Consider the following 141,858-nt stretch of genomic DNA (forward strand, 5'->3'; position numbering starts at 1 on the left):
CCCAAAAAATCCTAGGATTTCTCCAAAAGCTTTTCTAATAATTCCTTCTGTAACTTCGGTCATGGATTCGTTGAGCTATACATACCTGGATTCTCTTCGAAAATCGTTTTCGGATTTCTTCCCGGATTTCTTACGGCATTTCTTCCAAGAGCTGCTTCTAGGAATGCTCGAAAACTTTTTTATGGGATTCCTCCAGGATTTTTTTCTGAGCGTTCTCCCGGACTTCTTGTTATGAGTCCATTCTGGGAATTTTCCAGGAGTGCCAATCCTTCTTCAGAAGTTTCTTCTACAAATCCTGCAAAAGTTCCTTCTAAAAGCCCCCTCCCCTCCTGGTGATGCTTATGGAAATCATCTGGGAATCCACCACAAGTGCCTTTCTAAAACTCCTTCGGCAGTTTCTATGTGAATTCCTTTGGTCATTCCTTTGGATGATTCTCATGCAATTGGAATAGCTAAAGGAATTTCTAAACAAACGTTTTTCAGGAGGATTTCACAAAGCAATTGCAATTTCGAAAAGAATAGTCGAAAGAATCTGAAAATAGAATTGCAATATCTTCAATTAAATTCAATTCTCTTTATTTATGAGAATTTCAGCCGTTGGCTGGTTCATCTCAAATTGCAATATCTATTACAAAAGGAATTGAGTTGTTTAGTGAATAAAATATTGCTATTTCTATAGCCTAATCGATAGAGCTCATTTTTCTGAGTATAACGTGATTTTATTGGATTCCAATAGCTTTGTTTTGATGGTTAAAATAACAAAACAATTTTCGTGGATAGAATGACAGTTCAATCGATAAAATGACAGTTCGACCCGAACAAAAAAAATCCCATACAAACTTTAAATGCATTTTAAAAATAGTTGGCGGACTCCAAAAATTATGAAATTTTGGATTTCGACTAATTTTTGAGAGGCGAATCCGATTATCAAATAATTCGGATACCCCTAAAGCACCCAATTATCATAGAATTAGAATAAACATTCAAAGTTATTGCTGAAGAAATTCCTGAAGGAAAATTGGAAATAGATTCCAATGATTTGCCAATGAATTTTTAATATAAATCAAGCATTTACAAAGAAATATCTAAAGGACCTCCTAAAGAATATATGCTGAAGCAATTTTGGAAAGGGTTCTCAGAAGAATTATTCGAGGAATTTAAAAGATACTTCAGAACGGCTTCTCAAGAACAATACCAGAGAAATTCCTAAAAGAATTGCTGAAGTACTCCTCAAATGAATAACTGAAAGCATTTTCGATTAAATTTTCAAAACTATTTGCTTAGAAATTGCCAAAAAAGATTGAAAGAAATACTAAATAAATTCAAAAAAAACTTCACATGAGAATAATTCAGTAATAATAAATAATAATAAATTATTTTGTGAACTCCATCTGCAAGAAGGGATTACCGAAAGATTCACCAAAGAAATTGCCAAAATGTAGAAACACCCAAAAGATTTACAGAAAATGGATTAGGGAATTCCCGAGAAATTGCCAACAAAGATCCTAACAAATTTGCGAAGAAATTCCCAAAAGCATTACCGAAGGAACTCTCGATGAGATTGCTGTTAAAATTCCAAAAACAAAATGGCCATAACAATTTAAAAAGAAAACTGTTAAAAGAACTGCTGAAACAATTAAAAAAATGCTTGAGAAATGATTGGAAAACAACTACCGTAACAAATTCTTAAGGGTTTGCTGATGAAATTCCTAAAAAAAATACCAAGTTTACTAGAATTGTCGAAGCACTTTTCACATGAATTACCGAAGAAAATTTAAAGGATGTGCTAAATAAAAGATTATTTGAAAGAAACTTCCGAAGGGGATCAAAAGGAAACGCCAAAAACAAACCCAAAGCCGTTTTTAATTCATTTTCTAAAGGCGTTGCTAAAGGAATTCTAAAATAATTTTTCGGAGGAATTCTCAATTCAATTGTTTTACAATTTACAATTTACAAAATGCAAAAATAAATGCCGAAAAAATTCCAAAGGAATTACTGCAATCAGGAATTTCCGAAGAAATGCTCATAACAATTTGGAAGAGATGCTCTCAACTATGTTAAACAATTGAATCGAATAAAAAAATGTTGGTTAATCCACACAATTTTACAAATATTCTATTGCTTTTTGTAATAATTATGTATAATAATTATACGATTGTCTTCAACCAAGGGGCTGTCCATAAACCACGTGGTCATTTTTTTGTGACTTTTCAACCCCCCCCCCCCCCCCCTCCCGCGTGGTCATTAGTCCATACAAAATTTTTTATTTGTCCATACAAAATGGTCAACGGCCGTTGCTGAAATTCAGCAAAAATGTTGCTGAAATTCAGCATTTTTTGCTGTTTTTTTTGCTAGCAGCATTTCAAAAATGTTGCTGTGTTAGTATGATTGAATGTAGGGAAAGAAAATATGCAATCTATTTTTCAAATCAAAAATCTTAAAAATGGATTCCTTTTGATTGTTAAAAAACGATGGAAATAAAAAATCGAGAAAAAAAACTGTTAGAAGCAATTGACCATTCTCAGCTACTTGGCAAATTTTGATGCTGGAATTCAGCTTACCACAGAAAAAATAATAGAAAAATCAAAAGAGTAAGGTTTTTCGAAATTTAAATTGTGTGTCATCTAAAGTAGATCCGCGATGAATATTACTCCCAGTGTATTTTTTTTTTCAATAGTCCTTCAAATAGACAAAAAACTAAAATTTCGAAGTCACAGTGTGTGTTTTTGAAGAAGAAAGTTAGTTTTTTTCAGACGTTTTTTCCCAAAAGATAGGTGAGCAAAAATGGTTATGCGTTGATGTAAAGTGAATGATTCACGAAAACCAGAGCATGAACAAAATCTCCTTCAAATTAAAAATATGGGAGTCAAAAATGGCATTTTTTATCATTTTTCGGGCTGGCAATGCAGATTAACTCAAGGTGATTAACTCTAAGGTATTTTAGGACATTTCAGAGGGGTTCCCGGGGGTTGCAAGTATTTCACAGGCCATCGGATGAGCTTCAGGGGAGTTTCAGGAGAGTTTCGGTATGGTTTCAGATACAATTCAAGGCGCTTTAGGACATTTCAGGGGGTTTCAGAATCATTTCAAGGCGTTTCAGGGATTTCAGGTGCACTTCAGAGAGATTCAGGTACTTTCCGAGGGGTTCCTGTATATAAGGGGCTTCAGTATTTTTAAAGAGGCTTACCGTGACTATGATTACAGTCGAACGGCTCAACTGAAAGCACAAACCTAAAACAAACTTGTTACTAGAGGACGTTGTGGTATCCTTGAACTATCGGAATATCAAAAAAAGATTTTGTTTTGAAACAAGAACATTTTTTCTCAAAAAAGCGCTTTTTTCATGATGATTAACCTGGGCTTGTTAGGGGAATATCTGTAAATAAAAAGAAAATCCCGTTAAGTACTGTTCCTTTGAATTCTACTAAGAATTTGCATCCTTTGACAGATACGTATTTCGACCTCAACTGTAAGGTCGTCTTCAGTGTCTTGTACTTGAGTCGAGTCAAGTACAAGACACTGAAGACGACCTTACAGTTGAGGTCGAAATACGTATCTGTCAAAGGATGCAAATTCTTAGTGGAATTCAAAGGAACAGTACTTAACGCGATTCGCTTTTTTCAGCCAAAAAATTAAACCTATTTCCGCAATCGTAGTCAACGCATCGACACTTTCAGAAAAAAACGTGATTCCGAGATAACCACGTTTAAAGTTTCAAATAAACACTACGTGCCCATAAAGGAGTGAGGCGCAAAACGCTATAACTTTTCTTCAACTGCATGGAACTCTCTGAAAATTTGACACAGCATTCATAAGAAGCCATTCTTTAAGATAAAAGAATAAAAAATCAATGTTTTCCCGACCTCAACATATAGGGTAAAAACACTAGATTTCGCCTCCTCCAAATTCTGCTCTGATCTTCGCCACTTCATACATAAAAAATGAGATTTGTATGGAGGGGGCGAAGACAAGTGCTTTTACCCTACAACCCCTTGAGGTGTGCTTCAGTGGGTTTCAGTAGCGATTTAAGGCATTTTAGGAACGTTACAAGGGTTTCAGAAGAACTTCAATGCGCTTCAGACTGAATTTGCTTGTGGAATCGAGGACCCTTATAAAGGTTGAGTAAATATACGCAAGGGAATTCTTGGAGACGCTTAGAAGTATTAAACTCACAACTTGATAATTCGTAGCTACCTAAGTCTCTGGGAGAATGAGACTTAATCATAAAGCTCTTAGAGGAAACTAGTTTACGTTTGTAGATCCGATGACCCCTACTAAAGGGAATTCTTGGAGATTTTCAAAAAACATTGAACTCATTACTTTAGTAAGTATGATTTGCATTAACAACACTCCAGTACATCGTTGATGCTTGTAGACTCGAAGGATAATCTCCACGAGATACTCGAAGACAGCCTCAATGAATTGCATATTGCTAGAAAAAAAACAAAGATGTCCATGCCCATGTATGCATAAACCTTATCCAGCGAGAGGTTACTAGTTATTCATGTATATCCGTTAACTTCTGCATAAAATCTAGGCTCAAAATAGTTTTTGGAAACCCTTTTACAGTATCAACCTTCCTCCTTATCTCTCACCCTTAAACACGTCTTAAGCTCTTTTTGTACTCTATATTCTCTTAACACAATCACATTCCATTTACTCCATTATTTGATGGAAAACCACAACTCGACAAATGAAGGAATGCATAAAATTTTACATTAATTTAAACACAACTTTTCAATGTTGGTAAAAAGAGCACAAACAATATTTTACTTTTGAGTAATTACTACTTCTGCCAGCCCATACAACTCATTGGAAAAACACAATTTGCTATACGGTTGAAAATGTTCCCTTCTATCATTGTTTCCATTGATATCTATGAGTTCTACTATAATAAAGACTAGGTAATCAATCAATCAATTATGAGTTCTATGTATGATAAAAGATAATTTTCAAACGGGGCTGTCACAATATAATTCTGGGTTTTCTTTGATATATTTATTCACTTTTAACACTGTCTCTACCTGCAACCATGTGCTTCATATTGGTAAAGATGACTGTCAAAGCCAATCCTCGCTGACTCCGTCTGTCTCCAGAGGAGCAAAGACTTGTTCCACTACCCTACAATCGATGTCTTTTCAGTGTGTTAGTAATAAAATAATTGCTTTACACCGCCGTTACCGCAAAAGTAAGGCAAAACACAAAGTCTACCTTTAGGCGCATTCGAAAATTGTTTGATGATAGTGTGTTAGTGCACATATATAAAATCGAAAAGAAAAACAAATATGATTGATAATTGTAGATGTATGGCGAGTATCATTCAGTTCGCAACCAGTTTTACTCTAGAACTCGTGAGGTGCACACGTTATAGCTGAAAGCCGGCTGAGTGAAGTGATTTGGCACGCTTCTTTGCAGTTATACACAGGTAGTAAAGCTTACCTTCATCAGCTGTTTTATCGAGGCCACCGTTGACCTTTTTATTGGAAGCCTGATGCAGATCTAGAGTTTGTGAGTAATACAGAGTGATTGGTTCAATTTATCACATTAGAGCAATCATTTTTGACGCGGCCTTGAATACTAAATTACCCATCAATATTGCGAATAGAATGAATGACGTAGTTTAATCTTTTCCCCTTCGGCTATTGAATTTTCTTATCAGACTTCAATATTTAACCATTCGGAAGAGCCCTTAATATACGCACTGTCATTGGTTAGTTTGATTCATTCGTTTCATATCGTAGTGAGTCGGCGAATGTTCCACCTGTTGATCGATTGCAAATTATTGTTTTAGGTCTTGCATGTCATTCATACTATTTTCCATAATGATATGTGTACGTTCAATTCCATGTGATATGAACTTCCACACAATGTATGTCCAATAATTTTTAAATGGTTTAGTTTACATTTACATTCGCATTTGCAAAAATAAATGCGAGCACATGCGAGTGTAACGTTCCGCTTACAATGCCCAAAAATTCAAAAGCTTCCCAATCTCTCATATTTGCGTCTCTCAATTCTCTTCGCTCTCTAGCCCGTTCACATTTTCCAATTGGAAATTGCTTCGCATACGACCTACTACGATGTCATTATCAGTCTAGCAAGCAACAACAGAATCAAAACATGTTTCTCTGTCTGGTCACCGACTAAAAAGTGAACCTATTTTGTGTTTTTCAGAGCTAACAAAGGCACAACAAAATGCTACGAATTGTACAAACAACCGCACGAAAGGGTGGCCGTTGGTTGGAGAGTGGAAACTTGTTGTGGCGAGATGGTTCCAGGAAGGATGGATTGGCCGATGGGTTGAGGTCAGTTTCGATCGGAGGATGTGCGCAGCAAGATGGAATTATCAGTAGGACGATGTCGTCACTGGCAGGCGGCGAAAAGGGCGATACTCAACAGGTATGTTATCGAGATAATGGGATGACTTTAACATACACTCAGAAATAAGGATATTCATGAAATGACTATTTTTCATTCATTTCATAACTAAATCGCACTTATGCATTCAAATTTCAAAGAAATAGATTCTCAGTGCATATATCTTATAATTAGAATGCATAAATTAATTTAAGTAAGAGAATGTGTAGTTTTTAGACTCCTGTACGGTGGCAACTTACAATAAAAGCGCCGCAGTTATAGATTTTGTTTAGAACTGTACTTTCCGTTTTTGTTAAAAGCTTTAAAGTTTTATATTTATTAAGTAATATTTGTAAAACTATTAGTGCAACTCCAGAAGTTCCGCATGAGAGATGCAGCGCAGTCTTACGTGAGTAAAACAAATCGGCCCCTTCATTTTACGTTACCACGAAGATTATCCTTATCCCATATTTAATTACATTATATCCTTTGCAGAGCACCAGATTAACACCGTGGACAGGTTCCTTTTGGTGGCTGAGGATATAGATATGCCAAATCGGAACATTCTTTGTGGGCCAGGATACTCATAGAGCCCAGCAGGTTATGGAAAGTTAAGGATTCTCAGCAGAACCAACAGAAAATGGAAATATTGAACTTTGTCAAAATGATTAAATTTCTTTAATAAAATAAAATTATTATTTAGCTGCTAATTCACCGATTTAATATATTGAAATGAAATTCCTAAAGAAAAGCGAAATTTTACTTATATTTATACATAAAATGCATAAAATTTAGAAAATATTACAAGGAACAACTTTTTTAAAAAGTACTAAAAAATATGCATTCTGAAAACTAAATGGTATATAGTTTTGCTCAACTAAATCATATTTAGTCAGTTAATGCATGAACCCAGTCGAACCGCAATTTTGCATAGAAAATATTCATTTATGACTTTATTTATTTCTGAGTGTATGTTCACGAAGTTAGGCTAGTTTCTAAGGGAGTCATAACAGTATTCGATTGTAAGTTCAGTTGGTAATAGAGCAGTGGTATACAAAACAATACGATTTGGATGATATGTACGTCAGTGTGTAACATTAATTTGCATACTTCTAGGCGGATTCACGAGTAGGAAATTAAATTGTCAAGTCTGTTAGGAACACAAGGAATGCTGTTCCAAACTGATAATACTCAAGTGTGACAATGTTCGCAGCCGAGATAGAAGATTATGTTAAGATTCAATGGCAAGCAATGCCCATTGGTCCCCTGGTTCAAGTTCCGGCCCCAAACACGACTGCCTTGTCTTCAGCGAGATTTCCAGGCGCAGAGCTCAACAGGAATAGCTGTGCCGTTTACCGAACCTACGTTAGTTCCATGAGTTAGATATTTTGTATCGTGAAACGTCCTTGATTACCCAGTAGCCAGCCGACAATGGAGTTTTTGGAGTTAATCCGCACTGCGTAAAATTATCGATTTATCTAAGTGTCCTTACAGGAGCTAAACGTACCTCATCAAGGCATCATGCTACGCGCCGAAAAGTTCAAGCATCTTTGAACATAGTAAGGTATTGAGGCCAATATGGCCCAATTAGGTAAACTGAACGTGGTGCACCAGATTGATGCCAAAAAATGAGCTGAAATGAAGTCATTGCAAAGTGGAAGCAGTACTTTGGCGAACATTTGATTATTGCGGACAACATTGGAAGCAATTGACATGCCAGAACGACTGAAGACGCAAATGAAGCAACTCCCACATCTATGTATGTTGAAGACGTCCTTTAGCAAGATAAGAACACCAAGGCAGCCGGCAAGGGTGGCAACAGAACTGAATCCATAACAATGAGTCCGGAATAGTTGACCGTCTATCTTCATCAACTAACGCTCAAACCAATTTGAAATTATGAGCCTTGAGACATGTTCACGAACTCTCATGCCTGCTGTTCAATAGTTGCACTTGGGGATGTTATGCAATGACCCAGCCAACACACGATCGCATATGCTGTTGAATATGATGCTAAAGTGGAGGCGATATGCGTACCCTTTACACGCGGTTAAATGGAAGCATGTACGTATATGGCCTCCACTTTAGCATCATATTCTACATCATATACGACTTCGTGTTGGCTGGGGAATGAGTGAGTCAACAGTCATCATTCATGTGAAAAACAGTCAACAATACAAGCAAATCTAGAACGCTTTTGAAACAGGGAGCTACAAAAGGATGGTTCGGTAGTGAACGCGTAAGCTTGTGCAAGTGCGCAAAGAAAACAAGTTTTGGACACCTATGAAATATGTTGACAGCTCAACGATCTCTCAGGCCTAGGTGTCACAGGAATGTGGATGTTAGTGGAAAGGTAATCTCCAAAGGATACGTTTGGTAAACATTAAGGCACACAAAATATTATTTGGTTGTGTTGAGACAGCTGCCTGCATTATTCATCTGGTTTGTTTTTCCATCTTAGTCGCTGCAGGACTAGGTGGCCAAAAATCTGGAATAGAAAACGGTATTAAAATCTTTCATTGAATAAGCTATTTGTGATACGCTTGCAACAGATAGATACCTTACGATAATTCCTGCATCTTTTGATAAACTTACTTCAATTCTCCCGAAACAAAATGTTCATTATCAGTAAACACTTAAAACAAACAGAAAAAACTACATCAAATGTTGATCCTGGAATGGGTTATTACACACGCAGAAAAATAATTTGTAAACACAATTAAATACTAGTTCAAATCAACCGATTTTTCAGTTCACTATAGCGACAAACTGATTTCTAGTTAAAACTGAAGTGTTCCATTGTTTGATAATACAAATATTTTCATTTGTCGAAGTTTTTGACAGTTTGTTAGAACAAACAGAGATTTGGTAGTTTCAACATAAAATAACAGATTGTTTTAAACGACTGCACTTTTGCCACTAACAAAGCCGGGAAGTTTGTGTTGGTGACGGCAGCTCCTGGGGCAGCTCGGAAATCTATTTTTAGGCACTCGACAAGCGGATGGAAGCAAAAACGAATAAAAAAAGGCAAAAAATCGAAACCGAACATTTTTTTTTTTATGCAGTCTTGAGTACCTGCGCGTTATCCATCACGGCCAAAACTGCACTTGGAAGTTGGAGTGATGGATTTGCTACACTTTCTTCATTGTTGCGATGTTGAGGTAAGAATTTTGAAGATGTGTGAGTGCTTCCGGGGCATGTTTATGGTCCCCATTTTGTTGAAACAAATGCAGATTTTAACGTTATATGGAATGATGGGAATTGGTTATTTTGATCGTTAAACTCTAAGTAAGAACAAAGAAATATAACTTTGGAATAAGTAAATTCCGATAATTGCTCAGTTTGAAAATCAACCATGCGTTTTATTTTTTTTTTTTTTATTCAATTCGTTTATTTTACAGGCCCATACGCCCGGAGGCTTAACGGGGCCGATTTGCTCTTATTTTTACATTGGAAACAACGGTATCACAGCTACTCTGCTGCGATCCCAGACTAGCACAAATTTTCTTTTTTTCCCCTCCACGCTTCGTTGACAGTCGTCGCTTATTGGTACCATCAGAGGCCTCGCATGGAGATGAGCTGTCGTTCGCGTCGACGTCACCGTTATCGTCGTGGTCACCGTCATCGTCGTCGTCGTTGTCATCGTCGACGATCTCGATCGCGTCGTTTGGATTCTCTGCTTCCACTGCACAAACCGTAAGCATGGTATTGGGTTGCCTATTGTGTTCGGCAAGTGGACATTTCGATGGCTCGTTGAACGTGATAGGGGCACAATGGAATGATTGGGATTCAATTTGAAGCGGCGAGAAATCAGCCTCACTGAACGTATTCTGTGGTTCGCATGTGGTTCGCTCATCGCTCGCTGCTGTTGCTGCTGGTGATGATGGTGATGTGGTTGGATAAGGCACCCTACACACCAGTCAAACGGTTTGACCAACATTGACTCCGCCCCCAGGTTGGTGTTGAAGTTGGTGCTAAGTTTGACCGTGTGTGATGCTGTTTGACGAACCGATTTGGCAGTTCGTCAAACCGATTTGACGGTTGATGGTTTGGTTGGCAAAAATCAAACCAGTTTGATTTTACTCAAACCAACGGTGGGCGGAGCCAATGTTTGACGAACCGATCGTACCGTGTGTAGTGTTGTTGCACAAACATAGTGCGATTTCAAATGGGGGATGATGTTGGTGCAACCAAAGTGACATGTTGGTGCAACACGATTTGGCAGTTCGTCATACGGTTGCAGAAACATTTGCTGGTTCGACCAACCTGGGGGCGGTGGCAATGTTGGTCAAACGGTTTGAGTAGTGTGTAGGGTGCCTAAGTGTTGTTGGTGCGTTCGGGAATGGTTGATTCTACGCATTTCTGCCTCGGGTGTGCGGGTCGGCAACATCGCCTACAAGTCCGGATTTGGTTCGGGTGCTCCACGAAACAGATCTCATCGACGATTGTTAGATATGATGGAATGGGATGCTTGATCCGCATCTGCAACACTCGAACTCCGTTCGGTAATCCCGAAAAATAATGCCTCCAACGTTCGCTTTGCACTGAAAGCACATCGCCGAACCGCATCATAAAATCGGCGACGGACTTGTGTGATACGGACGGGGGAAGATCGTGTACTCGGACACTCACTGCCTCACTGTCCACATAGACGGGTATTTTGAAAGGCTTGCCCTTACAAACAAAAACTCGCTTGATATTATGGGCGCTTTCATAGCGCTTCGCCGTATTAATGTCCACCATTTCAACAAACACACATTTTCGGGTGTTGTGAAATTGAACACTTTTAACATCAACGAGATTTAATTTGATTTCGTGTTCCAGAAACTGTTGGACTTTCCCAACATCTGGACGCGACGGAAGAACACCAAAATCAATCACCAAAGTGTTTTTGCGAACACCACTCATTTTACTGATACGAAGCACGGGAGAAGTTATAAGTACGTCCGAACGATGCGAATAGTGGCTGTCAACTGATGCGTTTTATTGTTTTAAACAAGCCTCATTTTTCTGCGTGCAAAACGTGATTTCTCTTTTGTTTGGTAACTCATCGTAATGAAACTTCTTGACTTTTAAAATTTTGCAGAAATGAAGCAGTTAATGATTTTCTTTTTTCTTAAGGTGAAACCAAAATGGCGCCTCTAAAAAGTAACGAATACTGCATTGGGGTCAATATGACCCAGAAATTCAAACTCTTAGAATGATGATTTTTACTAATTTAAATGAAAGATAATTTCGTCAAGAATGTATTGATTTGGTAAAACATTGGTTGTGGGAACATTGGCAACCAGGAATCTGCTTCACAAGGCTCCATGTCGGGCATGTGGGATAGCATTATATTTTGTCAGTAGTTGTGGAAAATCTCGCGTTCTGGATCACTTAGAAGGATACTGTCTTCAGCAAAGTTTCTCAGAATTCTAAGGGCCGATTTCTTCACCCTGACTTAGGCGTTAAGCCAGGTTTTACTATATGGGTAACCTGGCTTACGAGTTAAGCCGAGGTGAAGAAATCTGCCCTAAGAGCTATCGCATAGGAAACCATTTAGTTAAAAAGTCACTCACTGCGTGGCGCTAGTGTTCTTAGATTATTTAGAAGGATACTGTCTTTGGCAAAGTTGCTCAGAAGACTAATGCTTTCACATAGAGAACAATTTAGTTCGAGAATCACTCACTGCGTGGCGCTAGTATTCTAAGGAGTTTTCAGTATAATCTAAACGTGGTGTATCTCGCATTCTGGATAAGAAGGACATTCTCTTCCGAAAAGTCGCTCAGAAGAGCTTTTGCATAGAAAACAGTTTAGTCCGAGAATCATTCACTGAGTAGCGCTAGTGTTCTTAGGAGTTACCACTTTAGTCTAAACGTCATATATCTCGCGAATATCTGTACCACATAAAAGGATACTGTCTTTGGCAAAGCTGCTCAGAAGACTAAGAGCTTGTACATAGAAACCATTTAGCTCGAGAATCTCCCACTACGTGGGTGTTCTTAGGAGCTGCCAGTTTTGTCTGAACGTTGTAAATCTTGCATTCTAAATCAGTCAAAAGAAATTTGACTTCGGCAAAGTTACTCGGAAGAATAAAAGTTTTCTTGTAGAAAGCAATTTAGTTAAAAAATTATTCACTACGTGGTCTTAGCGTTACAACGCGTTGTAATGAGCTCAGTGTCAGAGCGTCGTATATCTCACGATCTGGACCGCTTAGAAGGATAGTGTTTTTAACAATGATGCAAAGAAGAGTTTTCAGTTTCATCCAATCGTAAATATATCGCGTTCTGAACCACTTCGAAAAATATACTCTTTGACAAAGTTGCTCAGAGTAAGAGCTTTCGTCTAGTAAACAATTCAATTGAATTCGTGGCACTAGTTCTCTTAGCAGCTTTCAGATTATTCTATGCGTCATATATCCCGCATTTTGGACCAGTTGAAAGAATACCGCTTCAGCAAAGTCGCTGAGACGACTGAAAACGTGCTTCAAGAAAACAGTCGAGTACAAGATTCGCTCCCTAAATTGTTTTAGTGTTTGAAAGAGCTACGAGTTTGTTCTAAGTGTCGTATAGCTCACGTTCTGGACCATTTCAGGGCCACACAGTCAGTGGGACGAATTTGAAAAAAGTGGGACATTGGGTTTTGCGGCAAAACTATTGGTTATAGGCATTTGGTGTCTTCGGAGGAGTTTCATAGTTTTTTAAGTACTTTTTAGAGGTGTAACATTTTTTAGGTTTTCTACACCACGATAGAATTTTTTTTTATTTATTAGTGGTCAAAATCGAATGACCTCTATGAAAACATTGTAGATTAAGCCATTTTGAAAAACTTTGTCGAAGACGGGAACATTCTATCTCTAAAACTTACAAAGTTATGAGCACTAATATAAGCATATAGTGTAACATTAGCTTAAAAAGTGTTTTTTCGACATAACTTTTTTGTTTCAATTTTTTCGGGTTTACAATGTTCAGCAAAGTTGCATATACTGTAAAAATGCATATCTTTTCTGAAGACTGCAAAGTTCTATCTCACCATTCAAAGGTAGTACTGTCATTTTTTTACTTTTTTAGTACTAATTTCATAATCTTGAAACTTTAAGAGTAGCAGATATTAGCAGCTAATTTGTTGCACCACGCAAACAGTTACTCATACACTATCGAAGCACATAAGAAACATGACGGGATCACGTGGTATTCCTAATATTTTTTCAAATTGAAAAGAACCTCTTTAAATCGGGTTTTTCAGTGTAACTTTCTTGATATATTTTGCTAGGGGGTTTCAACTGGAACTGGTTTGCTATGGAAATTCTGGCTGATATATTTTTTTAATATGTTCGATGTTCTACAAACTTGTAGAGACTTCAAAACTACATATTTTTTGTGGAAGACAGTATTGCGCTCTCTTTAAAATTTAACATAGAATATAATTTATTGTGTATTTTCTATAATATAAATCCAATTTGATCACAAAGGCTCTAAATTAAAGAATAAGTCGTTTACTATTTTCTTCAAAAACATATATTTATGAAGCCTTTACAACTTTGCAGAACATCAAATATATAAAAAAAAAATAAAAAAAAGTTACACTGACAAACCCGTTTTAAAGCGATCCCGTTGTGTTTGTTATGTACCTACATAGGAAACATAACGGGATTGCGCGGTATTCTTGAAAAAAATTCAAATTGAAAACAACCACTTTAAAACGGGGTTATCAGTGTACTTTTTTTTCTTTTTTATATATTTGATGTTCTGCAAAACTGTAAAGGCTTCATAAATATATGTTTTTGAAGAAAATAGTAAACGACTTATTCTTTAATTTAGAGCCTTTGTGATCAAATTAGATTTATATTATAGAAAATACACAATAAATTATATTCTATGTTAAATTTTAAAGAGAGCGCAATACTGTCTTCCACAAAAATATGTAGTTTTGAAGTCTGTACAACTTTGTAGAACATCAAACATATTAAAAAATATATCAAGAAAGTTACACTGAAAAACCCGATTTAAAGAGGTTCTTTCAATTTGAAAAAATATCAAGAATACCACGCGATCCCGTCATATTTCTTATGTGCTTCGATAGTGTATGAGTTACTGTTTGCGTGGTGCAAAAATTTAGCTGCTAATATCTGCTACTCTTAAAGTTTCAAGATTATGAAATTTGTACTAAAAAAGTAAAAAAATGACCGTACTACCTTTGAATGGTGAGATAGAACTTTGCAGTCTTCAGAAAAGATATGCATTTTTACAGTATCTGCAACTTTGCTGAACATTGTAAACACGAGAAAATTGAAACAAAAAAGTTATGTGTCGAAAAAACACTTTTTAAGCTAGTGTTACACTATATGCTTATATTAGTGCTCATAACTTTGTAAGTTTTGGAGATAGAATGTTCCCGTCTTCGACAAAGTTTCTCAAAATGGCTTAATCTACAATGTTTTCATAGAGGTCATTCGATTTTGACCACTAATAAAAAAAATATTTTTTCTATCTTGGTGTACTACCCCCTTAACCTAAAAAATGTTACACCTCTAAAAAGTACGTAAAAACTATGAAACTCCTCCGAAGACACCAAATGCCTATAATCAATAGTTTTGCCGCAAAACCCAATGTCCCACTTTTTTGAATTCGTCCCACTGCCATTTCAAAGTTTACTGGATTAAGAAGATTTTCTTAAGAGAATAAAAGTTTTTGAATTCTTTAAAGAGGGTTTCAATCAATTTCTTTGAAATTCTTCTCCTATAGAGCTTATTCAGGCAATTGATTGGAAGCTTTCTAAGAGTTCCTTTGGAATTTTTCCACTGGTCCTTTGAAACAGATTCGGCATTTCTTTTTGCGATTGTTTCTGTATTCCTATGGAAAACCGTTCTGCATTTCATTTGAGAACTAGTTCAGGTTATTTTATATTTTGATTTTATTATTCCTTCGTCTAGTATTTCGAGAAAAATATCAGCGAAATTCTATGAAAACACCATTGGAAATTTCTTCTATTTTTTTTTTAGCAATTCTTTAGGAAACTCTTTTAGAGTTTTATTTATTTATTTGACTGCTTCGGCAATTGGCTTCTTTAGTGGTGTTGAGATAATTCAATATTCTGAATCTGCATGCCAAACTGAGCCGAAATCCAAATTTTCATCAATTTTGATGCCCGGGAACCTATTTAAAAATCAATTTGAAGTTTGTATGGGAGTGATTTGTCGAATCACCCCTCGTCGCATTTTGTACTGAGCCAAGCTGTCAAAAGGTGTTTTTAAAAAAATCTGTTTGAAATTGATTTTAGGTACCAAAATAAAGTTCTAAAAATCTGAAAAAATCATAGCGGCTCAGAAAAAGGTGCTCTTTCGTTTAAAAATAAAAAATCATTGATTTTTTCTTAATTTAAAAACCCAATTCCATCGACCTAGTTCTCTCTGCAAATTGTTTGTTTGAATTTTTGATTTATTTTTCAATACATTTTTTTAGTATTTGTTCAGTAATCATGATGGAAGTTCATTACAAAATTTCTTTGAGAGTTTATTTGCCAACCACTTTTTTTCGGCAATTTCTTATTGATTTCTTTCTGCATTTCCGTTGGTAAATGATTTGTGATATTCTCTAACAATTCCTTTGGTGATTTCTTCCACAATTTATTTGGAAATTACACAGGAAATTCTGCGGAGATGAACCAGCTCCAGGCTGAATATTTCGATAATAAAGATAACAGGAAATTCCATCGGAATTGATCAGGCAATTGCTTTAAGGTTTCTTTAGATAATTTTCTTTGGAGTTTTTCGGATGTGCCTTTGACAACTTATTCAGTATTATTTTTGGAAATTTCTTTTGCCACGGAAATTGCTTCGGGATTCCATTTTGTAATGTTGGTAGAAATTCCTTTGGAAAGACCTTCCAGGTCATTCCTTTTGGGTGGCTTCAGCTATTTCTATATTCGAACATATTTGCCAATTCCTTTTTGAAATTGTTCAGCAAAATTTTTTAAATCTTCTTTGGCAATCACCTTGATTTTTTTGTAAATTCCTTTGAGATTTTCTCCGGCCATTCCTTTGCTTTTTTTTAATTCGTAAGACAATTTGTAATAGAACTTCCAAAGCAACAACAGACGGAACTCTGTAAGGAGTTACTGAAGGAGTTTCCATAGCAATTACCGGAGAAATTATTAAAAATTTACGAACGAATTGACTAAGGAATTTTCAAAGTACCTTGCGAATGTAATGGGAATCATACCCACAATATGCATTAATGGCTGATGCCACTAAGGTTACGAAGCCCACGATTATGCAGAAGGTATTTTCAAATATAATAACCAAAATCAATTTCCCAGTATGTATTACTGCCTATAAATTTACAAAACAGTTATTTAACAAAATTTCAAATAGTTTTTAAAAAAATTTCCATACAAACGAAACTCAAAAAATAACTTTACAAGAAGTTTTGAATCAAATCCAATAAAAATTGCTAAAAGGATTTCCAAAGGACTTACCGAAGAAATTCCACCAACGAAATTTCGCGAATCAATTTCCAAAGGAAATTCTCAATGATATAGCCAATCAATTCCAGTAGTAATTGGCCGATGTTTCCAGAAAAATGTTGAAGAAATTCCCAAAGCAACAACGTTAGACTTTACCAAACGGAAGTTGCAGACGGAATTTTCAAAGTAATTTCCGTAGAAGAAATTTATATAGAAGTTTACAAAGCCAATGCCGAAGCATTTTCTACAAGAATTGTAGTTCCCAAAGATTTTTTTTAATTCAAAGGCACAGAAATTCGAAGCTCCAAAAAAAATTTGAAAACATTCACCAAAGGAATTGCGAATTCAATTTTTGATACAATAATAGCTAAGCCAGTTTCCAAAAGAATTGCCAACAAAATTCCTAAAAATAAGATAGAATGCTTAAGGGATTCCCAAAGGAATTGCCGAAGAACCTTTCGGAGTAATTTTCGAACTGATTTTCAAAGAAACTCCTTGAGTAACTGCTGCACGGATTTTCAAAGTAATAACTTAAAAAAAATCCGGAGAAACTACAGAGGAGATACTTGACGCTTATATCAAATCGACAACTCTAAAGAACACAAGAGTCACGTTGTAAACAAATTTCGTATTAAACTGTTCTTTGGAAGCTTCTTTTCTTCTGTAATTTCTTTTTTTCTGAGAAGCTTTTACAAATATGGTATAGAACGCTAGATACACAACGATTATATCATGTTTTGCCTTTCTCGTACACTAAGTGTACTGGTAAGGCTATATCTTCACTCCAAAAATGACTTTTTGATAGAAGCCTCGGAGGGTCGAGGCACATATACCAATCGACTCAGCTCGACGGATTGAGGTGATGTCTGTATGTGTGAGTAAACAGGAAAATGGTCTCAGACCATATCTGAATCGGTGGTGTTCTGGAACCGGTTCCGGGTGTCCCGTTGGAAGTGGTCAAATATAAAAGTGTACCAAACCCAAGTAACCCATGCATACGACACATTAAATAGCGGTTTTTTCGATAACCTAATTAATGGTAAGCATGGAAACAGTCTCGGACCATGTCTGAACTGATAGTGGTCCGAAATTGGTTCCGGGTGTCCCGCTGGAAGTGACCAATTATAAAAGTGAATCAAACCCATGCTTGCGACACATCAAATCGCGGCTTTTTCGAACGGTTAGCAAGAAAATTGGATCAGACCTCATTTGAAACTACCGGTAGTTTTCCGGAACTGGTTCTAGGTGTCCTGACGAAGTGGTCAAAACTAAAAATGATCCAAACCCATGCACGACCCAACTCACGACCTTTTAAGTAACGCGATGCACAGTTAGCAATAATATAGTCTCAGACCGTATTTGGGAAAACCGGTAGTGTTCCCCAACCGATTCAGGGTAACCCGCCGGAAGTGGGAAAATAATATCTGAACCAAACCCATGCATGCGATACATTAAATCAAGGCTTTTTGACAACCTGACGACCGATATCAAGAAAATAGACCCAGACCCCATTACAAACTACCGGGTGTGCTCTGGAATCGGTTCCGCTTATCCTGATGGAAGTGGTTGAATATAAAAGTATACCAAACTCATGCATAACCTGATGAGCAATAAGTCAGAAAATAGCCTTAAACCATATTGTAGAAGTGAACCATACCAAGCGGCACATTGAACAGCGGCTTTTTTGATAGTCCGATTAAGGCTCAAATAACCATCATTCAGTCATCAACAATCATCATTTTTTCAAAAGCAGTTTTCTTCCTCCAAGTCACAAAACCGTCATTGAAAATTATTTCACTGTTATCCAAATGGTGGCCAGAGTGCAGTGATAAATTTTCATTAACATTGGTTGAGGTCAGTGTCGGATTTAGGCTTTGGGGGCCCGGGGCAAACTTTATAGAGTAGGCCCCCAAAAGCAAGATTTTAAATATGTAAACCATTGACAATTTTTTGTCAATGTTGTTCATATAATTTGTATTTTTTTAATTTTCACTGTTTTTTTTTTTTTGCGATTGCAATATTTTACGAATACTTCAAAACTTAAACTGAAAAAGTTAGGTCTTTAGGGGGCAACTGTAGCAGTAAATTCTCGAAAACGTCGGTGAGATCCAAAATATAGATATGTAAACCACTGCTCCGAGATGTTTTTGGAAGCTAGGTTTCCAAAATTGATCCGAATTTCCTAAGCATCTCCTGGAATATTTATCATATCTTTCCCATGAAAACATCTATCCTCAATGAACTGAGGCAGATGGGTATTGAGCAGGTGTTTTCAGAATATAATCGTATAATCAACAGAAGCATACACAATCATTGTCAAGTGATTGAATTGTTAAACTATCAATGAAAGGACATTCCTTTTGATGCACAAATATCGTTTAATTTACTCTGAAAAATGTTATAAATTGTTCTACAGAACTCAACAAAACTTTCAAGAGGTTTTAGATTAACTCGTGTACACCAAAATTAGCAAGAAACATCTTTTCATCCAATTGATGAATATTGTATACCTCTCTGGGAAACAATTGAATCGTTTAGTTGTTGTTTTTTTTTTTTTAATTTCAATTGGATGAACAAAATTGTATTGCATTTGTGAATAAATTGACAAAACAGTTTTATGGTTTTTGAATGGCAGCTCATATTGAAAAAAAATATCCCACGAAAACTGTAAATCCATTTTAAAAATAGTGCCAGTGCGCCAAAAATCATGAAGTTTAGGATTTCGATTTATTCTCAAGTCAAATTTCAGATTATGAAATAATCTAGATACTTTTGGTAATCCAATTACAACTACTCTAGGACAACTACATTTTATATAAGTTCGTTGAACAAAATATATATAGTGCTTCGGGATTCTTGGGGGCCCCCTCAATCGGGGGGCCCGGGGCACTTGCCCCCATTGCCCCCCCCCCCCTTAAATGCGGGCCTGGTTGAGGTTTCAACGAGAAAACTGCTTTTGAGTTTTTGCTAAACGATGATGGTTTGTTTCCTCTTAACGATCAGCAAGATAAATAGTCTCAGGAAGTGGTCTAAACAGGTTCACTTTTAGACCACTCATGCATTCGACACATCAAATCGCGGGTTTTTTTTCAATAACCTGCCGAACAGTTTGCAAGAAAATAGTCACAGATCACATTAGAAACAATCGACAGTGATCCGGGACTGGTTCCGAATGTCCCGTCAGAATTACTCAAATCTAGCTCATCATTTAAAAAGGACGGATCAACCATTGCAAACGTCAGCTTCTTCCGTCTCTCCTATGCATATTGTAATATATTCATGAATTGTTTATGCCATTAACAGCTACCTGTTACTGGTTAAAGATTACATTAATAATAGGGAATACACCCAGGAGAGATGGGAGAAGCAGAATTTCAAAATGGTTGTTATGCCATTTTCAAATGTTGGTCTATAAATGTCAACCTATGCATGCGACATATAAATTCGGGTCTTTTTAGGTGCTGAACAATTAACAAGAAAATAGTCTCAGACCATATTTGTGACAATCGGTAGTGTCATGGAACTCCGATTCCGGGTGTCCCGCTGGAAGTGGTGATACGTAAAAATGAACTATACCCATGCATTCGGCACATCAATGGTGGCTAATAACCTAATGAACATTGAACGGTTAGCGAAAGAAAATTGTCTCAGGCCACATTTAAGACTAAAAGTTAACCAAACCCATGGACACACATCAAATTGTGGCTTTTTGATAACCTGATGAACGACTAGCGAGAAAATAGGCTCAAACCACATTGTAGACAACATGACATTTTTTTAGATGAATCGTTTGACCAAGAAAAAGAAAATATAGCCTAAAGTATGCAGAATAAACTTTGTCGAAACCCGCAAAAGAATCTGTGATTGTGAATAAAGTTATATCCTAGCATGTATTGTCTTGATATTGATCACCCTACAGTGATAGTGAAAATGGTGAAGCAGTCAGTGAAATTTTTCAGTTCTTTCTTGTCGTCAAACATAACGTCGCAGGATGTGCCATCAATAAGTTTCCCAATTCAATTATGGCTTTGTTAAAATTTTAATATTCTAAATAAAGTAAAGCCTGTATCCACACGGGACACAGAAGCACGGCTGTAGCTGTGTAGAATTGGCCAAATAATTGACTGAGAACTCTTTGGTGTATGTTTATTATTTGTGCCAAGTTTCATAAAAATCGATGCATCACTTTAAACTTTGGATGAAATACAAACAGACGTGGGTTTACGCATTTTGTAAAATCATGACTAATTTTCATTTGCATAATACAAGCGCCAAAATGTTTGGGATAGGCAACTTTTGTTCTCTCACAAAAATGATCAACATGCTGTAACTTTTCATGGAGTGTATCAAAAATTCTCAAATTTTGACTGTTTGTTCACTCTATCTTATCTTATCTTATCTTATCAGAGATATCTTCAGAGCAAAAGCAGAAAATCTTTGGATCAACACTAAAATTTAATTACATTGATGTAAAAAAATACATTTTTTCGAGAGAGATCCAAAAAGTTCCAATCCATGATAACTTTTTTCAACGTTCAAAAAGTACCTATGTTTTAATGACATGAGAAGCATCAATGTATTGTTGATAAACGTTTAAAAGTTCATTAAATTCGGTTCACTGGTTTCTGAGATATGACAGTTCAAAAATAAGTTGTCTGAAAAATTGAGAACGATTCTTGCTTCGCGAAAGATTAACCAATCGAGCTCAAAATTGTACCAATGTTGCACATCTTCTTCTTCTTCTTCTTTATGGCTCTACGTCCCCACTGGGACTTGGCCTGCCTCTCTCCAACTTAGTGTTCTTTTGAGCACTTCCACAGTTATTAATTGAAGGACTTTCTTTGACTGCCATTGCATGAATTTGTATATTGTGAGGCAAGCACAATGATACACTATGCCCAGGGAGTTGAGAAAATTTTCCCGAGCGGAACGGGAATCGAACCCGCCATCTCCGGATTGGCGATCCATAGCCTTAACCACTAGGCTAACTGGAGACCCAAATGTTGCACATATAATAGGCGAATAAACAGTCAAAATTTGAGATTTTTTTATGCACTCTATGAAAAGTTACAGCGTTTTGAACTTTTTTGAGAGAGAACAAAAAGTTGCCTATCCCAAACATTTTGGCTACCCTGTAGATGGTTCTTTAACGCTACAGTTCCAAGTTCTGTGATGATAATTATGAAATTTCGTTAGCAGTTAAGATACTTATAGAGATACTTTGTTGCAAAATTTCATCAACGTTGATCGATTGGTTTGAAAGCTACTGACGTTGATAGCAGAAATTCGCAATGGTTTTACGTCCTTTTCAAATGTTGGTCTAGGAATATCTTAACAAAGTGTTACATGCCAATAAAGGATCATGATTTCAAACTTTACAAATACATGACTGGTAAACTTACTAGATTTTTTTTGTTCTTAATTTCCATCTCAAAGAACCACCCTAATTGAAAATAAATGAGCCACCCTAATGAAATATTATATATATTCAATATTGAAAATGACTTACGGTTATATAAGAGATTTTTTAATAATATTATCATATTTTTTAGTATTTTCTACAAAAAGGACCACCCTTATGCAAAATAAGTGAACCACCCTAACGAAATATGACATATAGTATGCTAGAAGTTGCCAACGATTATATACCACAGTACTATTGCCATGAATATTTCAGCAATTAATTTTAATGATCTGAGTAACCTACAGTTGAATGGAGTTCCTAAACTTTTTTCGGACGATTCTGTTTTTTCTTATGCCGGCCAAACTCCTCAAGAAATTGTTTCCATGATGCAAGAGGACTTAAATATTGTTAGTGAATACTTAGAAAACGACTTGCTATCACTAAATGCCACGAAAACAAAGTTCATGTTATTCCGAGGGCCTCGTACAAACGTTTCGACACATTCTCGACTTCTGGTTAGGAATATAGAAATAGAAGAAGTTGATTCTTTCAAACATTTAGGTATTATTCTTGATTCTACGCTGTCATGGAAGGAACATATAAAAAGTGTGGTTCAGAGTTGCGCGCCAATGTGCGGTATGCTAAGGAAACTATCTTACTATCTTCCTCAACATGTGCTTTTGGAAATTTATTATGCATTTATAAATAGTCGTTACCAATATGCGTCTTGTGTAAGGGGTTCGGTAGGAAAACATCAGCTAAGAGGCTTGCAAATTCAGCAAAATCGATGTATTAAAGCAATTTACCGACTTCCGTTCCTCCATCCTACAATAAACTTGTTCATCGGTTTTGGCCATAACATAGTTCCAATCAGCGCCTTGCACGAATATTAAACATCAATAATAATCCATAGAATCATACACATTCAGGATATACATCATAATATTGAATTGCAAAATGTAACACATCAATATGAAACTCGCAATTTAGATCGTATCGTTGCCTCTAATTTTACTTCTGAGATAGGTAGAAGAAGGTTCACAGCAATTGGACCTCGCATTTATAATAATTTGCCCATTGCTGTAAGAAATTCTGAATCTGTAGTTATATTTAAGAAAAACTTGAAAAGCTATGTAAAGAACAATCTAGACAGGTATCTTTAGGAAGGAAAAGCTATAGCTTACTATTATTCAAACAATCATTGTAACACCACAACAACAACCCTCACAGTGCTTTTTGTCTCTTTAGAGGAACATTACGTTCATTAAAGTACAAAAAGTGCAGTGCTTCTGTACACCGTATAATTGAATAATCTTTAATAAAATTGAATTGAATACTTTCAAAAAAAAAAAACTAAATTCAAATCCTCCGTTTCAAATTAATTTCACTCTCTTAACTCAAAAATTTTCAAAAAGTCCAAAAAGTTATTTTTTTTTTCAAAAAAAAAAATTGTATAGATAACACCAGATCTCGAAGTTTCATGCACTTTAAAGGCGTTTGGCATAAAAAATCGATTTCGTTTGGAATTTTTTCGTGTTTCAAAACAGCCAAACTTTGACCGCTCTGGCCAAACAATTCCGATTGAGCTGAAATTTTGCATGGAGACTTGTTTTGAGAAGACGAAACTTTTGAGCACTACCCGTTTTTGAAATTCGAAAAGTCGATTTTCATTGACACCCTAATGTACATCTAGGTGTCAAGCTATAAGCTTTCAGAAATATTTAAAAAATCTAACAAAATTTATTTAAAAAAAAATACCAGGCAATACTTCAGAGAATCTGTTTTTTTATCAATGATTTGAAAATGGCTTTCAAAGTGTCAGGTAACTGCTATCACTAAAAAAATTACAATATATAAATAGCATCAGAAAAAAAACCTTATAGAAGTTATCCCAGGGTTTCAGTTAAAAATTTGAGTTGATATGAAAATCTGTTGCAATTCTTGCTAGCAATTGTTTTGGCAATCATGTAAAGGGATAGGTTCAGAAATCTCTATGTTGTTTACTTAAGAAAAAAATGTTTAAAATAGCGATTTTATAACAGAGAAAGTGATTTCAATTAATAGTGATCAAGTCACAACACAAGTTACTTGCTACTAGGCCTGCAACGATCAAAACTTTTGTTGTTTTCTTATTTTATAAATACGAATTGATTAACATTAAACATGTGCTAGTGTAGTGGTGTACCCTGTGATGGTAGGGTAACCTGGGGTAATACGCACCCCCGGGGCAAAACGCCCTCACGTTATTTCATTATATAAGTGAAGTTCCATTCAATGCAAGCAAACTAGACGTAAAACTGAGCCGGACAAGCCCAAGAATGCAAAGAATATTCGAATGAAAAGCGTGGAAAACGATGATTTTCCACATTTGGAAAGATTGTCTAATTTGGAGCGCACACAATTGAGGCAATTGCGCGCTGATTATATGGAATTATCCTATTAACTACCATCCGCCTCCTACTCCTTCCATTTGCTGCCGTAAATATTAAGATGGAGCCGCCTGGTATTTCATTAGAATTCAAAGCGGAAAATGCCAGAGGTCGTATTGCCCCACCTCAAGGTGCGTTTTGCCCCCAACAGTTTTTCAGCACCCAAAACGTAACACTTTTTTAAATTGATAATTTGATTCGGTAAAATGGATATCACGCGGACCAAAAGTTGTCGTCTCTTAGTAAAATAAGTAAACAAACTTTCAAAACGCAAGACACCCATAAAATCAACTTAATCTTAGCTATAGGGCCACGTTTGCTTAGGGGGTGCATATTACCCCACCTTCCCCTAATAAGGTCGATACCCAAAAATTGGCGAAAAAGGGATGATTTTTAACGCTGCGTGGAAATTACTAGAGAGCAATGTGTCCATGTTGATGTTAGGGTGTAGGAACAAATACATGGAGGCGCATGGTTGCTAATTATAGCGTTCTATAGTACTTTTTGGAGCTCATGCGGGACTAAGATGAATTGACGAGGGGCGAAGGAAGACATCAGTAAACCATGTCAATTGACATAATAATTTGATGAAGTTGAAAGAAATTAAAAAAAAATAAGATAAAGAAATAAGAACGTATCATCTTTGATAAAAACAAATAATAATGAATTAGTGATTTTTTTATAACAACATCCTGTACGCCTTTGTTTACCCACCCGCATTTGAACCATCCATCCATGAACTCGGCTTAGAATGTTTTTTGCTCAATCAATTATCGCAAAATTGACTGATGGTAGTGGGCCAAAAAAGGAAGGAAAATTCCTACGCTAAATTGGCAACAAAACAGTTCGATTCGCACAAACAACATAGCAGCCCGCTAAACGGATCTGATAATGAATCTACACACCTCCTCGCCTACTTCGATATAGGCATGTTGCTCCAGTATATATTACACCAGACCATCAGAGATTCAGGGAGTGTGTTTACATCTACACACGCTCAAATTTCGATGGGCAACTCGTTTTTTCTTCTTAAAATTCGCTGACGATTGGGCGTCGTCGTCACTCGTTTTGCTTACTTGATGACTTTGTGATGGCATGATTGCCAGGATGGTAATAAAAATTCAAAAAAAAAAAAAAGCGATAAACATTATCTGTCACTCATATGTGTCACTAATATGTATTTAAAACAAAACGACGAAGGCTGTTGAAGCTGGGGAATTTCTAGAAGATAAGTTCAATTTCTTATTATTTGTCTACTGTGTTGAATCACTTGATCATTTATCAGCTCCACATCCTGTGTTCATAGATCAATTCCAAACAGATTCTTTAGTTTTTCGTTACTGCTAATTTTAGAGGCGAATCTCGCTCCTAAACAATGTGCTGCATAAGCGTCAATGGCCTACGTGCGCGATTGATGACTTGCTTTTTCGTATCAGAGTTATCCAATATTTATGTTTTTTTTTTCTCGCTAGCTGCCACTCGTTTGTGTAGAATGGTGAGATAAAACCGAAAACACAAACACACAACCTTCCTGCCGAGCGAACACCAAAAAGCGCGTGTGAAAAAGAAGCCGGACAAATTGCTGCTAGTATAGAGGCACATGCGCCACTCCTGCGATTGTGGATATACGCGCAAACGCATACCGGTAACCGGATCAATCCGGATCCGCGAACCTAAAAACCAGAAACGGTTCGGCGGTTTTGCAGAACCACTACAGTGCCAGGAGGGCATAGCTCGTGTCGTCCATATGAAGGCCATATCCATGTGTATATTTCAAGCCGGCTGTTTTTATCACCCGCCAGTCCACAGTGCGTTGACTGGCGTGGCAACTGGCTGCTTCGGATTTAGCTCAGCCGAATGGAGGCTCGATACCCACTCTGTTTGTTTGTAAATATTGTGAGACGAGGAACAGCACCGTGAACAAGTTTGTGGAAATGATTAGCGATTGGCTGGCGAAAGATGTTTTGACGAATTTGAAAATGCCCTGCTAAGTGCTTATTCACACGCTGGACATTCGGACCGGGAGACTCGTGGCATTTTGGCTAATTATTCTAAACATGATTCGTGCCCCTAGTAACAATCACTCATTATCACCAATAAATAATATTCAGAAGGATGCAAAGCATGGGAGTGGAAACGCATGGTATGTACATAGTTTACTGTTTCACAAAGTGAGAGACGACGTTGGCACCCAATGTCTTCTCTTTCGTCGTCTTCTTCTCCTTCTTCTTATTCTTTTTCTTCTTCTTCTTCTTCTTCTTCTTCTTCTTCTTCTCTTTCTTCTTCTTCATCTTCTTCCACTACTTATTATTCTACTCTTCTCTCTTACTTCTTTATTTTCGCCACTCAATTTATTCCCACTAAAATTTGTCGTCGCGTTTTTTGCTAATTTTTGGTATTAATCAACTTTGATTTTTGTGTTAAGACCACCCCAATTAGATCACTCTAACGACTTACCTAATTGATTTCATCAGTCCTGAGCATTAGGCTGCGGGTTATTTTGCAAAAGTTGTTGAAACCTGCAATTCGTAAGCTCTTCTGGATTCAAATGACATAAAAAGAAAAACGTCTGAGTTAGAGCCAAAAATGTTGAAATTTAGAGATGGCGCTATAACCTCAAAGTTGAATTTTCGAGTAATAAAATGATTGATTGATTGATTGATTTGTGACAAATAATAAAAAGATGTTTTCACTTCAAGTCCCATAACTTATTAATTTTCAACCGATTTTCAATCTTTTTTTATGAATCATTCACAAATTGATTTTCAAATAAACTTGTAGAAGAACATTAAACTTTTCAAAAGTCACACAAGATATAAGTTTTTAAAGTTTTTTTTTCTTCTTTTTACAAAAAAAATAACTTAAGGACCCGATAACTTTTTACTCGCTAAACCAATTTCAAATCTTTTTGCGTGCTTTTGTAGATATTTTTGATCCCTAAGAATGCTGTAAATAAACTGACCTTTAAATATGTTTGCAACATGGATAAATTGTTCAAAAACACGAATTTTACAAGAAAAATTAGGATGTTGGCCAAATTTTGATTGTTTTCTTGCATAGTTTTGCACTCAAAGTGAAAAAAATATTCAAAATAATCGGATGAAATAATCATAAGAAAATTTTAGAGTAGTGTGAATTAGAAAAAACTGTATTCCATACCCCTAACTAAATATGATACTTGGTATCTGGTTTTGCGTACAAATTACCAGAAAATTGTCCTAAATTCCAATTTTACATGAAAAAAAACAGAACACATATTTTGCTCTCTGCAAAAACTTAAACAGTTTTTCAAACTTTTCATCCCTGTATATTCTGCATCTCAGTTGTAGGTTGATGATAAACAATAATTAATAAATTAAAATTTGACTGTAAGATAATTAGAGTAAAAAGTTTTTCGCATAATGGGGCTGACAAAATCGAGTCCTTACTGTAATTAAAATTTGCCCATTAGCGTGGCTCAAAATACCACATGTCAAAAAGTTCGATGGGCCCCCTTCTTATTTCGTTCTATATAACGCCACGATGCTCTGGTAAAATTTTCAGCTCAATCCATTAACATTTGGGCGGTGCTATACTCATTTGAAGCTTGTACGCAAGTTTATATGGGAAACATCTTTTTTTTGCATTTTTCTCGTGAGAACCACTATTTTTTTCAAAAATCACATTACCGATTATAGATAACTATAGCCTTACATGTACCGAAAAACTTTGTCGAAGACCACAAAGTCGTCCGAAGCTTTTGAGAAAAGATGTTACCTTTAGACCGTCTGGTGGTGCTTAACTTTGAACATGTAAAGGAATAATCAATAACAATAAAATTCCATTGAATGGACAAAGTTTTTCGGTGTATAATAGGCTATATTTCTATGGAATGGATTACGTGGTTTAAGAAAAAATAGTGCTCCTCACGAGAAAAATGCAAACCAGATGTTTTTCAATATAAACTTGTATTCAAACTTCAAATGAGTTTAGCACTGCCCAAATGTTAACGGATTGAGATGAAAATATGACCAGAGCATCGTGGCGTCATATAGAACGAAATATTCTTATTCTTCTGGGGACCCTTCGAACTTTCGTGCATGTGCTTTTTTTTTATACAAGCTTGAGCCACCCTTTTGCCTATCCCAAACATTTTTTTGGCCACCCCCTATATAGACTGTTTCAGAAATTATAAATACACTTTGTTTATGAAATTAAATGAACTGTTTTAATGATTTTTACCAACTTCTTTCAAAGTATAGCATATTGTACTCCATATTTTTATATTTCCATTCAATTGTCTTGATATTTTAAAGAACAGTCGAGTTCTCTAACAAATAACTTAATTTTCAGATGGCAAAGCTTGTAATGCCATAAAAAGGAATGCAGTTAGCAGGAATTAAGACATTCGTTTGCCTAACGTTTGTTGCTACTGGTGTTGTTGAGAAATTTGAAACAAAAAAATGTATTGGGAAGGCCCGTAATGGTGGTTCTTGATCAAATATTCCAGTAAAAATTACTCTTACCAATCAAGAAATATATTTTATTATCGATACAACAATTTTTATTGTGTTTGGAAATTAAATATTTTATCTGTGAGATTTTTTTCTTTTCTACTATGCTACATTTTTTTACCACTTTATGCAACTTCAAATTTTAATCATCTAGTTTACATAACCATATTTTTTAACTTTTACCAGAAACATTGATGTTGATCAACAAAATTGGTATTATTTGCTTCGTTAGCATGTTTACGTTAAGAGCTAGAAAAAACTTTTTTGGATATTTTGCTCAAATTAAAATGGCAGTTAATCGTAAGTGTTTTTATAATTTCTGAAACAGTCTATATGAATGAAAAAACAATATTTCTCACATTCTTGTAAAGGGGTGTACGGAATCAAATTGCACCACAGAAAATAGTGTATAACTATTGATTGCATGCTGAAATCTCTTTATTATTGGCTGCAGATACTTCTGAAGAAATTGAAGGAAATTCTGCAGAAACCAATAAGGAATTTTTATAGCGCCACTGAAGAAATAAAAAAATGAATTTTTGAAGGAATTTTTGAAAAAATACCTGGAAGAACAGTAGAACTCTCTACAAATACCTGCAGAAGAAAAATTTCTTTAAAAATTTCTTGAAAAATGATGCGAGAATCTAAAAAAAATCTAAAGGAATCCTTGAAGGAAAGTCTGAATTAATCAAAAGCAATGCCTGAAAAAAATCGAAAAGAACTATTTGACAAACCTTTGAAGGAACTTCCTGCAGAAGTTTTTAGAGAATTTTGTAGAGAAACTCACAAATAAATGCCCAAAGAAATCCCTGAATAAATGGAGTAATACCTGATGGAACCTCTGGAGCAATGCAAGCAATAATTACTGAAGGCTGAAAATCTCTATAATAAAAATAAATCAATCAATCAATCAATAATTATTGAGACTAGGAGAATTCTTGCTAAAATCTGTCTAAGAATTCCTGCGATAATCTTCTTTCTATAAACATTCCAGATTTTTTTAGATAAATCTTGAAAGAATCTACAAAGGAATTTCTGGTGATGTCCCCAAATTCTGGAGAATTTTCAAGAATTTTTAATTTTTTTTGCTTAACTTGTTAAAGAAAATCCAGAAAAAATGTCCCTTCTGCGATAATTACTGAAAGAATTCATGAAATAATAGTGCAATGAGTGGGTTTTCCGGAATAATTTTCAATTAGGTGCAATGGTGAAGTAATTTCCTTGGAGACCTACCAGTATAGGGGGCGCTGAAATTCGCAAACTTTGAGTAACCAGCTCTGATTTTACAATGACAGCACTGGTAATGAGCTCGAATCGGCACTGGCCGAGTGACCCATCATGCCCGCTCCACCTTATTCAACTAGGAAAGCCTCGTGGGTTGCGCAAATAGTAACGATATTGCGACCTTTTTTTATTGACATTTTTTTAGTAACGATATTGCGAGATTTTTTGAGAAATTTTTTGAGAAATTTCTGGAACAATTTTTGGAGAATTCCCAAAAATTACTTCTGACTATATTTCTGAAGGAATTCATTAAAAAAATGTTTGAAGAAACGCATGAAGGAACACAAGCTTGAACTTATGTAGCAATCCTTGAAGGCATTTTCTACAGAACTCCTTAAGGAAATTGAAGAAAAATTTCAGAAGGAATTTCTGAGCAAAATTCGTGGACCAGTTTCAAGATAATTTGTTATAGGAAAATTCCTGGAGGAATTCGTGAAAGAATTTCTGTTGGAATCCCCAGAGAAATTTTAGAAGAAACGCATGTACTGGGATGCATTCTTAAGGGATACTAAGAGAAAACTTTAGAAAAATTCTTGTTTAAATCATGCTGAGAATTCCTGTGAGAATCTTCTTTCTGTAAACATTCAAGAATGTTTTATTATAAATTTTTAAAGAATCCACAAAGGAATTTCTGGCGATGTCCCTGAAGGGGTTGTTCTGGAATAATTCTCAATTAGGTGCAGTAGTGAAGTTATTTGCTAGGAAGCGCTGAAATTCGGAAACCATGAATAACCAACTCTGATTTTACCATGAACCGCTCCACCTTATCCAACTCGTGAAGCCTCGTTGGTGGCATAAATTGTAAAGATAATTCAGTAGAAATTCCAGTAGGTATCACAGAGAAGTTCTTGGAGGAATATTGCAAGATTTCTTAGAGGGATCCCGGAAGGATTTCTTGGATAAATGCCAGAGCGAATATCTGGAAAAATCCTGAAGAAAATGGAATTTCCAGACGAACCCTGCAACAATTGTCAAAGCAATTCTGGAAAATATATTCCAGATGTTCATCTAATCCCATCCGAAGGAGGTTTGGATTGTGAAAAGAAGATAACCATGTGCGACTGTGGAATGGAGTTCAGCTCTAAGCCTGCTGGCGACGGAGATAGTCGTGTGACTCCGTAGCCTGAAGGAATAGAAGCGCCCGTCTAGCGAATTGGGAGTCGTGAGTTCGAGTCTCACCGGAGTACGTGGATTCATAATTCAAATCTCAATTTGTTCATCGAGCACATGTTCGGTTGTGCACATGAATGTCAAAGCATTTTCAACAGTGTTATTTCCCACATGGCTTGGTCAGCCAAACCAAATCAAGAAATTGACATTTGCAAGGAATTTGTAGATGAATCACAGATGGAACGTCTAGATTAATCCAGGAATAATTCAGGGAGGGTCTCCAGTTAGCCTAGTGGTTAAGGCTATGGATCGCCAATCCGGAGACGACGGGTTCGATTCCCGTTCCAGTCGGGAAAATTTTCTCGACTCCCTGGGCATAGTGTATCATTGTATTTGCCTCATAATATACAAATTCATGCAATGGCAGGCAAAGAAAGCCCTTCAATTAATAACTGTGGAAGTGCTCAAAGAACACTAAGTTGAAGCGAGGCAGGCCAAGTCCCAGTGGGGATGTAGAGCCACAAAAAAAGAAGAAGAATTCAGGGAGGAATCACAAAAAGAACTTCAAGAGGAATCCCAGAGTGAGCTCCTGGATAAATCTCAAAAGGACTGGGCGAACCTGAAAAAAATCGTGGAGAAATCTCAGGAGCAACTCCTGGCTAATCTGAAAATGGATTCCCAGAAGAAATTCCGCTAGAAACCGATGACAGGGTTATGGAAGAATCTTACGAAGAGCTTCTGGAGGGATCATAGGAAGAGCTCCAGGTGAAATCTCAGGAGAAGGAATCTGCAAAATAAGGAATCCTAGAAGGAAATCTTGGAGAAATTTCAGAATGATCTTCTTCCAGTAGAAACTCGTGGAGGAATCCTAAAATGAACTCTTGGTTAATCGTAGAAAAAATCCGAGGAATTCCAGAAGGAACTCCATAAATAATCCGTGAAGGAATCCTCATATTCTCAAAAGGCGGAATCCCAGCAGGGACTCCTGAATTAATCTCAGAAAGAGCACCTGAAGTACTCCAGGAAAAAAATCTCGGAGGAATGCTAAGAAGAAGAACTCCTGGAGGTATCACTGAAGGAATATCTGGAAGGATCTCGACGGGATTACCCGGATGAATCTTATAAAAGATTCTTGGAGAACTCTCAGAAAAAACTCCTGGAGGAATTTGGGATCATATTCCTAAGAAAACTCCAGAAGCAATCTCGAAAGAAAATCTTGGAAGAAACTTGAGATTCCTCAAGGAAGGAATCCTTCTGGAATTTCTCGGGATTTTTTATAAATCCTCAATTTAAGAACTTCTACAGGAGTATCTTCTGAGATTACTTCAATAGTTATTTCTGTGATTCCTCTTGGAGTTCCTTCTGGAATTACTGAAGCAGTTCCTTCGAAGATTTCTCAATGAGTTTCTTCTGGGACTCCTTTTTAAAGATTGTTCCTGTTGAGATTTCTCCAGAAGCTTTTCTGGGATTCCTCCAGATGTTTCTTTCAGGATTCCATTCAGAGTTCCTTCAAGAATTCTTGTAGGTTTTTTTCTCGACCAGGAGTTCCATCTATCAATGATCGGATGAAATAATCCATTGATCGTTTCCTCTCACTTTCTCTTGGCACTACTCAAGAAGTTCTTCTTCCTTGTTCCAAGTAACAATTTTGATTTTATCGAAGTTTTTTAGCGATTCAAAAACCATAACCATAACACCATTGATGCCGACTTGAAAATACTCTCGAGCTCCTTTATGCCTCCAAAAGTCAACGATCTGGCTAGTTGGCCCAGCCTTATTATGATCTACACGACTTCGTATGCAAACCGGCTTAGGATTTCGGGTTGTATCATAGTTTTATCAACCTTCTAAATAAAACCATATTCTGACTTGTCAAATATTTGTTTTGATTATTTTTCACTATCAATGTTCGATCGTCAGAATAAATTATGCTTGGTTGTTTATCCAGTCATGAATTGGAAAGATGCCGATCTGGAATTGAGATTTAATTTCCTATTTAATATGTGTTAGGAGACATGCCACGGGAAATTTGTGGTGAATGTGCGCCACACAAACTGTGCATTAATAGGAAGTTAAATGCATTTGATTTACTCGGTGGAATCGGGCGTGAAAAAGGGTTTTTCAACATAGCGGAGTTTCAAAAACATTATGTTTGAGTAATGATTTTTCTGTATTTACATAAATAATCCCGGCTAGGCGACATATTTTTCTGATAAAACTCTGTGTTCCTGATGAGTTCTCTAATAGGGCTGGCTAACGGTTTTATTACAGCATTTCTTGGTCTATGATACGGCCACGAAATCTTTTGTTGGTTCTAAGCGTTGCCTCACAGTTTTGTTTATTTGTTTACAAAAATAAATCTGTGATAAAACCAATTCATGACCACTTTGAAGTCTTTAAATGACGATGTTTATAGCAGAAGTTATATGATTGCCAAAGGTTCAAAGTAAAAAACTACCACATAAAACTAATATAGAACAACTAGCTTTTTCAAATGCTCGTATAAAACCAAGATAAAACATGAATAAATCTTCAAGGCATGCTGATTGTTACTAGGGAATTTCTTGAGGAGCCCTTGCTGGGGTTTCTCCAGAAGTTTCTTCTAAGACTTTGTGAGATGGGAAGGCATCCGTGGAGGTATTCCATATTTTTACTGCAAGCGCATGAAAGAATGAAGCTATCGAGAACTGTCAAATCGTATGGGAAATCACGAAAAACGTTGATTGTTGGAAAATGAGAAAATTTTATGAAATGTAAGTGAACTTTAATTGACATTGGTTTAGCTAAGCAACTTTGTGTTTATTTTATGTAGCAACTTTGTGTTTATTTTATGTTGCGAAATACTGTCTTTGCTGAGAAAACACGATTTCACTACCACAAAAAAAGAGTTAACTATTGTATTTTTAAGTTTGGAATAGAGATGGGCGAACCGTTCGCGAACGATTCAAAAGAACTAGTTCTTTGGAATGAATGAATGAACTGTTGTTCGTTTGAAAAGAAAGATAGTTCTCCGTTTTCTCAAAAACCGGAAAACTGAATGTCCCTCAGAACCGTTCATTAATATTTTTCAAAGATGATGTTTGTTTTCTGAGAGAGTGAATGTTGTCAATGCTCTACCAAACCATCTCGCAAATTAATTCTCCGATAACAGCTCGGGCAGCTAGTCCGAGAACGGCAATTGAGAAATAATTTGCAAACATTAAAATGTTTCTCTAATTTTGTAAATATCACGTAAAATAACTTGACGAGAGTAGGTCTGTAACATTTTGGTAAGGTACCTTAGTACTAGTTCAACATTAGATTTACAAAACAAGGATAAAAACTACTGAACGATAGAACGGTTCACGAGAACTAGTTCTTTCTAAAGAACTGTTCAATTGAGAACGATTCCCTTGAAAGAACTGTTTTGCCCATCTCTAGTTTGGAATGCCGTTTACATGTACAGCTTGTAACCGCAGTAATGTATTTCGAGAGTGGGCGCAGTTGTTCCGCCATAGGTCATTAATCCAAAAAATTGACCTCAATGAAACTGTGATATCATTGTGGTAACATCAAGTTTAATGCTTCAATAACTAGGATCAATCATTACCTTTATCAATTTTATGCCGAAACTTTTCCGCAGAGCTCATGAAAGTGGACATTCTTGAGTAGACATTTTATTTGATTTTTTTTCTAATTTCAGTCCTATGCATTCATCACTCTATTAAAAAGACTCATCCATTCGACATGTATTTAGTTGATTGTGTTCGATTCTTACATAGTTGAAATCGATGTTTATCATAAATTAAGATGTCATTCTTTATCATTTTATTTGAATAAGTGTGACTGAATTAGATGCTTTTTCCCCAAGTACAATAAATTGTAAATTTTCAACAAGCTGGAAAAATTGTTTCCCCTTCCGACCCCTTCGGAAGTTCTTCTATAAAACTTCCATAAAATCATAAGCAATGATGTACTGGCAAATTTAGCTGCGACCGTTTGCGAGCAGATTGATGGTAGTCCCTTATGTGTCGTACTTTCAATATACTCAAAAACTTACAAATACCTCCCATATTGCTTTGCAGGGATCACTTTTTCCCAACTTTTACAATCTCTATCGATCACATTATGTGTGTTTCCCTATTCTTGAGCAGTTTTGACTACAGTGGACAACCTAAACTGATTTTAGTTTATCCAAATGAGCTGGTAACCCAAACTGCAAAATAATGATTTTCGGCTCCGTAAAATCAAAAACTCGATTGGGCCCATTTTCAACAAACAATAGAAAAACGCATTTGGAATGCTAATATGCATCAAATTTAGCTGTTTCATCATAAAACTCGAGAAAAACATATTTATGACCGCCCTTATGTGTGGCTGGAACCAGTGTGGTGGGGTTCGCCCAGGTCCTCGGCGTGATAATGACCATTATCCATTACACCTGGAAAATCAATAACATCACTACAATATGTTTTTCAACTTCTCGTGCCTAGAAATGAATCTCAAAATGTTAATTTTTTTATGGGTTTTCAGTTGGAGCTGCGCGACAGCTTGTTTGTCAAGGCTGAACCCGTTATTCAAATTCCATCTCTTCAAAGACGGAATAGGCTATGTTGCCCAATACAACACTAGTTTTTACAAGTAGTTTTAATCAAAATTTTGCATTTTCCCTCCCATAGATGTATTGGTCATCAGTCATGTCCGCCCTTAGTCATGTAAAGTCTATGAAGCTCTCACAATAAATCTTTACCCGCGGAACCTGAAGCCCCAGGAATATTTATATTCTTGCTATTACCTCTTAGATATTACCTCTTAGAAATACCATAACACAAAATGCTGTCTATGTTGACAACTGTGCCTATGCTATCTCCAAGAAATATCATGTTAAGTGTATAATCGAATTAATTACGGTCAAATACAAATTGAAGACAGCAACCTTTACTGCGATAACACCTACGTTGATAGCCACCTACAGCAATGGTGCCGTCCCCACTGATAGACACTAGTTTTGTACATGTCATGGGCATCCAATGATACGAGATACGAAAACAACCTAACTTCTAAAACAGAGCTAATCCGATCACTTGTCCTTTCAGTCCTACCTAGATAAACCATTTTCTCCCCCGTAACCTAGAAATGTCAGCCTAGTCATACACAAGTTTCGTCCTTCAGCTTATTAGAAGCAAAAAATGTCACGTCGAACGCATTGACGTCAATAAAGCGTTTAAGTATGGTCCACTGCATGGACCTAGGCTGGCCTGCCCACTCCCAAAGAAAATTTAACGTTTGAGCGGTGTCGACACTTCCCAAAAGTCAAATCTCATGTGAGAGCAAGCAGGTCAGTATAAATTCGTGCAGTAATCCATTGTTCGCACGATAGCTTCGAATCTATCAGCACTATTAAGAGCTGCAACTTTCCTTCCTACTATTCGGTTGACTTCACTAGATTTATATAAAGAGAATATTACTGGATATCATTGAAATATTAAAAAAAAGCAAATCTGTTTTAATAAAATTACTCATTTAAATATATTTAATTATTTTATATTATTCAAATTAAAGTAAATTTAGTAGTTAATCAAAATCAACCAAACAATGTAGGAAAGAAAGCCCAAACAGCAATTTCAAGTCTACTGGCAATAAAAAGGTTTCAAAACCTGTCACAAACCTATAATATTTCTACTAGGATTTGTAACGATCATCAAAACCTTCTCAAATCCAACCGATTTGGAACTATTGCTTGGGTATAGAATCTATTGAGCCCCGGCGGTTCCTCCGTGTTTATCGAGCATGTCTGATGAATATGAATATGATCAGCCATACTCCATCTGCAGCAGCCGGTTCGTGATGAGCCGTTGGAGGTGCATTAAAGTGTTAAAAAGGTGATATGATTCACTAAAGAATACTACATTACAAACACCTTCACTTAAATACCGTCAAACCCTGCGAACTTGGCCAGGGAACCTCAAAATGTTAAATTCTAGTTATAATACTTAATGAACAAAACTAATCAATTCTTTCATACTAAGCTCAAAACTCCACGACTTTATGGATGACCTGAGCATGTTTGAAACAGTTAGCAGCTATAAATAAAATTCCCTTGGCAAAAATAGAAAATCGTCTCACTAATTCATAAGGGTTAACGCGTTAACTGATTGATAAAACCAAAGCTATAAGAAAAAACAGACAATTTTTCCTGATAGGAAGATTTAATAAAATTTTAAGACCAACTGATTATTCCAACGCTTTCGACCGCTCGTGTAGCAGCAGCGATCCGCATGGAGAAGGAAAACTCCGTTCGCGCCGAGCAACTTACTCAAACCGATACCTGCACTCCTCTAGCTATATCAGCTTCATATGCCTTCTACAACAGCGACAACCAAACTGCACGTAGTACACTGTAATGTTGTGTTGTGTGGTGTTATTTTCTCCATTTTCAGATCTCATCGAGCCAAAGCAGCAGTAGTGGCAGTGCGAACACGACAACCGGCCGCAGCAGTAGGAAGTTGCAGGAACAAACTCACTCTAGCTCTCCCCTGACCGACAAGTTCGGTAGGTTTCACAGTTATCTGCGAATATCGCTCACGGAAAGGTGCAATCTACGCTGCAAGTATTGCATGCCCGCCGAAGGCGTCCAGCTCTCACCCAAGGACAAACTACTGACCGCGGACGAGGTACTCCGACTGGCCAGTCTCTTCGTTCAGGAAGGCGTCCGAAAGATCCGTCTGACCGGTGGCGAACCCACGGTACGGAAAGACCTCACCGAAATCATCGAACGACTGAAGCGCATTCCACTGCTGGAAAGTGTCGGAATCACGACGAACGGCCTCATGTTGACCCGGCAGCTAGTGGGCCTCCAGCGGGCCGGCCTCGATGCGCTCAACATCAGCTTGGACACACTGAAGGCGGCCCGGTACGAGCAGATCTCCCGGCGCAAGGGATGGGAACGGGTCATAGCCGGAATCGACCTCGCCATCCAGCTGGGCTACAAACCGAAAGTGAATTGCGTTCTTATGAAAGGTAGGTGTACGTGCGAGACGCGGGGTTTGGGAGTTTTTTTTTTCTTACCTCCCACACTGAATGTGAAGGGATACAGTACAAGTGGCGGCTCTTGAAGGAAGAGGGAACGGACCTGTGTGAATTTTGGTGATCAGATGTGGAAGAACCTTATGCAGATTCTGCCTTTCCAATTTTTTACTATGGCGTTGCAGATGTTACATAAAGTATCATTAAAAAATCTTCACATCTTTTGGATGACAATTTTGAAATTTATATGATTTTTGATTATAAATTTCACAACATGACGTAGCTATTATAATGTGACATTCAATTGGTTCAAAATTTTTAAAATTTTATTATTTCCGTTTCGTGTTATGGATAACTGTGTACCCTCCCTCCAGAGACCGTCAACAACATCGTAGGGGGGAACGTGAGGTAAAATGCGCATCCTAGGAAAAAAGTACAGTGTTGAATTGTGTTGTGAATGTCGCATCAACCACTTTTAACGTAAACTATGTACGTCAATGGCGAAGATACAGTCATGGGCGTATTTTTTTTTATATTCGACGTTGCAAAAAATGGAAGATTTTGTACGGTAATTTCAGACATTTTTCTCTCGATTTTTTAGACTTTTACAATATTCAATTGGAAAAATATGTACCTATCGTATCAAATCGATTCTAAATCTTGGGCATTTCGTGGCCTTGGTGTTTACGATTCGGACTTCTGTCGATTTTCGATAATGAGGGTGACTAAAATTAAAATGCATTATCGGTACTCGTGGAAAAGTGTGGAAATTCAAAACTTTATGATTGGGATTTTGGGAACCTTACGATATTCTGATGGGACATCAATCAAATAAAGAGGCGTCCGAGGTGCAAGAAATGCTGCTGATATTTCAGAGGGGGAATCAGGTTTACAGGAGAATGTTCAGCATTCACACAGAGATTCTCGAACAGCTTTTTATGCGTATAAACTAAACATAGGACAGATTTCAAGAAAAAAAATGAACATGGGACTGCTTATGCTGAAAAATTGAACATGCTTATGATAACAAATCTGAATATGGGATAAATTGATCTTGTTTTTATAGAATTTCTGAACAAAGTATACGAACCGAGAATGGTTTCTACATGCAGTGATACACGCAAAAATAGACCACTTGGCGACAAAAAGTTAAAATCGTCGAAAAGTAATATATGACAACTATGCTGCACACGACAGTTGTTTTCCTCAAAAAGATATACAAAGGAAAAACTTTGAGTCCTGGTGATAAATTTAACGGAATTTCAATTGTGATTTCGGGATTAAAAAATAACCTAGAAATATTTTTAGAATAATTTTTACATAGAGATCTCTGATACTTTTCCAATTTATATGAGATTTTGTAAAGGAGTAAAACTACAACATAATCTGAACAGAAATTTCTGCAAGAAAAATCCAACATTCATTAGGAACTTGTCCAATTATTTTATTTATTTGTTTTAGTATTGTTTGGCACATTCCACACACTTTTACATCACGAGTTTTGAGCTTCACATCTGATAGCACATATTTCAAATTATGACCAAAATCTTTCAAATAGTCTATATTTGTCATTCTTCTGGTGTAGTAAATTTCTCAAAATCAAGAGGTCTTACCTCAAATTGAAAAGCATGAATAGAGTCTTCTATGTCTGATCATTTGATATGCTGGTAGACCTGTATGTTATGGAAGGGCAAGTAAGATTGTCACACACGCGTTCACAATTCTTTTTCATTCCTCCTTAGGATTTCCTCCTCTTTTAGAAAAGTAAAAGTATGCTAGAGGAACATCTCAGGAGAAAATAAGGAAGAATTATTGCAGAGATTCCTGTAAACAAATCTGTGAACGTTTTTTCAGTGTAGAATTAGCAAACGTTAATACACATACATAAAAAAATTAAAAAAAAATATTTGTAAACGTTTTTGAATGAATATTAGAAGAATTCTAGATGATTTCTGGAACAACATAAATTGCTAAAAAAAAATGGACATGCCAAAAAAGAGGCAAAGCATGCTAGAGAGGTTGGATGAAACATATTACTTCATTCAACAAAATTACTTCATTAAAAAAATGGGTCATGATATGTTTCTCGTTCGTTGTAAGATTAAGATTCTTGGTAAATGAGTATTTGAAAACATGAATAAGGTGATATCTAACATGTATGCTTGAAAAAGTTTTATATGATATTCTAGTGGAAGAAATTCCTCAAAACAATCGAAAAATTGTACTGTCCTTGCTGCTGAAACAAATACTGTAAAAGTTAGTGCACTACGAAGCTGAGATTTAGGATATATCCCAGAAGAATATGAGAGATAAAATTTCAAAATCTAAAGCATATATAAAAATCGATAATGGCAATGGACGAATTTGCCTTTGTCCAATCTTGTCTAAAATTTACAAGATGCTTTTGACGACTTTTCTGAAAGAGCGTCAATTACTTTTTATTATGTTTTCTCAAAATATTTCAATTAGAAAAATGGTCTTGCTTTTTATTAATTCATTCTTTTTTTTGTAAAATTCTTGCTCTTTTGGGAATCATTTCAATGCTTTTCTCCATAAAACTTTCAATGATGCGGAAATGAATGTTTAGCCCTCTTATACCTATTTTTCATCATCTAGAAACGATTATACATTATATTTATGGTAATTTTGGTTTTTATTTTTTTCTAATTTAATTTTTTTAATTTTTGTACATCCCTATACTTATATATTTTTCCAGAAAGCTTATTTGCCTATTTTTAGGATGTATTTTTTTAAGAATTTATGATTATTCTTAAAATATTTTTTTATTTTATTTTTCATGGAAAATTTAATGTACCGTGTAACTTTGAAGAAAAAAAAATAGAGTATATTCAACTCCTCTAAACTCTTTTACTGTAATAAAACGATTGAGAAAAAGTTGAAATATGTATGTTAATTGTTGAGATTCAATACAAAAGCAAAAATGACATCCAAAAAGTGACCAAATAATTATTTTTCAATAATTTAAAAAAATGTAAATACGCTGAGCAGCGCTGTCTTTTAAACCCAAAAATATTTTGAGATATACAGGGGATAGACAAAATGATCGGGACAGGCAAAATTTTCACTTTCCAAAAAATGTTCAACTAGCTGTAACTTTTCGAAAAGTGCATCAAATATTCTCAAATTTTTACTGTAAGTTCTTCAACTAGTTGTGTATCAGTGGACAAAATTTGGAAAAGATCGGACAATTCTTCACGATGTTATAAAGATTTTTGAAAAAGATTAAATTATTCGATAGCCAACTTTGAGCTGTTATATCTCCGGATTGAATGAACCGATTGCAATGAAATTTTGACCATTTATGACTTATATAATGAACTCTGGAAAACATTTAACTTAACTTGAAATTTTAAACAAGCGAAAAAGTTATAGCGTTTCTATTTTTTTCTCGATTTTTAGTAAATTGGTCTATTTTTAATATGCATCCCATTACTTTTTCAATTTATTGGCGGCTATGTTGTTACTTTCCTTCAAAACGCATTTATATATAAGTCAATTAGAGGGAAACTAAATGAACTATAATTTGCATCTTGAATTTTGAAACGATGTTGATGTTTTGGATAATTTGGTGTTTTTTTAGAAAAAATAATCTAATCGTTATAACTTTCTTCCGTTTTAAGAATATTAAGTTAAGTCAATGGTTTTTCATAGCTCATTATATAAGTCATAAATGGTCAAAATTTCATTGCATTCGGTTCATTGAATCCGGAGATATAACAGCTCAAAGTTGGCTATCGGATAGTTTTACCTTTTTCTGGAATCTTTATAACTTCGTGAAGTATTGTCCGATCTTTTCCAAATTTTGTCCACTGATACACAACTAGGAACTTACAGTAAAAATTTGAAAATATTTGATGCACTTTTCGAAAAGTTACAGCTAATTGAACATTTTTTGAAAAGTGAAAATTTTGCCTGTCCCGATCATTTTGTCTATCCCCTGTAGGTACAGAACAGTCCTAAATAAAATCCAAAAACATAAAAAAATAATTGCCCAGGAAAGAAAAAAATCAAAAGTGGTGATTATAGGGTTGAAAATTATTTTGAAATTCTACTTTTTTTCTTTTTTACTTCTTCCTCTTCTTCTTCTTATCTTAACGCTCCAATCGGTACAGAGAAGAATGAATCATTTTACATAACAACGTTCCGTTGAAGCATGTTTTTATAATACTGTCATTCAAAAGTTGCATTTTTTTATTTTTCGAATTTTAATTTTATAAATAGAAAAGAACACTTTTTCTAAACCAGATTTTTTTTTAGTTTTTGAAATTTTATTTCGATACCTAACATCAATTTCAAGAATATTTGTTTTGACTCCACGTTTCGACAGCTGGACAGCTGCTTAACAGTGCAAAACTCGACATGAATATCTACAGAATTACGCAAAATTTAAGAATACTGTCTTCTGAGAACTTGTGCATTTCTCCATACCTTGTTCCTAGTGGATAATATAAGCTGTGACTGGTTCACCAGGTGGCGTAAATGATACTACAAAGATTACATATTCTCACTATCGATGAGCTCCAATTTCCAATGTGAAATGCCTCTGGTGGTGCCCGGTCATTTGGCTGAATAACGTTTTGCCGAATACCATTTGGTCGAATGCCGTTCGGCTGAATTACAATTAAAAAAAATCTAAGGAAGTTTTTGACATTCTAACTCGCAATATGATCATCCTAAATATTTCCTTCTTTTAATCATAGGCTATTCTTTCTAGTTTTGCCATTTATGGATTAGTTGGCGTTGAAATTGTCAAAATTTTATCAATGATTTTTCCTTCTTTGAATCATAGGCTATTCTTTCGGGTTGTACTGATACGGAAATCCGTGGCTTGGTCACTTAAGTTCATCATTATTTTTTCGGCCAAACGGCGTTCGGCCAAGCGACCCGAAACCGCATCTGGTATACCTGAACCAATTTCATGGGTTTCCTCCTCCTCTCCTCTTCTTGGCGTAACGTCCTCACTGGGACAAAGCCTGCTTCTCAGCTTAGTGTTCAATGAGCACTTCCACAGTTTTTAACTGAGAGCTTCCTCTGCCAATGACCATTTTGCATGTGTATATCGTGTGGCAGGCACGAAGATACTCTATGCCCAAGGAAGTCAAGGAAATTTCCTTTACGAAAAGATCCTGGACCGACCGGGAATCGAACCCGTCACCCTCAGCATGGTCATGCTGAATACCCGTGCGTTTACCGCCTCGGCTATATGGGCCCTTCATGGGTTTATGGGTATTGGAATTCAAGATGGTGGCCAAAACTCCATTTAACGGCAATGCTGCTTCGGATGCTATGCAATATGGGTATCTATCGATCGGGCTCGATGAGTATAAGTCAAAAATCGATATATGACGCCATTTTTAAATCTAAGATGGTAAGGTAGAGGTTTATTTAGATGATATGGTAGAGGGTAGGACAGAGGATTAGGATTCACGGTAGGGCAGAGGGCAGGGTAGACGGAAGGGTATAGGGTACGATAGAAGGTAGGGTTGCGGATTGGTTAGAGCAGGGGTTTTCAGGCCTTTGGTCTCGCGGTGCACTTTTTGGGAACAAACTCCCACGCGGTGCACTTAACAATAAATTTTAAAAGATTAAATGACAGAAATTTGAAGTTTGTTAAAAATCTGAATGTATTATCTGATCCGAGTTTTGACTCTGACTTATAATTCTAAGATTTTTTGGAATAAATTGTTATCGAAGTTATGATCTGATTTCTGCTAAAATTAGTGTCTGATTAATATCCAAATTTCAGTCAATTCCTTGCGAGACTCTCGACAAAGCTTTGGTATTGATCCCTGAACCACCAGATAACTACATAGTATGAATTTTTGTTAAATATGTATTCTTTTTGAAAGATATCTAAGGAGGTTTGTAGAAAAAAAACGTGCTTTTTTTTCAATATGTTTTTAGAGCGTCTTAACTTTTTTTAAAAATCAGTGGGGGGGGGGGGGTATGCCCAGAAAAATCATAACATCTTCCTTTGTGGTAAATTACTTCAAAGATAATTGGGATGTCCCTGCTAAAATTCTCAGAAATACTAGCCATATTACTTTTGGAATTCTTAGTGAAGTTCTTGATAGTATGTTTCACCATACCTTGAAAGATTATTGGGTTTATTAGAATTGTTGCATATCTAACAAGCCCATTGACATTCTTAGGAAATTCACTAAAAAAGTCATTGTACATTTGCCAGCTTGCCGCAGAGCCGCGGTGCTTTCATTTTCTGCAAGGTTTTTATGAATTTTAGGTTTCAAATGAATAGTTATATAAATAACTGTGCTATCAGTCTTCCACGTTGTTAGTCGGTTTATTAACCTTATATTTTTCATCAAGCTTGTAGCCTGTTCAGAACTGCCGCGGTGCACTTGGCAAGGCTTCGCGGTGCATCAGTGCACGCTGTACCAGTTATGGATACATTTATTAATTTGTGTTCCACTTCGCACTATTTACATGCATTCCTTATGGGATTAGCCATAACTGGTACACTATGACGAAATAGGGGGTCTCCAGTTAGCCTAGTGGTTAAGGCTATGGATCGCCAATCCGGAGACGGCGGGTTCGATTCCCGTTCCGGTCGAGAAAATTTTCTCGACTCCCTGGGCACAGTGTATCATTGTACTTGCCACACAATGTACAAATTCATGCAATGTGACAGGCAAAGAAAGCCCTTCAACTGTGGAAATGCTCAAAGAACACTAAGTTGAAGCGAGGCAGGTCAAGTCCTAGTGGGGTCGTAAAGCCATTTAGAAGAAGAAGAAGAAGAAGAAGAAGAGACGAAATAGGGTGCAAGGAAGCCGAAAATTTAAGGAAAATGATTGATTTCTATCATAATTTGAGCAAATTATGAAGTTTGAATGATTGCAACCATCTTTTGTGAACGTGATCTGTTGTTCACAATTATTTTCTTGTTGATTTGCATAATTAAAGGTTGAAAATCGACTATGGTGAATTTGAGGTACTATAACCATAACTGGTACACTGAGCCTATATCTTTCATTTAAGGGTTGAGCACCTTGACTTTTCGAACATAGATTTTTTGGGATAGTCTAGTGCGAATTATTTTTCTTTGCGTTTGATGTATCACACTAGCGCCTTCTCTTGGCAATAATGCACAGCGCAGAGGTTCGTGAAACACTTTCACCAGGTGATAGTAGTGTGAAGCGGGTGATGGATTTTCACGAAAACTATTCTAGGTGTTACGTCTGTTTGTCTGTGGTCTACCTCTAGGGCCAGGGTAGACGGTAGGGTGAAGAAATGAGATAAGATTAGATGAAATGAGAATTTCTCGAAATCAGGAATTCTTTACGGAATTTCTTCAGGCATTCTCAAGAGCATTCCTCTCGAGTATCTTCCCATGATTCCTCCAGATGTTCCTTCCTGAATTCCTGCAGGAATTGACAGAAGAAGAGAGAGTATTAGAACAAAGCGTGATTCAGAGCTAATGAGAGTGCGAGAATAAAATAATAATGGAGAAACAAGGAGAAATTGGCTTTTTGATACACATAGATATCTGTAGTACACCATGATATCATCTGGCAGTCATTTTCTTATTATGTTTAAGAAGTTATCTTTTTTTATTATAGACGCATACGGATAGATCATACAGATCTAAACGGATTATACGATATTATCTAAGTTGTGCTGAAATAGAGCTTGCAAAGCGATCAGTAGGGCTTCCAATTTTCCCGGGATTCAGCTTCCCGGGAAACGGGAAAAAATATGACCATTTCTCGGGATTTCCCGGGATCCCGGGAAACAGAGAAATTTTGTTTTTTTTTAGCAGAAAATGTATTTATTTTAAAGAAAATCGTTAATCTGATATCATATTTTCCCATTTCTTATTGTAGACTGTGCACAATTTAACAAATCTCGTTCGTAGATATGAGATGTAACACCTTGAAGGACACTCATTCACAAACTAACATTAGCGAGCACTAAAATGGACGTGAATGTGGTACAAAATGAATATAAAGGTGGTTTAAAATTGACAGTAGATTGGCCCCAACAAACATTACCTTGGATTGTCCAGAATAAACAAGGGAAAGGTCTCAAACTTAACATGTTCCAAAAAAAAACATAAAGCGTGTTCCAAAATGAGCATTGAGATGCTCCAAAAAGAAATTGACTGTTCTACCACTCTCGACATCAATAGACCACTTCACGGCGAAATTCTATCTCTTTTACTCCTTCAGAGAGTTTGAAAACAACAGGACCAGTACCTGTCAAATTTGACAGGTGTTGGTCCTGTTGTTTTCTAATTTCTCGTAGGAGAGAAAGAGAACGATTTCTTGATGACGTCACCGTGCAATGGGCAATAGGTAGCTCCTGTATTACTCGTTACCTTTGGTTCAGTGTTGCCAGTTACACTAAGCGTTTCACTGTACGCAAACATTGCTCATTGGCTCGTCAAAGGAGGAATAACAAGTAATATATGAAAAAAATGTCTAAATAATTAGGCAAAATCGCGAATCTCAATGTTAAGACTTTTTCCGGGAGACTTTTTCCGAGCAGAAAGGTAACATAAGCGAAAATCTAAATTTGTACCAACCATATTTATGGCAAAATTTAACTGTTGCAATGCGACATCCGTGTCGTGACACTTTGCAGTAATTTTCACAATGAATGCAAAAAAGTAAACTGTTCGAAAAGTCGGTACAAGATTGCATATAGTACCAACAATATTATTGGAAATACCTCCAAGGCAAGTCACTAGAAATGTATTTAAGAATTTCACCGGAAAAACTCCTGATGAAATCAACAAGAAAACCGCAAAAGATTTTTCACTATAATCTGGAATCTGAATTATCAAATCCAGTACTTTTGAGACAAAAACGGCCTATTTCTTTCAAGAATTTAATCATGAATTCTTCTAAATAAAGTGAAGTACTTCACCAAACATAGCATGAGTTTCATTCCGGCATAAAATTCTAATCCAATTGATCTACCAACAACACTTGATGATGTTCACTGAGACATATTTTTAGATTTTAAAATTGTTTTAAAAAGAAATGAAAAAAAATATGGTAAAATGACAAATCAAACCCCTGAATGCGCATTTTATCCGCTTTCCCCTTCTCCGAAAGGACAAACATATGATGACCTCCGGTGCGTTCTTGTTTTTCATGTTTTGGCTGACATGCGTATTACCTATATTTATGCGTGTGCGTATCGGTGTGCCAACGCGCGCTTTCCCTATACCTATCCATAGGGTTCAACGATGACGAAATTTGTGACTTTGTCGCGATGACCGAAGAGCGTCACGTAGACGTGCGGTTCATAGAGTACATGCCATTTAGCGGGAATCGGTGGGACACCAGCACGATGGTTTCGTTCCGGGACGCCCTCGGGGCCATTCGCGAACGTTACCCGGACTTTGAAGCGCTGGAAAATGGGCCGAACGATACCTCGAAGGCGTACCGAGTGCCGGGCTTCCGCGGCCAGATTGGCTTCATCACGTCCATGACGGAGCACTTTTGCGGCAGCTGCAACCGGTTGCGCATCACGGCCGATGGAAACTTGAAGGTGTGCCTCTTTGGCAACACGGAAGTCTCGCTGAGGGATGCCCTGCGGGCCGGATGCTCCGAGGACGATTTGCGGTGTTTGATATCGGCCGCGGTGAAGCGAAAGAAGAAACAGCATGCAGGTTAGTGGCGATTGGTGGTGCTGCTTGCGTGCGAATGGGGTGGCCCGAAAAGAAGAGACTAATTCTGAAAAACTCAATCCTGATATGACTAAGGTGTGACATAAAAACTTAAATTTGGACAATTATTTGGAGTATTAAAAAAATGGAAAAAAATCGAAAAAGGGGAATGAGCTTAATAGACAGAACAGACAAAAAAGAAGGATAGCTAAAATATGTAGAAAAAACGAAAGAAAAGGACATACTCAGAGCAGACAGAACAAAAAAGACAAAAATTACTTGTGATCCGGTTTCAGAGCAAATATAATAGACGGAGCATAAATATCAAATAGAATAAAAAGAAAACAAAGGACAAACAAATACAACAAAAAAGACATAACAAACAAAACATGGCATAAACTGCAGAATAGGAAAAACAAACAGAACTGACAGCACATATATGACAAATAAACCAGAGAAAACATACAAAAGTAACAAAAGTGCAGAAAACATACAAAACTAACAAAAAGGTAGAACTGGCAAATAGTGTTCGCATATGAAACAAAGAAAACAGGTCGGAATGGCATACAAAACGAACACAACAGATAAAAATAGTCCGAATCAACCAAAAACACAAACCAAAAAGAACGGACAGAACAAGTTCAAAAAGTAGAACAGATAAAACAGACGGTCCACCCTATTTCTCGCACGCATGTAGTGTTATTTAGTGCACCCAAGGGGAGAAAGGGGAGCCGCCAAAGTGTTATTCAAGTGTGGTGAATTCTGTGTTTTGCAGGTATGCTGAACCTGTCGCAGATGGAAAACCGGCCCATGATTCTGATAGGGGGATAGTGAGTGCGCGTGGAAGATAAACCCCTGCCTAGAGTAATGAAAGAGAGACACTACCGTAGAGAGAAGATCGTGTGATAAGACCAGAAACATGTTGCTAGAATACCACCGGTAAGCAGAGACAATATTGTATTGCATAAAACAGTCTTTAGTTTATAAGTTCGTTCATGTGTCGGTCGGAAGGGAACTGTGAATGTTTTGTTTTGGTCTAGTGAATATAGTGACAAGCTTCAATGTGCACGTGGGAAGCGGGGGAATACATTCATAAGTGTTGGCGTCGACCTCGATATACCGGTTAATGGCATGTACATGTGAATCGAATCGCTTGCAGCACTCATTCTCTCATAGTTGACACAACAAATCAATGCACGTGACGACGAACTAACGGACACGATTGGAATATCCATAATGTATTAGATGCGGTGAACGTCTTTAATGAGTTATAAATTCAACTGTGCCTTCCGGTGGGCGACGTTGAGTTGATTGGTGATGTATTCATTACCTGAGGAACAGTAAAACGTTAGACACACGTTGGAGGACTACTATTCAAAATCATTAGATGCACTCCTATGGGAATGGTTATATCCATAACATACTGATTGCAATAAAACCACTCTTTTCATAAACACGAGCATCCCCATAAGGAACCATTTTCATCACGCTAAATTGCAGGATTTTGACCCGATTTATTAATAACGTTCATTTATATTTTTTTTTCAAATGGATAAATTTGAAAAAAAAAAACTATTCAAATAGATACCATAATCTTATAGCAATTCGGAGCGGGCATGATATGCTGGTTAAAGCACGTGGCTATCACGCCGAGAACCTGGGATCGATTCACACTCCTGAGAAACTCACAAAATGTGATTTTTTCCTTCGGCAGGGAAGCAAAACGTGGGTCTCGAGATGAACTAGCCCATTTTTGCTGACTTTAGTTTCCTAAGTAGCAAAATAAGTTTTATAATGTTCTTGAAGGGTCTCTTCAACCCCTGTCTATTAAAACTAAATAATAAATCTAATTGAGCTACGTTAGCACGATAACCCATTCATAAACATTCCCGAATACTAATATCGTTTTTTCTATTAGATCCAGTTTCAACCTGGGTTGGAACTGGATCAGATCACAGTTGCGATCCCAACCTGACATGGGTTCACTTTTACTGCAATTTGTTCAACGTTTGTATGTTTACACATTTTTATTCGATACAGTTCCAACTCAGATTCCCATACTTAATGGTCTTGAAAAGTTGATGACAAGGAATCTCTTAAAACCTTTTGCTCTTTCCCAAGATATTCTTTAGAGTTACAGTGCGAGAAATAAGTATAAAGACAGAGCTGTTTTCCATACAACATAATCATGTTTGAGGATCAAAATCTCTATTTCTAGCGATTCGATTGTAATGAAATGCTGGCTGCCACTACAAAATAGAAAGAATTTCAGCTAGTATTATGATTTATGAATCATCATCCATGCAAATGTTTACATTGACTTTTCAGATTCAAATATAAAGACACTATGTATTTCCATACAAAAAGTGTCTTTATATTTTTTTGAATCTGAAAAGTCAATGTAAATATTTTCATGGATGATGATTTATAATACTAGCTAAAATTCTCGTTATTTTAAGGTTGCAGTCAAAATTCCATCACAATCGAATCGCTAGAAACAGAGATTTTGATCTTCAAACATGATTATTTTGTATGGAATTCGGCTCTGTCTTTATACTTATTTCTCGCACTGTAGTGATTTTATTATTCCCGATTACATATCCGTTCTCAACTGATAATATATACAGGGGATACTCAAAATAACTGGGACAGGTAAAATTTTCACTTTCAAAAAATATTCAACTCTCTGTAGCTTTTCGAAAAGGGCATCAAATATTCTCAAATTTTTACTGTAAGTTCATCAACTAATTGTGTATCAGTAGTTCAAATTTGGAAAAGATCGGGCCATTCTTCACGAAGTTATAAAGATTCTAGAAAAAGGTATAATTATCCGATATCCAACTTTGAGCTGTTATATCTCCGGATTGAATGAACCGAATGCAATGAAATTTTGATCATTTATGACTAATATAATAAGCTTTGAAAAACAGTTGACTTAATTTAAAATTATTAATAAGAAAAAAGGTTATTGTGATTTCATTTATTCTATGTTTTTTTTAGTAAATGTATCTATTTTTCATATGCGTCCCATTACTTTTTCAATTTAATGCCGGCTATTTGGTTGCTTTCTTTTGAAACATAAATATATTCAAGTCAATTAGAGGGAATTTTAATGAACTATAATTGCTATCTCGAATTTTGAAACGATGATGAAGTTTTGGATAAATTGGTGTTATATTAGAAAAATAATCTAATCGTTATAATTTTCTTTCGTGTAAAGAATTTTAAGTTTAGTCAAATGTTTTCAATAGCTCATTATGTGAGTCATAAATGATCAAAATTTCATCGCATTCGGTTCATTGAATCCGGAGATATAACAGCTCAAAGTTGGCTATCGAATAATTATATCTTTTTCTAGAACCTTTATAACTTCGTGTAGAATAGTCCGATTTTTACCAAATTTTGACCACTGATACACAACTGGTTGATGAACTTACAGTAAAAATTTGAGAATATTTTATGCCCTTTTCAAATAGTCACAGCGTGTTGAACATTTTTTGAAAAGTGAAAATTATACCTGTCCCAGTTATTTTGAGTATCCCCTGTATACTGTTATTCAAGGAGATGTTTCTGAAGATACTTATTAGAATCTATTAAAACGGTTCCCAAATTCAAATGTTCTTGTATACGGAACGAAGTTTAATTGGAGGGATTAATCCAAGGTCACAAACGAGGTAGACACTTCGTCTGCGATCCGAATACTTGATTTTGATCCATCCAGCGTTGCGTATGTCAGCCTAATTGATTTCGCCGGAAAGCCATGTTCTGACATTATCTGCCAAAGCTCATTTATTTTCACTGAATCGTTCGCTGCTTTAAAATCGATGGACATGGTGAGTCTCCAAGTTATTATATTGCCAAAATTTATCTAGAATCATCTGCAAGTTAAACATCCGTCGTTGATCGACCTTCACGAAAATAAGCAAGATATTCGCCGACGAAGGACTCCTCAAGAAGTCTCAGTCTGTTGAACAGGAAAAGGGTAATTCCTCTATAGGGTTGTGGACGTATTTTGGCCCAGGGCAGGTATTTTAACCTTGGGAGTTTTATTCATTTTATCATATAAACTCTACAAATTCTTGCCAAATTTTTATTGGAAGTTCCAATAATAATTTGCCAATATTCCAATAATAATTTGATAAAATTTTGTAGAGATTATATGATAAAATAATAAAACTCCCAAGGTCAAAATATCTGTCCCGGGCCAAAATACGTACACTTCTCTTAGTCAGTGCCCTTTCTTGTAGATTGGACATATGAGGCCATCCAAGCTGAAGCTGGTGGGAAATCTTCATTATCCCACATTGTGACATCTAGTGGATGTCTTGATGTAGCTGCCCACTTTCGTTCCCAAAAAGTTCGACCGGGATCTCCTCCTTCCCAGCAGCCTTAATCTTTTTCAGCTTAAGGGCCTTCTTAACCTCATCCAATGCTGATTGTTCTTCTGCTTGAGCGTTATCCATTATGGTAATACTGTTCCTGGGTGCCCCTTCCACCTGGTTGCCACCACTGTTTTGTCTGTCAGCAAATTTCCTTCCCGGTCATTGCACATGGTCGAAAGAAACTTTCTCTGCCGATCTTCGCATTTTACATCTCCGATTACTATTTTGACATCTTGTTTTGGGTACTTTCCGTAGGCCTTATCAAGGCTCTCAAAGAACTCATCCTTCATGTCATCGGGTTTATCGTTCGTTGGCGCATAGATGCTGATCATGCTGTAGCTGAAGAATTTGCCCCTCATTCTCAACACACAGAATCGGTCGCCCATCGGCCGGTTTTTTCTGAAATATTTTCTAGGGTAGTTCTTGAAAGAATAGTTCTCTGCATTGTTTACATATTCCCAGAATAGACTCTTCAGAAATCTCTTAGACAATTTTTGTGGACATCTGCTAAATGTAGTGCAGCGAAATTTTTTTCCACTGCAAAAAGCTTTCAGAAAGTTTCATGGAAAATATTTATGAAACTTTTCAAAAACTACTGTAGAGAAAGCTCTAGAATTGCTACAAAAATATCCTAAGTTTCCGGTATAAACTTATTAGAAATCATTTGTCAGACATAACCTCAGCTACTTCTTATTGAAATTTACAAAAACAACCTTAAATTTACAGAAATTCCGTAAAACTGATTCTGATCGCAAGATATTCACGAAAGCTAAACTCATTACGAGTACTGACTTTGGATTCTTTTCTAACAAGATCCATAATTGGATGATTAATATTCCTCCATTGTTCTATTTATAATTACACTGTTTGACAAAATAAACTTTTTTTGATCATTAGTAGAAAAAAACTCCATGGGAAATGTAGAGAATGCTGCACTCTTAAAAACTTTATTTGTAAGCTTGATTTTAAATATACGTATTTACAGGTACAGTGGTGCTCATTCTGCGGCCCGCGGGCCGCATGCGGCCTTCTAAGCCTAAAGATGTGGCCCGCGGAGTACTTTAAGACGAATTGAAATTTTTGAACGATTATTTGAAATAACTTGTTGAATTTATTAAGAAATCAAAAAAAAAAATGCTGATCAATTTTCACAGTATTGAACACAAATTAAATGATATATAAACAAAAAGAATAATCCGTTGTGGTAAAATTCGAAATCGCAACTCCGAAATATTTCGGCATTTCAGCTAAGTCACGAAGCCAGTTTATAGTTATTTATAAGTGGTACGAATCAAATGAAAGATTGTTAAAAATGTTATCTTGAATCATTTAAAAATTAGTTGCAGTTTTTAAGCGCAGTCAATGCAACGCCGAGCAAATATTTCACATTTCGCCTTTCCGAAGAACATAAAAACACAAAGCACGAAGTTTTTGACAAAATTCTCAACATATCTCAATTTGGTTGCCAATGTTGTTTAATTTTCACTGTTTGTTTAAATTTCTATTATAAGACTCACACATTTTTCGAAATAAAACTTACGAATCCAATTTGTATTTTCCAAGTGAAACTCCTGAACGAACTTAAAGAAAAAAATCTCAGGCGAGATTCATAAAGCGTCTCCTGTGCCCTTTTGGAGAAACTTTGGGATACATTTTTGGAGAAACTCCAGGAAACATTATTGGAGAAAAATTTTAAGCAACTCTAAGCGAAATATATGGAGAAACTCAAATCATTCTAGGAGAAATTATTGGAAACGATTAATGAGGAATTCCTGAAGTAACTTCAGGGCAGTTCCAAATGCAAATCTAAGAGGAGTTCATGGAGGTGTTCCAAGAGAATTCTAGAAAAACTAAAAGAAACTTCAAGAAATTGAGCAACTCCACAAGAAATTTCAGGAGAAAATCCAACAAACCTTTTTGGAGCGATTCAAAAGAAATTCTTGTAAAAGCTGCTTGACAAGTTCTTGAAATGGCTTCAAGGCAATTCTAGGGGCAACTTCTAAATTGTTTGTTTGAATTTCAAACTTATGAATCTAAATTGAACTCCACGAAGGGCAATAGATTATAAAGTTTGACCCTTACACAAGTTCTGAACAGCTCAGATTTTTAATAAATATGCTTTAGGATTTTTTTTTTTGTTTTTGTGCATCGATGTTTTATGCGGCCCGCAGGTCGACCCCGAATTGCAAATTTGGCCCGCGGTATCCTCCAGCCTGAGCACCACTGACTTAAACATTAGCAATCAACAACAACATCTTGATTAACCTACATCTTTAAAATAAAACTCCGATTTTTTCACAGATGTGAAACTTAGCTTGAATAAATAACTATTTTAAATTTCAGCCTATTTTACGACATTTCGTTTGTTTGATGGGGCTGCAAAACGGTGAGTAAAAAAAGGAGAGCGTCCAACTGACAGAAAGTGTATTATATACCCCTCGATCTGATCTAGACAAGTTTGAGAATCAGTAATTATCTTGTCTGAAATGTGTGGATGAGCATTTCCGGTATCAACACTATATAAGCGATTGTAAACCATTGTACGTTCTCTTTCCCGTTCTGGTCGTCTAATAAAGCAGTTGTAAGTAAACCCCGTAGTTCAGATTTATCAGTGGCGGCGAAGGTAAATCACGTGGTGTCGTGAGGTGAAGAAACGTGAAGAAAAATGTTGGCGGAAGGTTCAAAGAAGATCATAGGTGAAGAAAGTGCGAGTGTCGGTGCGAAGTTAATCGGGTCCTTGGATAATTTTGTGCCGAGTGCGGATTTCGACGACTACATGGAGCGGGCCGAGAATTTCTTCGAACTGAACGGTATAACGGACGGTACGTTTAAAAGAAAGTTAATCGTCCATTACATTGGCCTACCCGCGCTCAGGAAGTTGAATCAGTTGTTGTACCCGAAGACACATAAGGACGTAACGTACGAAGTGGTTGTGACAAAACTAAAAGCGTATTTCAGTCCGAAACGGAATCGTATCGCGCAGTCGGTTGATTTTTTTAAACGTAATCAGCAAGAGTGGAGCTACAGGCTTTGTCTAAACATTGTGAGTTCGGGGACTTTCTGGACAAAGCATTGCGTGATAAATTCATTGCTGGTATCGCGAGTGCAAAAATCCAAGGGGAATTGATGAATAGTGACGACAATTCGACGTTCGAACAAGCGGTGGCGAAGGCCAAAGTGTTGGAGCAGATTGAAGAAGACATGACGAAAATGAAGGTGAAGAGCGGTGTAGTGAATCGAGTGAACACGAATGCCGGAAGTTATGCGAGAAGAGACCGAGGAAGGAGCCGGGAACGATCCGGATACAAGGGTCGAGGAAACTCTGCAAATCGGGGCCGCAGAGATTCCAGGCCACGCCAGGGATCAAGCAAGAAGAGATCGACGATCAGGTGCTTCAACTGTTCCAGGATGGGCCACATCGCGCGGTTCTGTCGATTCCCGAAAGAGCGGTTGAATTCGGCGGCCAGCGTGACCGACGACGATGAAACGAGCGTGAGTTCGGACGGCAGCAGACCACGTGCTATCAACCACGTGGCATCGCAGGCGCTATTTCACGAGCTTTGACTAGATGGTAAGTGCATTTGTTTTGAGGTAGATTCAGGAGCTAGTTACACAATTATGTCAGAAAGTGAGTATAAGAGACATTTTGCCCAACATCCGCTTAGGAATACTGAGATACAATTAGTGGTCATGACCGGTGAAAAATTGGTGATAATGGGGGCGCTTAAGGTTGATGTGTAAAAGCCTAATGATGATAAGGTTCACTCGTTGGATGTGGTAGTCGTTAAAAGAAAGAACAACAAAAGTTTTGTGTCGTTGTTAGGGCGGAATCGGCTGGACGTTTTGTACCCCGGCTGGAGAGATCGGTTTGTTAATGCGATAAGTGGTAGTGAGAACCGGGAGTTAGATAGAGAGCGAGAAGTACTTTTGTCGCAGATTCGATCTAGATATGATGAGATTATAACGAGGAGTCTAGATAAACCGATCGATGGATTTATGGCAGAGATATATTTGAGGGATGATGCACGTCCGGTCTTCTACTGGGCCAATGAGGTACCATATGCGTTGAAAGAGAGAGTGAGTGATGAGTTGGATCGTTTGGTGAGAGAGAATATTATCAAACCGGTGAAGAGAATGGATTGGGCTACGCCGATAGTGGTAGTCCCAAAGAGTGATGGCAATATTAGGCTTTGTGTGGACTGTATTTTTTTTTTTTTTTTTATTATTAGTGGCCTCTTGTTTCCATTATTTGGCCATGTTTGATCGGAAAATACTTTACATATCAATGTTACAATTTATAAAGAAATTTGCAATAGTTTTTAGTAACTTAATGTTTCTACTACAGAGTATTAATTGCAAGTCCGGAAATGCTCCTTCACTGACGATCTCTGTCCAGACGATCCTCCTCCAATTCCCGTAGATATTGCAGTCGAAGAGCAGATGTTCAGGTGACGCTGGGGCCTCTCCACAAGGACAAGTATCATCCTCAACGATGTTATTCCGCTTGAGATGTGACGGTAATCTGGAGTGATTGCTTATCAGCTTTGATAGTAATACGATTTCCCTCCGCGAGAAACCCAGGTCCTTAAACCAAGCTTGTGTTGATACAGTGGGAATTATGCTGTGGCAAAATCTGCCTTTAGTTCCCACATTCCACGCTGATTGCCACATGTTGATAGATCTTGTGCGCGTTGGGTATACAATGTCCAAACAGGTAAATCGGTAGTAGTCTACCCCACCCGATTGACATGCCTCTTTCGCTGCAACGTCCACAGCTTCGTTTAGCTCGATGTTTTGATGGGAAGGTACCCAAAGGAACATAATGTTTGACCCTTTTTCTTCAATGGCCATTACTAACTTTTTGATTTCAAACCACACCGCAGGAGTGTAGGAAGTGATTTGAATGTTGGAGAGAAATTCTAGGCTGCTCAAGCTATCGGTGAGTACGACATAATCGGCCCTGGGTCTAGCTGCAACAATTTGAACGGCTTTCCGAAGCGCCAGTATCTCTGCGTGAAATACTGAAATCTGATCCGGAAGCTTTATTTGACTCACTGGATGGCCAAATTCGTCTACTACCGCAAATGCTGTGCCGTTAATGGCTTTGGAACCATCTGTAGCAAGTTGTAGTGCATTTGGATATCGACAGCCAAGAATATTTTGGACGACTTCATTGGCTCTTAAGGATGGATTCGCCGATAGTTTGAGGTGTACCGTTTTGTCGACCGGAACTACTTTTCGTCTCAAGTCCATTTCAAACTCGAAACATGGTAGCACTTCGAATGTTTCCAACTTCCGTTCGGTGTAGGACGTGTATTGTAGGATGGTACGACGTAGCCAGGTTGGAGTAGCACCATTGATTGTAGTCTTCACAAACTTGTCGTTCCAGGATTTAGTGGAATATCTTTTTTCGATGAATTTCATTGTTGCTTCTTCCCTTCTGATGGCTAACGGTGTTAGTCCAGCCATCACCTCTAACGATCCAGTATGTGTTGTTTTGGTTGATCCGAGTAGAATGCGTATGCTATGCCATTGGATCCGATCCAGTATAATGGCATCTTTCTCGGGTGCTCCGCAGAAAAAAATTGCCCCGTACTCCAAGACAGGTCTCACGCATGATTTATAGATGGTCAGAAGTGCTCCAGGATCTGCTCCCCATGCTTGGCCAGCGACGGACTTCATAAAGTTCATGAGCTGTCCCGCACGGTGTTTGAGGTAGTAGAAGTGTTTTCCCCAGTGTAATGTTGGTGTTAAGTGTAGACCCAACAGTTTCATTGATGTGCTGTATTCCAGAACTTGATCTTCGACACGTAATTGAGGCACATTCTCCATCGTCCTTTTTGTAAAAACAATCGCTGAACACTTGGTTGGGGATACTTGTAGACCGAGGTTGTTAATTTTATGAACCATCTCGTCGATTGCCTCTTGGGATTTAATCACGCTGTTTACTACATTTTCACCACGTATGTACAGCAATTGTAATATCATCTGCGAACCCCACTCGAATAACGGCAGCGTCAGGTGCTTTGAAAAGTTCATGGATTAGGAGATTAAAGCACAATGGGCTTAAAGGGGATCCCTGTGGCAGCCCTTTCCATGTCGTACGAACGATTTTACTCGTGCCGCCCAGAGACCCAACAAGGCGACGTTCTCTAAACAGACCATACACAGATCTGATCAAACACTCTGCGACTCCTAGTGATCTCATTTGAGCCACCAGAGAGGGAATTTGGACGTTGTCGTAGGCTCCTTGAATATCGATGCTACAAGCTATACCGTGTTGCCTGTTATGAAACGCTATCTGAACTTCGTCTATGAGCAAATGGAGAGCGTCCATAGTGCCTTTTCCTTTCCGAAAACCGCAAATTTCATCAGGAAGGAGTCTGTGATGCTCTATGTACCACTCAACTTTATCTTTGATCATATTTTCATAGGTTTTCCGTAAGCAAGACGCCAGTGCTATTGGACGGAAGGAATTGGCATCCGAAGGGGGTTTTCCAGGTTTTAAAATCGGAACTATTTGGAAATTTTTCCAAACGTCAGGAATAACACCACAAGCAAAAATGGCGTTATATATGTTGACTAATAATTGCTTGGCTATGGCTGGTAATCTCTGGATCACTGAGTAGGAAATACTATCGACGCCCGGCACAGTATCTTTTCCCTTCTGAGTAACCGCTTCTAGATCCAACGTTGTAAAGCATGCTCTGTGATTATGGCCGTTACAGTCGCAATCAGGAAAATTTAGTTCCTTCTCAATTGTAGATGCAGGCGCAAATTTATCCAAAAATATATTAAGCTGCTGTTCCTCGCGTAATTGCTGATTGCCACCAGACGCAAGGCCCTTAAATCTCCTGGCAAGCTTCCACAGAGAACTGACTGATGTTTGAGAATCGAGGCTGTCACAAAACTGCTTCCAGGATTCCCTTTTCTTCGCCTTCACTAACCGTTTGAATTTGATTTCTGCTTCCGAATATTCGCGATATTTCTGATATTCCAAGGTACGACGCCAGACCTTGAATTTCGACCTTGAGTCATGGAGAGCTTCGCTCAGCTCATCGTCCCAGAAGGGTTGGGGTATTTTGCGAATCGCTATCTGACGAGGAGAGGGTGAAGCATCCACTAACGCCTTCCACATAACGTCGAAAAATTGTTCGTAGGTTGTGTCATTCCCTAAGCGGCTTACTGCGTTTCCAACACTCAAGCTGAATTTTTCCCAATCCATTCGCCTGTAGTTGATTGGAGGAACCCTCGTTTCTACGACCCGTTCCAACGTTCCACAGGAAATAGGTAGGTGATCGCTATTGTATGGATTTTCGGTTACCTCCCAGTTGAACATCATGCTGATATCAGCGGACACCAAAGTGAGGTCCAGTGCACTAGGAGTACGAGAGGCATCAAATCTCGTGATGCTGCCGTCGTTAAGGATTACCAAATCGGAGTCCTCTAGAGCGGCATGCAGACAGTTGCCCAACTGATTGTGCCGAGCATTTCCCCACAGAGGATGTTTAGCATTCCAGTCTCCTGCCAGTACGCACGGCCGTGGTACGCAATTGATTAGAGCGCCGAATTGTACTTGTGATACGGTTGCATTAGGGTGAATATACAACGAAACGATAGATAGTGCTCCTACGCAGCTCTGGAGTTGCAGTCCAACCATGTCAATTCCGTCGATCGAGGGTAGTGTAAGTGCTTTCGGCTGCAACATCTTGTTTGCAGCAACGAGTACACCCCTAGAGTTTCGCTGATGGTCCTTACGGAAGATTTGGAAGTCGGGAATGTCGAAGTTGGTCGTAGTGTCGAGATGTGTTTCTGATAAGCACACCACAGAAGAATGAAGAGTGTTAATGAGATGTACAATACTTGCTTTTTTACTGCTTGCTCCCCTACAATTCCACTGTAGAATTTGCAGGGGTATGGTCTGGACAGAAGTGCCCATCATGATCTATTATAATCGTAGAGAGCCCATAAGGGTTTGCACCCTTAAGCTCACTACTTCACTGATGGTAGCTCTTAGTTTTTCTTCAGCTTGCTCCTTGTATTCCGCCGGCGCATTGTGGATGTCGTCGACAGCTCCAATAATTTCTGGGGTTTGGAAAGCCTCCTCCACAACAGAGCGAATGCTAGATTCCACGTGAAGTTCCAAAGATGGGAGTGCATCACCATCCTCGCCAACCGATGGACGTCTGCGTTTGCTCGGCCCAGGGGAAAGGTGACTAACGTTCGTTTCTTCGACCTCGTACGGGGTTGCAGCTGGTGCAAGTTGGACTGTGATAGATGGAGTGTTTACGATCGGGACCGAGTTTACGATCGGGACCGTATTTACGATCGGGACCGTGTTTACGACCGGAGCCGTGTTTACGACCGGAGTCGTGTTTTCGATTGGAACCGCTAGAGCGGAGAACCAATCTCTAGGCCCTTGAGAATAGGCAGCGTTTCTGTTACGATCTGCTTCCTTCCGGCGAGCAGCATACGAACATTTCTTGATGTCGTTAGCAGGGTGGTTCCCATTACAGTTTACACACTTCGGTTCAACCGTATCACAAACGTGGGCCGGATCAACCGTGATGTTAATTTCCGTACACTTGTTACAGCGAATTCTGCTCCTACAGTTTTTCTCGCCGTGTCCGAAACGCCAACATTTATTACACTGGCGTTGTGGGTATTCGTATTCTTTTATTGGATAGAGCACTCTGTTTATATCGATGTGTGTAGGTAGTGTTTGGCCCGCAAACGTGACAATAACAGTAGCCAGCCGCTCTCTACCTTCACCCGCGCGCTTCGTAATGCGACGAATTTTCAACACTTCGGGGTTATTGTCTTGTTCGGCTTTTGTCTTGTCGAATGAAATGGCATATGGCAATTCCTCATCATCAACTTCGAGTTCCACATGACTGACGCCAAGTGTCTCCACTAGCCGCTGCGGAATCGAAAACAGCACGTTTGGTAACTTTTCCGCAACCAGAGTATTCGCAGCTTCTGCAGATGCCATCAATATTTTAATCCGGTGTTTTGACAGAGGAATTGATTTCACGTATTGGTCCTCCATCAGACGAATCACCTTCTTCGAAACAGTCGACGGTGCCAACTTGGAGCCATTCTCGGATTCCGCGATTACCAAGAATGGTCCCGTTGATCCAATAGGATACTGTCTTAGACGACGTTGACTATCCTCAGCCATATTTCAACCAGTAACAACGATATTTCTACCGAAAATTGTTATGCTATACGCGCTTTGGTGCGACACGTCTGTTGCTTACCAAGGCTAAAGCAGCACTGTTGTGTGGACTGTAAGGTAACGATCAATAAGGTGATTAACACAGAGCATTATCCACTTCCCAATATTAGTGACATTTTTGCCAATTTGAGTGGTTATCGATACTATGCGAAGATTGATTTATCCGGGGCGTACATGCAAGTAAGGGTGTCTGAAGACTCGCGGAAGTATTTGACTATCAATACGCATAAGGGTTTGTTTGAGTATTTACGGTTGCCGTTCGGTATATCTAGCGCTGCGTCCACGTTTCAAAGGATCATGGATGAAATTTTGATGGATTTGGAAGGAATAGAATGCTATCTAGATGATATTCTGATAGGAAGCGACACTATTGAGGGGCTAAGACAAAAGGTGTTCGAAGTTTTTGATAGATTGAAAAGGTTCAAGGTTAAGGTCAATTTGGACAAGTGTGAATTTCTAGTGGAAAAGGTAGCCTATTTGGGTCACGAAATTTCTGAGAGAGGACTAAGCCCTAGCGAGGAGAAGGTAAGAGCGATAGTAAAGGTGCCTACACCCAAGGATGTCACGCAGCTCAAATCGTATTTAGGAATGGTAAATTACTATTCGAAATTCGTGCCCAACTTGTCGATACGGTTAGCTCCCCTTTACGAGTTGATTAGGAAAAATGTGAGATTCCGTTGGACGAAAGAGTGTGAGAGGGTTTTCCAAGAGTCGAAGAGGATGTTGCTCGATAACAGGGTGTTGCAATTATACGATCCTAAGCTTCCGATCGTGGTGATATGTGATTCTAGCGCAGTAGGAGTAGGAGCCGTCTTGTGTCATAAAATCGGAGAGGTAGAACGGCCTGTGTTTTACGTTTCGAGCACGTTGTCCAACGCAGAGAAGAATTATCCTAATCTGCACAGAGAAGCTCTGGCTATAGTGTTTGCGTTAACCAAGTTTTCAAAGTATATTTTTGGGCAAAAGATAACAGTTGTGACGGACAATAAGCCTTTGGTGACGATTTTCAATCAGAAGAAGGGTATTCCACCGCTGGCGGCGGCCAGGTTACAGAAGTATGCTTATGCGATTTCGATATTTGATTTTGATATTGTGTACAGGAAAGGGAAGAAGATACCGGAGGCTGATGCGTTATCCAGGTTGCCGGTTGAAGGTGAAACAGGTATAGATTCTGAGGTAATGGTGAATTGTGTGCGTGAAGAGATTCCAATAAATTTGGAACTCATTGGGAGAGAAACGCAAAGAGACAAGTTCTATCGTAAACTATACAAGTGTGTAAATGACGGTTGGGAAGACCACGCGGTAACGGACGATTTGAAGTTCTATTATGAGAGAGTGAGTTCCCTGTCGACGGATGGTGAGTGTTTGTTGTTCTGTGAGAGAGTTATGGTTCCCTCATCGTGCCGAGAACGTATTCTTGAGCTACTGCATGGCTGTCATTTGGGTATAGTCCGGATGAAGCAAATGGCTCGTAGATACGTTTACTGGCGAGGTATGGACGACGACGTTGAAAGATTCGTTAGGGGTTGTAGAGCTTGTAGTGTGACCGCGAGAGCCGTTACCAAGGAGTTCACTAGGTGGCCTTTAGTTAACCGTCCATTCGAAAGACTGCACTTAGATTTCTGCCACATTGCCGGAAAAACGTTGTTAGTAATAGTTGATGCCTATTCAAAGTGGATAGATGTAAAGGTGATGAGAAGCACGGACGCTCAATCGGTAATTGATGTCTTAGATGCTCTATTTTTGGTTTTTGGGTATTGTGATTCGATAGTCTCAGATAACGGACCACCTTTTGGTAGCGGAATGTTTGGCAGTTGGGCAAAATGGTTAGGGATTAAATTGATTAAAAGTCCTAGCTATAATCCGGAATCGAACGGACAGGCTGAACGAGCGGTTCAGACCACTAAAACGTCTTTGAGAAAGCTCCTGAATGACCCAAGGTATATGCACAAAAATTTGAATGAATTGATTAAGATTTTGAGTAATAGAAACAGTTACAGTCAAACATTAAATTGTAGTCCCAATGATAAACTTTTCAAATTTGAACCCAAAACTGAACTTGATGTAAAGTTGAAGAATGATCGAGAGGCGAAAAAGATGAAACCTAAGAAAGTAACTTTTAATGATGAGGTTAGTTTTTCCGACCAGATTCCAGGTAATAGCGTGTTGAAAGAGAATAGTAAACGTCACAGTGAATCAAGTAATGTTCGTAGTCAGCAGTGTTCAAGTAAAAAGTTTAAGATTGATGAACTGGTCTGGTATAAAAATGAATTCAAAGCGGATAGAAACTGGATGGAAGCTAAAGTGGTTGGAATCAATAGTCCTAGTACATACTACATAGATATCAACGGATCAGTTAAATTAGCAAGTAAAAATCAACTAAAAGAAAGATTTATTAAAAATGATTACATTTATCCTAAAGTTAGTAGAAGTGGATCAAAGAGAAGAAGAACAAGTTCTTCGATCATCAATTTTGATAGGCCGGAGAAATTCCGGAAAAGTACTCGAAGAAAGCAGAAGCCAGATTTTTTTAGATATTGAGTAAGTACGTATTATAACGTTGTTCAAATAATGTCATTATTTAATTAAAGAAGGGAGATGACAGAAAGTGTATTATATACCCCTCGATCTGATCTAGACAAGTTTGAGAATCAGTAATTATCTTGTCTGAAATGTGTGGATGAGCATTTCCGGTATCAACACTATATAAGCGATTGTAAACCATTGTACGTTCTCTTTCCCGATCTGGTCGTCTAATAAAGCAGTTGTAAGTAAACCCCGTAGTTCAGATTTATCACCAACATAGCTCTGGTCCTCACAAGTTCCTACCTCATGCTTCCACGGGTCAAGCGATGACAAAGACCGCCAACTATGAGTTGTGTGCTTAGCTGGTAGTGCAGCCTGGGCACTGTTGTCCTTCAGACTTCAGCTAGATTGACGAGGTACGTCTCGAGCGTCGAGAGGCTCCGGGAGGTATCAAGGGAGTTCCAGGGATATGCTAGGGTTCCCAGGGGGTTGCAAGGGCCTTTTAGTGGATTTCAGGGAGCGTCCTCTAAATCCAACGAAAATCTTTTGAGAACCCTTCCCTCCTAAAATTCACTGAAAAGTCTTGATACGTCAGTGATATTTTATTGGCGTATCAGTCTCTTTTGGAAATCAAAAGCAAGTTTGTTTCAATGACCGACGTTTCGATGTATTTAACACCTTTATCAAGTGTTCTAAAAGTGATTACAAGGATTACGTCGGACATTGAAACAAACTAGCTTTTGTTTCTTTCCAAAAGAGACTGATATACCGATAAAATATCACTGCCAGTTTCCCTCAGTCGATTGAATTCCTCCCTGCCTTGATACGTCTTTGACACAAACCTGAAACACATCTTGGAAGTTCCTTGGAACCCCTCCGAAACTCTTCTAAAACACCCATGAAACATAAAAATGAAAATCTGACATAGGGGAAATTGTGTATTTTCGGCAGTTTTGTTCTTCGTCATGGGTTTTTTTAAAGCTGTTGAACTCAGAGTTGGCCTTAAATCCTTACCAATCAAGCTGAATTATATGAGCAAGTTTCAGGAAATTTGGTCGACAAAAACCCCAGACGAAGAGAACAAGCCTGCCGATAATACCCTTCATCACCCTATTTGTAATAGATAAATTCAAATTTCAAATACTATTTAGTATGAACCGTTCAATAACAAGCGAGAAAGAGTGAGCTAGATTAGAGTTACGGGCAACATATGGGTTCCAGACTTCCGGTACGAAAGATTTATTTTTTCCTACAAATTCAACTCTATTCAAATTCATCAAAATCATATTCAATGGGAAGTATTAGATAATGTTGGATCTAGACATTCATTGAATATTTTTCTACTATAGTGAAGAACTAAAATGCCAGTATTACCTACTTCCAATTGAAATATCCAGCATTTAGTTTGTTTACCTTCTAGAGACAATAACTATTACTAATCACGTTTTTATCTATTTCTCCACTTCCAGCTTCATCACCATACATATCATCCGCATCCGGCATCCAGCGACGTTCGCTTGGCGTCCGTCATTTCTCCTCCCTGAGCCACGTGGACGAACGCACCGGTAAGGCCACGATGGTCGACGTAGACGACAAGGAATCGACCAAGCGCGAAGCCAAGGCACAGGCCACCATCTACGTGGGCCCTCTGATCTCCTCCCTGATCGAGAACAACGAACTGAAGAAGGGCGACGTCCTCTCGATTGCCCAGATGGCGGGAATCGTTGCCGCCAAGAAGACCTCCGATCTGGTTCCCCTGTGCCACAACATACCCCTTTCGTCGATCAAGGTCGAAGCGAGTCTCAATTCCTTCACCCACGAGGTCAACATACTGACCAAGGTGAAGTGCGACGGCAAGACGGGGGTCGAGATGGAAGCCCTGACGGCGGCCTCGATCGCGGCACTGACCGTGTACGACATGTGCAAGTCGGTGTCGCACGAGATTCTCATCAAGAACATCATGCTGGTGGAGAAAACGGGCGGCAAGAGCGACTACTACAAGCTGGCCAACAAACCCAAAGTGGAGATTAGGAACGACGATCCGCCGATCGTCGTCAAGCGATACAAGACTGATCCCATCACAAGCCACGAGGAATTTGTTCCGACTCACATTTGAACCATTTCCTGACTTAAACTATTTGGAGAACAAGTTTCAAACAACGCACGTGCCTTTGAATTTAAAAATGCTGCATTTTTATTTCGACCTTAAGATTCGGTTTGAATGAATTTAGGGTGGAGCGGGGCAAGATGGGTCGCGGGGCAAGATGGGTCAGTGCCATTTTCGGGCGCATTACTCATGTTTTGATTATGTTAATAATTTTGTTAGATGACCAGCATGAATATACAAAAGTTTAGGGCATTGATTGAAAAATTATTCACTCTCATTGGAAATACAAAATAAAATGTTTTTTTGCCATTTTTCTTATGCGATACATTCCATATATTCTCCATATAAACGGCCGCGGGGCAAGATGGGTCACCTTCTATTTTGAACGTATTTTTGGAGCATTCAAAAGTTATTTATTTTTTATTACAAGACTATCTCATAAATGACTTCAATCAAGCGGAATAAACGCTCAAAATTATAACATAAAATTATGATATTTTTTTAGTAAAAACATCGATTTTCAAGTCGCCTAAGGACCACTCAAATCGTAAAGTTTTTTATATTCCAAATAAATTTATAAAATGTTTACTAGTAGCTCTTGTTTACTCAGTATGGATATGGAGCATATTTGAATGCGGAACAAATCTTATATTTTGACGTTTTTCGTTGAGAAAATGTTAATTACTTAAAAGGTGACCCATCTTGCCCCGCACTTTTTTCACGGCACAAAATCGATCACTTTTTAAAACTGCTTGTTTAACATCATATTTTGTATTTAATGAACTTTTTATCGACTTTTAGCATAGCTAACTAGTGTATTAAAGAGTAGCGGACGAATGCAAACCAATCCGATTTGTATTTACGAAGTTATGGTGATCCATCCTTATGCGACCCATCTTGCCCCGCCCCACCCTACTTACATTAGCAGGGAAACTCTCACAGCACAAATTCTATTGGTATTAGGTCATTTGGGGTAATTTTGACTTGCTACAAGTAGCTATTTGGAAAATGATCATTCAGAATTATGGTAAAGTCAAACCTCAAAAAGATTAATGAAACTCAGATTGTACTATCTAAGATTGATCGTAAGCCAATTCCTAACCTTAGAATTAGGTTTTTTGATACATTGTATTGAATAGTTTAACAAAATGGTAATTTGTGTTCGTCAAGATTATTCGACAGAATGGTAGCTTTTCACCGTGATTCCTTCCCAGTCAATAAGATGTTATTCAGTTTTCGAGAATATACGTTAAATTATTCATTGTCTTGTTATTATATTATACCATATGAGTATGTGCTTTTTGAAGTTTCCCTTAACTGTAATCAGAATTAAAACAAAAAGTAGAACTATAAGTTCAGTCATAGGATTGACCCCAATCGAGGGCCATCTTGTTGCATCCTCGTGAAATCGCCTGCAGAGTAACCACCAGCTCCCCGTAGCTCTCCGTCGCCAGACCCTTGTGCTTGGATCCATCCGCCAGTATCTTCGGATCGCGCATTTCCGGATTGACTCCCGTTATCCAGCTCATGGCCGCCGACCAAATGTTGCTGAACTTCGGCACAAACAGTGGCGCCCGCATGGTCCGCTTCGTTCCCATCAGAGGGCAATGGATCCTGGCGTAGCCTTGGTTCGTTTCCACATTCCACAGATTGTTCCCATACATGCTGAACACAATCTGCGGCCATCCGTACGGGTTGGTCGACTTCATCGTAAACTCCAGCGGCATGTTGAACACTACGGTCCGGTAGTCACCTTCCGGTTTGGCACTCTGCGTTATGCCCGAACGCATCCCGGACACAAGCTCCCAGTCGGGTCCCGCCACGACGTCGTACCGGCAGAACAAGGCACCACTGTCGGGACCCATCGGAAAGTAGGCCGATTCCAGTTGACCCGATACGGCCAAATGGAAGTAGCTTTCGCTTTCACCGGTGTTACCCCGCGGGTTGTGGCCATCGTCGCCTCGGGTAGGTTCTTTCATGTTGATTGCGAGGGGACACGATGCTTACGGATGTTAACAACAAAGCAACCGTTTGTGACTTCCGTTGCCATTGGTAACCGGATGGATCCAAGCATGCGCCAACATTTGTAAGTTGCATACAAGATTCATAGTATGCCCGATGCATTTCCCGCCAAAAAAAATTTTTGTTCGTTCATGTGAAAGAGATCAGGTTCCAGGTTGAATATGTATCATAAAATCTAAAAAAATAAGCATTTTTCCGTAAAATGAGAACACTGGGTCGGCATTTATGGGAGGCCATCATCTTATTAAAGAACAAATTTAGTCCTTCATTTTCCCTTCTTCAAAATTGAATCTGTATCTTGCATTTTCTGCTCTATCATATATGCATTAGGTTTAGAAACATAGCTATGTAAATATTTTAATACACAAAGATTTAAAATACATTGTGTTTTCAACAACCAATCCGAAACTATCCTCACTGCTTCCTCACCTCATTTCCAGGGCCTTTTCAGAACGCTAGTGTGGCCGCTAGATTACCCGTATACGTTTTTAGGTTTCAATTGGCTTCTTTAGCGGTGTTGAGATAATCCCATATTCTGAATCTGCATGCCAAACTGAGCCGAAAACCACATTTTCATGAATTTTGGTACCCGGAAACCTATTTAAAAATCAATTTGAAGTTTGTCTGGGAGCTCGTCGCTGTCAAACACTTGCACCACAACAAAGTCACGCAAAAAGTTTGAACATCTAGCTTTGTGGCAAGTGTTGGAAGCTGTTGTAAACAAAACAAACAGCGTTGCCGAATCGACATATGTAACTTCCGCTCATCTCTATGTAGAGGATGTCTATTATATTCCTATTCAGTTAATAGTCTATTTTACGAAACGACAACAGTGTTGATATTGATATTAACACTCACGGGCTTGGGCGCAACCTCCTGTCAAATTTTCATTCATGAAATGAGCGATCAGCTGATCCGAAACGTCTCGTAAAATGGCTCATTATTAGGTAACAATCTTTTACCCAGTGAGGTGACACAGCAGTCAAACTCGGTTCATCGCAGCTCTACCCATCATCGTTTTTTGGTACGGCGCGTTTTGGTACCCACTTTCTGGTCGGTTTACCCTAACTTGCTCCTGATTTTCGGGTGTGTGGCTCGTGTGTTGCTAGTGCTTATTTCGGAAATTACACATTTCACACGAAATCGTTGTTTTTGATGATTGTTTCTCTTTCTTTATTACTTTGCACGATATTATATGTAGCAACGAAGCAGTGTCGATGTTTTCAGCGCATTTTTTCCATGAATTAAATAAGCAATCAAAATAAAAAAATGGACGCCATGTTGAAACGAATGCTGGGTTGATGATTCTGGCCCTTCGTCATCCCCCTGTCTTTACCTGATCCTCCCGAATAAAAAATACAGTAGAAAAACCGAACGATGTATTTATTGCAACAGTACTATTTAGAACCATATTGTTACAATAGACACCACTGTAAAAATAAAAATACAAAAACAATAAGATATAATGTAGTGAATTGCGAGGTGAATTGTAAATAAGATTTTTACAATATATTGCGATTTTTTTTTCGACTTAGACTTTGATGCAATAAATTTCGTCGTACTCATATTTCGCTTTCGATTTCGCTGTCACTCTCAGTCACAGGGTTTTTGCAACTCGCCCGATAATGTGACTGTTTTCGCTGACCGTCTCAATGTTTACCATTAAGATCTTTTGTTCTCGGTTCACCAGCTGTTCGTGTTTACACAACAAAACCCGCTGGTTCACCGATGTTTACATTCATCTTTATTGTTCTCAGCTACCAGCTGTTTATGTTTTCATAACAAAATCAGCTGGTTTCGCCTGAATCGGAGAAAGAAGGCGAACATGTGTCATAAATGTTAGGTTAGTACCATATTAGGGCGAGTTCAATTTCGTCGCTTAAGTCTGATTATTCGTTAAAAATACAATACTACACACTAAGATTCTGATTTTCCAGCTCAGTAATTTTTTCGCTCAGTTCTGTATTTTTTTTTTCATCTTTTTACTGAGTTCTCAACAGCAGATTTAACTCGGTACACTCGGTAATCAATATTTACCGTCCATCAGTAAGGGTGCTATTACACTCTTTGCCCAGACGCCAAATATTTGACCACTTTTGACAGATAAATTTTGGCAGGTTGTTTGGCTCTGTTTGTGCCTATTCGTTTTTCGAGAGTGACAAATATTTTTCTTTGCCAGGTACACCTTGGTCAAAATTTAACTGTCAAAAGTGGTCAAATATTTGGCATTGGTCAAAGAGTGTCATACTAGCTTAACGATATTTACCGTTCTGTAATTCTGTAATCTGAAATTTTTGACAGTTGATTTGCAGAACTCGTTAGCTTATTTACTGCTCTGCAGAGTATTCAGTAAAAGGGATAACCGAGCGTACCGAGTTAAATCTACTGTTGAGAACTCAGTAAAAAGATGGGGAAAATACCGAGCTGATCTTAGTGTGTATACAGGTTGTTAAGTATCGTAACAATACAAAAAAAAAATTCTCCATATACATATTTTTGCAAAACCATACATTTTATTGTAAATGAATTGTTCGAAATACTAATACGTGGGTTTTAATATACCATACATTATATGGTGCATGTATAGTTTCAAACAATAAAATGTACCGTTAATATATTGTTTTTAATTGTAATTTCACTACTGCCTATGCATTTAATCAAATGATTTTGGAATGGTTCTCTTTTGTTATGTTGTATTGATTAACATTACATAAACCATATAATGTTATATTATCTCGTCATGTTCCTTCTGTTAATGGCATCTTAGGCTTTCTAACCAAACTAACCTGAACTCGTCGAAGTCTGAATAGTCTCTGATTGCATTAACAGTTGAAGCTTAGACTCCCATGTCCCACCAGCCAGATAACTGGGTTTTGCAAACTAAGCATTGTTTGTGGCATGATGGAACTATGCCGAGCGCGCTAAGTGATATTAGATCACTAAATAATGTAGTTGCATGAAGTGGGTAACGAGGTACATAAGTATTATTACAGCGTGCTTAACCGTTATTGTAATATTGAGGCTCCAGTTTGACTAAAGTTTGAAATACATAACAGCTCATGAAAAAACTGTGAAGTTCGATTCAAATACAAGTTAGGTTAAAAAGCGAACCCGCAGACGAACTTATATTAGAAGTCGTTTCAGTATCCAGTCTAGTCCATATGTTAAAGATGGCTCTACGTCAGGAGGGCGACACTAGTTTTCCCAAGCCAAAAAACCTCATAAAAAGCTGAAAAAGCCCAAAAAAGTCGCTATAGCCCGCAAAAGTTTTGCGGGTTTTACCGGGTTTTTTCGAGGTTTTTCGGCTTTACGTCAAAGATAAATCGCATTTGATTCGGTTATGGTAGAAGGCAAGGAAGAAGCAAGCTCACATAAGAGAAGGGGAGAAAACTCCTCTAAATCGAAGACGGCTAAAAACAAGACAGACAGCTCCCACCCTGTTTCAGGCGACATGGTCGAAACGCCCTCAACGATTCACAGGAACATTAAAACATGATTGTGTGCGTGTACATGCAAATACGTACACGGAAATGGTAACATCGCATGCACACTCATTTATTGTTGTTCCCTGAAGTCGCTCGTGGCGCTAGTGTGCTTGTAGCTCCCAAAGTATATGGAGCAAGAGGGTAGATGTCTGTCTTGTTATTAGCCGTCTTCGCCTAAATGCAAATACAGAAAGAATAGTGTTGAACTGTGTTGAACTCATCTACTGATTTACGGTAATCTAACCTGCGTCTTTCCGGGTTGACCTACATTCGTGTTCCTCTCATCGCACTCTGCATACACGATTATTTCCTATACACTCCTTATTCAATTCAAAAATTTAGTTGCTCTTTGATGATAAATAATTTGATATTTTTTGACAATAGGCCATAAGTTGAGTAAATACTCTTTACTAAATCTATGTGAAGCCGGTGGAGCAAATCTCTGTGAATCTTCACAGACATCTAAGTTAAGAGTATTTACTCAGTTTTATTCATATGGCCTAAGTAAAATATTGTTAAATATGTTTCACTGTAAACGATTTTTTAAGGTGCGTCAACATAGTTCCCAAATATAGGACCCCTCGTCGCCCACGACTGGGCGGGCAAATTGATGCTTCAACACAGCCCTGCTGCTCGCGCTCATGCCGGCACGGCACGTCAAACATACCACCCCCTCCCACTGTGCACCTGCCGCACCAGACACACAGCAAGCAGTCAACAACCAACCCGCTCAGGTGCAAAAAATATGCTGAGTTAATCCACCCACTGCTTTTACGTCTTCGCAAAGTGTCGCGATCGGTGTTTTTCTTCGATGATATGGCGATAAGAAATTGTTTTGATTGCATCAGTGTATAGATAAAAAATCCCCGCACAGGATAGGTATGTTGCACTAGGAATATGTGCCACGGAAGCGACAAGTGATCGGAATCAGTGAAAACAGGACGCCGTGATTTTCCCGCCATTGTCGGTTTCGCGCGTTTTTTTGGCCGCACCCATCAGCGATCAGCCATCAGCGCTGTCGGGTGACGTTTCGCATATTGCCCGCCCGGTGCTTCACCGCCCCCTTCGCGACGGACGGTCGTCAGCGACGTCTCACCCGATTGGTGGGCCGTGCGCGCGTGTTGTTTTTGTTTTCGGTTCGTGGCGGTGCGCTGATTTTCGACGCTGGCGCGAATTTCGAAACTCGTTTGGTTGTTGCTGAGTGGTAAAATCTAATGGATTAGGAGGATTTGGTTTGGAAAAGTATAGAAATTCAAAATAAGACAAGTGAAATTTTGATTTGGTTTGTAGTATTTAGACTTGAAGGTGTAAATACTTCAGAAATACTGAAACCATAAATCACCATTCAACAAAAGATCACCGTTTGGCGCTCCGTCCCTTGCAGAGTACGGGAGCTGTCAAAACTCCTTGGAAGTGTACGACGACGGACGGCATCGTCGCGCGGCTGCCGCCAGAGTTTTCTCGCGCTCGCGCCCACCTACTCATTCAACATCAGAGGCTTGATGGTTTCGGTTCGATCGACGGCTTAGAGGATTTCGTCCGACTATCCGACCGTGACAGTAGTCATTCCAGGGGCTGGTTGGATTAGCTACTTGATCGGTTCGGCGCGTGTGGTTTAGCTTGTTTTCCGCGGCCAAGAGCGTCCAGAATAGTGCGGAATTGCTGGATAATTTCCCTGGGAATGTTATTCAGTGCTTGTGTTTCTAGATAAAGTGAACTTCTAGTGCTGCCAGTGCTGCTGGTGAAGGGAAAAATTGAGGAAAGGAGGAAAGTGCGTAGCCTCGACCCTACACAGAAAAGTGAAGAAAATGACGAACATGAGCGAAGGTGAAAAACTCCGGACGGAGCATCGGGACATCTGCGGGCAGCTGAACATCGATGCAGCGACGGAGGAACAGTCTTGGAACTCGTTCCAAGCGACCCAGAAGACGTACAACTTGGATGTAAGTACCTACCGCCAAGACGGCCAAGCAACATATTTGGGTGATGCTTTGTTTACTACGTCATTAGTAGAGTCAAGCTTTTACAGCTCTTATCGGCGGCGCACGCGAAGGTGGCCTTTCGGCTTAACTTTTGATTTGCGCTCCTAGGATATCTTGTGCGTGTTGATATGCATTCAATTATATTGACCATTCTAATAAATATCCAGACACACATTCCCCATACGGAATCGATGTCCTAGCGGACCATGCCCATGAAATCTGCAAATCCGCGCCTCTTTGATTGTGTGCGTTGACTTAATTGCTCCATTCTTTCGCCAAATGCATCGCATCGATTTCGTCAGCATGCACTTCTATGAAACACTGCGTCGTTTTTCATCACCAGCTAATGATCGTCTTCATCGTCGTCGTCATTTTTTTCAGCGAATTACAAACTTTTATTCCCATTGTGGTATATAATTTGTTACATGGCAAATCTCGCATTAAAACAACTAAAATGCTCAAAATCTCATTAGTGGAGTTCACGAGCCGAAAATTTTAGTTTTTTAATCGTTCAAATGGCCACATCCATCGGTGCCATCGATATACCCATCTCGAAAGTTCAAAGCGGCAAAGAACGATTTGGTGTCGGTATAGGTATTTAATTGGATGATCATTATGATACATCTCCCGCTCAGATTGGTGTTAGTTGCTCGACAAGATTTAACATGTTCAACGAGCGGAACCAGCGCGAAATAAGATTGGCTGGCGATTAGCGGTGCATAGGTATGAAGCCACGGTTTAGCTTCGGTCGAACAAGTCCTGTTTCTAATGGAACTTATAGATAAAACCCAAATAAATTAAACTGTGTAGGTACTTTGTACCCGGATACGTTCGGGGTGCAGTGTCATAGCGTTTGAGGCGATGGCTCTATGACGCATTTTTCCATGGTGTCTGTATCATCCAAACATGCACTGCCTTCTGTTATTCTGTTATTCTGTTATAATCAACGCACCCCCGGGACGTAGCCAATCTGCGTTGTTTCGCTGGGCGATACGTCTACCAGTAGACTTGTAGGGTATTGGTTCCCTTATTAAGCATGTGGCTCCCATTTTCATCCTACGAAAAACAAAGGATTGAAGCGCTGTTTGTTTCGTTTCTTATTTTTGTATTTTTTGTTAGAAGTGAGCACCCATGAAAACAAAAAGAACGGAATCAATCGGTGCCGTAATCGCTTGGTTTCGAATAGGATAAATATGGGAGCGTGAGATTACTAATGGCACACATACCCTATCTGCCCTATGCTAAACCGATTAGCATAGCAAGTCCTTTCCACTGATGAGTAGGCTCGAATGTCCCGCCCCTCCCTATAACCCATAGGGGGAAATAAGGAGTTTCTAGTTTCAAGTATTGTATTGATTATGACACCAACTCTTTCTATTCCTTGGAAAAAAATCACTAGACTTGGATTATCAGACTACTATTAATAATGAACATAACTAAGATACAAGTTTACATACACAATTGTAAAAGCAGTGTTAGATACTTTAAAGTGAATTGAAAAATTTAAATAAGATGAATTGTAAACTATTCCGCGGCGACACGAGTGCTTCAACAGTGTCATAAATAATCGCGCAAACAAACAAATAATTGATATTGAAGTATGCATATTGCATTATCTATTAGCAAAGTAGTAGAAAGAGTTGGGTGCCTGATCATAAAACTGTTGTACTTAGCTTGTGTGTTTCGGACAAGTCCCGTTTGTGTTGGCCATTGGGACACTTTTTGCTTCAAAACGGCCGTTTCTAGAATGGAAAGAGAATAATGGGCCGCACAACTCCGCAAATGGGCGGCCCGTACATATTAGTATAATGTTGCAATGATTGAAAATAATAGAGTATAATTGTTAATCTATATGAATACTGCTACTAGATAGGTTCAGGTTTCTCACCTTCCACGATTCTCTAGATACTGTTATAGCGTGTTTGTTGTAAATTTGTTAATAAGTGAAGCCTTCAGTAATTCAAAATACAATGTAGCGAAGATCTTGAGCGGACAGCATTCATTGATAATGATAGTGATTATTTTAATATGGCTTAACTAAAATTACTATTCAATTATTTTAAATCGGATTCGTCAATAAAATTATTGTTCATAAAATAATTCGACAGGAGTAACTTCAGGGAAACCCCCAAGGGTTCATTCAGCAATTCTTTCAGGATTCAGGGATGCCTCCAAGGGATTCATCAGAAATTTACAAAGAAGATCCTTCAGGGATTCTCATAAGAAGTCCAGAGATTGGCCTGAGAGTTCCTTCAAGGATTCCTACTAAAGTTCCTTCAGGAATTCTTACAGGAGTTTGTTTAGGAACTAGTCTAGTAGTTTCCTCACAGCTTCCTCCAGGAGACTCTTCAGGAATTCCTCTAGAATTCCAACAAGGGATTTTTCCTGACGTTCTGTATGCAAGGATGTTTTCGATCACCTGGCAATCGTTTGACTCATTTATTTATAACCCAGTCCAGAAGCTTAATATTAAAATGTGGTGTTCGGCAAACTTGTAGATTATTGTTTTTCCTACAATTATCACCAAGGACGCCATATTCTAAATCAACCGCGAATACAACGTGCCCACACATCACTTGTTCATCGATTTCAAATCGGCGTATGATACAATCGATCGAGAACAGCTATGGCAGATTATGCACGAATACGAATTCCCGGATAAACTGACACGGTTGATCAAGGCGACGATGGATCGAGTGATGTGCGTAGTTCGAGTATCAGGGACACTCTCGAGTCCCTTTGAATCTCGCAGAGGGTTACGGCAAGGTGATGGACTTTCGTGCTTGCTGTTCAACATTGCTTTAGAGGGTGTAATAAGGAGAGCGGGGATAAACACGAGTGGGACGATTTTCACGAAGTCCGTTCAGCTGCTTGGTTTCGCCGATGATATTGATATTATTGCTCGTAATTTTGAGACGATGGCGGAAACGTACATCCGACTAAAGAGTGAAGCCAGACGAATCGGATTAGTCATTAATGAGTCGAAGACAAAGTACATGATGGCAAAGGGCTCCAGGGAGGAATCAGCGCGCCCGCCACCCCGAATTTATATCGACGGTGATGAAATCGAGGCGGTTGAAGAATTCGTGTACTTGGGCTCACTGGTGACCGCCGACAACGACACCAGCAGAGAAATTCAGAGTCGCATTGTGGCAGGAAATCGTGTTTACTTTGGACTCCGCAGAACTCTACGATCGAATAAAGTTCGCCGTAACACGAAGTTAACCATCTACAAAACGCTGATTAGAGTCGTCCTCTATGGGCACGAAACATGGACCCTGCGTGCAGAGGACCAACGCGCCCTTGGAGTTTTCGAACGGAAGGTGTTGCGTACCATCTACGGCGGACTGCAGATGGAAGACGGGACTTGGAGAAGGCGAATGAACCACGAGCTGCATCAGCTGCTGAGAGAACCAACCATCGTCCATACCGCGAAAATCGGGAGGCTACGGTGGGCGGGTCACGTCATCAGGATGTCGGATAGCAACCCAACTAAAATGGTTCTCGAGAGTCATCCGACCGGTACAAGAAGACGTGGAGCGCAGCGAGCTAGGTTGGTCGACCAAGTGGAGGACGATCTGCGGACCCTACGCAGAGTGCGGAACTGGAGACAAACAGCCATGGACCGAGTGGAATGGAGACGGGTACTATGTACAGCAGAGGCCACCCCGGCCTTAGCCTGATCGGTAAGGTAAGGTATTCACCTCTACCCGGGTTGGCATTTTTCGAAATTGTTGTTTTTTCATATAAGTGTGGGCCACCCTAATGAACACTCTAAGCATTTGGCGTCGTTTTCAACAGAAATATGTTAAAATCCTTATGTTTTACCATGTTCTAAGCATTTTAGAAAAAAAAAATGAAAAAATACAATTTTCTTAAATTATTTTTGAAGACAAAAAAAACGAAAGAAAACCGAGTAACGAAAAGCAGTAAAGGTAAAATAACCACATATTTTAAAGTTAGTTTAAACGTATAATTTCGATATATATTCAACTGTATATCATCAAATTTAATGTAAATTGTATGTGCTACGCTTTTGTAACTTCTTATGTAAAGTTTGGAATGTACTGAAATTAATATTTGAAAAAAAAAACCTTTTTTAGATTTTTTTTTCATTTGTGTATTTTACCTTAAGTCAATTGTACACTACATTTTTGCCTTTCCAGTACACTTAGTGTACGAGAAAGGCAAAAATGTTTCGGCGGATTTTATAATAATAATCTTGTTTTGTTGAAGTTAATATTTTTCATTTACTTTTTGCTCTAGTTGTGTAACAATATGCGTGAGGGAATTCAGTATACCTCAAACTCGGTATAAATTTCACAAAAATACATGAAGTTTGAACTTACTGTTTACCCCCACCCTTTGTTTGTTTTAAAGTTACTCCTAAAATTTTATTAAAACCATAACCTTTTTTTTCAACTAAGTATTTACATTTAGGAGTAGGTTGTTGGAATATGGTATCGCACATGTAGAAATTTGCGAATAATATAGGGACTAGCCTTAATTACGATAAGCGCAGTTTTACATTAGACCATATTGTTGCATGCTTTTCGATATTTTCGTCATTTTAACGTGGTTTAGTTAATTTTTAAGCCCAAGATCAGCAGAAGCATAATAAATTACGTTATTACAAAGGGAGGGAGGGTAATAGGCCCAGTCAGACCCCTGAATGGGCAATGTGGGTTAGTGTATGGGAATGCCATTGAAGGTTTGTAATATTCTCCGAGGCTTTCGAAATCCAACAGGGCGCGTCCCCGAGTTGCGGATAGGGGGAAAAGGGAGATTTTTCGCATTTGTACTGTAATCAGCCAATGTGTATTATCTCCTATGGTGTTGTAGTGCGAATGAATGATCTCATTCTATGGGAATTCGAACCTTGTAATGTATTTGTCGAAATTCCAGGTTGTCACCGCTGCCAGTCTGAGCATTGCAGCAAAGCATGCCATGGAAACAGTGAGGTAACTCTTAAAAACCCTCACTGAGATCCGTCGGCTTTATTGCTGTTGCTGCTGCTGCTGCCATGGCGACGCGGTTAGGGTGAGCATGTCGCTCAGCTGCTGCTGTTGGGGGGAGAAAACTCGACCCACTGATGTACCGCTCCAGCGGAGGAAGGGGAGAAGCCTCGACCCGATCGCTGCTGCTCTCCATCCGATGATGCGTCCGTCACGTCGTCCGATACTAGAATGAATCCGAACCCGATAGGCAGGCTCTTTTATATCCCACGAATAGGAATTCAACCCGTTGCCACGGCACTCACACACGCTAAAAGTTCGCTAGTTGATGCTTAGTAGGCTGTGGCTTGTTTCTCGCAGTGATTTTGGGTGCTCGTCGTCCGATGTGTGATTTGTCTTCATTTTTTTTTCTCTTTTCCACGTGCTACTTCTGCGCACCTCATCCCCGCGAGCTTACTCTCGCGCATATGTTTTAAGCATTTCTGAAGTTTTTTTTTTAAGTATTGAGCTCAAACTGAATAAGAAATGAATGATTTTTTTTTTGTGTTTGGATAATTTGAAGAATTATCAATTTTGCAGTAGTACTTAAGTTTATTTTATTTATTATCTTCTCGCTGTTCTCTACAGTATTGTTTATCAACTCCAATTTTCTAAGCTTGACAAGGTTTTGAAGACAAACATGTGACGAGAGAATTGCCTAATAGGAAAGTCACATCAGCAAAGCTTTTACATATGCAAATGCTATCCATGGGGTCATGTCTAGCATTTAATATATATGGCAATGACTGGTTCTTACCTAGCAGGGGTACTACAAGACCACGCGGACAATTCGATTAAAGGCTTAATTGGGGATAATATATTTTCCAGAACTGAAGGGACATTTTTTCCCCTGTCCAAGAGTGATGGGTTTGACGATGGCTTATCAAGCGTCGTCATATAGTGAAAATGTGTTTAAATAATTTCAATTTTAGTCTTTTATAATACCCTGGCCAAGTTCGCAGGGGTTGACGGTATTAAAGTGAAGGAGTTTCATTTGGATTATTGTAATGTAGTGTTCTTTAGTGAAACATATCACCTTTTTAACACTTTAATGCTCCTCCAACGGTTCATCGCGAATCGGCTGCTGCAGATGGAGTATGGCTGATCATATGCATCAGACATGCTCGATAAACACGGAGGAACCGCCAGGGCTCAGTAGAGTCTATTCCCAAGCAATAGTTCCAAATCGGTTGGATTTGAGAAGGCTTTGATGATCGTTACAAATCCTTATAAAAGTTTTATAGGATTTGTGACTGGTTTTGGAACCTTTTACAGCCTCAGTTTGGGCTCTATTTGCCACGTTTCTCGGTTGATTTTGATTAGTATTTTATTAATGTCATAGTCGCTTTTTCGAATTTTAGGTACTTGATTATATTTTCTTTAAATAAAGCAATTAAAATCAACCGAAAAATTAATAGTGGGAAGGAGATTTGCAGCACTTAATTGTGCTGATAGATTCGAAGCTAACGTGCGAACACTTAAACGCATTGTTGACGTCAATGCGTTCGACGTGACAGTTTGGACGAAAAACTGATTGCTTTTTATTAACTGAACAACGTTACTTTTGTATGACTAGGTTGACATTTCTAGGCCGCGCATGAGAATATGACATGGTTTATCTTGGTAGGACCGATAGGACAGAACGAATTTGAATATTTTTCATAGTATTTGTAGGGGGATGAATACATAATAGTTGGCAAGCAATTTTTGTTTTATTAAAGTCAACTGACCAACTTGGCGTATTTTTGTTTATCTCTTAGATGGTGCTATGACACCACCAGAAAAAATATCAGAAGTTCAGTTACATGTTTATGTGGGTTTTGGACCGATGACAATTTAAGGACACAAGAGATGAACACAGAGAAGTAGAAATCAAGAAAACAATTCGACACAGAATCGACTATATTTTAACATACGGGTTCGACTGATTCGATGAATCTATCTAGAAGTATCTAGAAGACAATTGACGCTAAGATTGGAAAAAGCTTGCAGTTGGGACTAGACTACAACAGTGGCCGATAGGAAACAATGCGCTAGACAGCATTATTATTCATTTTTTAATATTTACCCGTAGGCTTTTCGCCGGTTGACAGTACAGTATTTAGCTGTGTACGAAGATACGGATTAGCTGGTGTACAGATGACAGGGTTCTCACGGGCAGTGCTTCAAGCGAGGCTTACATAACAAACCTATTTTCCTTGACTTTCCACGCAATGGACATCTGACCGAACACACGTGTTTTCGTTAATCTCCTAAGCATTACATATTAAGACATGACGTATGTGCATGACGGAACAACTAGCAGGACACAGTTCTAGACGTCTCTTTTCAATAACGACATTCAGCATATTTCCAATAAAACTACACTTCAATGTAGCAAAGACTAAAGCTGCTGTGATAGAACAGATCAGAATGACTTAATTGACTATTACCTTGGAGATCTACTTCGAATAACTGACAAATTGACAAGAACCTAACTAATTACATGGACCATACTACAAAAAACCAATTGACAAAAAGAAAAAAGGGGAAACTTTTATTAAAACTATTTTTGTTCAACGCAGGCCAAAACAGTGTCGACTTGGGCCACACACGCCTACGTACTTCTGTGTGTTGAAACAAAAATAGAGGCTCCTAGAAGCAAATGTAGGGAAAGGGTGCGGTGTAGAACATAAGCACAGTGTTGCTACCGCCGTAATCACTTTGAAAAAAAAAAAAGATACCATCCTTGTCAGCTGACTTATTGTTCTTGAGCTGTTGGATAGCATCCTTAACTTCCCTAAACATGGAGGTTAGCTAGTTGTTGCTCCCGTTGTCCCCTTCCAAAGTCTCACTACACTAATCGTCGAACTAATCGTTCCTTCGGCTGCGCTCCACATACCCAACGTTAATCTCAGCTGCGTTGTTGAAGGCAGCTTTTATCGTACTCCAGCAGTCGTCGAGAGGGTCATCTAGTCTTAGTATAAATGTCCTGCAACAAGCAAGTGATTCGCTCTTCACATATCATAGCCTAAATTAGTCTGATAGATTATCGTACAAGTAAAACAACATTCAGTTTTAAATGATATGTAATACATTCTACACATGATCCGGTTCTTTTGCACCGGCCGTATTACAGCCATTAAGTGTATACCTCCAGGCAATGTAAATATGTAGGTATTCCACCGAACAGATGTTCGAAATCTGATCCTTCTATGCTCTGTTTTATTTGCCGGTAGGTATACGAACGAAGCGCACTTCCATGATCCCTGCGCTGTAGTAGTGCTCATTAAGCCGTATACAAGTCGGCCACTGCCTTCCATCGACTCGACGCAGCATGAGCGCGAGCACATTGCCTCTGCCTGCGCTTATTTACAGTCTGTTTTCCGTTTTGCTTTGCTCTTTCTAAACGCGTCGTTTGGCGCGGGACTAGTGCATTTTTTGTTTTGTATTTTTTTCTACACCTACATTCCAAGCGACAGCTGATCGCTCTCACAGGAGCATATGTAAGGTGTTCTTCTTGTTTTCCCTTTAAACCTAGAAGAACCATCGTTTCCTGTCGCTTTTTCCTGTCCTTTTAATTTGGAGGGTGAGGGATGTTAGACCGGTTCATACGACCAACGTTATTAATCCATATTAGCTCATCGTCCTATTTATAAGACGATGCTTCTAAGGCAAATAGCTTGAGTTTTACACAATATACAGGGGATGGCCAAAATGTTTGGGATAGGCAACTTTTTTTCTCTCTCCAAAAAGTTCAACATGCTGTAACTTTTCATAGAGTGCATCAAAAAATCTCAAATTTTGACTGTTTGAGAACCTATTATATGTGCATCATTGGTACAAATTTGGGCTCGATTGATTAATCTTTCGCAAAGTTAGAACCGTTCGGGTAAAACACTATTCTTTAGACAACTCATTTTTGAGCTGTCATATCTCGGAAACCTGTGAACCGAATTGAATGAAATTTTGAACGTACACTAACAATATACAAATGCTTCACAAACTATTAAAACATAGATACTCTTTGAACGTTGAAAAAAGTTATCATGGATTGACACTTTTTGGATTTTTCACGAAAAAATGTAATTTTTTTACGTCAATGTCAATAAATTTTAGCGTCGATGTCCAAAGATTTTCCATTTCTGTTCTTATGTTATCTTTAATCAGATATATTAGAGCCTATTTAAATTAAAGGAAAAACACATTTAGTAATTTTTGTGTGGTATTGTAAATTTGACTTATTTTCCTCCATATGGGTAAAAATTTCAACCTGGTATAACTCAATTCGCCATGAGAAAATATTACATTTTATAACGTTGTATTAAGTATCAATATATTGTAGATAAACGTTAAAAAATTCATTCCATTCTGTTCACTGGTTTCCGAGATATGACAGCTCAAAAATGAGTTGTCTAAAACATAGTGTTTTACCCAAACGGCTCTAATTTCGCGAAAAATTATTCAATCGAGCCCAAATTTGTACCAATGATGCACATATAACAGGTTGATAAACAGTCAAAATTTGAGATTTTTTGATGCACTCTATGAAAAGTTACAGCATGTTGATTTTTTTTGTGGGAGAAAAAAAGTTGCCTATCCCAAACATTTTGGCCACCCCCTGTATATTTAAACTTTCTAGTGCATTAAGAAAAAGTTACACATTAACAAACAAAGAGACCATTTTTCTCTTTATTAACGAGATTTCAATCCGGGTTTAGTTCATCTTGGGACATAGTGTTCGTTTAGAAACACTCTTGGGGTTCCTTTAGGAATTTCTACTGGGATTGCCTCCTGGGGTTTCGTTTTGCATTCCTTCTTTCAGAAACTGCTCCAGGGGATTTTTCAGAAATTCCTCCACGAAATCTTCTTGACGTTCCTTCAAGATTTCCTCAAGGAATTACTACAGGGGATTCCTTCATGAATTCCTCCTGGGATTACTTCCGCAATTCCTTGAGATTGCTCCCAAGATTCGTCCTGAAGTTTCTGCAGGAATACCTTCAAAGATTCCTCCAGCACTCCCTTCTGGAATCTTTTAGGAATTCTTCCAGGAATTCCTCCAAAAACTACTTCAGGAACTCTTCCAGAAATACCTTCAGGAATTTCTCAAGGAATTCCTTCTGGGATCCTTCAGAAATTCCTCATGAATTGCTTTCAGGGATTCCTCCATGTACTCCTCCAGGAATTCTTTCTAAAACTCCGCCAGGAATTCCTCATGGGATTTCTTCAAGAATTCCTCCTGGAACTCCTATAGGAATTCTCCCTGGGATTTCTGCAGGAATTCTTTCCGCCATTCTTGAAGAAATCTCTCCAAGGATTCCTTCTATGATTCATCTTTTGGTTTCTTCTGGGTCCATTGGCGTTCACAGAATAATCTAATCGTATTTCCCTTTCGGACAGGTTGACCAGCTGCATTGGCTATGCTGTTCGTTGTACACCACATGCCGGAAGAAGGAGACTCCGACTGTGGGGAATACCAACTCCGTACTACAAGGCAACTGCGTCTCGATGACGCGACTCCTGAGACTGTGCAAAATCAAGTGAGTACTCTGGGTGAAATTGCTCTGGGTCACCTTAGCAAAATTAAATTTTGTTTTCAGCCTGAACGAGTTCTTCAAGAAGATTAACCAATGGATGGAGATGACCGCCCAGCCGGAGGAATGCCGCAATGCAGTCAGTAGCTTGCAGCACAATTTTGTCGTTGCGATGTCCATCTATCAAAAGTACCGCGAAGTTTTTCCCACCATCTTTGAAGCTCCCGGCGATGAACTGGAACAGCGACGGGGAAAAAAGGCAAAGCCTCAACCGTGCACGGCCGGTCAGTTGTACAAGTTCTGCTGGAAGCTGTTCATTTGCGCCAAGGCGGAGTATCCGGATCAGAACGGGGACTTGGTCAAGTCGTACAATATGCTATTGTGTTGTTTGGACCTGGTCTACGCCAACGTGATAGCAGACGGGCGCACGGAGCTGGTCAATCGGAGCTTTGAAGGTTTGCCGAAGGATTTCGTAATGCAGGGGGTGGTTCCGACCGAACCGGTATGTATCATTGAACATATCAAGGAGGACAACTGCACTTCGGTCATCATGGATATGAGAGAAAACATCTGGAAGAGCACAATTCAGAAGTTCTTTCAAACAAATGTGCTACGTGGAAATTCTGAAACGCTGATGGAACTTATCACGATCGCGAATTTCGAGTGTAACATCAAATCGCTAGACAGCACGTACAACACATTCATCTTGAGCTATGGGGAGTTTGACGAAAGCATTGCTCTTGAGCAAAAAACCCCAGAAGGAAGTAATCCGGCATCCATAAAGTCAGAACTGCCCCTGAACGGAACTCCGGAACGCATTCCGCTCTACCAGCAGACTCCGTTGAACAGCCGAACTCGTGGCGCCAACTATGACAATATGACCAAGTTTACTCCAATTTCCACCGCAAATGCCTCCGTTGCTAAGCTTCGAATGAAGCTGATGATCAGTAACGCCGGTGAGGGTCTGAACTCGTTCAAGGAATTGCTACGAGCCTGCCCTCAGGATCCGTCCAACGTGCTGAGAGCCCGGGTGGCCTCCATGCGGGAAAAGTTCGTCAAGTACATGCTCGAACTGAAATGGAACCCCCAAGCCATTGCCAGCCGCTGGGATATGATACAGACCTTGTACTATCGACTACTGGAGCAGATCATCCGCGCCGAACTGAGACGGACTAAGATCAACAGGACAAAGGAGTTGTGCCTCGAGGACATGTTCAACGAAACGCTGCTGGTATGCAGCGCAGAAATCGTAACCTTTGCGCACAACCTGCAGCACAACTTCCCGTGCATTCTGACCGTGTTTGATATGGCGCCGTTTTTCTTCTATCGGGTCATCGAACTGGTAATGATGCACCACAACGATCTCTTGTCTGGGGAGATCATAAAACATCTGATCATTGTAAGTACCGTGCTTCAGACGAATGACTATTCAACGTGTTTAACATTCAATGCAAATCTCTAATGTAGATCGAGAACCAGTGCATCGAGTCGCTTGCCTGGCAAAGTTCATCCCCGTTGTGGCGAACGATGGAGAACATCAACTACAAAGTGCCTTGCGCCAGGGACGTGGAATGTTCAATCGATCTCTCGGGTATCACTCCGCACACACCTGGGGACAGTAGTGCGAGCAAGCTCACCAACGGACAGTCGAAATTGGGTAAGTAACAGATGGAATTGCAACTTAACTATCCAAAACATCGATTTTTGTTTCTGTTCTCGCAGAATCCACGCCTTCGACGTCAGCGTCTACGCCATCGAGTAGCGCCTCGGGAAATGTCCGGAAGCCAGCTAATCCGGATTCGGCTAAAAAGCGTCTTTTCATGCTGGATGGTGACGAGCCGGGTAAACCCGATCCCGAACCAAGCAAAGATGTGACGCCAGATGGTGAAAGCTCCACGCTGGAAAAGAAGGAAACGTCGAGAGGTTCGTATACTGGTCATTCTATACGTCATGAACACATGTTTATTATCTTGTTGGTTGCATTGATTCGGTTTCAGAAAGTACGGCTCCGATTTCCTTCATGTCACCGTTCAAGGCTCCCATCCCGAATGGATCCGTCTCGAAGCGGAAGCCTGGAAATGCTTCGCTGAATCTGTTCTTCCGAAAGGTAGGTGTTTTTTAGCAGTAGGCGCACGGATCTGGATTTCTCGTAATCGCAGGGAATGAAAAGAACGTCCGATGTGCTTTGAGGTTTGATAACGAATGAAAAGTTTTATTAAATCAACAAACTATCCTAGTTACGTCGTAAGGAATCGCAGGTTACTAAGTTTCTCCAACACTCCTCCCTAATCTTCGATTCCTAACGATTGTTTGAACGCTTGAAGCTTATTTTTCATCAACGCCTTCGTCAATCCATCTGCTGGTTGTTCGTTGGTGCCAATGTAGTTGACTTCAATCGCTCCTTGATTCAGTGCATCCTTCACGAAATGGTATCGAATGTCCAGATGTTTAGTCCTTGGATTGTACCCTTGATTTCGCGCGACACAGATAGCGGATTGATTATCGCAACGGATCGTAATCACGTTATCTGCAAAGAGTTGCGACTGAAAATGCTTCCACCAAAAAGCCTCTTGAATGGTACGGGAAAGGGCGCAATATTCTGCTTCACATGATGAAAGTGCTACTGTGGTCTGCCTTTTCACATTCCAGGATACTGCTCCTCCCATAAACGTGAATACATATCCGGAAGTGGACTTCCTTGTGTCAGGATCTCCTCCCCAATCCGCGTCTGTATAACCGACTAGCTCCGATTGACGATCCACAGAGTAAGTGATTTTGTGCGCCTTAGATCCCCGTAAATATCTCAAAATCCGCTTCACTGCATTCCAATGACTGCGCCCGGGGTTGCTGCAGAATTGACTTACTTGATTTACAGCGTAGCTGATATCTGGTCTTGTTGCCTGCGCCAGGTAGGTCAAGCAACCAACGGCTTCTTGATAGGGCACTTCTCTCATTTCACGGGTTTCGGCCGGACTGCTAGGGGACATCGACTTTTCCAACTTGATGCTAGATTCTGCTGGAGTTGATACCGGATTGCAATTTTCCAAATTGAACCGCCGCAAAATATTCTCCACATAATGCTCCTGATCAATCGAAAGTTTCCCATTCTGCCGGTCTCTTGTGATTCGTAATCCGAGGCAGAAGGTCGCCTCTCCCAAATCCTTCATCTTGAATCGGCTGTTGAGGAATTGTTTCAATTTCTGCTTCAGTCTATCGTCGTTTGAAAAAATCAGGAAATCGTCCACATAGATTGTTACAAACAGCATCTTGTCACCTTCTCGTTGGTAGTACAGGCAAGCGTCGACCTTGGAACGTTTCAGGCCGAATTTCTTCAAAGCTTCATCTAACTGGTTATTCCATACTCTACTTGACTGCTTCAATCCGTATAAAGCCTTTCGTAATCGGCAAACGCGTATTCCATCCTCAGCAAATCCGTGCGGCTGTTCCATGTAGATTTCCTCATCTTGCAATTCTCCTTGTAGGAAAGCTGTCACTGCGTCCATTTGGTCGATATCCAAATTATGTTTGACTGCCAACGCCAGCAGGTAACGGATCGTAGAATAACGTACAACGGGCGCGTACACTTCTTCGTAATCAATGCCAGGGCGCTGCGAACATCCTTTTACCACCAAACGTGCCTTGTACCGCTCAATCGTTCCATCTACCGCACGCTTTGTCTTGAATACCCACTTGTTCCGAATAGGTTTCCGGTCACGTGGAATAGTCGTCAAATCCCATGTATGATTTTCCTCTAGAGCTCGCATTTCCTCACGCATCGCGACCATCCATCGGTCCCGATCTGGTCGATTCATCGCCTCTTCGTAGGTCTGAGGATCATCAGACAACATTCCGGTAACCTCGTTGGATAGAGTTGACGGCTGTGGGGGGACGATATCACCAGTAAACGTACTATAACTGACAAAATCATGATACTTGCCTGGTAATCGGCGCTCCCGTTCGCTGCGCCTTGGCCCTTGCTGCTCTTCAGCTGGCCTTTGAGATTGCGAAGGGAGCGCAGGCTCTGCATCTTCATCAAACGATTCGAAATCGCTCTCGCTGCTTCCAGATATACGGTCCAACTCTTCAACATCAGCAGGAGTTTCGTCAACGGGGTCAGTGAAATCCGCGCTTGATTCCTCAATCGTGTATAGCTCCATGAACTGAACTGATTCGGTATCGTCTGCTTGCATGATTAGCTTCTGCGGTTTATCTTCTCGAACAACGATGATATCTCTGCTTATGAATACTTCTTGATTGACCGGGTTATACAATCTGTAGCCTTTAACGTCTTCTCCATATCCAACCAGAATCGCTTCTTTTGATTTCACATCGAACTTTTTGCGTTTTTGCTTCGGGATGTGGACCAGAGCCGTTGATCCGAACGTTTTCAGATGACGTAAGTCTGGCTTTCTTCCGGACCAAGCTTCTTCTGGTGTCATCGCATCTAACGATCTTGAAGGACTTCTGTTGACAAGATAGGCCGCCGTTGATAGTGCTTCTGCCCAAAACTTCTTTGGTAATTGAGCATCGTTGAGCATACTTCGAGCTTTCTCCACGAGCGTGCGATTCATCCTTTCTGCCACACCGTTCTGCTCAGGAGTATAAGGACACGTTCTCTGGTGCCGTACCCCATCCTTTTCGAAACTTCTCCGGAAAACTTCGTTCACATATTCGGTGCCGTTGTCAGTCCTGATAATCTTCAATTTTCTATTGGTTTGCCTCTCCGCCATGGATTTGAACTTCGTGTAGGCTTCAAAAGCTTGATTCTTCTTCTCCAGAAAATACAGGAAAACTTTCCTCGTCGCATCGTCAATGAACGTCATCACGAACCGATTTCCGCCAAGAGATGGAACTTCTACTGGCCCGATCAAATCCGAATGCACCAGGTCCAGAATTCCTTCGGATCTTGCTGAACTGTTGGGAAACGGGTTGCGTGCATGCTTACCTGTTATACACGCGATGCACTCCGGAACCGGTTCGTCCTTCAACTCGATGCCGTGCGCTATGGTTGACAACTTCTTCAGGCTTTGATAGTTCAGATGTCCCATTCGCTTGTGCCAAATTTCCATATTGACTGTTAGCAGCGACTCCTCGACCTTTCGATTCAGTCTGTACAAACCGCCAACTTGAGTTCCAGAAGCAATAACAGTTCCGTTGTCCTCGCGTACCTGGCACTGGTCGGAGGTGAACACCACCGATAATCCTTTCTCGCACATTTTACTTACAGAAAGAAGGTTGGTCGCCAGCTCCGGTATCTGTAGAACTTGCTGCACCTCAACGGGACCCTCTTCAAGCTGCAGGCTCACCTTACCTTTGGCAACGGACATCATGCAGCCATTGTTGGCCGTTCCGACGGGATGTGACATCTCCTGCTGCTTCACGAAACTTTCGTCACTTCGGGACATATGGCATGTGGCTCCCGAATCGAAGTACCACTCCTCGCCTTCAACCTCGCCCATCGCAAATACACTGCATAGCGCTTTACTTGCCGATTTTGATGATTGCTGCTGCTTCCATGGACACTTCGCTGCGTAATGGCCTTGCTTCTTGCAATTATGGCAAGTATCATCCTTCTTCATTGAACCGCTGCTGAATCTTCCGTTGTTGCCACGACGTCTTGGTTTCTGATTCGAGTATAAAGCTCCATCGCTTCCTCCGCTTTTTGGACCGGTTTGCAGCTTGACGTCCTGAAGAATCTTCGCTTTAACCGCATCGGACGTAAGGGCAGCTCCAGACGCCTCCAAACCCATGATCATGGGCTCATAATGATCTGGAAGTCCCATCAACAGTAATGCCGCTAACCACGAGTCGTCTACCTGGAATCCGATGCTCGCCAGCTTGTGCGCCGATGACATGAGCTCATCAACGTACGCTTCCACACTGCGGCAATCCTCCAGTCGAATCGATGTCAGCTTCCTCAGTAGTCCGATCTTGCGCGTTAATCCGTTGTCTTGAAAAGCGCTGTGCAGTTTGTCCCATGCTTCTTTGGCACTCTTGGCATCCAGAACCAGGCTGTAGTTCGTTGTTTCCAGGCTTAAACATATGGTGGCTAGCGCCCGCATGCTGACCTCATTGTCCACGTCTTGATCCGCCACTGGTTCCACAGCTCCCCAGGATCCTTCGCGAATTAGGGTCATCTTCATGGCAAATGCCCACGTTGTATAGTTCTCACGGCCCCTGAGCTTCTCGATGACCGGCAAGCCAACTCCACTGTAACGTGCTCCTCTTCCTGCACCTACTCCAGCGATGCTTCCATCACCGTCTCCGGCCCTACCGGCGTTTCTGCTTCCGGTTGAACTTCCGCCTAGACTCATCTTCTATCTGAACTAAAACTTCACAACTACTGATCCAACTTTGCTGGGCCCATAACCTCTCGTAATCGCAGGGAATGAAAAGAACGTCCGATGTGCTTTGAGGTTTGATAACGAATGAAAAGTTTTATTAAATCAACAAACTATCCTAGTTACGTCGTAAGGAATCGCAGGTTACTAAGTTTCTCCAACAGGATTTAATCATAGTAGGGGTAGTAGGGGCAATATGACCATACGGGGCAATATGAGCCACCCTGAATTTGGCCTTATTATCAAGTTTTGTTCTGTTCAAAGCCTTAGGATCTTTTATAGAGTGCTTCAATCATGTCTCACTGTAAAAACCGTACCAAAATTCGATTCTGAAATGCAATTATTAATGAAAATGCAATTTTTTGCTACGAACGCAAAAATGTTATAAGATTTAATACTCCAAAATAAGCTTTTAACAGATAACTCCCTACTGCCCAGGTAAATATTCCATTACAGTTTATACTCCTACTATTACTGAGCAGTTTGTGAACAAGTCTGCATTTTTTTCGAAACTGAAATTACAATAAAACATGAATTTTCCGAAACTAGTCTCTACGGGGCAATATGGTCATACCTGCTCGGACCAACATGATCGGTTTTATTTTGTAACCTAACCTCAAAATTTTGCTGTCAAAACATGAACATTATCTGCAGTACCATGGTTCATTACTGGTGTGAGGTTACAAGCGGCGATCGGAACGAAAAAATTGGTTACATAGCAGCCTGAACGCCGCCAAGACACAGGCGCCACTACAGATTACATCCCAATCTCAAACGTTGAATGAAACCGGATATTTGCGGTCTTCGCTTGGAACGATATCCTCTCTGGCAACGGCCAAGGAAGGTTATTTTAGGAACCGTCCATAAATGACGTAGCATTGGAGGGGGAGGGAAGAGTTCTTGATATTGTTACGAGCCATGCATTAGGTATGTGAAAACAAATTACAGATGGGGAGGGACTATAGAAAATTGACCAAAAATGGTACGTAATTTGTAAGTGCTTCCTTACTGTGTCTCCCTTCGTCAGTTCATCCTCAGAGTGTGAGGGATGGAACCAATGCCATCGATGCCATTCTTGGATTCATGCCTGTGATGAAAAATATGTGCCTACGTTGAACCAAATGTTGCGTTTGTAAAATGCGATGAAATCTGCTTATGTTTCTTTATTATTTTGAAACGAAAACAATCAAACTTGTATAAAATACACTAAATTGTTGTTAAATAATCATATTGTTCTATTTCTCATTTGTTACGAAACATTGTCCAAAAAAAACAAGAGTTTTAAATGGTGGCTCATATTGCCCCGCCTGGTGGCTCATATTGCCCCGTATAGCTGGGAAACACATGAAAATCAATGGTTTTCAAAAGTATATCCCAACAATTAACAAAAAGTTTTTTTCATAATTTATCGACGCAATATGAAGGGAAACACTCCTAAGCATGGTTCAATTACATTAAAATAATTATTTATTGAGTTTTTCTGTGCATTTCAGAACGATTTCCTTAGGTGGCCCATATTGCCCCGATCACCCCTAACCCTATATAAAACATTGAAAAATGAAACTGTGATTCTATGTTCAACTCTCGAATCAACCAGTAGTTCTTTCTACGGCGATAACTAAGAGGTTATGGGCCCACATCAAACATTTTCCACGGAGTGAAATTGGTTACCGCAAAACTTTCAGATTTTTGAAGTCAGTTTCACTAAAGTACTCGGAAACACAGTTGCGCAAAAACTGGACAGTTACATATCAAATGATACGAAGTTCCATAATCGAATTCACAGCTTCTTCTTCTTCTTCTTCTTGACGTAACGTCCTCACTGGGACAAAGCCTGCTTCTCAGCTTAGTGTTCTATGAGCACTTCCAAAGTAATTAACTGAGAGCTTCCTCTGTCAATGACCATTTTGCATGTGTATATCGTGTGGCAGGCACGAAGATACTCTATGCCCAAGGAAGTCAAGGAAATTTTCTTTACGAAAAGATCCTGGACCGACCGGGAATCGAACCCGTCACTCTCAGCATGGTCATGCTGAATACCCGTGCGTTTACCGCCTCGGCTATATGGGCTCCACGGGAATATTCACAGCTATCACATGCAAATGAATCAGCCTGCTGAATATTCGCCATGTGATAGCTGAGTCGGCAGGGGGCAGTTAATGCTTTGACCAGCATGCTACAATTCTGCTTTGACAGATTTGTTAGATAACTCCTAGAGATGGCTCAGTACAATACAATTTTGTTTGACGACATGACTCCAAACTATTCCAGTATTGCCTGTGTTGAGAAGCAGCCCGGGTGTCAATCTGAAGCTTCACCCAACACTTGGATACCGGAATAGATGGCTAAGGGCCAATGAAGTCATGTGATGCTCCAGTGTGAGCTAACTCATCAGCCAATTCATTTCCAGCGATGGAAGAATGGCCAGGTACCCATACAAGGTGAACAGCGTTTGCTGAATTACCTTCGACCTGGAGTTGGCCGACGCAAGTGCTTTAATTGCAGCCTGCTATCTGAACAGAAGTATATTACTTAGCCAAACTTTGCCCAACAACTACTTTGTGTTGCTGAAATGCTGATTGCTCTCTATACATTAGAGCAAAGATTTCGGCCTGAAAAACGGTGCAATGTCTACCAAGTGAGTGAGACTGATACAGCCTTAGCTCACGAGAATAAACACCAGCACCTGCTCGACCTTCGAGAAGAGAGCCATCAGTATAACATACGATGCCGTCTGAAATACTTCTCTCCAGATATCTAGATGTCCACTCTTCCCGGAAAGGGAATTTCGTAGAAAATGTCCTATATGGAAAATTACAAGCAATTGTAAGATCACTTGGAGCAAGGACAACTTTGTCCCATTTCGCCAAAAGTGGAAACATCGAGGTGTGTGTTGAACTGCGGTTCACAGGAGTTTCCTCTAGTAAACCGAGTACCCATAGACGGTAAGTGCAAGAAAGTGCTTCTTGTTTGAGATGAATGTGTAGTGGGGCAACGTCAAAGAGAACTTCGAGCGCTGCCGTAAGAGTTGAAGAGAACGCTCCAGACATCGCCATTAAGCACATCCTTTGGAGATGGCCTAATTTTGATTGGACCGTTCTCAATTCGCCCTTTTTCCGCCACAAAAGACATCCTTAGGCCAATATTAGCCGAACCACAGTTGTGTAAATCCATTTGATATACTTGGGTTTTAGACCCCAAGTTGTACCAAAGATTCGTCGGCATTGCCCGAAGGCCATACAAGCTTTCTTGATTCTGAACTCAATGTGAGGTGTCCAGGAAAGCTTGGAATCAAGAATAACTCCAACGTACTTTACCTGTTCAGTCACATTGATTTCAGAATCAAAGAGACGCAACAGTCGAACGCCATTACGGTTTCGCCTTTCCGTAAAAAGAATAATTGATGTTTTACTCGGATTAACCGAAAGGCCATATTGGCGACACCAACCCTCAACTACCTGAAGGGCGCTTTGCATCAGGTCGAAAAGGGTGCTGATGAACATACCGACTAACAATGTTAGGTAGTCGTCGGCAAAACCATAAGTAGGAAAACCGCTATTATTGAGTTGCCTCAATAGCGTATCTGCTACGAGATTCCATAAAAGTGGCGATAAGACTCCCCCTTGGGGGCATCCACAAACACTCAATTTCCTAATCGCCGCTTGACGCAATGTCGAGAGGAGATTTCGATTTTTGAGCATTTGGTGAATCCAATTGGAAATCATTAGAGATATACCATGACCCCGTGTGGCTCCCATCGACAATGCGTTCTAAGAAGAAAAGAGGTCAAACTGATAGGTCTGAAACTCTTTGCTTCTTAATACGACGCACGACCCACTTTCGGAATAAACTTTACAGTAATATCCTGCCAGCATTTGGGAATACACCCTGTAGCAAAACTGCAAACAAGTTGTTCGTTCATAAAGTGCATTATATGTACCATACCCCTATACCAATACATCTGTGATATTCTTTGTTAATAAAGATAGTATTTCTAATGCCTCTGCCATGGCAGGACGGCCAAGGTAGTCGATCGTGTTTTATTTATCGCAAAATCACAACGTACTCAGGGTCCCGCCCGTGCACGATCACAAGTAGTTGTTTCAAAACATGTTCGAAACGATCAAATCCCTTCTGGAGCAAAATAGGATAAATCCCATCTGCCCCAGGAGATTTGTAAGGAGCAAAGCTATTTAGTGCCCATTCAATCGATTCTAGAGTTATGATACTCCGAGCCGAAGCTAAAGAATCTCAACTACAAGAAAAGACATCAGGTTCATTCGAAGATGTAATATCCACCAGTGGCGTCTCGTCCATAGGTCCACTGCGTTCACTACACAGTTGATAAACAACTAAAATAAATCACTATAATGTCAACATTTTGCTACAAACAATATAAACTACTCATTCGATCCTTTTGATTTTATTTATTTATTTATTTATTTATTTATTTATTTATTTATTTACATAAAGTCAACAGGTAATACAAATCACCCCAATGACACTTAACTAACATTTACAGACTGCCGTGGTACCTTACATAATTCACGTTTAAAACTACACTTATTTGCCTTGCATGAAACATTAAAATCAAAAACAAAATAACATTTATTAAACACACGGGACATGCTACGAATCGGTTCGTGTTGACCGTAATTAGTCCTAGCTGAAGAAAGACGTAAAAATGAGTGTGTTCGAAGATTTCGGCGTCGTGCGTTGATGTTCAGCATGCTCAAGAGTGATGGGCAGTCAATATTGCCCTGCAGGAGGTCTCCGACAAAACATGCTTGAGCAACATTTCGCCTTGCAGCGAGAGATTCCAAATGTATAAGTAGGCAACGGCTCTCATAACTTGGTAGGTCGTGCTGATTCCTCCACCTGAGGTGGCGTAAGGCAAAACGAATAAACATTCGCTGGATACGCTCAATTCGTTGTACGCTGTTATCATAGTAGGGGGCCCAAACAACTGCCGAATATTCCAGGATAGGACGTACGATTGAGCAGTATAGCGATTTCATGCAGTAAACGTCCTTGAACTTCTTGGAAAAGCGGAAGAGGAAGCCGAGCAGCGACGATGCTTTCCCAACGACATAAGCAACATGGTCCTTGAATGTCATTTTGGAGTCAAGGAGAATCCCCAGGTCCTTCACTGTCGATACACGATGTAATTGCACTCCTGCCAAAGCGTAATCGTAGCGGAAGGTTGTTTTCTTGCGGCTAAACGAAATGACAGAGCACTTCGACACATTCAGGGACATTCGGTTAACAGAACACCAAGTAGCAAAGGCTTCTAATTGTTGCTGAAGAAAAACGGCATCACGAGGTTCCCTAATCGTGGAATACAGCTTCAAATCGTCGGCATATGACAGCTTCATGCAGTTGAGGATCGAATTGACATCATTCATATACAGCAAAAACAAAAATGGACCGAGGTGACTGCCTTGCGGTACGCCAGATGATACTGGAAACGGGGAAGAAACATGATCGCCAAGTTTCACCTGCATACTACGACCGATTAAATAGGAACGGAGCCAGATAAGGAAGCTGCTGTTCATTCCCAATTTCTCGTATTTGGCGAGTGCGATTTGGTGGTTCATTTTGTCGAAAGCGGCGGATAGATCTGTGTAGATTGCGTCCACTTGATGCCCACTTTCTATTTGACGTATCAAATACGAAGTGAAACACGTCAAGTTTGTGGTCGTTGATCGTTTGGGCATGAATCCGTGCTGGTCCAGCGAGATATGATGGGAGAAACACTGAACCAACCTTTGAAGAACTATCTTCTCCATGAGCTTAGAGATGACACTCAACGAAGCAATTCCCCGGTAGTTTGAGACAGTCCTCTTGCAGCCTTTCTTAAAAACTGGAAAAACAAATGACTGCTTCCAGCAATCCGGAAAAACGCCAGTAGAGATGGAAAGATTGAACACGCAGGTCAATGGAGTAGCAAGCGAGTCCACACAACGTTTGATGACTATCGGAGGAATACCATCCGGACCGCATCCCGTAGATGATTTCAGCTCTTTACCAGCAGTAATGACCGCATCGTTAGTGATATCAAAACGCAGAGCGGCTGAAGGAAGGCTTGGAACGTTTCGGGTAGCGTCGTCTATGTCCTGCAGGTTAAGCTGTTCATCAACGAACACCCTACTGAATTGGGAGCGGAACAAATCGGCAATTGAGGCGGTAGTATCGGCTTCATGTAATCCATCAGTCATCGTAGAGGGCAATCCAGTTTCCTTCCGCTGATCGTTTACGTGTCGCCAAAAACTCTTAGGGTTCGATTTGAGGTTGTTTTGTAGGCGAACTAGGTGAGCATTGTAGAGGCGATCATTAAGTTGCTTATAAGCCGTGTTCGCTTCTAGATAACATGTTCTAGTAGAATCCGTGCGATATTTGCTGTGACGTCTCAGGGCTGCCTGTTTCACTCTTTTCAGGTTTTTGAGGTCGGCATTTGACCAAGCGGGTTTTGACGGTTCACGTTTAGACTTTTTGGGAACAAACTGGTCAATAGCATATAGCAACACACTAGACAATGTGCTAGCAGCGAGGTTTACGTCCGAATTACTCAAAATTCCGTTCCAATCGACACGAGCAAGGAAACCATCCATTTCGTCGAATTTTGCTCGGCTGAAATCATACGTGATGCTTTCCGAAGTGTCGTGGAAGCAACGATGTGGTTTCTTTTCCAAATTGATCAACAGTGGGAGGTGATGCCTCCCGATTTTAACGAGCGGCGCAGGGGCTTGCGTAACCATACAGTCGACGGTCAGCTCGTTGCTCACAAAGCATAAATCAAGTGACCGATTATTCTCGTTTTCCACACCAACCATCTGTTTGAGCCCTGCAGTACAATATGCATCAAGCAGCTCGCGTGAAGGTTCGCCAAGTGAAGACCGGGAAGAACATGGAAAGAAAGCTCCGCGGGGATCACGCTGCCAGGAAATCGTGCTCATGTTAAAATCGCCGAGGATGACCACGTTATCTCTGGGAGCCATTTGCGATACAACCCAGTTGAGCGAATCGATGTGACTCTCTATCAAAGATATGTCATTCACTCGATCGGGAGGAATGTACACAATGCAAACATAAATTTCTGCGTCGACAGTAGAAATTGCGACCCACAGCTGTTCAACCGACGAGCAATTCGGAGGGTTGATCAATCGGGACCTGAACCCAGAGCGCACCGCCAGTAACACACCGCCCCCGATGCTCTTGTTGCTATTTGACGGCGATCGGTCCTGTCGGTATACGACGAAAGAGTCGTCGAACAGCTGATTAGAGATGGTATCATCGTTCAGCCATGTTTCGGTGAGGGCGTAGACATCGTAGCTCCCGTCACTAAGAGCCAGCTGATACTCGGAGATAGAGCTGTTGATACCACCAACATTTTGGTAATACCAAACGACGTTAGAGGAAGCAGCTGCCACATTAGCATCACGGGGCGAGGAGCTACGAATCGAAGAATCTTCAGGACGAGAATTGCTGCTATGGATGTTATACATGCCTTGGTTGGCAGATTGGAAGACCCCATCTCCAGCACTAGACTCAGGGCCGGGACGACTTGGATGGCAGGAACGAGTAGACAGCGGCATGTTATCGTCGACAGCAAAAGGCGCGACTGAGCTAGGTGGATCCGGGGCTTCCGTACTGCTTAGTGTCGTGCGTCCCGGGTCAAGTGGCGGTATGCTTGAGGAATAGTGCGTCGGCGAAGTGATGTGCGTTGGACACGACGATGACTTGCTACGAGCGATAATGCCCGCCGAAGAATACAAACTGGAAACGGAATGGCGATCAGGTACGGAGAGGTTTGCGTATTGAAGGTACTTGCCTGTGGAAGGAGGTTGGAGGACCTCGACTGCAGACTCAACAACAGGACCACGACGGCTTCGATGTTCGCTGGCAGCAGAAGGCAGGACTGAGTCGAACTGCAGCGGGTCCCCCATAGTGCTTTCTAACAGGCGTCGTGGTGTCCTTGGTCCATCACGCTGGATTCCTCCATGGCAGAGAAACCGCTGGTTGAAGGGTTGGCTACTCTCGCATCGGTTCGAATCGGTGTCGGTTGTGGTTTCCAAAAATTTTCATTCGTTCGTGTGTCCTGGAACTCGCGAAAAACAATTCCTCTCGGCCAGGTTGAAGAAGACAAAGCTTTCTGCTTGACATTCTCGCACAGCCCAACTTTAAATGAGATGAACGATAAAGTGCTCACGTCACGGCCTTTAGCTACGAGGCGGACAACATCGACGTCATCCGTACCCAATCGACGAGACGCCAAAGCTTTCACTTGTTCCGTAGTCACATCGCGGGAAATGCGGGAGAGATAGAGCCAGAATTTTTGACTGGGTGGTCTTACAGCAAAATTATCGAAAGACGGTGACAGAGAATCTGACGTTCCGGGCAAGGCGGCTGGCGGCTGCGGTCTATCAGACTTTCCAAACAGTCGACGGCGTCTAGTAGAGATGACAGCCGAAGCGGAAAACTTCGATGATCTAGGGGTCATAGAGCTGGAATTGATGAGCTTCGAAAAATTCGAATTTATTTCGTTTTTCAATTCCATCAATATCTCCTGCTTCAAGCTTGCGACGATTTCATTGTGAGCAGTAAGCACACTCTTTTGACCCGATTCATAAGCCACGCGAACAGAATCTCTCATACGGATGTCATTCATTAGAATTGAGCACGCCTTGCACATCGAAAACACCTGGTCATTTGTCATCACCTCAGTGAAAGCAGGCGAGTCGATGCTGCAGCAAGCAGGATGAAACTTTTCTTTGCAAAAACCACGGCATGTAACATGCGCGTCGGTGATTTCTGTGGCACAAGAGTTGCAGATCGAAGGCATACTTAATTGCGCGCAGCGGTGGTGAATTCACTTTGAGATTCGCCTGCGGGTATGCAGTAGTGGAGGTCGACGAGTCGTATGCAAGAAATTCTTACGCAAGCGGCGGTACGGTCGTATAGGGCGAGGGGCGTTGAGGTAGCAGAACGGGATAATGTTGTTGTACCGGAGAAATGTTTAGTGCTGTGATATGGGCACTATTGATAATAAATCAATTGACACTCACTGTAACACGCGACTAAACACATTAACAAATACGAAACAAAGGTGCACAATAATTTGGGACAAAGGCAACAAATCGAAAAACGAATTAAAAAACCGCGACGGTGAGATTGCAACAAGCCAATATGACAGTGATGCCAGAACTGATGTTCACAACTTCAAGTGAACGAACCACTATGAAATACTAGTGCGTATCCAATAGGAATCAAGTAAATTTTCCAACTTAATCTCACTATGCCACCACCCTGTCGCTGCCAGAGTGCTCCACGCCGAAGCATGCGAAACATCATGTGACAGCATCGCCAAAAATCTCTCGCCTCAGTTCACTTCCAGAAGTACACGGGAGCGCTGTATATGCATGCAAGAACTGTGTTTACTTGTGTTCGACTGTTCTGTGCTGCTTTGGCAATGTATTAGTAAAATGTTTGTGCACTTCTTCCAATGGACGTGGGCCTCATCGGCGGCGGAGGAAAGGAAAGATTGTTTGCTCACACCAAGCTTGCGCTCGCGGGGAAGCTGCTAAGTTTGGCAACGTCGCATTTGAGCTACTGTATGCTTCAGCAAGAGAGCGAGGCGAAAGAGCAAAGCGAGAGAACTTGTACCATTCAACGGAGGCCGCCCATCCACTCTTTTGGCATGCGTGCATGCCTTCGGGTGGACCTGAATGGGTGGCATTTTCATTCACTACTAGTTGCACGTCGCGTACGGTTTAATTTTCTAGCAACATTCAAAGGAAAATGGAGCGCGATATGGTAGACAATCTACTCCCGCAATTCGTTTGCCAGGCGGTCGATTGAGAAAAAGGTTGTACCGCATCTCGAATCATCTAAGTAGAATACCCTCTTCGATTGAGTGTACTCAGATTTGTACTTTTAATCCCGCCCTCTAATGCTTACCCTTGGAGCCCTTAAACAGATACGCATGTTTCGACTACAGTCATAGCGTTATCATGGGTTACTCACATGGGTCAATTTGATTTAAGTTCTATTTGAATAGCATAGAGAACAGACTGACTAGTAATAGTTACAGAGTGACCCAAATTGTGCAATGGGTGTTCCACTTCTTCAGTGTCATTTATCCACTTCTGAGTGGATTCTTCAAAGTTCAAAAGTTATTCCGAAAAAATCCCTTAGCAATTGGTGGGCAATGTCTACTCTCGCTAGCCAAATTTTGATAAAGTCCAGCTGACCAATGAGCTGAGAATGTTTTACACGAAAAAAGTCGCAGAGATAGCTAACTTACTAAGAACAATTTGGAAGACGTCTTCTAAGAAAAGTATCTGCTTATTCCTCTGATAATAACACTTAAGTCTACAACTGATGTCGTTGGAAGAAGCTTTTCCATCTCAAAAGAATAAGAACCTATCTTCAGTTACAATGAGCGAGCGAAGACTAAAGAGGCTTAAACTGATGGCGATAGAAAACCCTCTGTTTCATCAATCGAAACAATAAGGTAGTTTTCTCGACGAAATCGTCGATAGATTCACTTGTCTAGCGGAGTTCAGGTTTCTGCTGTTTTCCATTCATACTACAATCCCATGTGAAAACTTTTCATGTGCACAGTCAGCTTTACGGGTCACGAGACGCCTCTGATATCCACACATCCGGGGAAGTGTGTACTGTATAAACAACCCAATACTTCCTCATCAGAGGAAGTGAAATCACCATTTGGTAAACGAAGTTCGTTCACTTGAAAATTCTTAGATTTTGCAAGGATTTTGTTCAATCGATTGGCTTCACTCAGACTGGAAACATTTGTACAAAGATTTCTCCAGCCGGATCGTTCAGCAGACCGGAGAGCTTTCTGGTAGGCCTTGCGAGCCGACCTGAAAGCCTCCGATCCAGCCGAACGTCGTCTGTTCCATTGTTTCCTGAGCTTCGCCAGATCAGAGTTCTACCAAGGGATTCCTCTTGTGGTCTTCACAGACCGCAGAGGGCAAGCTTCTTCAAAAGCTTCCATGATGAAGGCCGTTGTAGTATCAACGGCATCATCTAAATCACTTGGAGTGTCAATTGATGGTGAGTATCCGTGAAATTTGACTGCAACCAAATCGATAAAGAAATCCCAGTTGGTTGACCGGGGGTTCCTGAAACGCAAAGTTTGCGAAGTAACATTCACATGTTCAAACAAGATGTAGCGATGGTCAGGTAAAGATTCTTCATCTGACACATGCCAATTGGTCAGCTCGTGACTAATTCTGCTAGAGCAAAGCGTTATGTCTAATACTTCCTCTCTAACAGATACCATGAAGGTTGGGCGGTTGCTTATGTTAAGTAATCCAAGATCTGTACTACTTAAGTATTCCATCAAACTGGAGCCTCTCAAATTGATGTCTGAGCTGCCCCAGATTATATGGTGAGCATTAGCATCACTACCAACAATTAGCGGAAGGCCTTTTGAAGTGCAGTATGCAATGACTTGCTTGAAAGCATCCGTAGGGGATGGTTCACCATGCGGTAAATAAACCGAACAATAAACGTATTTCCTGTTGATATTTCAAACAGATACATTGATTGTAACAGTATATACATCTCTAGTAGTTAGTTAAGAGATGAGTGTAGCAACGATTGCGTTGTTGACAAGCACACATGCTCGAGGCATGACACGTGAGTTTGCCATTTTTTTTTTTATCCAAATCGTTTATTTAAAGGCCAATTCGCCGTATGCAGCTTTACGTGGCCGAAAATCATTTCTTACTACTAACAGTAAAACTACCACTTTTTCCATTTTAATTTTTCACACAAGATTTTTCTTTCGAAGCAACTCCAACTGTTTCCCCATGGCCCGCGTTTGGGGAACACTGGTTTACACAAACTTTTTTGGGCTCGTTTGTCTTTCGAGTCGACCGCCGCCGTTTGTTTGTAACCTCGTTGTAGTCACTTGATGAGCTCCCATTGTCGTCGACGTCCGTCCATTCGTCGTCGTTTTGAGGCTTTTGTTCTTGCACATCAGGTTTGGATGCACGAGATGAAGCTAATTGTTGGCTACTCAATGGTGGGAAATCGTCCCCAGTAAACAGCGTGTCCGGCGAAGGAGAATTCGGTGCCACTGTTGTTACAGCAGCGTCGGTGGTGGTTCCGGAAGAATCGGCGCATCTCTTATTCGGATGCGCTGGGTAATTGCATCGGCGGCAAGTAATTGGCTGGTTCATGTAAGAAACCGTCGTGCTTTCATTTGCAATGATTAGGTGTGAGGGTATGTTGCGAATGAGGTTCATTCGCAGCACTCTTACTCCATTAGGAATCCCGGGAAAATAGTGCTTCCATGTTTCGTTTCTAATGGAAATCACTTCTCCGAACTTCAACATGAATTCGGCAACAGCAACGTTGCTAACCGTTGATGGGAGATCGTTAACGCGAACGGTCACTGCGTCACCATCTACGTAAACAGGAATTTTAAATTCCTGATTGGCAGCCACAATTTTTCGCTTACAATTGTGCTCCAACTGGTAGCGCGAAGCGACCCTTTTGTCCACCATTTCAATAAGAATACAATTGCGCGTATGATGCAATTGTATGCCTTTGACATCAGCATAATTAATTTTTAACTGAGTCTCCAAAAACTCTTTCACTGTCCCCACGTCGGGGCGAACCGGGAGAACACTCACGTCCACAACTAGGACGTTTTCGCGAGCAGCGCACATGATAATTCACCGATTCCCAACGAAACAGAGCGAAGTAAATAGCGTCCGACGTATGCAAGTGTTGGCAGTCAACTGAGTTTGCCATTTTATTTTTACTGAAAGTAGCAAACACCGGATACACAAGGGTTCCTAGATAGAAATTCCCCTTACGGAAGTAAGGTTCTTGGACTAACGCCACTTGGGCTGTACCATTTTGCATAAGTCTACAAAGATTGATCGTTGCTGTTCTTTTGTGCTGAAGATTGATCTGAGCTATCCTAACCGTAGCCACTACTCAAACTAGGCAAGATTAAACTCTTAACAATCTCAGCACAAAAAAGAACAGCAACAATGAAGCCAGATCGGTATCGATTTGAGTGCGCCAAAGGCGAGGATGCCCAGAATACACTGTTTAAAACGCATAATGCGAAACCATATAGGTAAAAATTTAAACTAATTAATAACATTTTCATAATCCCGCCCTTATTCAGTCTCAAGTATGAGATTGAAGAAGGGCAGCTGATTGTCTCGGAGAAACACAAGGTCCACCGCGCTATTGCTCTACAGGCTCCGTTTGCGATAAGGTTTTTATAAGACCCCCCCCCCCCCCCCTTCCTAACCATTCATTCCTAAATAGGCACGGGAAGCGTAAAGCCGCATAACACCTTGAATTAGGGGTCACCTGATTAGTGGACTCCTACCACTGAAACAGGCGATCCGTAGTGCTATTCTTAGCCAGTTGAACTAACCGCTACCGACACTACTCAGCTATCTAGGCTGATCGGGAAAAGAAGTTAATATTGATGATCAACTTCATACGGGCCCGAAAAGCCGGCAACTGGACATGATAGATATACATATCGTAGCTTTTTATAATGAAAGAATTTACCGTTACACTCGTAGACTTTGAGACTTTCAAGAACAGTTAGGATGACCTAGGATATCCCGACTAATCTGATACTGTCAATTGAACCTTTAGAAAACTTATTGGACATGATAGATTACAAATCGTAGCTTTGTATAATGAAAGAAGTTACCGTTACACCCGTAGATTTTACGATCTAAACTCAAGAACAGGTTGGACTACCTACGATATATCGGCTGATCTGATACTGACTATTGAACTTTAGAAGACTTACTGGACATGATAGTAATAGATTGCAAATCGTAGCTTTGTATAATAAAATAAGTTACCGTTACACTCGTAGTGCTTGAGAATCTAAACTTAAGAACAGTTTGGATGACCTAGGATATCCCGACTAATCTGATACTGTCTATTGAACTTCCAGAAGACTTACTGGGCTTGATAGATTACAAATTGTAGCTTTGTATAATGAAAGCAGTTACCGCTACATGCGTAGACTTTAGGATCTAAACTAGGACAGCCAGAAAATAAATTCTGCATCGTATTCTACCATTTGGTACTCAACAGCATCCAAACCTACAGAAAAACGTAGAAAAAAAATCAACAATAACGCTTGGCAAAATTTCGGCTTCCCAAAGGGTCAAAGGATCCTTTCTAGGACATTCTGAAAACCTAGTCATCGTCAAGTCTCATAGACCATTCTTTAATGTATGAATTATGATCACACCAGTAGATCCTTGGATAACCTTGAAGATGTTGATCATCTCGGATCAGTTCAAGGATCTAGCTAAATCATTTTACACACCTAACAATGTAATTACCAGAGTTGCTACACTTTTGTCAATCAATGTGAAATCCTTCTCTTCTCAATTCAAACAAATCACTGAACCTTTCGTCCATATTCCACAGTACTACTCCACCGCCGCTCTTCGACTGAGACATTTGTGCAACAAGTTGAGCTTCGCACCGAATGCCATGGAGGAAATCTGGACCATCTTCGAGTACTCGGTGGTCAACTGCTCCATGGAGTTGATCCGCGACCGGCACCTGGATCAGATGGTCATGTGCTCGATCTACCTGTACGCCCGAATTAGGAGGCACGAGAAAATGTTTGCCGAAATCATGAAGGCCTACCGGACCCTGCCACAATCGTACAGCCATGTGTACAGGAGTGTATTCATCGCGCGTAGATCGGTGGATCAACAGCAGCAGCAGCAGCAAGAACAACAAAATGGGACCAATGGCAATAATACCGAGGGCGGAGCAGAGTCGCGTCGAGTACAACCTGGCGATATGGCTGGGGTGTCCGTGCAGCACGGTGACGAAGAGCGAGGGGACATCATCCGGTTCTACAACACGGTCTACATTAGGGAAATGCAAAGCTTGGCCACCCGGTTCGGGAATGAGGAAGGGGTAAGTTATCGATGGGATCTCGATTGGATTTGAACTGATCTATACCTATTCTCTGGGCATCTTGTAGCGTTCGTTAATGTTGTCTCCGCTTCCGAAAACAACCAACCGGAGTCTGCTGCAATCGCCGAAAAAGATCGACTACCGAATTTCGCTGTACGTTACTCCCATGGACAAGAGCAACGAACTGAAGGAATCGCCCAACGCCATCACGATTCCGTTTTGCCAGAGCCCTGCCAAGGTAAGTGTCTATGTCTATGAGTCCGTTTGGTATACCTGAATTCTAGCCTAGCTATTCCCGGTCATCCCAGGTCATCCACGAAAACTCCGACCTCTAACTGGTTATGAGACTTCTGAGAGTTATTACTAGGATTCCTACCCAAGTTTCGTCTAGGATGTATGCATGAGTTTTTCGTGGTGTTTCTGCAAGAGCACTTCCCTGGACTTCTTCCAGAGTTTCTCGGAGAATTCTTTCCGGGCCCCTTTACTAAATTCTTCCAAAGTTTATTCGGGGATTTTTCTTCGTGTTTTTTTTTCGTGAAAAATTTCCAACAATTTCTTCCAAGGATTTCTCTGAAAGAGTTTTGCGGATTTCTGTTGGAGTTTCGAGGGAGTCTCAAGCGGTTTCAGGAGGTTTTCAAGGATGTTTCACGGGTGTTTCAGGAAGTTTCTGGGGGTCTCAGGGGTGCCTCAAGAGGTCTCAAGGGCGTTTCAGAAGGGGCTTAGAAGAATTTCAGGGGTATCAGGAATGTTTTAGCTCCAGGGAATTTCTTGAAATTTCATAACTGGGGGGGGGGGGATGGGGTAGTGTTCTCACGGGCGTTTGAGGGAGTCTCGGTGGATTCAGGGGGTTTCAGAGGACTTTCATGGGATCGCAGGAGGATTTAGAATGGTTTAAAGGGATGCAGGGGTATTTTAGCGTTCTAGAGGGTTTCTGGTACGGCCTTGGAAGTCCCTAAATCACTCTGAAACGCCCTTAATCCTCTTGAAACGTCTCTGAAAGGGCTTCTAACCATACACCTAAGACCCCCAAAAATTCCCCTGTATTCTAGTGTATTTTGAGAAAAAATCGTGAAAAATCCGAAAAAGAACTGTCGATGTATTTATTAGAGAAATCCTAAAAGAGACACCCAAAAGAATTCCGGGGCAATTTTCGGTAAAAGTTCTAGGAAGAACAGTGGGAATACTTCTGGAAAAATCTATGAGAGAAGTCTCAGGACGGTCACAACAAGAAGTTTAGGAAACAAATACGAGGAAAAGCTTGGACAAATCTCTGATAGAAATCATGGGAAGAACTTCATGAGGAAATATTAATAAAAACTCCCGTAAAATCCCAAAAGGAACTCTGAATGAACCGCTGGTCCAATGGAGAAGATTGTAACCAAATCCTAACATCTGTTTCCATTCATCAGTTCCAGGACCTGCAGAAAATCAACGAAATCGTCAAGAACGCCCCGCAGAATTCCTGCAAGCGCAGCCTCAGCGATCCGGATTCGTACGAACAACCGACGATGAAATCCACGCGCAAGTGCAAAAAGTTGGACCGACTGGTCTCGGACCGCCAGCAACAGGAAAGCAATGTTAATCCTAAGTAGGCGCACGTTTTAGGTTTTTCCGTTAATTTTAAGTAACTCAAACGATTACGATAACCATTTTTTTTTTTGGCCCAATTGTATATAAACCAATATACAAGTTTTATTACTACAGAAAACCTATTTATGTTTACAAGCTCGAAAAATAGCAAACGGATCAATTGAGATGTTATGAGAACGGAATGAGTATGAGCTTTTCAAAGGCTTAATAGTGAAGCCGACTACATTCTTATGGTCATCGGGAAAGAAAAGGAATGTTATCTCGACAACCGTAGCTGACATCGGATTGATGATACACCAATTGAGATGTTATACCTAAAGAAATCACAAAACCGTAAAACAGCACCGTCTTGGACGGGAGAACCCCATATGGAATAAATATCATGCTTTATTATTGTCATGCCAATAGGCATGGCATGACAAATATAAATCATGGTAAATACCATTGTTCTCAGAGAGACGATCCATATTATATCAAATGGAACGCGTTGTTAAATATTTCGCAACAGCACAGAATCGCATTCGATACCTCGGGCACCAAACTGGAAAATAACGCACAAGCACACATTACAAGGCTAATTGATCTCAAAATCGGGTCGTTTTATTGTGTAGTAAAAATCCTTAGTTATATTTATTTATTTAAACTCCAGGGGAGATCGAATTTGTTGGTTAGGTAATTTTTATTTGATTGTATTATTTGAGCGAAAAGACTCGTTTGTGACACCCACCCGCACGCCCGCAGCATGTTGACTCATGCCGGAGGTGTTGAGATTCCGTCTGTCCACTTACAACTTGTTGTTGTTTGAAATATTTCATTTTAATCCAGGCGGACCTGCAGACTTTTACCACTTTCACTGGAAACATTATGACTGGAAAATACAGAATGCGACACAATTGGATCCACCATGCCCAAAGTTCAAAATTTATCTTCCATAAAACCGTTACCGTTTGGTTGCAGTATCGAATGCGTCTCGGGTGCACAAAATCGCTTGATCGTGATTGACTATCTGATTTCGGTTGAAATTTTTATTTTCCAACTATTATTACCTAACTAACCCATGTTATTACCGCTTATATATGTATAGGGGTGATCGGGGCAATATGGGCCACCTAAGGAAATCGTTCTGAAATGCACAGAAAAACTCAATAAATAATTATTTTAATGTAATTGAACCATGCTTAGGAGTGTTTCCCTTCATATTGCGTCGATAAATTATGAAAAAAAACTTTTTGTTAATTGTTGGGATATACTTTTGAAAACCATTGATTTTCATGTGTTTCCCAGCTATACGGGGCAATATGAGCCACCAGGCGGGGCAATATGAGCCACCATTTAAAACTCTTGTTTTTTTTGGACAATGTTTCGTAACAAATGAGAAATAGAACAATATGATTATTTAACAACAATTTAGTGTATTTTATACAAGTTTGATTGTTTTCGTTTCAAAATAATAAAGAAACATAAGCAGATTTCATCGCATTTTACAAACGCAACATTTGGTTCAACGTAGGCACATATTTTTCATCACAGGCATGAATCCAAGAATGGCATCGATGGCATTGGTTCCATCCCTCACACTCTGAGGATGAACTGACGAAGGGAGACACAGTAAGGAAGCACTTACAAATTACGTACCATTTTTGGTCAATTTTCTATAGTCCCTCCCCATCTGTAATTTGTTTTCACATACCTAATGCATGGCTCGTAACAATATCAAGAACTCTTCCCTCCCCCTCCAATGCTACGTCATTTATGGACGGTTCCTAAAATAACCTTCCTTGGCCGTTGCCAGAGAGGATATCGTTCCAAGCGAAGACCGCAAATATCCGGTTTCATTCAACGTTTGAGATTGGGATGTAATCTGTAGTGGCGCCTGTGTCTTGGCGGCGTTCAGGCTGCTATGTAACCAATTTTTTCGTTCCGATCGCCGCTTGTAACCTCACACCAGTAATGAACCATGGTACTGCAGATAATGTTCATGTTTTGACAGCAAAATTTTGAGGTTAGGTTACAAAATAAAACCGATCATGTTGGTCCGAGCAGGTATGACCATATTGCCCCGTAGAGACTAGTTTCGGAAAATTCATGTTTTATTGTAATTTCAGTTTCGAAAAAAATGCAGACTTGTTCACAAACTGCTCAGTAATAGTAGGAGTATAAACTGTAATGGAATATTTACCTGGGCAGTAGGGAGTTATCTGTTAAAAGCTTATTTTGGAGTATTAAATCTTATAACATTTTTGCGTTCGTAGCAAAAAATTGCATTTTCATTAATAATTGCATTTCAGAATCGAATTTTGGTACGGTTTTTACAGTGAGACATGATTGAAGCACTCTATAAAAGATCCTAAGGTTTTGAACAGAACAAAACTTGATAATAAGGCCAAATTCAGGGTGGCTCATATTGCCCCTACTACCCCTAATCAAATTATAACCATATTTTGCTTAATGACTAAATAAACATTGATGTAAAACTGGTAGACTATTCAGCTCATTTCTTTCGAACTCGCCAAAACAAACCTAGTATCCGAAATAATGAAAATCATTTAAATTATGCGGCTTCATTACAAGGCTCTAGTTTCGAGAAGTAAGCTTAACTTTGTAACGAAAAGCTCCGGCATCCCTTTGTTGGAGTAGGTTGGTTGGCTGCTGGTTGGTGATGATCAAAAAATTATACATTTTTTATTGCATAAACTGAAAGTATATTAGCAATAGCAAGAAAGTTACAGTCTATGTATTATTTTAGCGCGCACCCTCCATGAGAACAAGACAAAGCCCGAAACAATGGTTAGTTTCCATTTCTTGCATACACAGATCGAAAAAAGAGTGTAAAATTCTGTGACATATGATGCACATAATTGGAGCGTGGGATATCACAGAAGTTTACATGACATATCATGTAAAGTTCATGAAATATCATGTAAACTTCTATTATATGTCATGTAATTCAGCATGACTCTGAGAGTTTACATGACATATAACACAAATTTACATGATATATCATGTAAACCATCATAACACTAAGTTTACATGACTAAAATGAAGTTTACATGACGTGTAAATCTCATTATTTTTATCTGTGTACTGTGCAAAAAGATAGGACAAGTAATAATTCCGCTTCAAATAGCAAGTAAGGAAAAAAGTGTAATACCAGTTCCAAGAAACATTGATAGCTGAATAACAGCTTATTCAGCTAAAATTTTTAAAATCAAGCTTGAAAGTTGTTGGGAGTAACGTCTCCCGCAAATCAAATGAAGCTGTCACTTTACCGCGCGGAAAAATAGTGCTCTATTATTCTTTAAGCTCAGTACTCAGCTAGTGAAAATCGCAGTCAAGACAAATATCATCTAAGGCTGATACAAATTTAGTTTTGATTTTTTGTCTCCCCCCCTCCTTCTTCAAAAAATTTTGGCTGAATTTTGCACTTTGAGGGGGCACATAAAAAATATTTATCGAAATTTCGGGGTTTGCTAAAAAATCTTAAAAGGTCGTCTTCAGCGTCTTGTATTACAGTTGAGGTCGAAATACGTATCTGTCAAAGGATGCAAATTCTTAGTGGAATTCAAAGGAACAGTACTTAACATGATTTTCTTTTTACTTACAGATATTTCCCTAACAAGCCCAGGTTCATCATCAAAATCCGATGAGTTTTTAATATTTTTCTGATTAATACTTTATTATTTTTATCCCGCCCCCTCGACCAGCCAAAGAGTGGTGGGACAAAAAGTGAAATAAATATTTGTAACGGCCTTAATTACCAAAGTAGGGTAGGGCGGGGCAAGATGAGCACCCTAAGGATCACGTTGAGTTTATTGAAAGTTAACACCGTTTTTCAAAGTACCTCTCAGTAGTTCTTTTCTATATCTTGTTTTCTATCACCCATAAACATGGGAGGGTTCAAAATTCACAATAAGAATGATTTATATGACTAAACAAAAAAGATGTTTTATGGTCAGTTCGAACATGCTACGGGGCAAGAAGAGCACTTCATTAAAATCCCAATATTTTAACAATAAATTGGTCATACAGTGATTGATATAGTGAACCTTGTTTATAGCTATGGTATCACGTTCTAAAATTATCAATTTTTTTTGAACATTTAAAAAAAATGTGGTTTTATAATACTTTATACAAAACGACCCGAAAAACAATAAACGATTATTAGGTTGCTTATTTTTAAGAATTTACGCAACCAAATAGTTGCAGAGGTTACGGAAACCTATGTTCGGCACTATTGAGTGGATTACAATAATTTCAAAATATTTTCTATATTACCATCAGGGGTGCTCATCTTGCCCCACTGTAGGTAAATGACTAAAATTGAATAAATTTTAATGTTTGTTTTCAGAAAATATTTTCTAATGTAAATTAGAATGCTTTGCAGTAAGCTAGTAATGTTGGCTGATAACCAGAATTATGGTAAAAATTTGATTCTGACATAAAAACCTTATTTTATTCTGATGATTTCTTATAAGAAAATGCTAAAAATCCATGCTATTGACTAATTTGCCGATATTTTTTAATTCGTTCATTATGAAGTACCTTTCATCAGATTTACAAACAGGACGAACATTATTCTAACGGATTATGAAGTTGTTTGGGCAAAATTCATCATAAAAGTAGTAAAACGGAGGGGTGCTCATCTTGCCCCGTCCTACCCTAATTTTGACAGTTGATTAGTATGCGGAGAACTGTCACTCTTCCTTCGGAAATAATTGAACGGAACATTTTTCCGCAAGAAAAAGTGACAGCTCCATGTGATTTGCCCGGTAGGCGTTACGGACGTTACACAATTTTCATTTCTTTCCAGCTGCGAATCGCTCAAGAAATTTTGGCAGCGGAATCATTCAGGGTGGCCACTCAACCGAGAATACCGGGAATCTTATTTTTCAGAATTGTATCTTCTAAGCTGAATAAACCATGGAAAACCCTCTTTGAATTTTCGAACCTTCTAAACAGAATACCCTATTTTAATGAGTGTAATCAGTTTTGAACCTTTTGATTTCGCCCTCTGATGCTTATCTTTTGACAGATATACTCGTTATACGACCATTCGACTACCACTTGTAATCTTCCTGAGTGTCAGTTACCCACTTTTTCAGAAATTAAATTCAGAAAAGTATGAAAATTGAAAATAGTTCTGAACCTTTTTTACCATATAAATCAGTTTTTATAAAACCGGGAAAAAGTTGTTGAACAATCGGGAAAAACCGGAAAATAACCGGGAATTTATTTTAGCAAGATGAGTGGCCACCCTGATCATTTCTTGACCGTTTTGATGGCCTATCCTTTTCCACAGTACTTATCATGTGAGTACCAGCCTTATACCTATTAAAATATATCTTCTAGAAAGGGCCTCCACATTTGTGAATCTGGCCCTGGTGGATTATTATTCTTTTATCATAGTGCTTTCTGCTTTGTTAACACTGCAACAATTGACTCTTTATTATATCCTATTATGTATTAAATAAATAAAATACAGTAGAAAAACCGAACGTTGTATTGTAACAGTACTATTAAGAACCATGAAACGGTGGCAAAGTTCGTATCGAGTGTGAAAATTTGTCGTTTACTCCGCGTATTAAGACATCATCCGGTAATTTTTCGATTATAAAGTGTTTATGGTGTGGTTTTGATTTGCTCCAGTTTTTCACGTTCTTTTCACGTCTTTGGCTAATATGCCGCACCATCAGTGATTCGCGAGTGGCTAGAAAATCACAGTGTTCATGCACATAATTTTGTGAATTGTGAATGATGAAGCGCAGTTTGTTCCAATGATGACGAACTGCGTACGCGACGGCGGCGAGGCAAGGAGTAAGCGTGACCACTGTAAAGAAGTTTCCATAGTGATGGCAGCGCTACCTTGGATGGTTTCTGGTGAGATTGTTCTAATTACATATTATTACAAGAAATTGAACTAAATACGCGCCAGCTTCGAAGATTATCTTTGAAGCAGGAAGTGTGTTTTCAATATCATTATCCATTTGATAACGATAATGTACACATGCGGGGCTAGTTGTAAGTGAAAGTGACCTCGGAATGGACGTGAGTAACCAGGCATTCTGAAACGGGTCACTGGATCCCAACAGAGCTATCACCTTTCAACTCCCGGGCTAAAGATGATTTCAGTTTTTAATGTGACATCCAGTTAAAATTGCACAGACAACTGCAGACACCTTTCTTCCATAATACCACTGCCGGACAGTGGGAGTTGAATTGTATACACACACACAGTACTATTAAGAACCATATTTTTACAATAGACATCACTGTAAAAATAAAAATACAAAAACAATAAGATGCAACGTAGACACCATACAGTGAATTGTAAATAAGATTTTTACAATATAGGGGAGACTGGGGAGACTTGATCCCTTTTTCTTAATTTACCTGAAACTTAAGGTGAATATATAACGAAGCCACACCTCGAATTTTCAAAAGCACAAATCTAAAGAACCGAGAGTTGGTTTGCGTTGAAAAGTTGATCGATTGGTCACCACCAGTGGATCACCAAACGATCAACTTTTCAGCGCAATTCGTCTTTTGGTTCCTCAGATTTGTGCTCTTGAAAATTTGAGGTGTGGCTTTGTTATATATTCACCTTAAAGAAAAAACACAAAACCAGATCCGATTTCCATACAAAATGGCAGGTAAACATCTATTGCAAGTTAATACACAACAGAAGGCCTTTAAATTATTGTTCAAGTTTTCAAAACTGTTTTTTTTTATGGAGGCATGCCTTATGATGTATTTTTCAAAAATGGGTGACACTCGATCCCCCTTTGAGCACATGGTTTATTTTAAGGGAAAATAATTCCAGAGTCTTCCTATTCATTTTCTTTTCGAGTTTTCTCGTATTTTCGATGAATATGGAGTGTTTGAAATTGTAAGATTTCCTTAAATTTTTAAGGATATGCCGTATTTTCAAAATGGGGAGACTTGATCCCCCTTTTCTTGGTTTGTACTAAAGCTATAATTATCTGACACATTTTATCGTTGAAAAGACTAAAATTCCAAGTAAATAGAGGCTTCCGAATAGAATTTCATTTTTCACATGTATAATGTGTGTGTAATCCTCGAGGGATCAAGCCTCCCCATGTCACTGTTGTGTATACTAAGCTGAAATAATTAAAATATGTTAACAACAGCCTTATTTGGATAAATAAGTTTGAAAGTATTTTATTCAAACTATGTGCTGTGAAATTTTGACACGATTTGGTTCAATTTTCACAAAGTTATTGAGATTTTTCGGAATCGCCTAAAAGATTTCTGAAGGACTGAAAACAAACCATCAGCCGTTATAAAATAATGCAATGTACAATCGAAATCACTTGTAGCCAAAACATAGTCGTTTGTCCAGGAGTAGTTTTGGAAAAAAATTGCTAGAATGTTTTTGATTCCGAGCAAATATGGGGGGAACAAGTCTCCCCAGGGATCAAGTCTCCTCAGTCTCCCCTATTATACAGGTTGTTAAGTATCGTAACAATACAAAAAATATATTTTTCTCCATATATAAAATTTTGCAAAACCATACATTTTATTGTAAATGAATTGTTCTAAATATTGATACGTGGGTTTCAATATACCGTACATTGTATGGTACATGTATGGTTTCAAACAATAAAATGTACTGTAAATATATTGTTTTAATTTGTAATTTCACTACTGGCTATACATTTAATCAAATGGTTTTGGAATGGTTCTCTTTTGTTATGTTGTATTGTTTTACATTACCAAAACCATATAATGATATATTATCTTGTCATGTTGCACCTGTTAATGGTATCTTAGGCTTTCTAGCCAACTAACCTGAAAATAATGTTAAAAAGAACTATCTTTGATAGTGTGGACTAGAACCTATCAAGTTCAACATTATTAGAATGTGCTTTGGAAATTCTCCAGAGCGTCGTAGACAACCCTTCATATAGACACGCAGAAAAATGGTGCTTGTTTAAAACAATAAAACGCATGGTTGATTTTCAAACTGAGAATTTACTTATTCCAAAGTTGTATTTAATTGTTTTCATTTAAAGTTTATCGATAAAAACAACCGATTATCATCATTTCATATAATGTCAAAAATTTCATTTGTTTCAACAAAATAAAAACCATAAACATGGTCCGAAAGCACTCGCACATCTATAAAATGCTTACCCCAACATCGCCACAACGAAGAAGGTGTAGCAAATCATTCTCCTCCCCATCCGCTTACCGACGGTCTAAAAATAGATTTCCGAGCTGCCGCAGTTGCTGCCGTCACTACCACAATCACATTCCGGGTTTGTTAGTGGCAAAAGTGCAGTCGTTTGAATCAATCCATTATTTCATGTTGAAAAAACCATATCTCTGTTTGTTTTAACAAACTGTCAAAAATTTCGACAAATGAAAATATTTATATTATCAAACAATAGAACAGTTCAGTTTAAACTAGAAATCAGGTTGTCGCTATAGTAAACTGAAAATCGGTTGATTTGAACTAGAATTTAATTGTGTTTACAATTTATTTTTCTGCGTGTAGGATCGCCCACGTCTAAGTCTGAGTCAAGGTCTGAGTAGTCTCTGATTGCATTAACAGTTGAAGCTCAGGCTCCCATACCCCACCAGCCAGATAACTGGGTTTTGCAAACTAAGCATTATTTGTGGCAATACTTTGAGCGGCATGATGGAACTATGCCGAGCGAGGTAAGTTTTATTAGACCACTAATGTAGTTGCATGAAGTGGGTGACGAGGTACATAAGTATCATTACAGCGTGCTTAACCGATATTGCTATATTGAGGCTCCAGTTTGACTAAAGTTTGAAATACATAACAACTCATGAGAAAACTGTCAATTGCGATTCAAATATAAATATAAATAACAAGTTAGGTTAAAAATCGAACCCGCAGACGAACCTATATTAGAAGTGTCCAGTCCATATGTTAAAGATGGCTCTACGTCAAAGATAAATTTCGTCAATCGCATTTGATTCGGTTGTGGTCGAAGGCAAGTTCACATGAGAGAAGGGGAGAAAATTCCCCTAAATGCAAATACAGAAAGAATAGTGTTGGGATTAGAAAGGCCACCGTTTTGCTAGTTGTTCGTACAAAGCTGAAATTTTATTAAAAGAGAGAGTTCAGTAATCGTTTACAGATTGTTTTTGTTTTCTTACATTTTCAGTGGCCTTTGTATATGATAAAGATTGAGGTTAAGTTTCCTGCGTTCACTCAGTGACGGGATCTATGCAATTTAACAAAGAAAATTAGATACCTAATGAAACATTTCAAATTAATCAATTCACCTCGCCGAGACTACCAGTTAATCAATTGAGTCAGTATTTTTTGCTTAAAACTACGTTTTTCCGATAGAATTCACTTGCTGCAGTCGATACCACTTAACTGTCCTTTTTAGTTTTCTTCTTTTTCTCCAACCGTCGTTCGGGGAAGTTGACAGCAGTATCACTCATGTGCCCAGCAAGTTCGGCAACAAATAGTGTTGAACACTGATTTACGGTAATCTGACCTGCGTCTTTCCGGGTTGACCTACATTCTTATTCCTCCCATCGCACTCTACTTACCTAGCCACTTACGCTTATGTCACTTTGCAGAATTACGGCAGTGCAGTCCTTAGGGCACCTGGTTAACCACTTATTTACATTTTAAATATTGACTTTAAATTGATGTTTCAACTTAATCACTTTTTTCTCTTTCTTTCCTTTGCATCAAAAAAGTTACGAACATCAACAAAACAAAGCAAGGAAAAAATCTAAAACTGAATAAATAATTAAAAATCCACGGAAAAATAATATTTCGGAAAAGTGAATGGTTCAAACGTAAGAAAAACAGTATGATTTATTGTTACATAAAGATCGGATGTAAATATATAGTAGCTGCAATTTTCAAAGCTTTTTTCGAACCATTCCATTACAATACACGATATTGTAGCTGGGTACACTGTATGGTTCAGGAATGGTTTTCACCACACACCCTATGGTTGGTTTTTATCCGGGTTAACACACCTAAGTGGAAAAATATATTGATGTTTTTCTATGGTCCTATTGGACCATTACTGGTACATTTTCATCACGCGTTTCAGATGACACCAGTCATTGATACATAGTCTTTACCAGCATATCCTCCCAGTCGTAAATGCTCACTTCCATGTTCATACACAGTACCATCTTACCTTGGTGCGACCCGGTGATCACGATCCGCCAATCATTTGACACATGTGGAGATAAATATCTGCGGAATAGTTCAAGAAAAATTTCTTCAATCTCCTGAATACCCGAATGATCAAAACGCCCAAACTACTCACAGAAACACCACACTGTCTGTAATGCCGTCATTGAACCGGTAGATCCCCGTCCGGAAAGGACACCGAAACGCAGGATTGAAATGGTTCTGGATGGACACTATGGCAGGATCCACCGCTTCCAAATAGCCGCACGCATCGGGAAAAATAATTGGTCTTGTGAACGGTTTACAGTGCCCGATGGAATTGCACTGTTCGATCCAAACGGAGCCAGTGAGGTTGCCGGCAAAGCCTTTCCGAAACACCAGAAACCCACTGGTCACATAATGGGTAGCGTTCAGTTGGGCGATTCTACAATCCGGAATCAAGACCGGTAGATCCTCGTATCCTTTGCACTGTCCGATGCGATTGACAAATAGCGAACTACGGCGATCGTCTCCCAATCCGGCTCGAATGCCATTTAGGTGGGCAGTTTCGATGTATTGTATGTACGTAACGAGCAGCGCAATGATGATGGGTTTGTAATATTTCATGGCTTGTTAAAAATGGAATGTTGGTCGCGTTAGGTAACTTCTGCATTTTGAATGGTTTCTATCATTAAACAATAATAATTACAGCTCTAACGCTCTAATTACATATAGCTAGTGATATTGCATGCTGGGATATAATGATGACGCATGAAATAAATTTAGGCTCTTTAGCTGGTTTCACTTAATAAGTGTTTACCGAGTAGTCGGAAACGCAGTTGCGCTAAAACTGGGTAGCCAGATATCAAATGGTACAAAGTTCCAGAATCGAATTCTCAGCTATCACATAAATGAAGCAGCCTGCTGTTATTGAGTTGCCTTAATAGCGTACCTGCTACGAAATTCTAAAAAAGTGGTGTCAAGGCTCCCCCTTGGGGGCATTCACAAACACTCAATGCATTAATCGGTGCTTGGAATAATGTCGAGAAGAGATGTCGGTCATTGGAGATAAACTGGAGATACCGCGCGGCTTTCAATATGGTATCGGAAGGTTCTATTTCAAAAGCATATGCAAGAAAACACCAAAATAAGATTGTTTTTAAGTGAATCGTAAACAACCTTGCAAGAGATTCAGATTATTCAGATCCCATTGAGATCCATTAGCATCTGTGCACTAAATCCTAGACCCAACCTCTACGCGCCACAAGCCGGGCTGCGACCAACCTTAGGGAAGATCGGAAAACTAGCCCCGGTGGGAACTTTGGTCATAGGCTGACAGGGAAAGGGGGCGGGGTTGTGTAAATTTCCGCACTACAGTTTCGGCCGATTGCTGCAAAATTGCCTCCAGCCTGTTTTGGATGACACGTGCTTGTCGCCCGGTTGCTGCGATGCGAAAGAGGACGATCGTCGACGGCGCGGTCTCTCCTGTCCGACCGGCTCGAGTCTTCGTGTCGCTGACGACTGACGACGTGCGCGTCGCGACGTCGCGAAGTCGCGATGTCTGATGGAGTGCGAATATTGTTGTCGCGGTTGGGTCGCGGTGTTCAATGATGCGCGAATGCTGACGATTCGCATCTCTGCGCATAGGGTGCTAAACTGGTATGCCACAGGTTGCTTCTGCAAACCAGAGCTTTTGTTCTTCAGGACGAGCGGCTCACAACAACGTCTGATCCCCATCCAAAACACTACCATACGTAGCACCTTTTTTCAACACAGTCTTCTGTATCTTCGTTATCACTTATCCGATATTTTGGACGTCAGGAACTACCAGAACGCTAATATCGACTCCTACCATTACCTGGTAGATGATCAAATTGCGCCCAAAAATTTCCGTCATCAACCATGTACGGTACCGACGACCGCCACGATACAACCCAAGGGGCTAGTCGCTTGGAATATTGTGCCAAGAGGTGCCAAGCACATCGTCTTATACGCTGTGTTGCACACCGAGGCACTCTGAGGCACAATTTTGACACTTGAGTTTGGGTGAAAAAACTAGGCAACCATGTGCATTTGACCTGCAAAATGAAAACAAACAATTGGTTGTCTTGGTAGTTGCCAAGCAAAATCTGAATCATCAAGCAGTGGCGCTTCGGGGCACACTGAGGCACAATTCAATACCCGGTGGCACACTGAAAATAATTGGCGCAAGTAAAGATGTGCTCAGCGACTTCCCCTTGATACAACCTAGAGCGACTGAAGCAGCCTGATGTCGAATGGTTCGACGAAGAGTGCAGAGCGATTTTGGAGAAGAACACAGCGTGATCGGTAATGCTGCAGCAAGGAACCCGGTAAAACGTAGAACGTTACAAACATGAGCGAAAACAGCAGGCCGCTTCTTTCAGGGGAAAAAGCGCCGTCTGGTAGAAGCGGAGTGCGAGGAAATGGAACTGCTGTGCCGTTCCCATGAAACACGGAATTTCTATGAAAACCTCAACGCATCCCACAAGGGCTTCGTGCCGCGAGCCGAAATATGCAGGGATAAGGACGGAGGCCTCTTCACAGGCGGACGTGAGGTTATCGAAAGGTGGAAGCAGCACTTCGACGGGCACCTAAATGGCGTGGAGGACGTAGACACGGGGGATCACAACGGAGAGAACGACTACGCCAATGTACATAGCAGAGGACGAAAATGAGCCAACTCTCACGCTGAGGGAAACTAAGGACATTGCCGTAGCTAGCTTTTGCTTTTATCGCACTCACTCTCCTAAACAAGCACAGGAAAGAGCGGGATGCAAGAGGGGGACTGTGTCCCTCTTTCATCCTTCTCTCTCTCGTGTTTGTTTAGGAGTTACAGTTGAATTAAAGAGGAAAGTGGCGCCACTATTGCTGACTTACGATTATACTGGTATAATCATAATACAACAATACAGGCGCCACTTCCCACTTCAATTCAATAATTCCATTTTTCCATTAAGCAGTTCAAAATCAACAAAACAACTAATGAGGATGGTATCGCAACTAAACCAATCAAGAAGAGGCCGGAAAAGTTGCACCGGTTGATAGTCCGGATCTGGGAAACCGTACAGCACAGCTATCGGAGGAGTGGAAGGAAGGAGTAATCTGCCCCATCACAAGAAAGGCGATTATTTGGAATGTGAGAGCTTCAGAGCGATCACCATTTTGAATGCTGTAGTGCTATCATAAATCATCTTCCGCCGTCTGTCACCTAAAACGATTGAGTTCATGGGAAATTATCAATCTAGCTTCATCAACGGCCGATCGACAATGTACCAGATTTTCGCCGTCCGGCAAATTCTCCAGAAATGCCGTGAGTACCAGGTCCCAACATCACATTTAAGACAAGACATAATCAACAACAGTACGCCACAGTACTCGGTTTGTGGCTGCCGCTCTCCATCCTCGGTCGCGCCCAATGCTCGCCAGGTCACGCTCCACCTGGTCCGTCCATCGTGCTCTCTGCGCTCCACGCCTACTTGTGTCAACCGGATCAGTAGCAAACACCAGCTTTGCAGGGTTGTTGTCCGGCATTCTTGCAACATGCCCTGCCCACCGTATCCTTCCGGCTTTGGCTACCTTCTGGATGCTGGGTTCTCCATATAGTGCAGCGAGCTCGTGGTTCATCTCTCTCCGCCACACATCGTTCTCCTGCACACCGCGGAAGATCTTCTTTAGCACGCTTCGCTTCGAAAACTCCGAGTGCTTGCAGGTCCGCCTCGAGCATGGTCCATGTCTCGTGTCCGTAGAGGATCGCCGGCGTTTTGTACATGGTGCATTTGGTGCGTGGGTGAATCTTTTTCGACCGCAGTTTCTTCTGGAGCTCGTAGTAGGCCCGACTTCCGCTGATGATGTGCCTCCGAATTTCTCGACTCACGTTGTTGTCACTTGTCAGCCGTCAGTAAGGATCCGAAGTAGACGAATTCCTCCACCACCTCGAAAGTATCCCCGTCTATCGTAACATTACTACCCAGACCAGTGAATCAAAATTCAACCATCGCGCAACAATAATGACAATGTTGCAACCTGTATTTGTTGCGACAAACAAACCCATGCGACATAAGTTTGTCCCAACTTGAAAATAGGTAATTCGCTAATTGTTGAACACTACCCAAATGTTGAACAGTTTCTGAATATTTTATTATAAATCTTACTTAAGTAATTTTCATCCAACGTAAACGTATGATGTAGATGCATATACATGTGGGTCACGATATTGCTCTAATTAAGTTACAAAATTATACATATTTTTCGTCAAAATAATTTTTTGACAATTTAATACCGCTGATGACACGGGAACTGCAGAATTCTTAAGATTAATTTTAAGAAATTGCTGTTACGAACTAAGCTTTGCGGGAAAATCGACTACAAATATCAAAGGCACACCATAGTTACAAGAACTGGAAGGATGTCATTAACAGTTTAACATTGTTTAAAATCACATTTTCATTGTAATTTAATTTGTAAAAAATATTTTTCTTACCACACTATCATTATGCATCCATGATCCAATTGTTGAACACTGGCATAACCTACGATGTTAGCATGACTGCTAGATTTTTTTTTCAGTTTACCTAACCGTACATTTCGTGGGGTTTCAAAGGCGTTCCAGGGATGTTCTAGGGGTGTTCCAGTGAGCTTCAGAAAGATTCCAGTGATTTTCAATGGGTTTCAAGGGCGTTTCAGAGGTGTTCAAGAGGAATTCAGAGTGTTAGGGGGTCCCAGGAGTATTTCAAAGCGTTCCAGGAGGCTCAGGAGCAATCCAAGGGTTTTCAAGGGATTTCAGGGTCGTTCCATGAATGTTCTTGGGGGTTGAGTGGGTCCCATGGGTTTCCAGAAGAGTTTCAGGGGTTTGAAAAGGCGCACTTTTCTTCTGTCGTTTTCGCTTCTAATCAAATCTTTTCAGCCATTTTTGCATCTAGTCATCTTTAAACCGATTTCAGTCCACTAGAGCTCTCTTCAAATGTGCGATTCTTTATCATTTAAATGAATTGTCACTAGCTCGGACTAGCTGGGCACAAAACACAAAAAAACCCGGAAAAAATCCGCCAGGGTGAAAAAATATCGGATGTCGGGTCAAAGTCGGGTCAATTTTTATCAGATGTTGGACCACTGTTGGACCCACATCGGGTAACTGTCGTGTCTATGTTGTCCAGTCAACCAGTGATCGTAAAAGATGTTGAATAAGATGTTAAAGTGGAGGCGATATGCGTACATTTTACATGCGCCTAAATGGAGGCATGCACGCATATGGCCTCCACTTTAGCATCTTATGCAACATCTTATACGATTACTGGTTGACTGGGTGGGTTTGGTGGCCAAAATAAAAACAGGTGAATGATAGGTTGATGTCGGGTTATACGTCATCAATTACGAACAAAGCTTCAACCGTTCAACAATTGGCGAGAACCGTCCAACATTAGGATGAGCTAGCTTAAGGAAGCGTTCAACATTTGGGTTACAGACTTCCCATACAAATGTTCTATTTTCTCTTAGAAAATGGAATTTAAGGGAATACAAATTCAATGGGCAGTATAAGGGATAAGTAGATCTAGACGTTCACTGGATATTTTTCAACTAAAGTGGAATTATGCACGGAAAAATAAACGAAAACCAAAATGCCGGTACTAACCGTTCAACAATTGGCGAATTACCCTAATGGGATTAACATCGTACACCACGAGTTTAGAGATTTTTAAGCCTTGCATTGCGATTTTCGAACGGTAACTTCGAGTCGGTAAACACTGCAACTCTGGTGAAGCTCTATCATCAAACAGTTTCGACTTTGGGTTAGCAATAATTGATTATTCACGAGTTGAAAAGTACGCAACAAATTCAGCTTCCGTTTTGCCTGCAACAAAAAATTTCGAGATCATGTCATTATCTGTTACCAGTAGGGATAAAGAGTAATCGTCGCATCTTCTTTGTTGCTTGTTTTGTGCCTCTTTTGTCTGACAATTCTCTTCACTGACCCAAACGGATCCGGTCGTGTTCGGTTTCGTCTACCAGCATGTACTTTGTTTTTGAGTCATTCACCACCAGTACGACCTTTGCTGCTTCGCGTTTTAGGCGGGTGTACAGCTCTGTCACCGTTCCAAATGTTCTGGCGATAATGTCCATGTCGTTCGCAAAGCACACAAATTGACCGGATTTTGTGAAAATCGTTCACCGGTTGTTGAGCCCGGCTCGTCGCATCACACCTTCCAGAGCGATGTTGAAGAGTAGGCATGAGAGTCCGTCACCTTGTCGCAGTCCCCGGCGAGATTCGAATGAACTGGATAGTTCACCCGAAACCCTTACGCAGTTTTGCATACCGTCCATCGTTGTGCCGGGTCTAGTCAGCTTCCCAGGAAAGCCGTTTTTGTCCATGATTCTCCATAGCTCTGCGCGGTCCATACTGTCGTATGCCGCTTTGAAGTCGATGAACAGGTAATGCGTTGGGACCTAGTATTCACGGCATTTCTGAAGGATTGGCCGTACGGTGAAGATCTGGTCCGTTGTCGACCGGCCGTCGATGAAGCCGGCCTGATAACTTCCCACGAACTCATTCGTTTCAGGTGACAGACGACGGAAGATGATCTGGAATAGCACTTTGTAGGCAGCATTCAAAATTGTGATCGCCCTGAAGTTCTCATATTCCAAATGGTCGCCTTTCTTGTGAATGGGGAAGATCAACCCCTCCTTTCACTCCTCCGGTAGGTGTTCGGTTTCCCAGATCCTGACTATCAGCCGATGCATACAGGTGGCCAACTTTTCTGGGCCCATCTTGATGAGTTCAGCTGCGATACCATCCTTACCAGCTGCTTTGTTGGTTTTGAGCTGGTGAATGGCATCCTCAACTTCCCTCAGCGTGGGAGTTGGTTCATTTCCGTCCTCCGCTGCACTGACGTCGTCGTTTTCTTCGTTGCCGTGGTCTCCCGTGCCTACGTTCTCTACGCCATTCAGGGGCTGATCGAAGTGCTGCTTCCACCTTTTGATCACCTCACGTCCGTCCGTCAAGAGGCCTCCGTCCTTATCCCTGCATATGTCACCTGCGGGACGAAGCCGTTGCGGGATGCGTTGATAGAACTTCCGTGTTTCTTCACACTCCGCTTCTTCCAGGCGGTGCTTTTTCTCCCGAAAGAGGCGGGTCTGCTGTTTCCGCTTCTGTTTGTAACTTTCCACGTTCTGTCGGCTCTCTTGCTGCAGCATTACCATAGACTTAACAGTTGGCATTACCGCCCTCGCTGCATTCTTCTCCAAAACCGTTCTGCACTCTTCGTCGAACCATTCGTTCTGTCGATTCCGTTCCACGTACCCGATGGTGCTCTCGGCTGCGTCGTTGATGGCTGCTTTCACTGTACTCCAGCAGTCCTCTAGAGGGGCCTCATCGAGCTCGCCCTCGTCTGGCAACGCGGCCTCGAGATTCTGCGCGTATTTATGCTGAGGCGACATCCGGTTGTTTCAGTCGCTCTAGGTTGTACCGTGGCTGTCGCCGGTACCGTACATTGTAGGGGTCGCAGTACCGACCACTTTTGGCGAGTACCGGTATTTCGGTACTATAGCATCCAGTACCGGTAGTACCGGTAAAATACCGGTACCGGTAGATATTCCTTAAACCCCCAAAAGCAATGATAACGGTATGGTAACGGGAGCGGAATCGGTTCTGGCTGAACATGCCAACCTTCTACATTGGCCTTCGGCAGTGCTGCTATTTTTCGACAGGCCTTTATGATAGCGATATTTTGTTTTTTTCATTTTTTCCGTTTTGGTTTTCCTATCATTGTTGTTTTCCGAACCGAAAGATAAGGGCTCAACGTTCACAAGCCACTAATTAATAAGAACCATCATCTAGCCAAGAAGCATGCTAGTGTTCATACTGTCAGTACTGAATTTGTTTCCACTTGCTAATATGGCATTTCAACAGTATACAGTCAGGTTTTTTTTTACGCGGGGGATACGTACCGCGTAAAAATAAAACTCAGTTCAAAATTCGAGAAACCGCGTAAAAAAGTCTCACCATTTCTCGACGAATCATGCAAAAATAAGACGATGAAAAAAAATTGTGTATGGAGTTTTCATTTACGCGGCCGCGTAAATGAAAACCGCGTAAAAAAAGACCTGACTGTAATGAGAAAAAAAAACTTTTGTAATGAATGTATGAAATTTAGTTCACATTTTTCCAATAGAACCATATGATGTCCTCTCAGCCTAAAAAGAAGGTAACTGATGATCTATTTTGCTTCAAAACCTTAAACTTGAGATTTCCCATCTTTACCATTAAAACTTGCAATTGTCTTGAAATGTTAGTGACACATATGACCGAGATAACTTGTTTACTTCACAGCAAAATGGATCAGTTCTCCAGTACCGAAAGTACCGGTACTGGAGGTGGCCCAGTACCGGTATTTTCGGTACCCAAAATTGGCCGGTAGTACCGGTATTTCGGTACCGGTATTACCGGTACTACCATCCCTAGTACATTGTTGATGACGGAGAGTTTTGGGCGCAGTTTGACCATTACTGGGTAGTGGTCGGAGTCGATGTTGGCGCCACGATAGGTCCTGACGTCGATAATGTCGGAGAAGTGCCATCCGTCAATCAGAACGTGGTCGATTTGAGATTCCGTCTGCTATGGTGATCTCCAGGTGTAACGATAAGGGAGGCTGTGTTGGAAAAATGGTGCTACGTATGGCCATATTTTTGGAGGCGGCGTAATCAATGAGCCGTCGGCCGTTTTCGTTCGTCTGCTGGTAGGTGCTGAACTTACCAATCGTCGGTCTGAATTCCTCCTCCTGGCCTACCTGAGCGTTTAAATCTCCTATGATGATCTTGACGTCGTGGCTTGCGCAGCGATCGTACTCGCGTTCGAGCTGCGCGTAAAATGCGTCCTTGTCATCATCAGTGCTTCCGGAGTGTGGGCTGTACACGTTTATTATGCTGAAGTTGAATAATCGACCCTTGATCCTCAACCTGCACATTCTTTCGTCGATCGGCCACCAACCGATCACGCGCCTCTGCATTTTGCCCATCACAATAAAAGCTGTTCCTGTAGTAAACACGTCTGTTTCAGATTTGAACTAATACAATAATGACATTTATTTCTCATCATCCAAAGCCCAGCCTACTACATCTCTCCTTAACTTTAAATAAAATTGAAATAGTGTGTAATGCGTTGAGTAATGACTGTATCGATGAAACCTATTATAATGTTGTATGCAAGTACAATTGCTCGGTAATGATTTATATACAGCTTGTGTTATCACTATATGTTATGCTAGGAAACTGATTTCGGAATCTTGAAATAATTGATAACCATCAGCTGACCTCTCCAGAAATTCGTGCTTGCAAAGCTAGCCTTTATCAGTATCATCCTTCAGGTTGGAATGGTAGTCTTGCGTACCTAGACAATTAAAGCATATATCAGAAAAGTAATTTTCAAAACAAAATGACATTCCAATACTTATCCTTCCGCATTACTTTTTTTTCTTCATCATCCGGTGAACATCTTACCTCTGTTATTTCAATTAAACAGTTTTGTTATTCCTTTGGCTCTCTATACATTATCTTTGGCTCGTATACAATTGATAACACAAGTTTACAAAATAAAACGAAAGTCGTGAACTTCTGTCAACGACCAAAATTTTTGAAGTACAATTTAGTGCTGATTTCGAAACCGACCTTCAAAAAATTTTAAGTAGAACAGTTTTTGAGTTTTAGCTCAATATCGAGTTTTGCAACTTTTCAAAATATGTAATTTACTAAAATTCAAATATATTGCATTTTGTTCAACCAATTTTGAATCTTTTTCCATAAATTGAAAGCTGAATACAATACCATTCGATCATCTGAAAACAGCTTTTGCGTCAGATATATGAAATTCAAGATATTGGCGAGTTTTAGGGACGAACTTCTTAAATTTTAGCAAAATTCCCAAAATTTTTTGAAGAAATGTATTTTTTCAATAAGAAAAAAAACAACTTTAAAATTCTTTCTCGACGTTTATTTGACATATCATATGTAGGCGAGTTACAGTAAAAATTTCAACTCAATCAGAGCATTGATAACGGAGAATGAGATCTTTGAAGTGAGCGACTTTGCTTAAAAATAGAACAAAAATCGATTTCAAATCATCAACCTTATATAGAAAGTCGAAAAAATTCCGCTCTACTGTAATTTTTTTCTTTCGCGTTTTCGAACTCAGGGTATGATTCTACATCAAAAATGATCATCAGCTTACCGAGTTCAAAAATGCTGTAAACTAGTGTAATTTGCATCAAAACCTAGAATAGTTGAAGTATTAAATATCAAGTGTTATCTTTATATATTCCAGTAGGTATCCCTGTACCAGAAAATAAATTGAAGATCAATTAACTTCCTTTATTTATTGGTAGACTGGACTGCCAAATGGACTGAGATAAATCTCCTACATTTGGTCTTCTCTAATGCAGACTGAAACATCAAGTTTCCTTTGCGTTTCCCTTTATCATAGATGGACTGAAGTCTCACTTCCTTCATCTCATGATAGACTGGAATGCCAAATGGACTGAGAAGATTCTCCTACATTTGGTCTTTTCTTTTGCAGACTGAAACTCTAAGTTTCTTTTGCGTTTCCCTTTATCATAGATGGACTGAATTCTCAGTTCCTTCATCTCATGATAGACTGGAATGCCAAATGGACTGAGAAGATTCTCCTACATTTGGTCTTTTCTTTTGCAGACTGAAACTCTAAGTTTCCTTTGCGTTTCCCTTTATCATAGATGGACTGAATTCTCAATTCCTTCATCTCATGATAGACTGGAATGCCAAATGGACTGAGAAGATTCTCCTACATCTGGTCTTTTCTTTTGCAGACTGAAACTCTAAGTTTCCTTTGCGTTTCCCTTTATCATAGATGGACTGAATTCTCAATTCCTTCATCTCATGATAGACTGGAATGCCAAATGGATTGAGAAGATTCTCCTACATTTGGTCTTTTCTTTTGCATTTCATTTTATCTCTTTTGTGGAAGACTTAATATTACGGCAAATGCACTAGGCCTGCTCCATATTTGGTAGAGAACGCTTTCGAATCAGAGTATAGAGAATTTCCTAGAATTCACAATCCTCTCCATTACTTGTTTCTTTTGTGCGCTCCAAATTGATTATAGGATAACATTATCCGCTTTATTTGAATTCCGATCAGAACATACGTAATGTTCTTCACGCATCGAGCTACGATTTCAACAAATGTTTCCTGTTCAGGCATGAGAAACACTCACTCAATTATGTTTCTACTTTGGTCGAGCAAATTCTTTCTGCCTATCGCGTTCTCTATTTTATCGCTAAGCAATGGCAGATGAAAAACGTCGAATGACTTAAGTAAATTTGAATGCCAAAACCGAACAACACATATTGACATTTTGAGTCTGTTGCAAAAGCTTTTGGTTTGGAACATTCATCTAGCATTATTGATTGGTTTTAACACCAAAATAAGCTCTTCATAATCGTAATGAAACTTTCAACGACACTGGGGATGCGTTTTAATTTAAATTGACTAAATTCCATTCAGGTTCGAGGGAAACCTATGTAAGGATTATCATACCGATACCCATGTGCCAAGCTGATTCATTCCCATACTCTCTATGCTTCATATGTTCGTTTCGGTGTACTATCATTTGCGCATCATTCAAATTGCGTTCATTCTCGGTGCTCTGTTTTCTTACTTAATATGTTGCAGTTGCCTTTCTTTCGATGTTTCATATTACTAGCGTTTATTTAGGTGAGTGAGTTTGTTTTCTACTACTTGTCCTGAACTTCGTATAAACCCGTGACATGAATTCGTTGCTTCTACAACAATACGCGCTGCCACCTTCCAGTCAGCATCTCAGAATCATCGAGACGAATCAAGTATCGCATCTATTGCTGTTTGTAGTGTGATCGGAGAAACGTCAGACTCCCTCCAGCTGATTGGCTGGCGACGACTCTGACGATGGTTTCACCTGGGATGTATTCATATTGTCTTGTTCGGTAGGGTGCAAAATTGACAATATGGTTTGAATTTTTTTTTTTTCATATGGTGTATAGTGTATAATTTTAAACACCAGTATTTTTGTTATAGGATTATATGTATCCTCTTGATCTGTTAAGCTTAGGTGTAAAGCTATTTCTAACAGTTGAAGATTATAAACATTTCTTCAATGGGATTACAATTTAAATTCTAAACGGATAAACAAGATCTTTATCACATGAATTTTAAGTTTATACATTTCTTCTGCAACATTACAGCATTATTCATTGATTTAACGAAATAGAGAGTTAACATTTAATTAGACACGTAAGTTATCATTAGATAGATTGCATACTAACCAACACAAACATTCAAGCAACGCTTTAAAATTCAGAGAATATATTGATGGAACAGCATTTTTCGGGTGTGAGTCTATTACGGGATAACATCTTCAATACTTTGGTTATACTTTTGACATAGTGCAACCAATGAAACAACTGTAGTCTAGTCTGTAACTGCTCAAATGGTTTTTTTTCCCATTTGATTGAACGAATGCATCATTTAACAATACCACCAACCCTTGTCCTTGTGAGATTATATTCAAACTTCATAAGGCGGCGTCCACAAATTACGTAACGCTCTAGGGGGAGGGGGGGAGTATGACCGAGCGTTACGGCCCATACAAAAATTTTCGGGTTTTCATACAAAAAAGCGTTACGGAGGGGGGAGGGGGGGTCGAAAAATGTCGATTTTAGCGTTACGTAATAAATGGATGCTGCCTAACAAAATTTATGAAATAAATGTCTTTTCCTAGCAGAACCCAACTTCTTTTCTTTTTTTTATGCTCTTAATTGTACTAGCTTGAAGCGGTTTTTAAGTTTCGTTTTCACTATCGCTTGAATGTTGAACTGTTGGGTTCTTATACTGTAATCAAGAATTTATTGAATTTCAATCTTGACTCTTACATGCATTGTAGCTATGTATCAAAATTGGTTGGTATTGAATTTATATAATTCCATATTTATATATAAACATGAACTCGAAATCCCTTTGAGTCAACAAAACTCACGAACGGATGAACCAATCAGGATGACTCTTGCATGGTTTGATCCTTATTTATGGTGGCTGTTTTATAAGATAAAATTACAAAAATCAACTAAAAGCAAAAATAATTACGAAATTACTGGACATGTAATGACCGGGCGAAATTTAAAAAAAATCGCAATAAAACCAATCTAGTGTGCGTTGCTAGAATGATCCGACAACAACTGTCAAACAACCACAACTAAATGGCACAACGTCTGTCGGGACAGCTAGTTTTTTAAATATTTGTATAGCGTTGTCCAAATTGAATTCTTATACCTAACAATAAAACCTCTTGTAATGTATCCAAACTTATACAAGAACTTATAACCTTAGAAGATGTCAACATCCATGCGTATATTAAACAACAGCTGCAGCCGTAGTGCTAAATGGAAAGTTATCCTTCGCGACCCTTCCACTTCAACTTAACGATAAACGATGGACTATTTTCCATAATATGAGCACGATTCACATATTGTGTGCAATGATTGTTTCACTCAATTTAAAATAGTTAGAAATTTTCCATCACAAACCTCCAAGTCCAAAGTAATTTCATACCTGTTCAAATGCCCATCAACTAGACCAAACTTTCCTTTCCGTGTGGGTTAAACTACGCGTACTCCTTTGGCAGCTTACGTCAGTCTTGTTCCCTTTGGTAACTCCAACTCCTGGAGTGATACAATTTCTCCACATGGTCCGAAATCCGTCGTCTTCCTCCAGAACAAGTATCTTCCTTCATCTTTATGGTTTCTGAATCTTTCTTTTTATGTCTGATTTTGAATCCTCAGTCGCCAATGTAGTAAACACGTCTGTTTCAGATTTGAACTAATACAATAATGACATTTATTTCTCATCATCCAAAGCCCAGCCTACTACAGTTCCCAGCTCACGTGTGTTGCCGCAGCTCTGGTAGATGGTATTATTACCTCTAAACGTTCGCACCATAGATCCTGTCCAACACACCTCCTGCAGCGCTACGATTCCGAACCCGCGGTCCTTCAGTATATCGGCGAGTATGCGGGTGCACCCAATGAAGTTGAGAGATCGGCAGTTCCACGTACCGAGTTTCCAATCGCAAGTCCTTTTTGTTCGCTGGGATCGTTGCCGTTGGTCTCGGTTCGTATTATTCTGTTGCTGATTTTCCGTTACAATGGTTTTTTACGGCTGGCTCGTAGGGCCTGACACCAACCCCCTACTTTCCGGAGGACCATAGTGCACAGTTGAGCTTAGATTCCTTCCCTGGCACTCGGACGTAGATCAGCCGCCCCTAACATGGGGATCAAATGCTGTTGTGAGCCGCTCCTCCTGGAAAACAGACGCTCAGGTTTGCAGAAGCAAACCCCCCCCCCCCCTTCCCTGTCAGCCTATGACCAAAGTTCCCACCGGGGTTTGATACCCAATCTTCCCTAAGGTTGCTCATAGTTTCCGGCCGGTACCACGAGGAGGTAGAGATAGGAGTTGCTGGGCAGAGGCTAGTGGATCACAATGGGATCTGACTTGCGCAGCATACCCAGCCTGTACCATGCCACACACTTTAACAAACCAATTCTAATTATGAGGGTCACAGTTCATGACTTTGACATAGCAAAATTACCTCATAATTGATGATTTCAAAAATCATCACTAATTGCACCAAATTGTTTGCGTTTGTCTAATTACGTCCAACACGCGATTTAGATATTCAAATACAAACACCCCGATCAAATTTAGTCCAGTCTTTGCAGTACAACATTATGGAACCTGGCCTTACGTATCTATGTTTCATCTTGCTACTGTTGATCCACGGATCAACGGGTGCAGACTTTTTGGACATTCTGAGCGGCGACGGCTTCCAAGGAACCTCTGGCAAACGCTTGGTCATCCATCGCATTGGCCAGTGTCCCGGTCAGAAAAATCTACCCATCTATTTTCCGGACTTCAAGGTGACCCAGCACAACAAAACCACCTACACCGTAAACGGAGAAGTCATCTTCCGGGAGGACTTCCCGAATGGGTGGACTGGTTCGGCGTCGGTGAAAAAATGTGACGATTTCAACAGTGCGACCAACTGTCGCCCGTTTCTGAACAGTATTGCCAATATGGATGTGTGCTCGATGCTGGGCCTCTCCACAGCAGTCTATGCCAGGTATCTGGACAGAATGGAGCCGAGGCCGAAATGCCCATTTCGGAAGGGGACTTACGTTCTGAAAGACCAGCTAGTCGAGGACGATATGGCTCGATTTTTGCCCGGTGCCGGCAATACCTACTGGGAGGTAAAATCATCCGGGAAGATAGGGGACCGCACGGTTTTGTGCTTCATACTGCAGTTGAATGCCCGTCCAAAGCGAAGGGAATCGTAGTACACTGTGAATATATTAGGTTCTAGTTTGCGTCAGTGACAGTTTGGCTTTCTTCAAAATTACATGTGTTGCAAAAAATAGTAAAATATACGGAATAAACTGATTGAAAATCGTATCATGGAAGGCGAATCGATTACGGTACGGTGCAATAATCGAGAATGTCTTGATATCTACAACGTAATCATTTTTTTATTAGGCCACCCTCAAGATGACCTTGGGTAAACTGGTTCAACGACATTTCCAAACCCTGGATGACGTTTTCTCCTGCCTTATATTCGTTCTGTGCGCTATCGCTGTGTGGCAACTTTTCACCTGGGTTGTCAGCACTATAATCAGGCTGATATTTCCCATAATTGTATGCTTTATTTTCCTGGTAAGTTTTAATATGATATTAATAGTAACATTATGGCTTTGATATATCAACTATTGTTTTAGGTGCTTTTCAATGAACACTATGCAACAGCGATGGTTAAATCAATTCAATTATTCCAAAGCTTCTTCACACGGATTTCTAATGTGATTTCAATTGTAGTATCGTATATTCCTTCCATCGAGTAAAAAATATTTAAATAAATAAACTTTACTACCATATACAATGATCTCTTCGTTCGTTTAGTAATCTAATAACTGATTAATACCACATGTAAAAGGCTATAGCCACAATAATCAAACAGGCAAAGCTTTCATTCAAAATATAGCTGTATAGTGGACCAAAAACTTTTCAAAGTTTGACAGTTGACTAGCTTTATTTATGATCTATGAATCGATAGACCTACACCCGGACCTGCTCCAACTTGATCGTTCAATCTTGAACCATCTTGAACTATTCGAAAAGTTACAACTAGTTCCTTTTCTGAGAAGTGACAATTTTGCCTGTCCCGATCATTTGGTATAAATATCCCCTGTATGTGTTTATAGCAATTTTGTTCAAAATCGGCCATGAAAATTCAACAAGAAGTTTGCCTGAAACGTGTTCTTTTTGTTTCTAAAGGACTTTTGCCCGGAGCTGTTATATGTTATCTAAATAATTACTGAAGTAATTTCCGTAAAACATTACTGTAGGTCTTGTACCGACTTTTCGAACTGTAGATAACTGACATGACACCGAGGAAGATTACAAGTGGAAGTCGAAATATGCGTATCTGTCAAAGTAAACACCTAACAGGGCGAAATTTGAAGGTAAAAAACTGATTACACTCATTCGAAGATTACTGTAGGGTTTTAATTCAATAATTTTGTCAGGGCTATTTCCAAAGAATTGTCCAATAATTTCTGAATATTAGAAACAAAACGGAACAAAATTGCAAAGGGATTTCGAAATCAACTAGCAAACCAATGTTTATGTATAGACTCCAGGAGGAGTTTTTAAAGGAATCAGGCTCTTTTAAAATATCCAGATTATTTCATAATCTCAGATGATTGATAAAGGAATTGAAACTCAGAATTTAATAATTGTTGATGTTTAGTGAATATTTTAAGTGTTTGGAATTTTATCGCGAGTTACTGAGTGGTCTATACTCAGCTTGTGTTTCACTCGACGAATGTATCAAAAGGTGAAGCGACGTGCTCCAAAACGCGTTTCTAAATGCTATTTATTCTCTTGTCCGGTTCGATACAAGAGCGCAATCAAGAGAGATGATGCTCGGCGACCTGGATCGGTTTTGGAAAATATGGTGGCCACGGGGTCACAGTGTTGTGGGGACCCTCTAGAGAATATATTTTCATATTAATTCATATTAATTCAATCAGATGTAGCGTTTTTATTTTTCCAACTATTCCTTACGCTAGCTGAACAGGAAGTGTGCTGACGGGAACGTGTGCTCTATAAAACATAAAACTCTAGTAGCTTTGATTTTCTTTTCAACTATGAGTTCTCAATCAAAAAGTTTAAGATTCTGAAGAAATGAGTTCACGTACACTAGCGTGAGCAGCTTATTCTTTCTTCTCGCTCATTCTCTTTGATAAACACAAGGAAGAGCGACATACAAGAGGGGGCAAAATGCCCCCTCTTTCATCTCTCTTTTTCTCGTGTTAGTTTACGAGAGCGAGTGGGAAAAAAGAAAAAGCTGCGCACGCTAGAGTTCACGTCTCTGGTTCACGTTGTTGCTTGCACTGCCCATATTCGCATAGGTGACGTAAACGCCACATAGGTCGAAATCCACTTTTTCAGCTTAACATATCCTACACCATGTATAGCATATGCTCCAATCATTAAAAAAATGTTCTAATTCTAAAACATGTGAGTTACACTGAAAAGAACGTTTTGACGTAACCATCATATGGTCGCAAAACTGACGTCTGTGTACAAGAAAACTAAAATCTCCCCATGAAACTTGATTGAACATAAATTATTGAGATAATTTATTGGCATAAATATTTATAATTTATTCTTGATTTATAAGCGTACAACTCGTAGCGGTGAGTTTACGCCGATTGAAGCAATCGCCTCCACTGGTCTTGGTCCTGGGCCAATCGCTTCCAGTCGCCCTGAGATTTTGGAGTCCTCTTAGGGCCGCAAAATGCAGTTGAGGGAGGAGGACCTAAAAGGCCAACGTGCGCGCCCTACCACGAAGCCAATGGCCCCTTTCTGGTTGTCTGCTGATATGGTATTAGCTTTTCGTTCCTCCGGCATACGAGCTACGTGCCCAGCCCACCGCAGCATGCCGTGTTTTATCCGCTTCATCATGCATTAGTTATCCGATTTTGTCAGCCTATTTCGGTACACATTTTTTGTTCTCCTTAAAAATCTAAATAGTTTTTCAAACGTTTTATCCCTCTATATACAGCCTCTCAGCAGTAGTTAAGTGATGAATATGATTGAATTGGTTAAAGTTTGAACGTAAGTTATGAAGAAGTACTCTACCGTCTCCGCCTTTTAAGACTGATCACCAACCAATGATTTCAAATAATCTCAGTCAATGTTAGGTCACGCCACAAAAGCTAAGATTATTGGACGCAGCTTAATTTTCTCTAATTTCTCCCTAATGCGGGGATAAAAAAAAAAAGTTTAGCTGAAACCGAGTGTAATTCTGAACAAATACGTTTTACTAAATTTCAGAAATTTATTCTTATAACAAATTTTACACCAATCATTTTCCATCAGATGTCGAGTAATTCGAATAATATGCAATCAAACGAATCGGTTTTAGGATCTTACAGTGCGACAGTGTGAGTAAAGTACTGTCCACGTACATACTGTAGCTCTTAATACTAATTTTTTTTTTCTGTTGGAAGTGTATCAAAGAAAAGTTTTTTGGGAATACGGTTCTGTTGAAGATTAGGTGAATATTTCGTTGCATCATATAGTGCAAGTTGAACAGAAAAACCAGGCTGGTACTGAATACTTGAATTTTACTTGAACTGCTTTCTTTAAACGAGCCGAAATAAAATTGTCCAATTTCAAATTTTGTTTCTAATCACAGAAGTCTGAAAACAATTTTGGACTAAAGACGTAGTCACGTGCTTGCTTCCAGAAATATATGAAGTATAAATTTTCTATTTCTTACGACTTTGAACAGCCAAAAAAAGCGTACCCGAAAAATACCTGAACAACATTTTCGGCAAATTGGCTTACTTTAAAATAGTTATAAATTAAGAGTGTTTTGAATTTTTTGATAATGGTTCCACTATTTAAACAAGTAGTTAATAGTTAACCCAAAACTAATGGGGTTACAATAATATTCAGAAAACAATTACATCTAATTCCGTTTGTCTCAAGTTCGTCGAAAATGTTAAATATGTATTCTGATCGAAAGACACAATTCTTTCTTTTCAAATTCACTTTCAATATTTAACCCTCTACTTCCCATGGTTGCTCTAGAGCATCATCGATGTTTGATCAACTCGAAACAAACGGAATTAATTAAATATGATGCAATTGTAATCTCATTAGGTAAACCCAACTACCAACACACGTTTCAATAGTAAAACTATTGATAATCAATCAACTATAAAACTTTTTCGTTGATTTCGAAAACTTTGACCAATTCAGAATAAGTTTTGCTCGAGCACATTTTTCGGAAACGCTTTCTTGACATAGAAATAGTTGTTCAAAATCGTGGGATGGAAAGAGTTAATCCTTTATGAAATTGTTTATGTTTGAAATGATGCTGAAGTTCTAAATTTATTCACAAATTCGATAATGAATTAGTAAAATATCGAGAAAAGCAAGGTTGTATAGGATCTTAACCGATAATATGAATTCAGCTTGCTTATACAGATTATCGATGAGTTGAATAAAATTCAAATATGTTCACCAAATTTCTCTCAACAATAATTTTCCCGGTAATCTTCTCAAATTCCCGGCTTTTTCCCACTTTTTTCCCGGTCGTTCTGAATTCCCGTCTTTTTTCCGGTTTTCCCGTTTTTCCCGGTTCGGTGGCCACCCTGTTTAACAAAGTAGAGTACAAAGAGGGTAATCAGAAAGATCTCACCTAGTTTCATCGTAGTGTAATCCACGGACTCTATGCGTTTTCGTTCTTTGCCGTTCTTCGTTGTGTTCCACGGAGAAAGCACCGCATGCAACATATCACTGTTTTGTTATTTTGATGCAAATGTTTTATTACCATAAAAGAATTATAGTATTTCAAGAAATAATGTACATGATTTGATATCCCAATTTCTTGCTGGACATTTTCCCATAATCATTGAAAAACAGTTGGTCCGGTCTGACTTAAAGCCGACCAACTGTGAATCTTACTACGATGCTCATGCTTTATGGTACGCTCGACCGCACTATCAGATAGTTCACATTTTCAGAATGTGGCGTTTCAGCTTTTTGTCTGAAACCTCGGTTAGCACATCTTACCGTGATAGCTAACATAACGGTCATAGCAATCTGGTTGTTACGTCAACTTATCCGTGTAATCATTCATCAAATCGACTGAATGGTCGCATAAACTAACGTAAACGTTTTTTATATGGAAAAATTACATAAAACATCTAGAAATCATTGCGGCTCACTTTTTGTAGCTGTAATCCACGAAACTGACAGATCATTTCATTTAAATAATCGGTGCGTATGTAAATCCGGAAAAAAATCTATAAAATCGTCTTGTACCGACTTTTCGAACCCTCTAAGCAGAATACCCTCTTCGAATGAGTGTAATCAGTGTAACTGATTACACTCATTATAAAATCGTGTTTTCCCATCAGAGCAGACGTTGGTGGTTACATCGACTATGCGAACATAGGCAGTGCAGTTTGCATTTTCAGTTAAATTTGCTTGCCAAGTTCAGTAGTTAGAATTTCAGAAAAAAAAAACTTCAATACCAAAAATCAGCAAATAGAGGAAATTGTGTATTTTCGGCAGTTTTGTTCTCTTCGCCATGAAGGGTTTTTCGAATGCTTTTGAACTCCAAAGTTGGCCTCAAATCTTTCCCAACCAAGCTGAATTATACGACAAAGTTTCAGGGAATTTGGCCGACAAAAACCCCTCATGACGAAGAGAACAAACCTGCCGATAATACCCATCGTCACCCTATTACCAATGCATATATTCAATATTATGTATTATAATGTGTAATAGAATACCTAAAATCTGTGTTGTTCTGTAGTGTTGCATGGAGTCAGACTGATTAAATTTGTATTAAAAACTTGCAACCTTATCCCAAATTCTTAAGATGAAAGTTTACTGAAACTGATTACTTTTGCACTAAATATTATAATTTTTCCAAAAAAAAAAACAAAAAAAGAACTGGTAATTAAAAAAATAAATAAAAAATGTAAGATTAAGTGCTACGTAAAGTAAGTTTATCGAAACCCGTGAAAGCGTTTTGTTTCCTTCGTGAACGACGCCTGGAAATTGAAACAGAACCAAAAGAAGGGAAGAAATGCTGCTGAGTGGCTCATTCATGGGCTCATTTATCACTTCGGCTTCCAAACACTGACTATTTTTTTTAATGCATTTAACCCTCGAGCGATCGCGCTGTTGTATTTTGTACAACACGTTGAAAAAGTCTCGCTTTTTGTACGCAGCATTAGCGTGGTGCTGACGCAGGGAGTCAACCGCGCGAGTTACGGAAGGTTAAAGATTGTATTGTCACTTTATGGATTAAACTGTCATTTTATCCACGGAAATTAAAACTGTTTTGTTTATTTTGGTAATCCAAAGATACTTGGAAGCAAAGACATAGTGTTAACTCTGAAAACAAATGCGTTTTTTCATTTAGGATACAAAAAAACAGATTTTTTTCTCTGAAACATTAAGAAGAAACTTCTCAAATAAGTTTCTATTGGAATTTCCATGGTGTAACCGATAGAACAATCTAATGAAGTCGAAGAAATTTCCAAGAAATTCAAGATTCAATTTTCAAAGGAATAGCGGAAAAAATCCCAAACATATTGTCGAGACAATTACGAAATGACTCCCAAATAAAATACCTAAGAAATTTGCAAAGGTTTTTCGGTGGAATCTTCACAGGAGTTTCCTATTTCCAAACTTTCTAAAGCAATAACAGAAAAATAACACAAAAGAATAGTAAAAAACGAAAGAAATATCCAAATTAAAACTGTGGGGGTATTCCTGATGGCATTTTCTATTGAAATTATATAAAAACTTCAGAAAAGGTTTATGAATTGCAGAAAAAAAAACTTATTCTGCTGAGGCGACATCCAGTTGCTTCAGTCGCTATACCGTCTACCCCCGTTAGTTTGAACGACACCTCACGCAAACCAACGGGGTTCATTTTTAGTTTGAACTTCTAGCAACCCTGTGGGCGACGGAAAAACACATTGCTGGCAGCCGTATTTGAACTTTTGTTTTGATTCTGCGTTCCGTTTCACACCGTTCCAATAGCAGAATGACGTTTGAACCATTTTTAATTTGAACGATGTGCAGATTAGAGGGGGTAAAATTGAAAAGTGTTCAGATTAGATGCGGTCAAACCAACGAGGGTAGACGGTAGTTTGTACCGTGGCGGTCACCTGTAACAGGCATTGTTAATGTCAGAAAGCTTTAGGCGCAGTTTAACCATCACCAGGTAGTGGTCGGAGTCGATTTAAGCGCCACGATAGGTTCTGACGTCGATAATGTCGGAGAAGGACTGTCGATCAATCAGAACGATTTGCGATATTATAAATAGCACAAATTACACAAACCAAAATGTTTACTTGCTTTTAGAGCCATTTAAAAGCATAGCATTTTGAATGCTTCTTCTCCTTCTTCTTCTTCTTTGTGGCTCTACGTCCGCACTGGGACTTGGCCTGCCTCGTTTCAACTTAGTGTTCCTTGAGCATTTCCACAGTTATTAATTGAAGGGCTTCCTTTGCCTACCATTGCATGAGTTTGTATATTGTGAGGCAAGTACAATGATACACTATGCCCGGGGAGTCGAGAAAATTTTCCCGACTGGAACGGGAATCGAACCCGCCGTCTCCGGATTGGCGATCTATAGCCTTAACCACTAGGCTAATTGGAGACCCCATTTTGAATGCCACCAAGCGAAAAGCAAGCTTTTGAGCAGCGTAACTGAGGGTAAGGTGAGGTTAGATGCATTAGCGGAGCCAGCTTTTTCTTTTTTCTTACTCACTCTCCCAAACATGCAAGCGAAAGAGCGAGATGAAAGAGGGGGCAGGCTGCCTCCTCTTCTATCTTTCTCTTTCTCGTGTATGTTTAGGAGAGTGAGTTAGAAAAAAGAAAATGCTGGCTCCGCCAATGGTTAGATGCTACTCTTCAATCTTTCATCGTTTTCAATGATTAATACATAGTCTCATTTGTTAGCCATTCAAAGTGGTAACAGCAACTAAACATTATTTGTTTGATACATCAGCAGAAATATTCACGAAACTAATGCATTTTCAACGATTTTTAGCGAATTTAAAAGTTGGTTTGTATAACGCTTTTTCGTAAACTCAATATATACATGGTGTGTCATACTAGTACAGACCCCATCTCCCCTAAACAATGGTCATCATATTTGAATGATACCTAATATGGATACCCAAGTAACAATTCCATTGCTGATTGGTTTTGTTTGATTTTTATAAGCGTTTTATTACAGCAATAATTAAAGCTCACAGTTTTATGACTACTTTTATGAAAACCATTGATGAAATGTTTTATAGTATACTTGAAGATAACCATAAAGCCAGATTTTAAGAGTAAACAAAATCTCCGATATGTAAACCTTCTGGCATTCATTATTACCACAACAAAACTATTCAAACTCTCAACAGATGGCGATCCGATCCATTAGTAACGACATCTGTTGGTGGCAAAGCAGAAACTACGACACTGCTAGGTTTATTGCGGTCATCATAAAAGTAAACTTGCTTTCGTTTCAGTTTCGCTAATTATGGTCGTCGCCATGTTGAAGAATTATCTGATGTAAATAATGGAAATAGTCAATTTTGCTCAAATAAGCAATGAATTGATAGTTTGCTGCCATTTCCATAACATGGTCACATAAATAAACTCTCTCAGCTTTGTTTTCTTGTGATTCGAGATAGTTTTACTAAATTAATATATTAATTTATTTCATTCCAAGACGATAATATTCACCATTTTCGAAGCGCATTAATTTTATGTTTCTTCAACCCCAATATTCACGGTAAAATTGAATGCGCATAAGCTTACCAACACAATTGCTACTAAAATATTACTTTGAAATGATCGCTTTATACTTACGAATGATACATCCTCCTTTAACTTTGCGTGCCATCGAAGAAGCTTCTCTGCTTCTTGAGCTGTCATAGTTTTCGTTGAAAAAAAAACACACAACAACAATCATCGTAACCTCTTTTCAAGAATGGAAAATTTTTCAACTAGGTTTTAAAACAGTTTTATTGGTACTCTTGATGTGGTTAGCAAAACCTTTCCGAGAGTGGTCCACATAGCCGGAACATGCTCTTAAAGAGGTTACCAAGAGGTTTTGATGTATAAATCAGTTTTATTGCAAGTTTCATAAAAATGGTCATGAAGATATCTTAGAAACCCGAACAAAACTTAAAATGTTACTAGGGTAGCGAAGGCATCCATGTGTTTCTCAAC

General features: G+C 39.6%; 4 protein-coding genes across 7 annotated transcripts; 3 read left to right on the forward strand and 1 right to left on the reverse strand.

Annotated features, from left to right (window-relative positions):
* The first annotated feature begins 5,331 nt into the window (after positions 1-5,331).
* Positions 5,332-67,704, forward strand: LOC115253570 (molybdenum cofactor biosynthesis protein 1). 3 transcript variants are annotated; one of them, XR_009997962.1, is made up of 6 exons: positions 5,332-5,508; positions 6,175-6,399; positions 37,943-38,522; positions 47,752-48,186; positions 48,959-49,122; positions 65,799-66,003. XR_009997962.1 is itself a non-coding variant. In XM_062853351.1 (4 exons), exons 2-4 carry the CDS (start codon positions 6,196-6,198, stop codon positions 66,443-66,445), a joined length of 1,431 nt encoding a protein of 476 aa, XP_062709335.1. In that variant the 5' UTR covers positions 5,335-5,508; positions 6,175-6,195; the 3' UTR covers positions 66,446-67,704. The 3 variants fall into 3 exon arrangements, 2 of the variants coding, with proteins under 2 accessions (XP_062709335.1, XP_062709336.1); XM_062853351.1 differs by lacking the exons at positions 47,752-48,186; positions 48,959-49,122 and having other exon boundaries at positions 5,335-5,508; positions 65,799-67,704; XM_062853352.1 differs by lacking the exons at positions 47,752-48,186; positions 48,959-49,122 and having other exon boundaries at positions 5,409-5,425; positions 65,799-67,704.
* On the reverse strand, positions 67,111-68,840 carry LOC109407938 (B9 domain-containing protein 1). The gene has a single exon (XM_019681136.3). The coding sequence runs from the start codon at positions 68,413-68,415 to the stop codon at positions 67,792-67,794; it is 624 nt and encodes a 207-aa protein (XP_019536681.3). The 5' UTR covers positions 68,416-68,840; the 3' UTR covers positions 67,111-67,791.
* A 3,814-nt stretch (positions 68,841-72,654) lies between these two features.
* Positions 72,655-109,804, forward strand: LOC109413844 (retinoblastoma-like protein 2). Of its 2 annotated transcripts, XM_029860911.2 has the most exons (10): positions 72,655-72,822; positions 73,651-73,886; positions 84,299-84,438; positions 84,499-85,831; positions 85,900-86,089; positions 86,155-86,355; positions 86,430-86,539; positions 105,231-105,734; positions 105,802-105,972; positions 107,144-109,804. In XM_029860911.2, exons 2-10 carry the CDS (start codon positions 73,752-73,754, stop codon positions 107,324-107,326), a joined length of 2,967 nt encoding a protein of 988 aa, XP_029716771.2. In that variant the 5' UTR covers positions 72,655-72,822; positions 73,651-73,751; the 3' UTR covers positions 107,327-109,804. The 2 variants fall into 2 exon arrangements, with proteins under 2 accessions (XP_029716771.2, XP_062709338.1); XM_062853354.1 differs by lacking the exon at positions 72,655-72,822 and having other exon boundaries at positions 73,329-73,886.
* A 22,449-nt stretch (positions 109,805-132,253) lies between these two features.
* LOC109413847 (uncharacterized) lies at positions 132,254-133,475 on the forward strand. The gene is made up of 3 exons (XM_029876608.2): positions 132,254-133,007; positions 133,066-133,242; positions 133,305-133,475. Exon 1 carries the CDS (start codon positions 132,264-132,266, stop codon positions 132,867-132,869), a length of 606 nt encoding a protein of 201 aa, XP_029732468.2. The 5' UTR covers positions 132,254-132,263; the 3' UTR covers positions 132,870-133,007; positions 133,066-133,242; positions 133,305-133,475.
* The last annotated feature ends 8,383 nt before the right edge of the window (positions 133,476-141,858 follow it).

Source organism: Aedes albopictus, chromosome 2, assembly GCF_035046485.1.
Source record: "Aedes albopictus strain Foshan chromosome 2, AalbF5, whole genome shotgun sequence".
Lineage (NCBI taxonomy): Eukaryota > Metazoa > Arthropoda > Insecta > Diptera > Culicidae > Aedes > Aedes albopictus.

Excerpts from the sequence above, each read along its gene's own strand:
- LOC109413847 (XM_029876608.2), top strand. The coding sequence starts at position 132,264 with ATGGAACCTGGCCTTACGTATCTATGTTTCATCTTGCTACTGTTGATC.
- LOC115253570 (XM_062853351.1), top strand. The coding sequence starts at position 6,196 with ATGCTACGAATTGTACAAACAACCGCACGAAAGGGTGGCCGTTGGTTG. Across the intron at positions 6,400-37,942 it reads AAAAGGGCGATACTCAACAG|ATCTCATCGAGCCAAAGCAG; the intron begins GTATGTTATCGA and ends CTCCATTTTCAG. Across the intron at positions 38,523-65,798 it reads GAATTGCGTTCTTATGAAAG|CTTCATCACCATACATATCA; the intron begins GTAGGTGTACGT and ends CTCCACTTCCAG.
- LOC109407938 (XM_019681136.3), bottom strand. The coding sequence starts at position 68,415 with ATGAAAGAACCTACCCGAGGCGACGATGGCCACAACCCGCGGGGTAAC.
- LOC109413844 (XM_029860911.2), top strand. The coding sequence starts at position 73,752 with ATGACGAACATGAGCGAAGGTGAAAAACTCCGGACGGAGCATCGGGAC. Across the intron at positions 84,439-84,498 it reads CTGAGACTGTGCAAAATCAA|CCTGAACGAGTTCTTCAAGA; the intron begins GTGAGTACTCTG and ends TTTTGTTTTCAG. Across the intron at positions 85,832-85,899 it reads TCATAAAACATCTGATCATT|ATCGAGAACCAGTGCATCGA; the intron begins GTAAGTACCGTG and ends TCTCTAATGTAG.